This window comes from Bombus vosnesenskii, unplaced genomic scaffold (genome assembly GCF_011952255.1).
Source record: "Bombus vosnesenskii isolate JDL3184/JDL3185 unplaced genomic scaffold, Bvos_JDL3184-5_v1.1 scf7180000013267, whole genome shotgun sequence".
In the NCBI taxonomy this organism is placed as follows: domain Eukaryota; kingdom Metazoa; phylum Arthropoda; class Insecta; order Hymenoptera; family Apidae; genus Bombus; species Bombus vosnesenskii.
Window position 1 is genome coordinate 4929765 of NW_022882927.1, and position 142446 is coordinate 5072210.

The following is a 142446-nucleotide window of genomic DNA, read 5'->3' on the forward strand; positions in this document are numbered from 1 at the left end:
TTACCATTTCTCTATCTAAAATCTCCCCATCTTTCTCCTAGTTTCCCTAAAATCCGACTGTTATGCAAAAAAAAACCTACTCCAATATCCGCGAAAACCACCCCAAAACTGAATCCCGTAGAAATTCACCTTCTGAATCTTCCAGCACCCTCTCTTAGACCCTATCGATCGGAAATTTCGAAAGGGCAATTAAAAGCCGGAAAAATGGTCGGTTCCGGACAGACATCGGCAGTTGAGGACAACTCCGTGTCCCTTTCCCGACGCAAGTGCCGCCCCTGGTCGCACGCCTGCCTAGTAGCCTCGTCGTGAACGATCGCCAGTGTAGTATCGCCAGTGAGGCGATACGGTGTGCGGCCTCGTGCACGAAAAGCGACGATTTTCCACCGGGATCCTCGTTCTAAACGACACGTAAGTTCACCAAGCAGCTATACGTTTCCAATATTTTTCAACTTTCTCGACAATACGTCGTTAACTTATTACATCGAAATGTAGAACTATCGATTATATAGTGTCGCTAATGTAATATAACGAGTGACGTCGTTTAGGTCGCGTGCAACTGGCTCGAAACCTTGTTGAAATTGGCCAAAGTTAAGCTATGGAAGTGAATGCGTGTTCCGATCGACTGTCGTTCTAAGGATTGAAGTATACGGTGGCTACAAGAAGCGTTTTTCTTATCAGCTTTTATATTCCGTTTTCATAATATCGAATTTTTATCCCGACGACGATATTTATGCAAATTCATACTTTTTGTGGAGATGGTTAAAAAATGTGGACTCTAGGTAGGTGATCTTTCTATGTACTAAACGTTACAACGATTACTATATTTTGTTTATTTTATATATCTTTGCACGTTACATTCTCGCTACGACGCATTCTATGCATTTTTGCATCTTTAAATTTCCCATAAATACGTAAAAGTGACGCAGTACTATCAAATGATACGAAATTCAGTATAGTTGGATCTACGTAATTAATTACTATGTAAGCGTTATAACACATACAACGGTGTGTCGATACTTTTCGTAGCCACTGCATGAAGATTAAGATGCGTGTACTCGTCAAAGTTTATATGTTTGATATTGTGGCGATAGTTTTTCGCTCGAACGCGGACGACGAATGATTTGAATTTAGCAATTATTAATTAAGAATCAAGAATTAGCGGTTCAAAACCGTCTTATCGCTGTAAATTTTTCCACAGTGTTATTATTATTATCTACCTGATTTGAAACATGTTGCTCCGTATTTTTGCGCTTGGTGCCTTTTAACCAACTTATTCGAATTCCAATGATTTCATTTGGCAAGTGATTTGATTAATGAGAAAGATATTTTAAGCCAACCAAATATGTTCATACTGATAAAGCATTGAAACTACCAAGTAACTTGAATTCAGGTAAAACGACTAATGTGAACGAGGTTTACACGCCACCTAAACGATGTCATTTACTTTTTCTCACCAACGACGTTGCATAATTTCGATTGTTATATACATCAGGATTTAGTAAATTAATGGTATATCGTTGAACAAGTTGGAAAATATTGGAAACGCAAAGCTGCTGGATTTATACAGCGTCGTTTACCGCTGGCATTGCAACCACGCGTTTATTAAATCCGTTTCAATTTTGCCATTCTAAATTTATTAAGTTTCTGAATTTTTAATAATGAAACAGGTACGGTCGTATGTATCGTATTATCAAACTTGCTGAATTTTAACGATACGAAATGTTAGGAACGTTGCATTTCTCGACTGCGTACGACGCGTTCGTTTGAATCGTTGTTCGATGATGATATTCGACGATGAGAGATTTTTATCCTACGTTCTAATAAGCTTTTGAAAAAATTTGTTGCAATGAGGAGATACGAGCCGAGAATTATGCGTATGAGATTGTCCGAGAACGTTGTAAAGCTTCTGTTACCTGGAACTGTACTACGTGTTCGTTTTGCAAATCGATGTAAATCGACGTATCGAAAAATTGATCTTACAAAATTGACAAGTTTGATATATAAATATCTTGAAAAATTCCTCGGTCCAACGAAATATTCCAATTTATTGGAAACGTTCCTATCTGAATAACATTTTGCAAAATGGAAATTACGTATGCAGAGTAACAATGAAACAAATGATACCACTTTGGTGTCTTATTATTCCTAAAAATAAAACATTATATATACAGGGTGGTTGGTAAGTGGTGGCACAAACGGAAAGGGGGTGATTCTACGCGAAAAAAGAAGTCTACGCGAAGTAGAATAAAAATTTCTTTTTTTAATTTTTTGTTTTTTTAAATTTTTCCATCGAGACAACGATCTGCAGCGAGTGCACGCGTACCAAGCGAAAATTCAAAGTCGATTTTCTCGAAAACAAAGCCTCAAACGACAAATTTTTATTCTATATTTTCGACTTCTTTTTTCGTGTGGAATCACCCCTTTTCCGCTTGTACCACCAGTTACCAACCACCCTGTATATATAAACGTATATGTAACACATCAAAAAATGCTTGTCTCCATGAAAATTCCTGAAAATTATTTTCTTCAGCAACGAAATTATTGACGTTTGAAATATTTTCTACAAGCGATAATAATCCGACTTCTGAGGAGTTTCGACGTATTTTTACCCAGTATTATCACAAATGTATATTTATAAGACCATTTTTCATATTTAGACAGAGTGAAATACGTTACCAATGCGAGACCACTTATTTTAGCGTCAACCTGTATACAAACATTTGAGTAAAGCTTGAATTACGTATGTGAACTATGCTGCTACGTGTACTTTGATTTTGCAAGTCGATTTTAAGAATTTCTTGGGTGATTTCCATGTTAAGCATAGTTCGATAGGCTTTTGATCAAGATTTTACTATCACTGGATTGAGTGAAGTCTAATTGCTGTCGTAGGTGTCGATTTGTGCGCTAAAACGTGTTTCGTTTGATCACAGTGGTATATTAGCTGGGAATTCTTGGAAAGGGTGAAAACATAAAGGGATGAAGCATGATGATCTTCGATCAATTCGGTCATATATATTGTTTGTTACATTTTTGTGTATTTCTATGCTGACAAGTTTATAAACTGGTGAATTGCGTTAGAAAAAATGCTTCGTAGTTTGATTCGTATTGAAACGTTGATTTGAAATAATTGAACGAACGTGGAAACGTGGATTCGTCCATTGAAGAAGTGAACTGGTCTATTCGCTTGGAACGATTTCCTCTTGTTCGCTTCTCTTTTATTTCTATTCAATTATATTTACTATACTATATATATATATATATATATATATATATATATATATATATACAAGTATATATATATATATATATTCAAATTCCTACAACTCACATGTAAAATCACTTTTCATTAAAAACTCTTTTCCTCGAATTTTAGTGGAATGATTCAAAATATATTTATCCTTGCTTATTAATTATCTGAAAAGGTAGGGTTCTTAGTTCGAAACAGTCTAAGAAAAAGATAGAATAAAATAAACGAAAATCCAGTTATACAGAGAAATAATTAACGGTAGAAGAGAAACGAAGGATATTGGCAATAATCGATGGTATGGAACAGATCAACATGTTTGTTTGATTTATTCTTTGTCTATCAGTTGTCTGCAAAATGTAACGTTGAAATTTCTAAAATAACTTAAAAGAATGCAGAGGAAAATAAATGAAAGTGCTCGAGAAACGAGTCAAGGATTGCTAAATCGACTCATTGATTGCCCCCCGATCGATACAGACGAATCTAACGCAATTACTCGACAGATTGTTGGAATTTTGTAGCTTTATTCTAACGAGGATAAATCGATGAATCGCGCTGACAATTTTCGATAATTTTCGACGATTCAGTAAGCACGATTTCCACATTTTCCTACAATTGTACACATCAAATATTTCTTATCAGTTCTTGTAATATAACTTCTCCGAGTCTTCCTATCTCGAATTTTTGTTGAAATGACCAAGCTGTACGTGTAAATTTTCAAGCATAGTACCGACACTCTGATATCTCGTATTGCAATTTATATCGCTCGAGGTGACGGAACGGACCGGAAACGGGACGTTCTGTAGCGGAAAGTGTTGTTCCGAACGCATTATCCTTTCCTCACGACAAGTAGAGAAACTTGCGAGAGTCCAAACCGCGAAATTAAATGGGAAAAGTAGGTCAGAAAGACGGAAAAGACGCGAAAATATTTTTGGCGTCTACTCGAGGATATTATTCCGCGCAAGCTCGTGCGATTCTTTAAGGAGGGATATATCGATTATGAATTATCCTGTTCTTAAAACGAAATTCCTATTTTTAAGTTATGCAAATTCTGAGTCACGGTATCGTTCTTCATTGTTGTTGTTATTTATCAATTATACGGTACAATAATAATAATTTTGGTATAAACACAAATGTTTCGTTATTTTCTTTTCTTTGATTCATACGCTTTTAATAATTTTACGGACTGTATTATTTTTTCGAATTTTCAATTCGCAGTTATTATTTGATGTCGTAAGAATAATTATTTAAACGTTAAGAGAAATTTCGTTTCTCGAACTGTTTTGTTTAATGGTTGTTAATGGCTTTGTAATAGACCATGATTAAGTTAAAGAAAATTCAGGGACGTGGAAATCTTGTCAATGTTAATGTCACCTAGAAGCTCGAACCTTTTTAAGGGATCTTCACCTAAATATTGCTTCAGGGAGGCTATGCTCGGCTTAAACCTTGCACAGTGCTCAAGCGTTTTTGTGATTCTTGTTAACCCAATATGGGTCACGAGGCTCAAGAAATCAATGAGCCTCGTGCTCCAAATATTGTTTCACGTACTATTAGATCGTACTATCAATTAGTAGTTGAGGCAATACTATCTTCCATGGTATAATCCGTCCTTTCTATTTATTGCGTGCATCTAATTCTAAATTAGGTTGGAAACATTTTACGTCGCATTTAAAATCCCTCGTCGTTATAAAGTGTAATAGGAATAATAGGAATTGTTCTAGAAGTTATCGTATCCATACAGTTATTATCAAATAGGAACTGTAGTAGACATTTTTTTGAAGCATGAATTTCCAAAAATTGAGTGGAACTTTTATGATAGAAATTTGACGAATGGAAATTTCCGCGATAGAAATTTGGTACGATGCAAATCTCAACGAAGAAAAGTTTGGTCAATGGGAACTTCAGCGAACAGAAGTTCGTCGAAGATAGAAGTTGCTACGAATAGAAATTTCTGGCACAGAAATTTCATAGATAAAAATGTCCCTGATAGTAAAATTAAATGATCGGAATAGAAATTGGTCGGATAAAAGAATTCTGGAGGATAGAAATTTCCTAAATATAAAAATGTCCATTAATACAAAAATGCTGTAATACAGACTTGGAAAATTTCCTTCAAATCGAGACTGTTAGAAAAATTTTTAGAGAAATTCTTTCACACTAGAACCATTGATCTTTGCCAGGTACCTAAATAATAATAATAATAGTAGTAGTAAATTAAATAACAGTAGATTAAAATTATAGTAACAGTTGGATATTTTTACTAATTATGAAAACATGATTTTAATGTCGATTATCTTGACTGGTGCGTCAGCTCTAGTGTTAAAATCGATGAAATTAATTAAAAGGCGAAGTAGCGGGCAGGACGTCAAGGCGATCTAGCGTAGAAGGACAAATTAAATAGAACTCCATTTTCAGAGGAAATATAATTCCACGATAGCTATTGATTCGCGTGTGTTTTCAGATATGGAAGATTAAGAGAAGAATGATATAGCCATGAACCGATCAGGAGGCGATCGTGACGAAAGGCCGATGGCTCAGATGATCCGTACACATTGCACAGAACGGTGACAGAGCTGTAAATTACAGCGATGGATATACAGAAGAAGCACTTGTGCCCCCGCTTGGTGGATTATCTCGCCATTGTGGGGGCCAGACTACCCTCAGTCTCCCGCCAGCCTGTGCAGGTACATATTTTTCATTAAACGAGTAATAACTATGAAGATTATTTATCATTAAGCATCGGGGAAAGCGATCCTATCGCAGGAGATTGTGGAGACAAATTTTAATTGCGGAAAGAGAGAATTTCAAGGAACAGCGGATAACAAGAAGATATCAAGAAATTTGAATTACAGCAGAAAGATGAACGAAGGAATTTAACACGAATAAAAGAGAAATTTTTACAATAAAAAGAAGTGGCGCGTAGGTGATGAAGGAATACTATTCTGGTAATAGAAAGAAGACGATGTAAGTGTACAAAGGAGGAAATTTTAGCGATAAAAGGAGGAAGCGTAAAGATATCAAAGGGAGAACACCAGCGATAAAAAGGGCGATGCGAGGATGTGAAAAAAGGAATTTCAAATAAGAAAGAGAAATATTTGTATATTAACAGAAAGTGGACAGTGGCGAAAAGAGATGATTTAGAAGATACAATTGTCTTAAGCATATAGATGGCGCAGAATTTTATTAATTAGAAAGTTCATGAATGTATTATGATTATTTAGGTTCCAGAGTTGCTGCGACGATATCCAGTGGAAGATCACAAAGATTTTCCATTGCCGCTGGACATGGTTTATTTCTGTCAACCCGAGGGTTGCACCAGCGTGGGCCCAAAACGCACAGCCTTACGAGAAGCCACATCCTTCACTTTCACCCTCACGGACAAAGACTCCGGTACTCAATTATCTCTCTTTGCGTTTCTCGAAATAATCTTTCGAAGAATTAACTTTGACATTAGGAGCTTTGAGAGATCAAAGTAAACGCAGGGGTGTTGCGATTAGAATCAAATAAATATAATTCGTAAAATGCTTGCTTTCCTGATATTTATATCGTATTTTAACTGTATTTATTCGATATTATTTTAGGGAGAACTCGTTATGGTATCTGCGTGAATTTTTATCGACCAATAGAAAGGGCGGGAGCTGCGGTCGGGAGTGGAGTGTCGATGAAAAGGGACAAGTACAATACGACGTTTCGAAGGGAGAGTTGGAGGAAAAGCATGGAAAAGAGCACGGATTCTGCCTTTTCTAGGTGAAATATAACACATCATTTTATCATAATCTTACTACCGAAAACTACAGCCATTCTGCCAGTTACCAACACTTGTCCGAACAATGAAAAATTCACGCCATTCGTTTTCTCTCATTTGCGAGATATCGACTTGAAAGGTCAGGTGAAATATCAGACTCATTAGTAAAGTTATAATTCAGATCCATAATTACGTAATCGTTATTAGCAGCTATGTATATTATACGAACATTTAAACATTTAAACGCATTACCAAACGTTGAATCTCCTAAGACTGAAAATCGAGATTCAGCTATTACCTATAGTCAGATTAGAAAAAAAAGTGGAAGCTTAGAAAATATCAATGAAATAGAAAAGAATTCTTTTAGGAATATTCCTGCGACATTTTTAATCGGATATTTTTACTATTTTCGTTTACGCTGGTTGTATTGATTAGTTAAAGAGAATATTTTTCCCAATTATAAGACTGTATCTCTAGCTGTTCTTTATAGCGACTATAGGAGCAGTGCAGTGGGCCCTAGCGACTCAGAAAAAGATTGCCCGAGCAGCAGAAGGGACTCTGACACTTCGCATATACCGAGTGCACCGAGATTAGGTATCACTGCACCGAGTGGAGATAGTGAAAGTGGAGGAAGCCATTCACCGTCTCCACGAGCTTCACGCAGACGACAGGTAAACTGGTAAAAAATGTTGTATCATTTACCTAATACATAACTAACGTATGTATGGTAATATATAATAATGATATATAAGTAACATTTATATAATAATAACACGAAGTCGATGCTACAAATATCAATAATTGTTCTTATTTTCTATATCTTTATTTCATGATTTTACTTCCAGAGGATACGAAATCATTCGCTGACGTCGTTATGTATCATTTCCCATCATCCGTTCTTTTCGATGTTCCGGGAATGCCTTTTCATTTTGAAGAAGATCATCGATGCGTGTAACGAGAGTTCCTCGCCGCAGAAAGTCGGTGCTTCCCGGCAGACCAACAGGTAAGGATAATCCTTAAAACAGCAAACTTACATCCTCTTGCGTTCACTCGCTAATTCTTCCTTATGAATATTCAAATCTCACTTCGCATGCTGTTTGTACGTGCCTCTGCATCATTGTTTCTCTCCTACTTCATTTCCTATCGCGTCGATCGTGTTAACGATAGTTTCTATTTTTGTCTGTCGATTGCCTATTACTATAAACGTAGGGATTACGGTACAAATATTTTTTAATGACTGTCAGTGGAAATGATGATATTCTTTGTAACGAATGTTTGAGCAGGAGATACAAAAGTATGTTAAGAGTTTAACCCTGACTTAAAGAGTTCTACCCTGTTTAGTAATTTTGATTTGTTCCTCGCTCGGGAGTCTTCGCTTCAAGCAACTTTTGTCTCAGAACTATTGTTCTAGATACGATACATATTTTTATATTATGATATTATACGTATTGCACTGTATTATATTCCAAAGCTTAATGCGGTGATTAACGCAGCTTCCAGTTGTTTTTAAACACTCAATTCAGATATAAATAAATAAACGAAGAACGAGTTTCTTAAAAAGAGAAATTGTCTGCCGATTTTTAACAGAGACACCGTGTGGAGCGTTTTAACGGGACAAACACTGGAAGGAACACCATCGATAGTGCTACACGATGTCCGAGAGATCGAGACGTGGATATTGCGATTGTTAAGCAGCCCTGTACCTGTTCCGGAAAAGACACGCGTCGAGGTCGAGATCGTGTCGCAAAGTATGCAGCCACCACTCTGTTTTGCACTCCCAGACCACACTAGATTTTCTCTCGTTGATTTCCCTCTGCATCTACCCCTGGAACTTCTTGGCGTTGACATATGCTTGAAGGTCCTCACGTTGATTCTCTTGGAGCACAAGGTAATTTTTCTATTCACCATCTAAATCACAATTATTTTCTCTTGAAAGTGATCTTTCCTTTAGAGGGAAAATTTTCCAAGCGTATCTTTTATCTTTGACGAATTCTTTGTTAGGTATTGATCAATATATTTAGTGTAATTTATAAGATTTGAACTTTTGTAAAACATCTTCAGCCTGTTTAGGATTTTCGTTTCTGTTCATTCAAATTTAGGATAAGATTGATTTTTCTAATTATATCTTCGATAACCCGATACTTTAAACTGAAGATTCTTACTACGTCGCTCAGAACAATTAGAGAATTTAATTTTTATACCTCGTTCCTTGTTTCCATTCATTCTTTCTCTAACGATTGTTTCAAAGTTAATCTTCCACGATAAGATAAAAATAATATACTATTATAAAGACTACTTCGATTCCGTATGCTTGGTCGATTCATAGTAGTTCTCAGTTTTTTAAAATTTCTCAGTTTCGCTCTCTTACTTTTCTGATAATATTGCGAACAAAGATAACAGAGGAAATGGAATTAATCGATGAATAAATTATATTTGTTTACAGATCGTGTTGCAATCCCGCGACTACAATGCCCTGTCGATGTCCGTAATGGCGTTCGTAACGATGATTTATCCTCTGGAGTATATGTTCCCCGCGATACCATTGTTACCCACGTGCATGAGCTGCGCGGAACAGTTGTTGCTTGCACCTACACCATTTGTTATCGGAATACCCGCTACTTTTTTATTGTTCAAAACGAACTTTAAAATGCCCGATGACATTTGGCTAGTGGATCTAGACAGCAATAAAATAAACGCACCTACTGGTCTGGGTGATCAATTGCCCCCATTACCCGAACCAGAAGGCACCGTACTAAAGAACCACTTGAAACAGGTAAATAAATAAACATTTATCACGATTAAGATTAACCCTTTCGCAGCCTAGCGAATAAAAGATTAGGAAAAAAGAAGACTGAAGAATTAAAAAAATTAAGAATTAAATAATTCCAAAGTTAATTGCAAATAAACTCCGAGATTTTTTTTGTAGGTTTCCATATAGGAAAATTTATTATTTATTGTCGCATCGACTAATATGGGTCATTAGCGACCGCAATTACATTACATAAGTTAGTACAATCGTACAATATGTATACTCATTATTATTATTATTATATGTTTATGCGCATGCATTTGTACGTATGTATAAACGATAAAGTACGTAGGAAAATTCTATACACTGCAAATTTTACGAATCGACGAATTAAGAATTAAAAAATCGTGAGGCTGATTATTATTGGAGAATTTTCAGATATTTCTGCAGCACTGCGTTTAAATCATTGAAAATTTCATGCACAATTCTTATTTATATACGTAAATGAAATGTTTGAACCATGGATGACAATAATATTGTATTATTATATAATGTACGTGATATATTCATAATATATAACAATTCAAATTAAGTAACAAATATGTAACTTATAATAGATAAAGCTATTACTGTGACTTTAATGTTAAAGTGTAATATCGTATCAAAAGCTGCGAAGGAGTTAATATGACAAAATTAGAAAAAGAGACGAAATATACTCTAGTATATCTCTCTACGGTAGACAACAATATTGACAATGAAACACGTTGATTTAATCATTCCTCGTTTAATCGGTTCCGCAGGCAATGCAACTGATGGACCAAACCGGCTCTGGTGTAAATATTTCATTTATCCACTCTTTGCATGAACCATAAATATATAGGTGATACATTCCTTGTGTTGTAGTTAGCGGCATGGACTAATTTTGCCTCATATACCTACGACATGTAGATTTTATTTTTTTATTTGATTAGAGGATACAGAGCACGTGTTATTTCCTTTTCGAGGGAAGGAACCGGAAGCTTTTTAGAGACTACGATCTAGGAAGTGTAGCATAGTTATAGAATAGACGGAGTAGACGTAGTTGCTTAAACAATATGACAAATTCTCAAACGCGAGCTCTTCATAGGAAGATACCTAGAAAATTGTATTATTATTCTGCGTTTTTCTTATTGGATGGTATTTCTTTTTCTAGGCAATGGCTAGTATGTCAGTTCCGCAAACACTTTCGCAAGACACTTCTCCGAGGACTTCTCTGCAAGCTCCAAGTAGAAGGGAGAGCCTAACTTCTCATTTGTCCACTTTAAGGTTGGCAATTTTATTAATCCTATTAGTTTCTTTAATTTTTGCAACCCTCGAACCATATTTCGTATTTTATGGTGAGTGTTGTTATAATGAAAATAATGATATTTTATGGGTACCAATCCAGTAGGTTAAATTCAATGGTTGTTCTTAATTTTTTTATAGTTATATATATGGTAGATTATTCAAAAAGTTTTAATATATTTTTTCACGAATTTTTATCGTCCATTGGTTTATCATAGCGTCATGATTTTTAAAGAAAACTCCAACTTGTTCAATGAATGTTTTTGTAATTAATAACGTAAAATCTGTAGATAAGAAATGTTTAGTTTGTTCTAGTTAAACATTTTATTCCTTTCCGTTCTTATGTTTCTTTCTGCTGCCTCTTATCCCTTCTTTATTTCATCTCTATTTTTATTCGTTCCAATCTTTATTCTTTTCGATTTACCTTTTCTATGCTTTTAGTTTAAGCTTTCATCCACCTTACTCTTATTTCAATATCAATTTCAACTTTCTTTTATACCTTCGTGAATACGAAGCGCGTTAATGCGTTTACTGCTGATTGAATTTTTACTTTGTACTATTCTTTTACCTCGCAGAATAAAAGAGAATGTTTCACAACTGAATATCGAATGCGATAAAATCAATACGAATAAAAATAGTAGGATTGAATTTAAATAAGAGAAGGTTTAGAGACCAATAACCAGACAATTATAAGAAAATTGATAGAAAATTTAAAATTGAAAAAAACACGCGGAATTCATAATAGACAGAAACAGAATATTCAAAGTATTCTGATCACCATGACAATATCTAGCAGAGTGAGGCAAAGTTCTGCTTAAGTGCCATTTCTTCAATTGCATTCATAAAAATATGAATTTGCATGAACATTCGCAGTCAGCTAATACCAACGCTACCAAAGCAACTAACTCTTGTTACAATTAAACCAATTGTTCACAGTGTGTCGTCAATGAAGCACAGACCTACCGTCGACCATCATCCGAGTCCAGCGAGTTCTCCAGGAGCCAGCGCGGCTTCCGGTCATCGTCGCTCCTCCATATCTCAGTCAGCGGGTTCTTCGTCACCTCAAAAACCATTCTCTTCCCAAACCATGCAATCTTTCAACCCATTCATTTATGGGAACGACGTGGACTCTGTAGACGTGGCTACGAGAGTGGCCATGGTGCGTTTCTTCAACTCTCAGAACCTTCTGGCGAACTTCACCGAGCATACGAGGACACTCAGGCTATATCCGAGGCCTGTAGTCGCCTTTCAGATCAATTCTTTTCTCCGATCAAGGCCACGGACCAGTCATTTCTTGAATAAGTTCGCTAGAACTCAGGCGGTGGAATTTTTGGCTGAATGGTCGCTCACTCCGAGCAACGTGGCCTTCTTGAGAGTGCAAACAGGGGTGTTTGACCCAGCTCAAATCGGAGACAAGCCAAAGTGGTACGCCTCGAATTTAGAACCTATTTATTTCCCTGTTTGGGACAACGGTAGCTCGTTGGCGAACGCTTTGAAGGCAATGAAGGAACACGAGAGTCAACCGACTGACGAAAGCGGGTCTGACTCGGAAGGTGCTGAGAGTACGAGTTCCTCTTATTCGTCGCTGAGCGATTTTGTATCCGAGATGGTGTCGTCCGACTTGTCTCCAAGTGAGTAGTCGTAATTAACAAATAAATAATTTTTTTTAAATTTAATGTGCAGTGTAAATGTAATCAAACGCAGTGTTAATGTAGAAAATGATTGTTATAGTATTTAGGAATTAGAGTTATGTAGCTAAATCTCGGTCATGTGAGATGAGTTTCGATTCTCCATTTCTTTGATTGTGTCCACAAACACATGAATTTACACAATATCTGCAGTTAAATACGATTTTATGAATCGTTTGTGTTTGACAGAACTGGTATACTGAAATTGTTAGAGATGGAAGTAAACGAGTGTTGGTAAAAGCTGTGACGTTTAAGAAGCATCATACTTAAATAGGAAAAAATGTAACGTCAATTAGGATTGTATACTCTTATCTGAAATTTTCTAATGATGGAATCATAGGAGAATCTAGAATGAATTTTAATTTAATTCATTAATAATTCTATTTCTTAATCGGATATAATTTGTTTTACAGGTTACAATTGTTCACACGCGGCGCAGCCTCAACCAATGTCCCTGTCCGTGGACCCAAAGAACGTTTACGATCCACCCAGTTCATTGCGATATCCTGGAGTGGACGAAGAATCGACAGTGAGGCCAGAAAGTCCTTTGAGCACTTCCTCCAGTCACAGTGACCTAAGCAGTCCTAGTTTCAACAGGGACTCTGAGTTCGAGTTAAACCCCAAAGTTCAAGAAGGTTCACAGTCAACCAATGTGAGTATTTTTAAAAATATATATGTACTTAATTCTGCTTACTTTTGTTATTAATTTGCAACTAATGCTACACTTATCAATAGTAATTTTCTTTCCAACAGAATTTACCAGAGTAGCAGAATCCTAGATTAATTTCTTTCTTTAAATTTCTGACTTTTACTTCACACATAATGGTCCTTCATTCTCAAATGAAACTTTGGTCGCTAGCATACGTAATTTTCTGCCTAGGATCATTCCAAAATTATTTTCTAAATTTATCCTTGCTACGGAGTAATAAGAAAAAGAAGAGTTAAAAATTGTATCTTTATTCCAAAATCTTAAATCTTTTTATTCAAAAGAGGGAACTTGAAATCTTATCTTTCTCCTACAATTTTTAATTCTTCTTTCGTATCATTCTATCTATACGAATCTCATTATACATAGAACATCCCGTATCAATCTCCAACACGAAGCAACTCTTAAAAAACTGCTAAACTATCGACAAAATAAAAGTATCCTCATTACGCTCGACGTCCTAACAAAGTGCTTAATCATAGGATAAAGAGGAGGGTGGTAGCTTTGAGTCAGACTCAGCGTCCACGATAACACCACGCACAATCCTGAGCGCACAAAGTTCAGTAGGACAGTTTGGAGTAGGGAAGGGGCGTTCTTTAGCGACTCCGAGCATCGGCGACACCGAACGTCCTGCCACATCCCACAGGACTTCTCGCGTCAGTAGATATGTCGTTCCTGTGAGTTCATCCTTCATTGGTGGTCTATTGACTGGTGTAACATCTGTCGACTACTTTCTATCGATTTTTGTTTGTTTTGATGTTGTTTTGAACTTTGCATGCGGTATATCATCGAAAAGCAGCAGATTTTCCACTCGATGTGTTCAGCATGGAAAACCCCCTTTTTCATGGCCGTTTGACATTTCCTTATCGAGTTATATAAACGAGTTACAAAGACTCCCTTTCATTTCATTTTCACTTTCATTTATCGTTCGATGTTCGATATCGCTCAAATAATTTCTTTTCCTTTGGATAATTTTTCACTTGTCAATGTTTGTTCTAAGTATGAGGTATGAATGTATTTAAAGTTTTTGAAACTTCTTTAGGAGTTTTTCATTGAATTTTATATGGTATAGATTTATTTTGCCTCTCGATGCTTTTTTAGCGATTTCTTTTAAAATTTCAAAGTATAGATCTGTCTTATTTTTTGAAGCCTTTTAATGTGTTTTTTCTTGGAATCTTATAATATAGATTTCCTCTATCTCTAATGTTTTCTATTTTCCGATATCTGTTGATTCTTTATGCAATTCTATAGTATTGATTTTCCTTATTCTTCTACGTTTCTCTAGTGTTTTCTTTCAGAATTTCATCATTCAAACACCTTTTTCTTTCCACTTATTTGGTTTTTACTTCCGTAGTGGAAATTTCTTCTTCTTTCTTATATTTCTCTCCTAAGATTCATTTAAAGCATTTTTTAAATCGTTTTGGTATTAAAAAGACTTGTATGTATTATTTGTATGTGATCTACAAAACGTTTCATTGATAAAACTGTTCCAATGTAGTTCATTCATATGTTTATTATCGTATCAATATTTTACGAATAAATTAGGTCAAATGCATGGTATTTTTTTCACTCTTAAAAATTATAATGTCACCAAATTGAAGTTAACAACATCTATGACATTTCATCAAAGCTGTATGTAATATAAACCTTCGTCTCAAAGTATCAATTATCCTTCCAGATCAATCGGTCTCAACTTATTTTAACCCTTTGCCTTATAATTTAATAACAAGTTAAGTCAGACTACGAAGAGTTGTGTCATCTTTGCTTAATCACCTTTTTTTTTATTTATAACATCACTTCAGAATGCCACTATCCAATTATATGTATACAACAGAGAATATTGTATGAATAATCGTCTCCACACGCCTGTTTTCTAGGAAATTTTAAAGACGACTGACTGCTTTCTCTATTTAACTGTCGCCTGGCAAACACTTGATTATTATCACGTCAAACGAGAAGAATTTCTATCTGCATATAATGATAAAATTGTTCGCGCAGTTTTATAGAATTGTAGAGGATTGATCTTATCAGATATCACGAAATACAGATTACTGTTTGTGAGCAATTTACTCAAGATATTAATTCGACACAAAACACAAGTCCAGATATAATAACTTTCGCGAAATAAATACGCGCAGTCTCAAGAAACTCCGTATATACGTCTGATGCGTTTGTACGCTTATACTGCGATCGCTGAACTTTCTCGCTCGTCATTTCGTTTGTTTATTTATACTGGTCGGGGGACAGTCGGAAAGTTTGAACTCGACTGCGTTTGCCGGTTGAACGTAGCGGCGACATTGTTTTGCTCGGAGTTCATTACTCCTTGCAATACCTGTGACCTAATGGTCATGATACTCCGAAACAAAACAACAACAGGATTTGAATTTGTCCTGCTCGCGTGGCGCTACAGAATAATGACACGTCAGTGTACAGTATAGAAAGTAAGGAACGTAAAATATCTGCATTTGTTAGAATTGATCCAGCCTCCACTGTCGAAGGATTGATCAATATCTCAGATGTCGATAAAGAACGTCTTTTTAAATTTTACAGCGATACATGTAGCTTTTAACATTCCATACTTTGACTATCAAATAAGTATTTTAATATGTAATATTATAAATGTCTCATTTGAAAATACTTTATTTAAACTTCATTCTTCATGTACATATGTATGTAGTATCGCCTTTTTCTTCACTTACGTTACTCTGTGTATTTATATTTACTTTCCTCTCTTAAATATCTTATTTCTTGTCTTTTGGATCGAAACCTTTTTACATAACGATCTTTATCTGTCTTTCGATGTTATTCGATATTACATAAATATATGTCGGAGATGAAAGGAAAACCGAAGCCTTTCCTTGGAAATTTTGGGAACATCCTCTAATACTCTAGATTTTATCATAGCTGCAGTTAAGCAATTGTTGTCATTCATGGAAAACAAATGCTGATAGGAACAGATAGGAAAATTTCCAGGAGGCTGGCATTCGTACGATTGCCTTGGAGAGTGACACATCGTGCATTTCAACAATCGTATTTTGCGCCTAAAACTAGTCTACGCTTAGTAAAGAGCTATCCCGTTGACCGTGGATTCGTTTGAACCCAAGAACATTGTTAATAGCGTTCATTAAACTTATTATTTGTAAAACATACTATTCATTAAACTTACTATTCGTTAAACTTATTATTCATTAGACTTTTTATTTGTTAAACTTATTATTCGTTCAACTTATTATTCACTAAATTTATTATTCGTTAAACTTATTATTCGTTAAACTTTGTAGTAGTCTTGTATATACGTGTAAATATAATCTCTGCTTTGTAAAACAATGGCTGATTCGAGTGAAGAGTTGTTACGCGCCCAAAATTTTAACCATAACCCGACATATATATAAATTCGATATTATACGGCAAAGGGTAGAACTTGTATAATATTCTATCGATAGAAATTTCCAAAAAATTAACCATTATCATATCTAACAATTGAGTCAAAAGTTAACAAATCTACAGAAATTCTGCCTTAAATTAAAGAAGGAATTCTTCCTCTATTTCGTCTTTCGATATTTAAATGTATGTGTATGTAAAGTTGAAAACTGTTCGGCCTTTCTTCCCAAAAGGATCTTTCTCCAAGAACAAGCGTCTTCTTCAAAAATATTCGATAAATCCTCAAAATAGCTTACGATAATTAATGTTATCCATTATTCGTGTTATTTCAAAGATTCAACCAAGTGCGGCAAGTCTGCAGCGTCACCCAAGTGTGGGTAACGTTTTAGCAAGGACGTCGAGCTTTGGAACAGGACCATTTTCCCGACAGACGAGTAGTAACAGTAGCAACGAAAGTGAATCGTCGATGGTTTCTCGACAATTATCTGTGAGTACTAGTGGACAGAAGCAGGCCGAAGGTTTACCAAGACAAGCCTCCAGTGTGACTGGAAATGGTGTGTTAAGACAAGGTTCTCAAGGATCGTTGTTAGAACAAATAGCGAGCCAGGCGAAGGATTTGGTCCGTGAAACTAAGAGACAGAGCAGCCAGGATGGAATTCTTGCTCAGATGGATAAGGTATCTTTGTGACTTTGAATATTGTGAATATTCGGAAATCATGGGATTTTAGATGTGATAGAATTTGATTGAAGAACGATCACGTTTAATGCTTTTTAAATTTTAATAATGTCCATGATGGTTTAAAATTCTAACAGAATGGTTAATGATTTATACGGAAAACTTTAGAGCTTTTCAGGTTATTATTGCTATCCTGATCATTACCTATACCTTTATTTAAGAATTTAAGATTATTACCTATACCTTTATTTAAGATTCTTCCGAGAATAATCATACCAGCCCCAAATACTTTTGATATTAATTACAGTACAATTACCTTATAGTTTATTTTCCTTGAAAACTTCCCATAACCTTTTTCTATATACAATTGCAGCTTCTTTCTTTTTGTTTTATAGTTGAAACATCAGGCGAAGGAGAAGATTACAGAGGCCGGTGAAGATAGTCTCTTCGCGCCATTGGAACAAGTGAGTCTTTATCTCAAAACATTAATTATAATATTTAAATTAAGCCATATAATTATAATACTTAAATTGAATAGAAAATATTTAATTTTTCGTTTAAATATTAAACAGTTGACGCAACAGACGAAGAAAGCCATGGGGGAGGCAACAAAATCTGTTCAAGAAGCTTCGAAGAGCGCTTTGGAAGCTAGTAAAACCGCGGCTGGAGTCAGCAAAAATACATTCGATGATTTAACGTACGTAAGCAAGAGCACTTTTGGAGACTTGACGAAAAGTGCCAAAGAGGTTGCTGCGAAGAAAGGTTTACTCAAGGTACGCCGCAATATTATTAATGACGCGTTTCTTCATTTCTTTCAATTTGGAAATCTTTTAAACTGATTCATTCACTGGATTAATCAGGATCTCTCTTTCAAAAAGTTTCTAAAGAAACTGTGAAGACACTTCAAAGTTCCAAAGAAATTCCCAATAAATCTTATAAGAATAGCACAAATACTTGAAACAAATTTTAAAAGTTTATGGATACGGAGAATATACGCTAAATAGGAATATTCAAAATAGAAAGTTTCTTTTAAAGGGAACTGAACAGTTTAATTTCAAGTGAAAGAACCGTCTTTCAAAATCAACATTCTAAAGAAGAAATTTTACGAAATGAAATTATTTAGGGCCTTGGCGATACGCAGCATTCACCCCCATCGCCTCCGGGAATGTTGCAACGAAGAGATTCGAGTAGCACGCAACTGGTCGCTTCGGATAACCGCGGAGGGCGCCGGGAAATCGGACGTGATTTTTTCAGCAATATTAGTAGTGATTTAAATGGCATCGCTACGCAAACGAGCAACATGTTTAGCGATCTGTTTGGTACGTTTAATCTCTTCTTTCTTATTTATTGTACAAATACAATTCAAGAAGTTATACAAAAGATAAAAAATATATAAAATAAATCTTTTCAATTCATTTTGTGTAGTTCTCTTTTTACACTTGTAGGTAGTAAAAGTAGTTCTAGTCGAAATACCGGCTTCCCTCAGTCCCAAAAGGCGGATAAGAAGACACCATTACTCGGACCTTTCCCTAAAAGTATTTATTATCCTTTTTCAATCTCGACTCATTGAAAATTAATTTCGGACTCTTTAAATTGTTTCGTCTTATTTAGGTAAGACAGGATTGGTCGAACGCTCGTCATTGATAAAACACTCGACGAATAAAGCCAATCAGGAAGATATTCAGAGGATGCAGAATGCAGAGAGATCTAGTACAAATAGTGACAATCAAGCTTTCCTGACGGATGTAGGTTTTTTCATTTGATAATATTTATTTTGCTATACTACGCAGGATTAGAATTAGGATTCAATTATAAGAGAGACATTTTATGAATTTATATCAGGTGGTGAATCAGGTGATAGCCGGCGAAGGCGTTGGTTGGCTAAAATTGAATAGGCTGAAGAAACTAATGGAGGATGAGAGCTATCGAGATCTGGTGGTGACGAAACTGAATAAGGGTCTTCATAAGAAGATTAGTCCTGACGATCATATCGACGATGTGGTGAGTGTAATTTATACAAAACCTTCATGATGTATATATATGGTCATAATGTCAATTTCAACATTCATGAACTTCTCTTCGTTCCGCTTTCTATCAATAGTGTATCTCGAAACCAGTTTACAAGGGAATGCTAAAGTGCCTTCAAGCAGTGGCTCACGGTCTTGGACACACTTACAATAACTTCGGTTTAGGTGGAATGGCGTCAGTCTTCCAGCTGTTGGAGATTGCACACACTCATTATTGGAGTAAGGATCTTTCAGAGGGTGGTTTCGATAGTTCACTAATGTCTCAAGTATGTACCACTCGTTATAAATTATCTATCTTGCTTCGTGTTATCGATCTTATGATTCAATTCTTTCTAATTCTTTGCGACTCCTCCAGGCATCTAGCCCATTTGGCAGCAGGGAAAATTTGAAGTCTCCACAGTCTCCTGTACAGCCCGAATTTTCGAAGTCAGGTAAAATAGAACACGATAAATTGGACTCAAAAGACCTGAAATTTTAGAAATTCTAATTAAAATATATTATTGATTCACTTAATCATCGTTAGGATTTTTTCAAATAGAAAAATATAGAACGACGTGAATTTTAATGTATCCCATGTTACATTATAAATTACAGTTTATTAATGTTCCAAGTCTGAGTTGATTCTAATACTATAAATATCCTTTGATTGAAGATACGTCTCAACTTCATTTGGATATGTCACACGGCCACGCACCACCGGCCAACGAAGGGAGCCAATCGACGACGGACACGTTCTTCGATGTGTTCACGAAAAAGGGAAAGTTCCTCAGCAGGCTAACGTCCTTCGACTCTGAGGTAAAAGCAACGAGTTCCGTCAGAACGTTACCTCGTGGCATACGAAGGTAGCAAAGGTGTTTTTCTCTACATGGTCTCACTTTCTGTTTACATTTCACGTGTACAGCCTGACAACTATAAAGCTTACCAAAACTATTCTTACAGAATGTTTCGTTTCCCTCGTACGCTTTCATGTATAATATTTTATATTCTAGATTTTTCATATATTTTTTCTTCCTTTTTTTATTGCAAGCCATATAGAAAGGTGTACAAAGAAGATATTTGATTTCACGGAAAATGTTTCTATTTTCTATGATACCTTTTCTCCTGATTAAGAATTTTAGAAGATCGTAGATCAATCAAATGTATTAAATTTATTTATAAGTTAAACGCATTGATGGTTTTAAAGAATTCATACATATTTGAAACGGCATAGGACACAAAATTATTAAACGTTTGAAAGCGTAGGTGAACGAAAGGCTCTGTAGGATTAAACAACGACGAAACAGTTGTTGAAATTGCAGAGGATTGATCTTTTCGGATATCACGAATAACAGACTAACTGTTTGCCAGCAATTTATTAAAGATATATATTGTCTATAAAATTGATTTGACACAAGGCACAAGTCCAGGTATAATAAGTCTTACGAAATAAATACGCGCTATCTCAAGAAACTCCGTATATACGTCTGATACGTCTGTACGCTTATGCTGCGATCGCTGAACTTTCTCGCTCGTCATTTCGTTTGTTTATTTATACTCGTCGGGGGACAGTCGGAAAGTTTGAACTCGACTGTGTTTGACGATTGAAAGTAGCGGCGACATTGTTTTGCTCGGAGTTCATTACTCCTTGCAATACCTGTGACCTAATGGTCATGATACTCCGAAACAAAACAACAACAGGATTTGAATTTGTCCTGCTCGCGTACCGCCACAAAATTAAAAATTCCTATGTATTATCTCCCTACGATGGACAAATGGGTGTTGTTTCCGTTAAATACACAGGTACACATAATTGCACGAGAGATTGTTATACGTAATATTGTCAAACGATAAGTATTGCCCAAGAATAGTGATCAGTAATATTATACTAATCCACGAGCTTAAAGGAACACAGCGCACTATAGGAAATAATTCAGAACTATATAATACATGAATATCAGACCAAATAAAACTTATGAAAATTCTTTATACACCTAACATTTCGCATAAACAATAATAAAATACTATATTTTTCCTCCAACAGTTAATATACAAATTTAATATTCGGAATTGTCGCGAGATTGAAAAGTCCGTAAACCTTTCAAATTGATTCGCAATTGTTAATAATAAATAAAACAGAAATTAAGATAAGAGAAAGAAAAAAAAGTTGCAAGTAGTAAGTGTGCTATATAGAGGCGTCATGTGTTTTTAGAGTGGGCGGGGAGGTGGAACAGGAAGCAGCGAAGCTTTATCCACAGACGGAGGTAGCATAATCACTAATCCTGCTTTTCGGCAAGCGCACCAGGCGTCTTTCCGAAGCACTGTCTCTGATAGCGAGGTCGAACAAGGCAATGTAAATTGATCACTAATTAGTCTTTTCTTTTTTTTTTAATATGCTAATTAACATAGAATATTTTAAAATAGTTGTTAGCAAAACCGAACCAGGTTTATCCAGATGAACGACCTATGAACTTATGCGACAACAAGCCTCTATATTACATGTAGTGTACATATAAGGTGTGACATCAATTAATCACCATGATAATATTTGAGCCAGTTTTGATAGTATGATAAAAAGAGTACTTCAAATGAAAATTTATTGATTTTAATCTAAATACAATTCAACGCTGCGACTAAAATCTCATTTTCTTTTTATTCACAGTCTACATTACATAAAATCATTGATTGGCCAAATTGTTGTGTTGTTAGTTACTTTAAAGAAACGTTTAGTTAGTTTTAAGAAAATAATAATTAATTTTTGAGAAATGGTCATTCTCAATGATCTTCCCTCCAGAAGAATGTTGTCTAGACAAAACGAATATTCTTAGATAATACAAAGATACTCTTTTTTGTGTACCCATAAAATTTTTCATTTAATATCAATGAACTTTGGTTTGAAATATTTCTTTGCTAAATTATCCGAACGAGTTCAAACATCGTGGCAATTAATTTGTGTCACACTCTGTATGTAAAATATGTAGCTAAGAAAGTTTTATAGTTTAATATATAGAGTTCGTACATAATTCTAGTTGAGAGTCGATGGAAAAAGAACGCAGAGCTTGTGCAATACTTGCATTTTGTCAAAGTTTGCGAAACATTGAATTACAATGGATCATTTGAAAAGAAGATAAAGTTAAGATTAGTTAAAGAGAACGGTAGTGAACAGCATGTTCTGCATCTACAATCACTAGATTAGCGTTTGCACTAATGAAAAGATGAAGCTTTTGTAATTGCTGTTAGTACACGATGAAACACACGATTAGCTTTCTATAGTTAAGAAAGTTGTGTTTGATGAAAATTAGGCATTCTTTGAAAATTTTTTGGCGGAGAAATATTCTACTACTTTCTACTCTTTCTATTAAATTAATATTCTAAATTAATTACCTTTTCTACTAAAGGGAATTAATTATGTATATATACTTTATAGAAGAAGAATGTTAACAAATTGAGTTGTGTGTGTGTCTATGTTTCTTTATTTATACACTTTGTACGTACCTGACAAAAATTGTCTTGTAGTATAAAAATATCTTACTGAATATACAAAAAATTTTACAGTTTTCCTAAAAACAATTCTTAAAGAATGTCTAATTCGTTGTGCGTCAAATTAAGCGGCCATTTAAGTAAAATACAAGATTAACATGTATAACACTTCATCGCTTGAAAATACTCCTTGTTACAGTAGTGTCATTGCACTGAGATATTAAAATTCGCGTAGCTTTCTATTGTATGATCCTTTGAAGCTTCCCTTTAATCGTAGATAGGAATAATCAAGCTTACCTATTTGGGAAAACTCTAGACAAAGGTCGACAGCCTTTATCGATTTGACAAACAACGAATAATAAGCTTTGGAGAAACCGTTTAGAAATTCTTACATTACATCATGATTTCAGTTTTCAAGACAACCGAAGCAACGAACGGGAAGTGTTTGGTCGAGCAAGTCTTCCTTGAGCACCGGTTTCCGGTACCATGGAGGAAGCTTGGTACCAACCATGGCTGCTCCTAGTCCAGAAGCTGCAAGAACTTATTTATTCGAAGGTACGGTATCACTAAACCTGTCAGTATTAGATAAATAAGTATTAAATAAATAGGTAAATATGAATCTCTATTTAGATATCTCTTATTGCAAAGTTTACCCTCAATCTATCAATATTGTTTGCTGTATTTTCTTAAATAAAATTGACTATACAGGTTTACTGGGTAAAGAAAGATCGTCGCTTTGGGACCAGATGCAATTTTGGGAGGATGCCTTTTTGGACGCAGTGTCTCAAGAGAGAGACATGATCGGCATGGATCAAGGTCCTAGAGAAATGATGGAAAGGTTAGCTCCTGCAATAAAGATGATAGATAAAGATTTCGGATGGAACGTTTTCCAGCAAAATATAAACGTTTCATTTTGAATCCACGTTCAGGTATAAGAATTTGAGCGAGAGCGAAAAGAAACGACTGGAGCATGACGAGGATAGACTGCTGTGCACCCTGTTGCACAATTTGACGGCGATTTTAGTGATGCTGAACGTGAATAAGGACGAAGTGAAACGGAAAGTAAGGAGGCTATTGGGAAAGAGTCATATTGGTCTGATCTACAGTCAGGAGCTCAATCAACTTCTCGACCAAATACACAATCTCGTAAGTAGAATATCCACTTTCCTAGTTGTATAGTAAATTATTAGAAATTCTACAAATTCTCTAGAATACCAAAGAATTTAAAATATTGCCTAGAACGATGGACAAAATTTCAATGATTTCATAGCATATTAGAATGTTCTAAAGATTTTTTGAAGTATTCCAAAAAGGCTGAGAATTTTTTAAATCACTGGAAGAAGAAAAAGAATTTTCTTAAAGTAATAAACAAACTCGAGGACTTCTTAGAGTACTGGAAAATTCTAAAATTTTTCTAAGGTACTGAAACATTCGAAAAAATCATTAAAATCTTGAAACATTTTCAAGGACATTAAACAGCTGAAAATCTCTTACGGTAGTGAAGAACTTGAAAGAGTTTTAGATCAAATTCTAACAATATCGAAGAGTAACCTACAAAGCTTTAAATAAAATTCTGCGAGATTAAATCCTGATGTCGAAGAATTCGAAAAGTGTACAATGTGAAAAAATTCTATAAATTTCCCGAAGCGTAAGAAAATTCCAGCTAAATGGTGTTTCACGTTTCAGTATGGGAACGATATAGATTTGAAGCCTCTGACATCCAGACAAATGCATCGTCAATCTTTCACCGTGCACGCTGGCATCGATGCAGAAGGTGATCTACGATTTCTCGAGGTACGCCACGATGGGCTTGTCCTGAGATCTGTGAACGGCGTGATCGTGGAGCGATGGTGGTATGAGCGTTTGGTGAATATGACTTACAGTCCGAAGAACAAAGTATTGTGCCTTTGGCAGCGAAATGGCGGGCAAACTCAGCTGCATAAGTATTATACTAAAAAGGTACGCAGTGTACAATGTTACAAATTCAAAGAAAAATTTCAATGCATTTTTTAATTTACAGAATATATGTAGAGGATAGTTAGTACGTGAGGTTTAAAGGACGAGATTGCTCGTTGTTGAAACCGTCCAATATATTTAAAATAATAAATTAATGTACAGCCTTATACGTGAGTCGTTAGTGCAAAGTATAAATAGCAAAATAAAATCGCGGGGGGTAAATATTCGTTAATTCGATAAAGACTCGTAAGATACTCGGAGATACTCTAAATACTGTTAGATACTCCATATGTACCGTGTGTACTGTGTGAAAATTTGAATTCGTCTTCGTTCGAGGGTTGCATGTAGCGGCAACACTGTTTTGCCCGGAGTTTGTTTATCATTACATTTCTGCGTCAAGGCAGAGTCAACGTCCTGAGGCAAAACAACAGCATGAGTCGCTCTCGACTCGCGTCGTCCTTTGATTCCTGTGTCGCTACGTATACATACAATAATACAAAAATAAAATAAAATTCGTAGGATCAAACATGTTTACTATGTAGAAATAAATATTCTTATATCGCTATATAATAGGAAATTTTGATTCCATATATAAATATAAATATTTTATTCTTATGTATATTAATATCATTATTCTATAATTAAATCATTTATAATGTTTCCTAGAAATTGAGGATTGTTAAATAAGTGTTCATTCACTGTGTGACCAAACTCATTTTGTAATTGATCCATAGCTAATTCCTTCTAAATCGGGGACTCTTTAATAGTTTAATACTTCGTTATAGGTCTCTTTTGTTAACGATGACCTTTACAGACCCCATTTGTCTCCAGTAAACAACAAAATAAAGCGTGTAATGGATTTAACGCGTGGTCACTCTTGTAACTAACACGCGATTCATATTGCTTATGCATTTCTGTTCATAAATATTAGGATACTTTCTGGTATCACAGATACCTGAGGAGATAGCTACTCAAATAACGATCTTAATCATCTTTTATGGTCACTTTATTTTCGCAGAAGCATGGAAATTATATCATGGATGTGTACACGCCTGATTGTTAACTAGGATGTATATGTAATTAAGCTTTACAAATCCATCTATTGTTATGATACAAGTAATATATCCAAAAGATATATTACGTATATTAGATATATTAGTATATTAAAAAATTCGAACTGGTTTGTCTCATACACCTTTCGATTACATTATGAAACTAACCACTCAATTAATTAAATCCATGATATAGTAAATATTCATAATAGTAGTAATAAAGGAAAATAATAAAAGAAAGTTACATTTTCCTCTCTGTATCTAACTTTTAATCACTTAGAAAACAAAATTTTTCAGAAAAATTCGCTAAATGTGCAAAAGAAAGTGAAAAAATTGAGTTCTAGATAAATAAATGAAACAATCAATTTTTAGTGCAAGGACCTATACTACTGCATAAAGGATGCAATGGAAAAGGCAGCAGCCCGTGGCCGTGGAATGAACTTGGATATCGAACTCGGCGGCGAGTTTCCAGTTCAGGACATGCGCACCGGAGAGGGTGGGCTTCTTCAGGTTTGCATGGAGGGCGTGGGTCTCCTCTTCGCGAATAGCAAGGTATGATTCGCACCCAAAAGCGTGCACCAAGCGTGTTCATTCGTTTCAAACCGAAACTGCAAGAAGAATGGAATCTTCGAACTTTTAACCGGTTGTTGCAAACACCTGTTTTCCTATCTCTATCTCTATCTATCTATCTTTTCTTTATACATTGTCCAATTGTTCATGTAATGTTGAAAACGCATCCAAAGTTTTCCACCATTCTATTGGGTATATTATACTACTATATTATATCCGTCCCTTTATTATCTATAGCGAACTTTTTTACTTATATCCACTACTGTTTTTTGACTATATACGATGTCATGTCTTTTTTTGGCCATGTTACTGTCTCGACTATAATATGTTCCAACACAAAGTATAATCATGTATTTATTTCAGCGACCGAAAAATACATATGCAGTCTGAGAATTTGTTACGGGGGTTAGTTTGTTAAATTGCCTCGATTCAATTTCGTAGAATTAGTAAAAGAGAAATTTCGTTCTATCGAGCGAAGGTAGAATTGGGGAGCTTTCTAGAAAAGTCCGGGTTCGTAAGGTAAAATAGTGGGTCTAGTTCGAATTTTTGATAATGTTTTTAACGTATTTCAATCAATATATTGATTATAAGATTTCTTAACTCGTCGTTTGGACTAACGATTTCTTCAATAAAATGACCTTTTTATCTAGAGAATCTCCCATATTCTTACGAATAACTTTATTTTCATTAAAAATAAATTTCATATCATACTTAAATTTCCAAGGATTAAAACCCACCTACAATAACTTGTATTAATATTCGAACATTTCAAACATTTTTACAACATGAAATTTATGTCTTATCTAAAAGTAAAATCGTCATCTATGTATTATGTTACAGACCCTTTTTTTCAAAAAGCTTCTCAATTAATGTCGAAAAAGAATCGGTAGTCAAAGAGATTAGTTCCTTCAGAAAATGAAAGAATTGAATCGAGGCGAATGTTAGGGGAGCAAACCACAGAAGCTCCATCCCAGAACCACCCCTCAAGCCCCTTTTATTCTTTATACTCTTCCGATATTATTGAATCTTCTCTCTGTGTATTACTTTTTCGTTCCTTTCTTCCGTTTTATTGCATTGATGCAAGGACCACTCAATATTATCTCCCATTGCTAGCCACCACGATCTGCTTAATTTTGTATCTGTACGTATTATTATATCTTTACCGACTCTTATGTATGAGTTTGTGAGGTGTACGACGATCAAAATAGGATCACACGAAGCTCTGACCGCCTAAAGAGAAATCTCCCTTTCGATTCAGAAACTTTTTCTCTCACGAATCCTTCCTCGTCGCAGGAACGAGAATAATACTTACATTGTATTGTAATATGTAATTATATGAAAGGGGAAATTAGAATCTTTTTTCAGGCTGCTATAGTTCGAAACACGAGACAAATGTCACACATACGAGACACATGCACACGAGGGGGACGAATGGGACCGATGCGATGATGGAAGAGCAGAGGGAAGATCAAGATGTTGATTTAGTTCAATTAATCCAGATATTATTGACACATTGCCGACCAATCGAGGAAATCTCTCATTTCGTTTAACGACATGATAAATAATAAAGTTAACCTAGATGAATCGGTAGGATTCATGAAAAAAGGTAATCTTGTCAACATTTATATTTCTCGAGATGAGCAAGAAGATATATTAGGAACTTTGACTTTTTATTGGCTCGATAGAATTTAATTTTTCATTGTTTTTCATTGGTCCAATAGATCTCAATTATTTTAAACATGATATTCACAAGAAATTATAGTATTACTCAAGGTATCGCAAAATAATTACATCTTCAACTAAATTATGAATTATTAAAAAGGCAGATTAGAAGAGCAAACAATGGAATATTAGAAATATCAATATTCTTGGCATAGTAAATCTTTTAAATCTTTTAAAGACATAAAACAAAGACATAAAGGCTATTCTGGTGAAATATAATTTTGACAAAGATTGTTTTAATACATTAAAAGATTTTTCATCCTATAACAAATCATAAGCATTAAGTACATGTATTACTTCTGTTAGATCTGTTGTATTTCATTTATGTTAGATCATATTTTATAGTATTGGCTCCGTCATTTATTGAATCCCATTTCTAATGATTACGATGGTAGATTATTTAAAAGGTCGAAAGATTTGACAAGATCTACCTTTGTTATGAATCTCATAATTGTTAACATGTGAATTCGAAGATAGTATCGCGTGATAACCATCATATAGTGACTATATTAAAGTCAAGCATAATTCACGTGGTCGGCAATGCGTTGACCCTTTGCACTCCGAAATTTTGCCTAATATAATCATAAAACATAGCAAACTGAACATTTTTACAGTAAAATTATCCGAAATCATAAATTTCGAAAGGAAGTATAATATCTCTTCCCTTTTCCATATTTTATCGGTGAGAGTAATTTAAGAACCAACGTTCCCATTATGTATATCGCTATATCGACACCAGTGGAGTACAAAGGGTTGAAAATAACAAAAACCTACTAATTAATCATATATTCATACGATAACATACTCATACACGCTATTAAAAAAGAAAATCGTAAAAAAGCAAAGAAAATAATTCTTCACACAGGACGAGCAGCCCCTGACACTCTGGTTATCATGATATTCTATCTATCTCACTGAATATTATATTGATATTTATTATACATTATATCTGTTTATTTCTATATATATTTATATATACACTTGGGTATTTAACATTTATTATGTGGTAATTGTATTTTACATACTGACAGGGGTACTTTGATATATATACAACATATTTACACGTATATATAAATTATCGGTCATTTTGTTGGGTAATATTTTCGTTCAAGCGTTAATCAGTGTTTTCTTGCATGGAGCTCGATGTGCAGCTGCAGTCTCTCTTTTATCTGTATTATAATCATATTATATATACATTTATCATACATATACATTCATATAGGTGATAAGGGTTAAAAAATCTATAGAAACTTGTCTTTGATTATATATATATATATATATATATACTATTCTTATATATATATACATCTATCATAATTTGTATTGAATGTTGGATGCCATTATATTTTTCTCTATTAAGTCTAACGATTTGTTTTTGTTTCTATCATTATTTGTCGTGGTCATACGTGAGGAAAGTCTATTCGCAATAAACGGAAAAGAAAAAAGAAGAACGAATAAATTAATAAAAACAACAAAGAGTTAATGGATAATCAATTATAATAAAGAAAAAAATAATTATAACGATTGTTTACGACATATCAAAAGAATTTAATTGCAAAGGAGGAAAGTGTAACGCAAATATGATGAAACGTTCGTCAATGATCGCATCTCGATAATGATATTTCGGAAATTAGTACACATGAAATATGTGAATGATCATCGATAGACTTTCCTCAGCTTGGGGAACTTTTGAGATGGTCCTTGAACAATGAACAATCACCGCTGATTTTTTTAAAAATTGGCCATGACGTATTAGGTAATAATCTCATAGCTGTATTATCATCGTATACAACTGAGCCCTGAGATAATAATCAACTTTTTTAATATTCTAATTGAGTGGACTCTATTATAATTAATTGATTGTTGGCAGAAATTTAATTTTCTGTTTTTCTGTTTTCTGTTTTCTTGTCCTGTCCGTCGACATTGCCCCTGGGCTGGGCATACACAGGATTTCGAGGTACTAATCAAATTAAATCACTGTTTGTTATATGAACTCAGTATATTAATTATAATCAGTGTTGGCCGTGTTCCGGAAATGCTTCTTTATCTCACCATTACTTTTAGCCGTATTATTATTATTAACCATATATACTATTATCTACTACTTACTACTACCTACCTACTACTACTAGTACTACTACTACTACTACTACTACTACTACTACTACTACTACTACTACTACTACTACTACTGGTACTACTACTACTAGTACTACTACTACTACTACTACTACTACTACTACTACTACTACTACCACTACTACTACTACTACTTACTATACTACTACTATTACTATTACTATTACTACACTCTTAACCAATGCATTTAAATTTAACTGATTTGCTCTGTCTACCTTACTGTTTTCCTCCCATCGATCGGTGTTAGCTGTGACATACACACATCTATGTATGTATATATATTACACATAGAAAGTACATATATATACATACTTATATATTTATATGTTCCCTATATGATATATATTATCTATAAAGCATACATATGTATACGATATGTGTTTATATATTTATATAAGTTTCATAATTTATATATCTATATAAATGTATACAATATACAGAATTATGCAGAACAGTGTCTGCTGCATTTCAATATTTGAGTCCAACCAGATTGTCCTTAGATGAGAATATTATTTGTGAGTAGTGTTTAGTGCAACCTGTAGAGCAATGTTTTGGTGCACTCAATGCAACTATATATATACATACATATTATGTATATTATTTTTCACCATATAGCCTTCTACGTCTTGTCCCATATGTCATGGGACACTCCGTATATTAAAGCCATCCAGTATTTGTTCTCTATGCGCCAGTATGTTTTGCATTCATGTAAATGCATTCAGAATGAATTGAAAATTGTGGTACAAATGTGGTACCGACGTTACTATGATTCAAAATAGATCTAAATGATAAAATAAATTTTCCTTATAAAGCTTCACGTTTTCTAGGCAAAATTATATTCAAAATTAATTCGGCAATATACATTGTTAATTGCATATCTCTTTTTATATACAACAGTTATAATAGTTTTTGTATATAGTGTGATAATATTGTCTCGAATGAAAGGAATGCACATGATACTAATAATTTTTAGTAACAAAGTAATTATGTGATATGTCTCCATTGATTTTGACAATAATATTTTTCGGAAGCTTCGTATGATAAAATGTTATTCTGAAATTTTGATTAAAATTGAATCATAGAATATTCAGTATCCCACTTTTGCCATAAATTGTGGTACATCGTGTATATCGAAATTTACCGAAGTATAGACAAGAGGAACGAATTTATACGATTTCTGGTACATTTCATTTAACTAATTATTAGTAGTGAAATGATACAAATTAACATTATTAATAAATTCTCTTGCATAACAGTAAGAAGTTTAACGATAAACCAAACAGAATTGCAAAACGGAATTTTATAAATTACAAATAAATTGGAAAATTGCAAGATCATAAAGTTATAAAATTGAAAAGGATCTGCTTGTATGACAAAACTCCAATATCTAATAAGACTAGCCATTTGTCAATTCATTAATACTCTTAATTAGTAAATCATTGTGTAAGAGGACCTTGCTACTGGCATTGGCGATGATAAATCAGAAGAAGAAGAGGGAAACGATCGTGGCGGTGTATTAATTCAATAAACGCGTAGTTGGAGCATAATAATGATAATTAGGTTCTGAGAAGGGGATCCGTGAAGTGCTTTTGAAATCGTGTTGCGTCAACCTCAAGGTCAATCTGTGGTAATTAAACATTATCTACATTCTATACGGATATGCGTATTTCCTTAATTTATTAATTTATTTATTTAATCCTCGTAAATTAAAGTCGTATGATATTTTTCACGCCTCCGAAGAAACTGATAATGAATGAGGAACTTATTGCACTTTAAACTGTTCCAGATATTTGCAGAAGTATTTTTAGTTTATTACATTTGATACAGTTATTGCTGCGATAATTATAATTGACAGCAGTAAATATTTATATTTGCAAGTATTATGTAGACGAATATTCAAATTATATAATTCACAAAATGAATAAATAGATAGGGTGTGTAGTAAATAACAAAGCAAAGAAATGATAAAGTATCAGAAGTAAAACATTAATTATAAAATAATCGTTATATAATCGAAAGTGAAAAATCGCAACTCGATTTCAAAAATTCATTTCGTACCCACCTATGAAAACACATTCTAAACAAGTAATAAAAAGATTTCGGAGTACGGCCGTAGAAGCATATGTTGAACTATTATAGTAACAAAATCATGTAGTAATACTCGTAGCGCCAAAAAATTTATTTTTTATGGATTTTTTAATTTTCGCGCAAAACCGGGTGACAGACACAACTATTAACAGAGAAAAGAAAGAAAGGGAATAACATAAAACATTATCAACAGGACAGTTATCGTTGAAATTACGTATCATCATTTGTTTTCTTTTTTAATCGAAAGGCTACTTTTCGTTAGGGACGAATAATAGAGATGAATGTTTATGTACGTCTCTAGGGAAATTTGAATGCACTGCATGAATGAGTAGTTCTCGATATATGTACGATAGAAAAAAGTCGCCCGCTTTTGCAGAACCATCTATTAAAACCACTCTCACGTTGCCAGTTATGTAGTAGAGCAATGGTATCGTGCTATATAGTGATGTCTGATTTGATGAATGAAATTATCACAATTCGTGAGAAAAGCAACTCGAAAATAGCCCGACACAACACCTTCTTCGACCTCCATACACATACACACATCATTACATACATACATCTATAACAGTGTTCTTTAAACTTCGATAACACTAGTAATCAATTTATTTCTCAATTTCTTAACACCCTATATAAACAAAAAATCAAAACGAGTAAAGCTTTTCCATTAATCCGCAAGTCTTTGCAGATGTGCCAATCTACTCGATAATTTTTCAAAAATATTTTAAATCAACAGAGATAAAATACAGAATATTCAACTTTGTAAGCAAAACTTATTCGATTATTTTTGTAATCTACAGACTTCTTTGATATTCTTCCGAATATAATAAACTCCTTACCACAAGATACACTAAATAATATTCTTAGAATACAATAAAAATACAGAGATCATTAAAACATGATTATAATAAAGATTCGAAGTTATTAACATCGTCAAACATGACAGATGTTCCGTTTTCTCTATTTTCTACTAAATTATAGAATTTTTGAAAACTGGGTTCTCCAGTACAACGCTTGTCCATTGTATGGAATATATTTTGTATTAATACATCGTACATAACCGTCGCGAGTATAACAGTGATTGCGTATATGTATTTATTATTGACGCTTATACCGAAGAAATTATAGAACAATATAATAAGTTTGAAAAGCACTGTTCTACAGCATGCTACCGCTGTACACGATGTTTCGATCCTGTGGATCTCAGACACAATAAAACTACCCTTCTAAACACCATCACTCGCGATCACTCTGACCGATCGATCTATTGATCGATCGCATCCTAACTGTGCATCATTGAACAAAAAAAAAGAACCCAAAAATAAAAAAAAAAAAAAAGGAAGAATCAACCGGGCCAAATCCCAATATCTCGTGCATTTTAGATATACCAATACCAATTGCACATATATAGCAGATTTATCGACGCCGAGCAATCTCGATGACATTTATACATTTTTTGATAAGTTTAGGCCATCTCCAGAGTTGCCTGCCTGCCGCTGAACTTCTTAAAAGAAAAAAAGAAATATTTTTTACAAAAAATATTAAAAATTCGCTGTACGATTAATTAGACGCTGCTCTATGTGATATTTCTGCTTCAAAGTTTTGAACCGTTTTTTCACTGTTCACCCAATGTAATCTCGCTTCTTTTGTGCGCCTTGTTGCAGTAGGAAATGCGACCAGCCGCGGCCAATACTCGCGATTATCCAGCTTTTTCAGGCCCGCTTCCTTTATCGAACTCGAGCCGCTAAATGGATGACTTGGCTTTTAATTAGCGGAGAAAATGATGCATGGTGTGTGCAGCTTTATCGTGCTAGTTAATCCCTGCATGCTAGTCGATACGATCGTTTTTGTTATACACGAATCAGAAAGAGTTCCGTAAGAAATACGTTTCGAAGAAGAGGAGGACGTTTTTGAAAAGAACGAGAAACTTTTAAATTGATATAGTATAATGACGAGTAATTGAATTAATATGTGTTTTCTAAAATGATCGATAGATCGTGAATCATTGCGAGTTTATGGGAAATTTCAAGAAACTAAAATGCGTTGAATACACATTATCGAAAGTATAGTACTCGTTAGAATATTTGGTACGTGAAAGAAACCTGTGTCGACGTCTTACTTTGGAGAATTTATTGCTGAGCAAATATGAAAGAAAATCTTTCTAGAAATTTAAAACGAGTTACAAGAATAGTATTTCTTTCTATCTAAATACGAATAAAAAATTGAACGATTTTATAGAAAAATTTTGATTCGAGTATACCTGAACGTGCATGAGTTCCAAAGATGGTTCATTTGAAACCAGTCACACAAGTAGACTTATCGAGACACTTATGTTCGGAGAAAAGTTCGGTGACAGAAAGGAGCTAACGAGAACCATTGTTTTAAAAGAGCGTACTTGAACAGTTTACTTGTACCGTAAACTTTTCTCTTTGATGTGTGTTTAATGATGTACGGAATTGAGATAAAAGGAATAAAGAAAGATTCAGATTAAGACAGTGCCAAGTTTCATTGTTGATGGATGGAACAATGAAGTTTGGTACCGTTGGGGAAGAAATATCTCTGTAAATCGAATAGTTAATACGATACAACAAAGAAAATCGGAAATTCCTAAAAATTGCAACAGGATAAAAAGAAATAAATGAAATGAAAAGAAGAAAAGTATAATTCAGAGTCCAGGAGAATGAAAATTTTTGGAAGAGTAGGATAAAATATCTTTGGAAATTAAAATAGAATGCTATTATACATTTTTCAAATTCCTCTAATTTTCTTCCCAAAGTAAGAAAGAAAAATCATTGGAAATTTCTTTGGAAGGGAAATAAGCTATAATAATTTCGGACATTTTTTTAGAAATAGAATAGACTATAATTAGACATTTTTGTCAAAGATAAAACGAAGCGGTATCCTCCAAAAATTTTCCCGAAACTAAAATGCAAAATAAAGATTGGAGAGAAATTTCTTTGCCCGAAAAGACCTGCTTAAAAAGATGCACTGTGATGCATATTAGCCGATATGATAGTACAAGACAATCGACGATTCAGAGCTTTATCCCATTATCGAATTGAGCATTATTTTACTCGAACGAGTTTTTCACGCCTTTTTTTCCGAAATGTTGTTGGCACACACGGTTTTATATTGTCCGGGGCATATAAAGCCATAGAGGATCCAATCACAAGTGTGCATGTAAGAGTAGACCGCGAAATTATTTCGTTTCCGATCTCGACTAATGCAAGACGATCGTATTATTTGCAGTTTTTTGTAAGACTCGATCATATCCGCAAGTGCTTTACTCAGAAGGATGGGATCTTTGTATTGGAAGAATTCAGTGAGTAAATTCTTATAAAGAAAATATAAAAAAGGAAATAACTATTCTAAAAGATTTACAAAATAGTTTTATATAAAAAGAATATTGTTTTATACCACTTTTATATAAAATATTATATATAGGAGTATAGGATTTTTCTTATCGTATACTCCTATATAAAAGTATATTTGTTATATTTTTTGTTAATAAATTTTTTAATATTCCCCTTCAATTTCGAACTTTTAATGTTGATATTTTTTACTTTTCAGATCCTAAAACTAGACAAGTAATTCAACGTAAATATAAGTCTCAAATGGTAAGTAGATTAAGTTCTAATGATACGAGTTTTTTTAAATAATTTTTCTGTAATTGCTTGTTACTATATATGTATCTCCCGTACATCTAGTATTCTCTTATCATATTATTCATCGTAATGATTAAATATTTTAAAATATTTTCTTTTGTATATTATGTAACAGACCAATGAACTGTGCCACTGCATCCACAGGATATTCTCCGTTGCCTTTACGTTATATGAACTCTCGTCTGAGGTTCAAGCCGACCCCGAAAACGACAATGCATGAAGGTTTAATTACCATTTTTTTATTTTTCGTTTTCCACATGTAATTCTCCGTTGCTTATTTTAGATTTTGTTCTTTTTTCGCTTCCAGAAGCTTATAATAATCGCTGCCCATCATAATTCATCTTCGTTTTTTCCTATATCATCTTATTAAATAAAATTCTTGTTTCTTAATCATAAGTTAAAAGTGCAAAAGATTAAAAAGCATATATTTACAAAAATTGTCAAATCTTCCAAAATAGATAAGAATAAAACACACATGCCCAATAAAGTACTGAATGATGCAATGAATAATCCCTAACAAAAATTTGATATGCAAAATTACAGGCAGATCAAATCTGTTACTCGGTCCTCTGTGTGTTCTCTTACTTGGCCGTTGGGTTGGAGCAAAGAAAGCAACAACAGAACCAACAGCAGCAGCTCCCGCGTCAATCCCAGCCCCAGCAACAGCAACAGCAACAGCAACCACAACAGCACCAACAGCAACCACAACAGCACCAACAACAACCACAACGTCAACAACCTCAGTCACAGCAACGTCAGCAACCACAGCAGAAGCAACAATATCAACAACACCAACAAACACAACAACGTGCACAGTATCAGCAGCAACGTCAACAACAACAGCAACAGCCTCAAACTCAACAACATTCAGGTAGCAATGTCGGCCAACCTAATCAAGGCCATAGAAACGCGCACCTCGATTCTTTTCCTAAGCATCACTGACACAGAGGCAGACACTCGCTCCCATTTGTGCATAATTACAATAAATGTGCCCCCTACGCTTGCCTACCTTGGGTGTAAACACTCGTTTCAACCTTAATCCATTTGCATCGTTAAGGAATTTAAAAGAATGGGCCTTCCAAATGTTGGATGTGGATGATAATGAGTAAATTATACAGATTCTTAGGTATGATAAAATTTATTGAAGTAATAAAAAATTAATAGCACCTAGGAAAATTTTTTCGAACGGCACTAATGGCTGATCGTAATGAAATTTGACGAGTTTTATGGGGAAGAACAGCGAATAGAAAATGTGAAATCTGAACTTTGGCAATTTGAAAGAAAGTCTAGGATTTCATATACAGAATTAGTCATTAGATTATTTACTTGAATAATTCGAGAACGAAAAAAAAGAAATGTAATCTATTTCAGATGTTTGCAAAAGTTTACAAATGTTTGCGAACGTTTGTATTGGAATATTCACCGAGTATTTGTGATTCTCTATCCGATGACAAATGATTCGCAAGCATTTCAATAAAAATGGACCAATTATTTGTTCTTGAAATATATAAATTCCTGCGTCATCCTAATCTCAATTCCAAAGGGAACGCTATACACGCTATTACATACGCTTCCGATGCAAATGGATCGAAACGAGCAGAAAAATCTAATCTAAAAAGTCTAATCTAAAGAATCTTTAATTTTCAAATTCTCAAAAATCGTTTCATTTCAACTTTGATCTCTGACTATAAAAAATTGGTAATCGTTGCACGCGCCGCTCAAACAGCGGTATATCATCCTCCGATCATTCTCAGAGAGTCAGCTCTAAGTTTCCTCTAAATGTGGAAAACCTGTTTCGTATTCTATTCGAGAAAAGTAGTCGATGGAATCGAACGAGGGTATTTTGAGACTGGAATCAGACTGGAGGGTTAAAACGACAACACGTTGCCTAACGAACTAGCTAAGTCGATTATTTAACAAGAATAATTTTCAATGTAAAATATGATATAGTGAAATTAAGTTGTAAGTTGGTTTCAAATTCTTTTAAAGAATTACAGAACTCCGAACTTTGTAACCTCGAATGGTATTTATGAATATTTACTTCGAAAATTATTTATCAGATCGAAATCTATCCTTTTTATTAATTTCAGTTTAGATTGTTCATTGCGTTCTAAGGATATATCTTTTCAGTTGGAAAATTGAGAATTATTCTACGAAATTCTTCATAGAGTTTGGTGTCTTAAATAAAAATATATTCAAATCCAGTGGTAATTTCTATGACAGTCAACGTGTTAAGCGTTTCATAAAGCAATTGAAAAAATAATTCGTGAATCAAAAAGTGAAAAGAAAAACATCATTGAGAAATTGGCTGATTAACTGGACACAATCGTGATAATTATTTACAAAGCGGGAGTCTTGGGTGTAAAATGATTAAAATGAATTGCGAAGCATTTTTTCAACAGTTCTCGATGGAAGAACTTGAAAAATTATCGATTGACGATTCGAAGCAAAATGATGTTGATGATAATGATGATGATGATGATGATGATGATGACGACGACGACGACGACGGTGATGATGATGATGGTGGTGGTGATGATGATGGTGATGCTGATGATGATAATGATGATGATAACAATAACAATAATAATAATAATAATGATGATAATAATAATAATAATAGTAACAGCAACGTAATAGAGTAACAATGGTTATTGTACATTCGGAAGTATGGATTCGAGTGGTATTTAAATGAACAAATAGAAGATCGTACTGGGCGATTTACATGTTCTTTGATCCTCTTACTATGGATCGTAAGGAAGACTTATAAGAGAAAAGGAATATATCTCTCTAATAGTTTCATTCTTTGATATGTCCATTGTGTGCACGTGTAGAGACATGAAGTAATAAAGCTTGTGTAGTTGCTGGAGGAAATATAACGAGGTATGAAAACAGCAACTATAGCAAGATACATTTTATTGCGGGCATTGAAGAGAAAAATTTAAGAAATTTTTAAGGGAACAGGAACTTCATAAAATATACATCCTGTATTTTAAAAATTATCCAGAGTGATATACAAATTGGAAGTGAAATATTTAAAGACATATATATATATATAAATATAAATCCTCGTATTAAGTTTTACCTCGCGAATATTGTGGTGACGATTATTTTGACGGATTGCGGTAAAGCAAGAAATCATAATCGTATACGACTTCGTTAAATTTCTCCCAGCAACGATAAAAATATATTAGTCGTTCGTGAAAGAAATCTACTTATACCGCCGTTAAACTATCCTTCGAAGCTTCGAAGGAGGTCCGCGTATAATCAATGGCGTGGTCTTTCTTGGCGGTGTTTTCTATGAATAGCACGTAAAGCAATTCTGAGATACAATAAATGAGATAGAGAAGAGAAAAAAAAAGAAATAAAAAGAATAAAAAAAGTAGAGGAAGAACTAATATTCGTATAATCGGTGGAACAATTTTGTATAAAATACATCGAAACAGACCGTAACTGTGATCATCTAATTTGATGGAGAAAAATGAAGATGAAAGAAGGTGAAGATGAAGTTATTTAATTTCATATGGCCGCATGAAATAGCCCAAAAGAGTATTATGTATAATCTCGGATAGGATCGATACAATAGCCGTCTCTCCCTCTCTATACATAATCATGCATTCATTTCAACTAATTGTATCGTTGTTGTTGCAAGATCTGTTTTAAGACGTTTTGACTCGTTAACGCCGTTAAAAGAGATGAACGATTTTATTCAGACTTTCTCTTTTCTTTTTTAGGATTTTAGTCGGAGTCGTAATAGGTGTGAGGAATAATTATTGTTTTCTAGTCGACGAATGGTCGGTCTGGAGGAGACAAAGGGATTAGAAAAAGAGATTCGTGGTCCACGTTGATCTTGAAATTTGAAATCACGTGAATTCTTTGAGCTTGGCTAGTAATTTTATTTAAAAGAAATTTAAAATCGAGGAAATTACAAATTCTCAAAATTCATAGATAAAGTTAGTTAAAGTTAGCTGATATTATGCTAATTTCTTGCAAAAAAATAGTTGAAGTTTTTCTATTGTCTAAAAGTCAAAACTTCCAAACTTAAAACAATTAAAAATTGAAATTCCTAAAATTGAAAATATAAAAATAAAAAATTCTCAAATGCGAGAAAGTTAAAATATAAAATTTCCCAATATTTCAAGAATCTTTACACTATTTAACAACAATCATTTTACAATCCTTAAAATAATTTGAGGATTAAATTAATTAAGGATTAATTCTTGAAGATGTTGACCAAAAAAAAAAATATTCCTTAATTCTACGTTGCAAATTTCAGGATCAATTATATGCTCTCTCCCTAAAGTTGCAATAAAAGAAGAAAAATGTGTAAAGAAGCGATGAGTATAGTGGTTAAACAGACGTATAACATATTCTCTAAACTAACGGGCTTTAAATCTCCAAGGCTGACTATTTGCATACTTTACCTCATGATAATTAACGCGAAGTAAGAAAGGAATGAGTCGGTCGTGCTAATGTAACAAGTTAATTACGTATATATTTTAGTATGGATACTAAATAATGTAAAGGTTAATGTATATTTGTAATGAATGTCGAAGCGTCGAATACGAGCGTCGATTTATCTCCTTATTTTATTCGAATTCATTAAAATTAAAAATGCATACTACGATCAATTTTTCGATTTATCAAGATTATCATAGCGAATAAAAGGAAAGAACAGCCGTAAGTATACGAGATAATGAAACGTCGCATTTCTGAACATTTATCGTGTAAAATAATAATTTGTATGCAACGTTAATTTACGATTTTGTTGTAAGCTTGGCCGTAAGCACTGATCGTAAGTTTGAGATTAACTTTTTAATTTAGGCTTTAGATTCGTTTCTTTCGTGCTTAGTGTACGACAGCGAAAAGTTGAGAAAGGAATACAAAAGATAAAAAGCAAAGATTTGAGATTAATGATTTAGCGTGGTAATTCGAAAATTTGAACGTTTCCGAATATCTTCGATACAATGGCAAATTAAATTTTAAATGATACAAATTTCATATACGAGGTTCAATTGCTTATTAATACTTGTTTCGCTACTTACAGACTTTAATAGACGATTACCGAAGAATTATCCTGCTCTCAGATAATTGATAATTATAAATAAACACATTTGTTTCTACACTTCATCTAAAAATAAATTCGATGTTAAATGTAATCTCAAACTTATATTCAGAACTGCACATCATTTTTCATACATAACAAGTGAAACTTTACGATATGTATCACCCCTTCAAGTTATTATATCTCGTATCTGTGATCTTAAATTTTGTAAATCAATCCTACGTTTAAGTTTAATTATTGTTTCTGGTGATGTGCGTGCAACGGAAGATGCAATCAAAAAAATGAAGCTTCAAATTACATACATGTACTTACATTTCGTAGATAGACCGTGTTGTCGAATCGATACGGCTGAAACTCAACGTGTTCCCCTGCAAACAAGAAAATAAAAAAATAAAATTTCACATATCTCGTATGTAAGAGGAAACCCACGAGCATTCTATTCCTCCATTGTTCTCTCCGCACGTGATTAGCCTTTTCAATAAAATTAATTATGATTATTATTATTATTTGAAACGGTGAGTTTGATAACAAATATAAAAATTTAGTGAAAAGTTGAAAAAAATATCAAAAGCCTAGAAATACTTCCGAAGGTTTAACGTGCAAAGACAAAGTTTGAAAATTTCTAAAAGATATTAGGATTTTGAAAAATCTTGATGTCTTGGAAGTTTCAGAAAAATTGATTCATTTTACAAAACAGATATATATATATATATTAATCCAATAATTCATGAAATTAAAAGTTGAAAAGTTTTGTAATTAAAAATTCTATCGAACGATTTAGGAAATTAAGATAGACATTATTTAATTACTTTCATAATCCTCCATTTTTTGTTCTTTTCTTTAAACACGTTTCAATTCGTATTTTTAAACCTCGAACACAATTCCATTTTGATCAAAATTTTATTGATAAATATTATTGGAAAGTTAGCATAAAGACGCGTATCAATGAATCTTCAGAGAAGTATTTTTATACTTCTGACCCATACGATACGTTTATCTTGTAAAACCGAGCTCTGAGTTAATATCAGACTGTGTTTTATTTCATCGTGGAACACAATTATACACATATAACCAATTAGAGAATAACTTGTTATTAAAAAGACATGTTCTCTATAATGTTCAACGTACCTTATAAACAGAGAACAATTCAATAAACAAATTTAATCTAATTTCACAATTAATTGATAAACTACGATAAATAACGAATCGTGTCGTTTGTACGTGTTACGATTAAACGAAAATGAATATACGATCATGAACAAAAGTTTGAATTTGAACAAAAATTGACACAGATTAGCTCTATTTGTAAAATTCTTTGTAAAACTTGTAAAAAGCATGATTCCTTTTTTCTTGTAAAATATAAGATTCAAGATTTCTGAGTATAGCTAATATCGATTTTTTATGTTTCATGAATAACTGTTACGAGAACTAAAATTCCTGTCCTATTCAGGGTTTTTATATTAATTCTGAAATCATAATTTTTCTGTTTCTATATCGATTCTTAAACGGTTTTAGAATCAATTTCCGTATTTTCTAGTAATTGAAATATATTGCATTAAAAACAATTCATCGTATATTTCTAATTATTCATTTTCATGCTGCAGCTGCTTAACAATAATAAATTACAATATATTTGACCATTATACTCGAAGGAATCGTGTATTCATCATTGTCACAACGATACGTGACGAATTTAATAACAGGCGAACGAGAACGAATACTAACAATAATAATTATAATAATGAAATGGAAAAAAAAAGCAGAAAAGTGTTTTATTAGAGCTTCGATCGGGAGCGGATGCGATACAAAGTTTCAAATGTATAGTACTCAGTAATGTAGGCGCCTTATATCAATAAATAACTTGTAGATTTGAAGCGAAGCACGTGTTTAATTCAGAACCTATGGTAATTTATCGTATTAACTTTTTAAACAAGAATTCATAAGTAATTTTCGTGTTACGGAAATTATTAAAGGATACCAAATAATACGTTCTAATATTTCCTTTCTTTTTTTCTAAATTAGTGCTCCAATAGTACAATGGATGTTTCCAGCGACAGGATAATTGATTTCGCAATCTAAAGCGCGTCGCTCATTAGCCTTAATTCGCTAACGAACTACTTCCTTATACACTTTGCAAATAAGGCATACCAACTTGAAGACAATTACATAATATAACACATATACGATAATGTAATTACACGTTAACAACTAACAAAAATTTTCCCATCTGATCACCATTGGTATATTCTTACAATAAGTAAATAACGAACATGCTGTTATACCATTATGTACCACAGAAGCGCAATGACAAACAGATGACAAGGGCTTCTCAATTAACGTTCTGTATGTACGCACCTAATCGTATAGTGCGCAGCTCACCGTAACTGCAGTCGAGCAAAGAAGTTCATCACGGTCGCTTCGACCAAATATCTTCAATAAAGTCTAATTCTCCGACCTAAAATCTAATTCGCAAAACCTCAAGTTTAGTTTTTTAAAGAAAAAGATTCATCTATCAAAAACTGAAGAAAAATTTCGGAAAATGTAATTAAGTAATCCATATTCTTTTTAATTAAGAAGGATAAAAAAAAATATTTATTTTTAGTGTTATTTTTGTTGGTGATAACTGAAATTATAGAATTGTCGAATCGAAAAAGAACAACGTTAAAGATAGATTTGGTGGTTAAAGACATGAAACATTTTTTGACTAAAATGTCCCCTACTAGAACTTAGGAGTATACTAAAACTATTAAAACCAGATTTTCTCAATAAATAAAAGCTTGACGCCTTCTATCTAAATATTCTCTGTGTTTCAATATTTGTATTATTATTTGTATTATATTATGTTTATATCATTAATGAAATTACATTATTCTATAAGAATAAGTAGGAGGAGATCGTATGTGAATGGAAATATAGATCGCAGACAGGATGTCAGAAATCTCGCAAACAACATTAATTGCCGAGGACATATCGAGCCGAAGGCTAGGTATGGTTTACCACGAGACTATCGGATTTCCTGCTGAACCAGTCGCAATTGATTTTTAGCCGCCGTTACTTTTTACCTATCGGTTTCTAGACTTATAAGCGATCTTATTACTGGAGCTGCGTCGAACAGTCGCGATCTGTAGGTGAAATAGCGAGGATGGACAGATGGGTAGGAAAGGTGGCCGTGGTTACGGGCGCGAGTGCTGGAATCGGGGCTGCGATCGTCAAACAATTAGTCAGTCATGGTAAGCTTCGACAGTTCTTTTTATCATTATTATTAAATAATTATATTTGAACAATTTCGGAAAATGCTTACAAAATTCCTTTGGTAAACGATACGTTTCACGTTTAATCCTAGGTTCGAAGAAAGGAGAACAAATGAAAATTTTAGCACTTTTATGCGGAGATTAGAGACTTGAGGGAATTGAAGAACTAATCATTAGGAATGTAAAATAAACTAATCTAAAACATCAAGATAAAACCTAATCTAAATTAAATAAATCGAAAGCTAATTATAAATTAAAAGAAAATTATTGTTTGGAAATTAATAAATTGACTTCTATAAGGTATGGTGGTGGCTGGCCTTGCCAGAAGAGTAGAGAAGATAAAGGAACTGGAGCAAGGATTGGAGGAGTGTTCAGGAAAACTACACGCCGTCGAGTGCGACGTATCGAAGGAAGAAAGCGTGATCTCTGCTTTCGCATGGGTGCAAGAAAATCTTGGGCCTGCTAGCGTGTTGGTCAACAATGCTGGAATGACCAAAGAATCTTCTCTTATAGGTAATTCCTTAAACTTGAATGTATTCGATATTGTAGTCAATTTAGATATGAATCGAGAAATGGAATTTAAGAATTCTATGTCCCTGAACAAGTCTTCTTCAAAGTTCTTGTGGCATACTCAATTTAAGTTTCGAAATTTTGGTATCAAATTTGGACTTTTATCTATTTAAAAATAGCTATGTAAATCTATTCAAATCCATAATTATGAATATTAAGTGTAAATCAACATGTAGGCGTAGAATATTTCGATTAGCAATATTCCAAAAATAATAAAATTTCCTAATTATTATTATTTGTTAATTAACGAATTGATAGCTTCGTTAAATCTACAGATGGAAATCTAGAAGATTGGCATACAGTTTTCGACGTGAACGTTTTTGGATTGTGCCTCTGCACTAAAGAAGCAATTCGTATGATGCGAGAAGCAGGGGGAGAGGGTGTCATTATAAACGTGAACAGCCTCGCGGGTGAAAGAGTGCCTTTTATACCTGGATTCTCTGTTTATCCAGCTTCAAAGAGAGCCATCACTGCTCTGGCACAGACTTTGCGACACGAACTCACAGGAACCCAAATTAGGGTCACGGTTGGTTACCAATTATTCTATATAAATAATAAAATATAAAAGAATATCACAGAAAAATAAAATTATAAATGATTGCAATAATAAAACAGAAATTTCCAGAAACATTCGGGATATCTTAATTTCCTTTTTGCTACAAATTCTAGGGAATTAGTCCAGGATTAGTGGGCACGGAATTAATGGTATCCTATAGTACGTATTCCGAGGAAGCATTAGCATCGTTCCCTACATTGGACCCTGAAGACGTCGCTTCAGCTGCAATATACATTTTAACATGTGCTCCACATGTTGTCGTGAGTAAATCATTACTCGAAATCGATCTTCTTGAAAATAAATGCTTATTTAAAAATCTTGCATTCTTCATCTTCAATTTATTTTATGGGTATAATGTATATTAAAATTCATATTGTTCTTAAATTGTATTTCCAGGTTCAAGATATCGTTCTGCGACCTTTAGGCGAGTCTTGGTAGTGAACATGAGATACAATTCAGGATTAGTTGCACTATTGTTAGAGTTATTCAGTTATTCGTTACAATGATTATGGCGTAAATAATTGTTACAGAAATAACAACGTTTAGTGAGAACAGAATTTATTATATTATTAACCGAAACTTCTCTAACACATATGTAGATGACAATTTTGTTGTTGATTGAAATTCATGTTCCGCTTAACAAATTCTAATACCTTAGTATTTTAGTACTACTATATATACTACTATATAATGCAAAAAAAATTCTTCAACGCTGATGCTAATATTTCAAGCTTAAACTGAAATGAAACTTTCCCAACCTTTATTCTGAAAATAAATTTAACCATTCTTGTTAAGAAATTGTTTGAATTATTTTTTTCAATTCTCAATCATTGAGAACATTTTCAATATTTAAAAAAAAGATACGTCTATACGTCAGATGGCGAAGTTCATAGAGATACGCCTTTTATCTATTCTTCTATGTACCCCAGTTCTCTTTCCCCGCTTATTTCCAATGAAAACAATTGATATTATGATATAACCTATGTGTCATGTATTGTATTTAAGTGTCTGGAAATTGCGAACGACGTTCCCTCAAAATGGAGATATTTCAGCTTGCCGAAAAGAAGAAAGCTTTTGCACCACCGGAGAAACGTTATAAGAACCCTTTTAGAGAGGCCATCAAAGTGGGACGAATCTTTATTTTAAATAAAGGAATTTTATTCAAAGATAAAATTTCCATACATATATTTTAAACTATCAACCGAAAATTGTATAGAAAACTAATCTTATTGCGAAATCATAAATTTTATCGATAGCATCCTAGGATACCTTCATAAAAAAAATAGATACCTTCATAGAAAAATTCAAATAAAACACAAGTTGAGGACTCTTACTATGAATATTACGTATATATTTACTTAACGTTACAAAATATACATATATAAAATTAATATAGATGAAAATTTTTCGTGAACAGAAAATTTTTACGAAAATTTGAAAATTTGATGAATTGAATAGATAATATACTACGTTTATAATAATATACTAAGTTTATAAATGTATGTATAATTGAAGTAGTTACGAGAATTATGGAGCTATCACAAGCCGCTTACCAAAAGACAGGAAATACGGAGCGCGAAACGTTTGTTCAAGGAAGCGAGTAATCTTATGCAGAAAGGGGAAGAATTAAAGAAAGTCAATCGCTTAATCAGCAAAGGATTGTTTTACAACCCGAATTTTCACGCATTTTATGCCCTGAAAGGAGATATACATTTACTTGAAGGTTTTTGAAATTATAATATAATAAATATAAATTTAATTTCTTTCTTGCAATTGAATGTTTATATGTGTATCTATCGTTTTCATTGTTGATGGATAATTAATAAAAACCAGCAGTTAAATTAGTTATTCTGCGAAATGTCTCGTAACTTGTAAAGATTTGTTTAAAGAACTTGTTTAAAAATTGGAATTTTTTATGAAGGCTACCTTTTAGAGGCTACTTACTCTAAGAATTTCTCTTTCCTATTTTCCTTCTCTCTTTTTGAAACTAAAAGTGTGATTCCTAACGTTTTATTAAATAAAAATTCATTTTCGACCCCAAAAATCGCGAATAGTACGGAAAAATTACTTTACAACTTTTATCAAGGCAAAGATGTCTTTAAAGAAATGCCCTAATACACACTAAAGCCGCGAATATTACCGAAAATTGTTCGATTTAAGGAAAATGGACGAAAGCCATCAAAAGCTACGAAGATGCCAGGTCAATGGTCAGATTCGATCATACACTATCGAAAGAAGGAATGAAAACTATATACAATAAGCAATTAATGGATGCCTACATGAAAAGAGGAGACTGGTATAGCGAAAATAATTTATTAGTAGAAGCTCTAGGCGATTATGAACAAGTCTACCTGCTTAAGTTATGCGAAATGGATATGACAGAGATACAAGTATACGATCTTATTCCCTATTGTTATTAATTTTTTCGCATATTAATATTACGTGTGTCAAAACAGGATAAATTGTTAGATATCACACCCAAGTTGCACAAATACGATATATTTCGGAAATATTGGAACAAATTTATATTGAATACCGATTCTATAAGGGCATCCAATTTGCTGGCCGTGCACGCAAAATATAAAATTAGTTTAAAGCAAATGGGAATTGCTAGACACATGCTTCTAAAAGCTTTAAATCTTGATAAGAATAATGAGAAAGCTAAAGAATTGTTACAAGTTCGCATCTTCTTAATATTAAATTAAGTTAATTATGAATATATAATGATATAAAGATGATATGAATTAAACAATTCTAAGATAAAAGTAATGGAATGTACCTGATATAAAGATAACATGTAAACACACATCTAAATTAATTACAATCACTAAAATTATTGATAGTCACTCAATTATCTACGATACATTTATTTCTCAAATTACAAAAGATACAAGCAATCATTAATTAATGTACATATTATACATATACCAAGCTAATGAACACAATGTATATATGTATATACAGACAGTTTAAATGCCATAGATTGTTCAACTTCTTTTTCTTTTCTTTCTCTTCTTTTTTTTTATATTGTTTATATTAAATACCTTTATGAATTTTTGTTAGATTAGTGAACAATTATATCTAGTCCATTGGAATTACATTAAATTTCAGTTCCCTTCCAATTTTCAAGAATATTTGTAATACTCTAATGATCACAATTTTTTATTTGGTTCTATTAGCAATAAAATCCTCTGATCCTGTGCGATTGTAGAATATTATTCTTCGGATATCTATTATTCTTAGAAAAATACTATTCCTTCGTTAATACTATTTGTTTACTATCATTTGACTCGGCCTCGTCACGCTTACCACGCCTCAGCCTATATAAGGAGCTTTTTACCGACGAATAAGTCGGAACATTGGTAATAAATTCGTATCCCCTATTCACCAGTTGTCCCACTTCTTCCTTGTATATCTGAGCGATCGGCAGCACTTCCTCTTTTGCTCTCTTCCGCGCTATAGCCACGTGCTTCTTTACCTCACACTTAGCTAGGTCAGGCTTACACGCGTGTTCAATGAATTTCAAAATTTCCCCATTTCTTGTGGCCATTCGACCTTTACACCTGGACGTCTTTTCGTTTAAACATAGCCACGTTATTACCTCACCGTTGCATCTGTACTGACGAAATTGGTAGCCCTTGTAGAGGACCAGTGGTTTACCTTTTGATGTTTCCACTATTTCCATTTCTTTCCTTTTTTCTCTCTTCTTTTCTTCTTTGCTTCACAAACAATTTTTGCGATCTTTATTAAAACAAAGTTTTCTTTGAAAAAAGATCGTAATACTTGTAAAAACAACAATTATTAAAACCAAAAAATTTCCTGATCCTCTTCTTTTTCTTCCTTTCTCTGTTCTTGCTTCTTTTCTTAATTTCTTTAATTGAGATGAGAAATGAGGTTGACAAAGGAGGACTTGGTCGCACGGAAGTGACTTCACGACTGCTGATGATCCGAAGATTTAAACCCGTGGTAGAGTTCATGTCTAACCGCACCTCCGAGTTCCACGGAAAAATAAGCAGCGTGAACGGAGACCGCAAATCGCGCTAATTCCTCCGCGACCACAGCCGCATGACCGCAACTTGCACAGCCGGCTGCCAGATCCTCCATGATCCCGGTGAAATCGTTTCCAATAATTCACACTAACTGATTCATTCGATATATAAAAGTAATAGAACTGTTATGTTTGTTATGTATATATATGTTTATAATGTTTGAAAAAATCATAATATTTATGATGTAATAATATAATAATTTATTCTTCTTTTTAGAATCGTGCAAATCCTTTTTGTGTCTCTGATTTGTGTAGTAAGTAATGTTTCTGTAAAGTATCTGTTATTATGTCTTACCTGTCCACAACACAATATATAAGTTTCTTCATTTACAATAATTTAGTGTTAATTATATTAATCAGTGTAACTTTCCATCGTTTAAAAAGGAGTAAAAATATTATTTTATTTAATTGTTCATCGATCAAATTTTGAGAATGATCTTGTACATCATTCTAAATAAAAAAATATAATAGAAAACTATAAAAACTAATATACTAAAAAACATTCCATTACTTATATCCTCTTTGTTGTATATTTTATAAATTGATTTATAAGTTATATATTATATATTTTATATATTTATCGTATCACGTACATACACAGGTGGTATTTAGTACTGGTCACACATTATCAGCATATACCGTCATATGGTGCATGTACAATTGTTATGACAAAGCTTTGATTATAGTCGAAAAAGCACTAGATTGTAATCCATACAATCCAGGATTCAATTTACTGAAAGCGATAGTCTTGCGATTATCTGGTCGTTTCGAAGAAGCAAATTTTTGGTTACAAAGTCTCAGCGACAATTTCTACAAATTAATGGAACCGACAGTAGACAAAGAAAAATCGCTCATGGGAAAAATTTCTATTAGCGAAGCGAGGGATCAGTTGATCAAACAATGGTACTTAATACGGTAAAAATAAAATACGATAATAGTATATATTAATATATATTAATGATAGAATATATCAATATTAATAAAACATACGCATATTCTTGACGGAAAGAATATAAAATTAGTGAGATCATAACAGTGACGGATCCAGAGGCCTTTCTTGGAGGAGGGATGTTTTGGAAGAGGCACGAAATTCATTTTTACATAATGTATTTTTCTACATAAGTACATTTTTGAACATTTTTTAAAATTTCCTTGTAATTTATATTTGAATATCTCTATTTGATATTATAGCCTAAATAATTGAATTCACATTAATTATACATGTATATCTAAAAAGTTTTTCAGAATGTAATATAATATTCGTATATATTATTACTTGGGGGGGGGGGGCGCGATCGATCCGTACCGATATCTCTGAATCCGCCACTCGATCATAAATTAAAACATTTTTTAAGCAATTAAATGAATACATCGATTTACCTACTTTAGCTGACACTTTAGGTTCTCTTTCACGATAGATTACTAACTAATAGTATTTAATCTATTAATAAATGGCAAAATGAGTTACAGATTTTTTTTGCACAATTTTACTATTTTACATCTAATAAAACAACTAGATTGCTTGTAACTCGTTTAAAATTACTATAAACAAATAAAAACTTTTTCGTTTTATTGCAAAATTTATTACTGTTATACAAAAGAATTTACTTTATAACTCGTAAGGTTTTATTAATAACATTATTTTAACTGTGCAAGAGAACTTTTTACCAGTATAAAGTCATACTAAAGTGGAAATATCTTTCTGTTTTTACTATATTGATAGCAATTACTAGATCGATAAAAATTAACCTGTAACTGTAAAAGAAGACGTTTCAGCGCCTTAAATCTTCTCAAAATCCTGTTTTGGAAACCAAAACTTCAAATCAGTACTGTCCACTTCCAAACCTGAAAAATTTTATAACCTTATGACATATCTCTTTTTCACCAAAAGTATATTAATTGTATTATTCTTCAATTTACCTTAAAACTCCATCCAAATGACTTGTTACCAAAAATCATCACAGATATTTCACATTAAATTTACATTTTACACTTTTAAAAATTAGAACACGCAGTGCGTAACGATACAACGTTCTCTCAATCGGAAGTAGAATTCAAACTCGCTAGTCTATCGAACATCTATCCGTATCAAAATAACGTTAAAAACTTTCGAACACTCCATTTATAGATACGATATGGCGATGCAATGCATGTTGGACGATAAACTCGACGCAGCAGTACGAATTGTATATAAAAGTAACCTAGCCAAGCACTATGCGGAGCCGTATATATTATTAGGCGATTACTTTCTGAAAAATAAGGATATCGATACAGCACTGAAATCATACTTAAAATGCCGCGAAAAGATACGCGAGATGGAGTATCCGGTATCTCAAAAGACGATTGATCTGACAAAACGAATAATCGATATTCTAAACGATAAAGCAGAAATGGCGGTAAATAAGGGACATTCGAATCAGGCTATAGATATAACTACGCAGGCGCTTCAAATACTCGAGGAAGATAAAATACCATTGCAAGAATTACGCTTACAGCGTGGTCGTATCCTTCTTTATAAAGCTCGTGCCCTATTTCAGATCGAGAATAAACAGAATAAGCGAAAGAAACGAAGCTGTGAAATTGCGGCTGATAGTATGCGATTTGTTCGCGAACTAAACGCAGATCTATATCAAACTTTGTATAACGATAGAGATATCGAAAGTGTCATCGATCGATTTGCACCAACTCGGAAGCTACCGCGATCCTTGAAAATCCTTATGCAATTTTCTTAAGAAATATTGTTATATGAATATATTTTAAAAGAATTTTAAAGAAAGGTAAACTTAGAATATTTCAATGATTTGGAAGTATTATTTCGAGGCTAATAAATTACGGAGACGGCTAATAAATTAATAAAACAGAATGAAGCGATAATAAAAATACTCATCTGATGCAATATTTTGAAAACGTTACTCTCGAAGAAGATACCTGTATCTCCTTTTATCAGTATCCTTGATTGTATTATAGTAAACACATAGCACGTATTTAAAAAAAAAACATTCACATTAATGTATTTTCTTTGCACAAAATTAAAATCGTATCTGCAATTGTATGCTCTCAATAAAAAAGATTGCATAAAATAATATTGTATATGTATAATAATGTTTCTTATTCTTTATAACTAAACTATTAAAAAACTATTCCTCTTTTTATTCATAAATTTCTAATATCTCATGCAGTATAACATTCGATAAAGACATTTATAAAATTGATTATACGATTTTATTTTATTATCGTAAGATCACCGTTATTTTGTCAATTCATATATTTTGCTTTTCCAATTCATATATATTAAAAGAAAAAAGTTAAGTACTACAGATAATTACGCAAAATTTATTTCTCAAGGAAAGTGTCTTATATCAAAACACATCCTATCTGTAATAAACTGTCTAGCATCATAAAAGTATCAATATCCTGCATGATTTATTATTACAGTTTCCTGCAAATAATGCAATATCGTTTCAAATGTCAATATAAGAACAACCTACATAGTACCCATGGTCGAAGAAAAGCTGACTGATATATTTCTGTCTGTCTGAAGATTAACGCGACCTCGGTAATCTTGGGCCACAATTTTACTCCGGTATAAAAAGAGGCGCCAGTGCTTTAAAATGCAGATACATTTTGTAACTTCAATTCCACAGTTCTTTCTCGTATAATCACACAAATCAAACACATCATCATGGAACAACGTTGGGCTGACAAAGTTGCTTTGATTACTGGAGCCAACTGTAGCAGTGGCAAATGCCTAGCAGAATGTCTGGTTGGCAAAGGAATGAAAGTTATTGGCATTGCCTCACAAGTTGACAAAGTAAAGGTATGCTTCTTGTAAAAATTATTCTTTGAACAAGTAACAAGTAGTACAACTTCATAATAAATAAAATTTCATTACTATAAAAAAAAAGTCATCTTCATTTCTCATTGTGAGCTTCAAAAATATTTCATCACCTATTTATTGTTAGTAGATTTAAGGCAACTTCACTCTTCATTCTATTCAGCATTTTTACCTTCTTCTACATAGAAGTACTGTGGTCCATGATCATATCTTCAATGTTCAATAGTGTTGTTTAATTTTACATAAATCGCAAAATGTTTCATTTAGATAAACGTAGATTTAAAACAATTTCTTTTCTTTTGTATCTTTACGTCTTTGTTTATAGAATAATTATATAGAATTCAAATGTTATTAACCCTAATTCTAAACAGGCACTTGCTGAGGAACTAAAGTCGAAGCCTGGAAAACTGTTTCCTCTACAGTGTGACCTTTCCAATCAGAATGACATCCTGCGTGTTTTGGAATGGGTTGAAAAGAATTTAGGAGCCATAGACATCCTCATCAATAACGCTGCTAATAACATAGATATCTCACTACAGTCTGGTGAAATGGAAGACTGGAAGAAAATGTTTGATGTAAACTTCCTTGGATTGACTTGGATGACCAAGGAAGCTCTGAAGTTAATGAAGAAGAAGGGTAGGTATTTCTAAAATGTAAAGAAGTCAAAGAAGTATGCTTCAGTGTCCAGGATGCAAATTTTTCGTATTCTCTTATTATTTTATTCTACAGGAATTGACAATGGTATTATTGTAAACATTAATGATGCTTCTTGGTTGAAAGCACCAATTAATTGTGATCGTCCAATATCCCCAGCTTACATAGCCAGCAAATTTGCTTTGAATTTCTTGACAGAAAGCCTTAGATCTGAATTAGCACAACTTGAATCTAACATCAAAGTCATTGTAAGTGTCCTACTATGTTTATTCTTGCTTCTGCAGCTACTATCCTTGAAATTCTATTCTTGATGATTACTGTATATGTTTTTTTATTATAGTCAATTTGTCCTGGTTTGGTGGAGAGTGAGATGACTGCTCAATGGTTAAAGGAAAATCCTCGTATGGCTTTAAAACCCAAAGATGTGTCTGATTGTGTTCTCTTTGCGTTACAATCTCCTGACTCAGTACTCATCAAAGAAATAGTTGTCTCACCAATCCGTGAAGCGATGTAAAAGAAAGATATCATATCGATTATTTTACTAACTGTTTAATGTAAAACGTGATAATTAACGCTTGTAAATATAACAAATAAAAATTTTTGCAATATATACATACATACAAATCAGTCTTTCTTCATAAAGTTTAATATTGCTTCATAAGATATTTGTATTGATCAAAGGCTGTTACAAACAACTCAGAATCAAGAAGAAAAATAATTTATTCATTGATCGTGTAACAAAGATATGATAAGATATATGATAAGAAAGAAAATAAAATTACTATATTTATGAAATAATAAAATTAAATATATTAGATATATATATCTAATATATGTAGAATATTTGTAACAAATATTAATTGCAATAATATTGGATACAACCGATCTTACAAAACCATTACTTCATAAATCCAAGCAGCGGAATTCTGCCCTCCTATTGATCCTTGATGGATCATCTGAACAGAACTGACAATAGATTAATAATATCACATTTTCTTCTTTTTCGTATTACTTACCTAAATTTCTTTGTTATTATAGACATTGGGAAACATTTCTTCACACTTTGTTAGTACCAATCGATTTTTATTATACGTAACAAATATTTAAATAAAATATTCTTTTTTAACATAAAAAAAAGTATACTTAGACCATTCTTATTAGAAAATATATTTTTTGCTTTTATTAAACTTGTAATATCATGTTTTTAATATCATGTATTTCATTTGAACTTTAGAAGAAAATAATTCGCGAAAGAGGGTGAATCCATACTCACGTATATTTCCCTCTTGCTTCCTTGTACAAATACATGAAAAGAAATGTAAGATCGATCAATATTAGTTGTGTACTAAATTATAAAAATATATTACTTTTTTAACAATAAACATTAGTTGAGGAAAGGAATTCAGGATATATCCAGAAACACTATCAGCAATAAAACAATCAAACATCTTTTATTCCTGCTTCCTGAAACAGACATTGACGATCAGGAGTTTTATAAAATTCCTCTTATCGTCGTGAAGTAACAAACGTAAATGCGAAGGTCTCTAATTGAACAGGGTGACTGGGTAACTGGGTAACTATTAAGGAATAGTTAATACTACTATCAGGAAACGGACATTCACTCTTGTCAATAATTTTGTGAGAGAAACTTCTGTTTTCAGGATTGAAAAATATCTGTGTCTATATACGTATATAGGTGTGTAAGCTGAACATAAGGATGGTGATGAATGATTAATGTAACCACACTAAAACAGATCTTTCAAACAGACGAAATATTATATCTGTTACACACATTTTAAGTTAGTCTCTCAAAAAGGTGGATCTCTCTAATATCATTTTTCTGATTCTTTGACAGGGCATTTTTGGTATCGTTTAGAAGAATTGCATGCAGAACAAATGTATATATATCGAAGGAACGTCAGAGATATTAAACTTGAACAAATACCTTACAGCGAGTGTGTGCGAATCATCCGTTTTCGATCATCCGTGTGTTATCCGAAAAATGAGATATCCGACTATTTTTATTTATTATTTATATATACTTTTTTTTTTAATTCCTGTATTGATCCCGACAAGTGCAAGTCCAAATCCCGTATCTGACCTAGGCGATTATAATCCATGAAACCTATTTGACGTATAAACGAGCACAGCCACAAGTTTTGCTTTCTTTTTTTTTATATAATTTATCGACATTTCGATAATCCAACTCCATCCAAACGGCATGAACACGGCGTATATATTCTGTCCGGTCAAAAGATCCAAGTAATCCGTTTATTTATAGAATCCAAGTAGAATATTTCCAGCCAATTTATCCGTTTATCCAAAATATCCATCATGAACACTAACTTTATATCCTGTCAGCATCCTAATCCAACACACCGTATCTCTGCCGAATCCTGTCTTTCTGTTTTATCATTTATTTTTCGTTTTCGTCCCGGGAGATCCTCTACAACTAGGGAGAGCCAGGTTCTTGTTATAAGATGAAGTATTCGTCTTATTTTCCAACCCAAACGTTAATATCCTCTTGCACCGCGCATCAAGTCCCGACGAACAAGGTGAAGTTCTTACTATACATATGTAGCACACGTATACAAATTGTATATACACACGGTGTCACGATCAATCGAAATATGCAATAAAAAAATCGAAATAACCGAGAGGAAGAGCAATCGGACGATTTTCGATCACGAGGTAGAAGGCAAACCCGTGAGAACACAATATTTTTTGCAACGCGAATTTTTTCTCAGAGGACCACTTGTTCGTTCTCCATGATCCTGAGGAACGCTAATCACGGAGTTAGATAGTTCGATATGGTATACCGCCTATGCTAACGATTATATTTGCACAAGTCGAACAAGAAACGAGGAAAATTTCTCAACCGAATCGATTTTCTCGCGTTGAATCAGTCACCAAGTCTTATATTCTTTCCGTGTAAGTTTTCGCGAATCATCGATCACTGAACGCCGATGGGTGAGAATTATGATATATTTCTGGTTAATAGAGTTTCTCTTTGAGAATGAGAATCAAAGTTATCATGTCGGTAATAATAAAAATAATTCTCGACTTACGAACATCTGACATACGAAGCTATAAGCGAGTACTTTCATATAAAATAAAACTTTTGCAATGTTGACATTCCATTACCAGTTTGTTTGCTCTTTTTTAGATCGTACAGAACGTAATAAAAAAATTGCAAAAATCACTCTCTTTCTTTCTCGCTTTATGTACGCGTAATTGTAATAGAACTGAAACACTGAAACGATTAAGAAATCTATACTACAACCACGTAATATGTCGAAGATGTTCATTCTGCGTTTTTCAATTACGGTATTATTATCTTTTTTCCGTTTAGTTTGTCAACGCAGAAGCACTGCTATGTCACGATTAAATAATTTTTTTTACGTTTGTTTAACGATTCGAAAGAGAAAAATATATTGAATCCTTGTAATGGATTTGCCAACGTTTTCTGATGAAAATCCAGCTAATTGAGAATCCTTGAATGAAACGGATTGTGTCTTTCATCCAATTCCTTTCCTGAATTCCTGATCCTGAATTTCCTCTTGAAAGTATCCTTAATGCCTCATTATTTTTGCATTCTCTTAATCCTTTTTTATAATATATGCTCCATACATAAATCCATCCAAAACGCATTCCATCTCATCCCACCGTCAAGCGAATGTGTATTATATCCATCCAAGAAGTAAGATCGTGTCGATTTCAGTTTTTCATTCATTGTGTTACAATCCAATCCAATATACAAAAGAAGAAAAAATACATTAGTCCCTTATACAATATGCATTAATATTATATATAAAATTTATCACTGCAAATGTAATCCCTGTGACTTACAATATTTGAGTAGTGTTTTATAAATTGAGCAAATACTATACAAAACAATGCATATTTGCTTACATTAAATTTAAATTTTCACATTTTTATATTTAGTGAATGAATGTAAATAACATAAAAAGGACACAAATATCACAGGATCAATTTGCAATAATAATGTTCTCAAGAATACACGAAATCATTGTTTTCCTTCAACATCTTTAATTTATGATTGAAAATTCTATAGTTTAGGCATGTATTGCAAAATTTCAAGAATTAGTCTGTGTAATTTTTAAAAGGAAAACGTTAAACGAGAAATGTGTAACAAATTTCCAAATGACTCATTTCATCATAAAAACACATTTCTCTCCAGATATGTCGTGTATAACTTAAAATTTAATTCCATATTTCACAAACATCCAAATAATTGTAACAAACATATTGTTATGGTCTTAATAATAATTTCAGTATGAGTTGTTTGATTTTTCACTTTAAAGTGATACATAACACACAGTTCTTTTTATCAAACCAAACAAATGGCCCAATGATCGTCGTTAAAGAACACTCAAATACATAAAACATTTTAAGCTAATTATTATACCGAATGAACAATATCAGTGCATAATAAATGATATATATATATATATATATATATATATATATATATATATATATATATCCCCCCAAAGCAAATTGGTCTTATGAATATTAATCTATTAGTAAAAAATAAATCTTTTGCTTATATTTATTAAATATTATGTCCTATATGCACTATCCGTTGACGAGTATCGATGTATTACATTATCTACGTATTAAGTGTTATATTTTCAGCAAATATAATATTTTGTATTGTCATCACTAGATAGCCAAAATTATCGTACTTAAATTTGCGTGGTAACTTAAACGACGACGAGCCGTGTAGACAACTTTGATGTATTTATTCATACATTAATTGTTTGTAAGAATTTATACTTTTCAATAATTCCTTTTAATATATTTCATTAAATTAATGTTTTAAAATCCAAATCCATAAAATTTATAGGATAATAAATATCAAATGGAATTATATATGGCGGAAAAAAAAAATTTTAGAATTCCTATAGCAAATAATTACAGTAAAAAATGTTTTGATCAAGTATTGAATACAATATCCATTATGCAATATACTGTATTTTATCTTGCATAACATATATGAGTGTTAAAAATATACGTTTTCCTCATTATCTATTATTTAGCATTTTAATTTATATGCACAATAATTTTCAGCTGTTAACAATAAGAAAAATGTTAGCTTTATGAACTTATATGATAAGCATTCAGCATTAGAAGCTTAAAAAAATTCCATGTTACATATGCTATAAAATGTGCTGTATTTATCACTGCAAATGTGATTAAATAAATGTGAAAAAACAAAGGCTATGTTCACATCAAGTTTTATAGTAGAGCTACCAATGATAAATATCATACAGTACAATGTGAATGATCATGTGTTAAATCAATAAATGAAGGCATTCACATCGAACATAGATTATATTGGCAGCTGTACAACAAATACTATTCACCAATGTGAACATTGATTAAATCACTGAAGTAATATGAGTTACTTCCTCTTAGATCCTCATTTGTAATATTTCAAAATTGTTACATATTTTAAATATAGTTGTAGTGACAAAACAAATTGCAAAATATAAAGGAATGTATTTTTAAACATAAAAGTAACTCTAATCAGTATATCTTGAACAGTAATATGCAATTAATATGAGCACGATTCCCCTTTTTCAAGACAAAAAAATTAAGATAAAACTTGGTTAATATTTACTGTTGAAAAATCTACTCTTTCAGGTTTACACAAGTTAGAAATCTTTGAATTGATAGCAACAAGGTCTTTGATAAAACAGTTTTAGTATATGTAAAATGAACCGTGCTCTAACTATACATTAGGTATAATACAATTATTAAATTCAAGCAACACAGGAATAATTTTGTAATTTATACAAAATTGGTTTGGATTGGAAGGTGTCTTTAAGTGAAATTCAAATCAGTAATAATGAAACATGGTAAAGCAAATATTGATAAGCCTTTACTTATATTACCATGTGAAACATATACGTACACACTAGTCGTATGAACGAGATCTGGAACGAGATCTTGATCGCGAGTAATTACGTCGCAATGGTGAATAGGTAGGTGAACCACGACGCCGTGGGCTATAGCTTCGTGAATGACTCCGACCTCTCTCCCTATCTTCACTACGTCCCCTATCGCCACTGTTATGATCTTCTTTCACTCGAATATAAGCTACTTCACCCTATAAACAAAAATAAAGTCATGTAAAAATAGTGTACAAATATAAAAAGTATTAACCCTTTGCGCTCGAGACGCGATTTTCAGTCGCCACGGCGTTTCATGTGGTAACTCGAGAGATAAGTGAAAAGCAACAACCTCTGTTTATTCTAGATTTCGACATCTCTAATTGATGAAAATACAGTATTGGTTCATAAATAGGTTCCTTAGCTCTTTATGTTCTTTATTAAGAAGTGTAAAGTGTTACACTTTAAAATGGAGGTAAAATATTTCATCTCAAATTCCACCGAAACTATAATTCTGACAACGTCTCCAACATTAGTTCGGATTCGACGATCATGGCAAAAGTATTATAGTTTATATATAGCTCAAAATCAAATCAATAAATATATAAATTTATATATAAATCAAAATCAAAAAGAATACTTTAAAATTAGGACCAAAGCTGGACCCGTCAGCTTTACTTAATATTTACAGATATATGCAAATTGATATTGCTAAACTATTGTATAGCAATGTATTAGTTGAAGTCCATGGAATTCATTGAACCCAACAGGAATGATATAGCTTTTGTAATTTTGCTATAAATTGAGGTCAAAGTTGAAAAATTGCAATCGTGTTGAACAATCTAATCTGATGCTGCACCGCCCCACGAAGCAGACTGTGCATTTGGGCGCCACCTCACAGAGGAAACCCTGAATATCGACGCTGGCGTCAACGTGTTAATTTGTAGGCCATTTTAGTAAGACCATTTTATGTTACCTATAAGACACTTGTTACATATGCGCAATATCATTTCAAGTTGCTACTTTGTCCGACTGAAAAAATCGTTGAGCGCAAAGAGTTAAGGATAATGGCATCATTATACCTCATGAGACCTAAATCTTGAATCATCTAACTTCTTCACAGCATACTTCATATCTTCATACCGTAAGAATTCAACAACTCCAGTACCATCTTTATAAACATCAGCAAAGCACACATCACCAGCTTCACGCATATGATCCTTTAAATCTTGCCAACTACCAGAAGGAGGTAAACCAGTAACAAGGACCCTGTATTGAGACCTTCTAGCAGGTGGGCCACGTCCTCGAGAGTTACTCATTTCACCTCGACCACCTCTTCCACTGTCGCCTGCTCCACGACCACCGCGAAAATTATTACTGGGACCACCACCTCTTGGAAATTCAACACGTAGTCTATAACCATCATAATCATATCCATCTCTTGCATGTACTGCATCTTCAGCATCTCTGAAAGAGATTACTTATAGTAACAATTCTTGTGTAATTTTTATGTAACATTAAGATGTCAACATCAAGTTTCACATATATAATAAAAATCATATATTTCTTAATATGAAATTAATCATTTCTAACTTAATAAAATTACAAACTTGGAATTTTCAAACAAAGATATTTTCTCATTTAATGAAAAAAAAAAGTATTATAGAACAATAAGGATATATATTACGGAACAATCCAGTATTGTATAACTACATCTAAAAAATAAAAAATTTTTTATAGAATCATAAGTTATGGAAGGTACCTTGGATCATCGAATTCAACGAAAGCGAACGGTGGTCCTCTGCGATTTTTTAAATCAACGAAAATAACTTTACCGAACTTGTAGAAAAGATCTTGAATGTCTTTCGTTCTTATATCAGGGGGTAAATTGCCCACGTAAATTCTACATTCATTTCTACCACCGTGAGACATATTCACAGTTTTTGTTACAATTTATTGTTTTCAAGACACAAATAAAAACCACTTTAAAAAATTTCTAATCGTCTTTTAAGTCTTACACTCTCTTCATTGATGAAATAAACAAGATGGTGGTACTAGTCGAAGAGGAGCGTAATCACGAAACACAGAAAACCACAAACACTAAAGAAACCTGAACGAACCAATCAAATATTTTTCTACAATTAACAATCAATTATATATCATATTCTATATATTATTTGCCTTTTTTCTCACCGATCAGTAATCTAATTTTTTAAAATATAGCTTCCTTCAATTATGTATTTCAAATATATAGAATTAGTTAAATTAATTTATTTCTTGATAAAACATATATGAATTTCTCAAGTATCTAGAAATCAAACATTATGTTTTATATATAATATTTCTTCGACCATTTCCCATTTTTTTAAATAAATCATATATTCCACTTAATATTTATTTAATTTCAAAAATTGTCAATCTAAAATTTTTTAGATATACAAATAATTTATTAGAATTTGAGTATGAAACAATTCTAATACTTTTAGTTGTATAATTAAATTATTAAAAAAATAATTTTATTTAAATATTTTATTTGAATATTTGATTCATTCCACACGTTTTGAAATTAAATCCCATTGAAAACATTTGATGTACAAATGAATGAAATCTATAGACATAACTGAAATAGATAGTACTCTCTAGATATATCATATCTGTTAAATTTTGTTTATGTTTTCTTCTAACCTCCAAGATGTATAAAAACAATAAGTAGTGTTATATATTTGTAAATACCAGAATCATGAAGTTAATGACACAATTTGCGTTTACCACTTTTTATAATATTGTATTTCTAATTAATTAATAGTTATGAAATAGTAGCTAGAAGTAATGTGTGAATAGGCATCAACAGACTTGTAAATACAGTAATGGCATTTTCATTTCGTATTGGCACCAAATGGTGTCATGATTTTCCAAAATTGGCAAAAGAATCTGGATTTTATTTCAATATGCATAGATCCAGAACACGTGTAGATTGGAATCGTATAAGTACGCAGTATAACAAATATATTCTTTACCATTATGATTTGTAAACAGATATATTTAATCCATACTTAAAATTCCCTTTTATTCTAGGTAACATAGATATAGATCGAATTATAAGGGAAAGAGATTTCCATTCCATTGATGATAATATAAATAATGTAATAGATTATTGTTTAGAAAGTGAATACGATGTTAAAATCTTAGATCCCAACTTTGTAAAACTCTTTTGTCTTGCACAGTTAGCAGTTGAATATTTATTATATTGTAAACAATATTTAGATCATAGTGTAATTATACTAAAAGATGAACTAAGATCAAAAATTGAAGAAAATGTTAAATTGAAAAAAGAAATAACTGCTTTAGAAGAAGTAGTGAAACATATGAAAGAGAAAGTAAAGGAAAAAAGTAAATTAATAGAAACTAAAATTGGAGATACTAATGGCGAAATTTACAAAGTAATAAAATTATGAATATGTATTAATTCTTGTTGAAATAATTTTTGTAATAACATTTTGTCCACAGAAAAATAGCTTTAATCATGCAAAAATTTTATTAAACTATTTTATTTTTCTAGTGTCCACATTGTCCAAAATCTTTTATATCTCCTATGTTTGTAAGTGCACATATTATTCGTCGTCATGCTTATGCATCAGAGTTATACATGCCTGCTTCTCCCATACATGAGCACTATCGCAGTGAAACTGAGAAGTTGCATAATGAAATAAAGAATTTAAAAGAAAGATTAAATGAAACAGAAAAGGTGATAAGGAATGAGTCTGAAAGGATTCCAGAGGAAAAAATATTAAGTTATAATAGAAGGCAAGCTGAGAGTGAAAATGAAAATTTTAGATACAATAGTAACAAATCTAAAGAACATTCAGAGTATAAAGAATATCAAGAAGAAATAAAAAATTTGAAGACCATGCTTTTTGATGAAATACATGTATGTATAAAGTAAATAAATATGAAAACTTCTTACTAATGATTTAAATGATAATATAAATATTCATATATATGTATACATGTATACACACATCAATATTTCAACAGAATTTAAGGCAAAAGGAAAAAACCATGCATGAACACACATCTGAAACAAACGTCCAAACATTCATAAATCAGCAAGAGAAAGAATTTCAAAAGCTAAAGAATCAATTACTTGACAAGGTAAGTAAAGTATACTTTTCATGAAATGAATTTTATTAATTTGTTTTGTAAACATTTTACAGCTTACTCCAGACATAGAAAGTATGCGTGCAAAATTACAAGCTCAGGAAAATTATTGGAAATCAAAAATAGAACATTTGGAGAATCAACATCAAAAAGATATCGAGAGTCTTATCGCAGAATTAAAATTAACACAAAGTGCAGCTGATGATATGAAAGCCAAGTATGAAACAAAAGTTAACGATTTAGAACGCCAAACTGCGAATCAGTTGGATATCTTATTGGAACAAAGCAAACAATTACAATCTCTATCACAGGAAATAAATGTTTCACAATTGAATGAAAAAAATAAAGATTTTGAAAATAATTCACTGAGAAGACGTAGTCCACCTATAATATTAGACAAACTTAATGAAATTTTAAAAGCATCAGATGAAACTAATTCAAAACAAAATGGTACAAATACAAAAACTGAGCAAATTGCTGTTGGAAATAGTGTGATAGACACTACAATAAGTTCAAGTTTATCAAGTAAAGTGCTTCCATTAACAGTAGAAAATACTCATTTAAAGAAAGTTTCGAATTCCAGAAACAAATCCACTATTCATGAAAATAGAAGAAATATTAAGCAAAAAGATATAAAAAATAGAAATAATACAATATTTAATCCTGTGAAAACTATTGAAAAGGATTTAGAGTATTACGGTTCAAGTAATATTTCAGACACAGAAATTTCAGTGCCTGAAAAAGGAAATAATTATGAACACACAAAATATAATCGCGTAATTATAAAAAGTGATGAACTTGGCACAAGTAAGCCACAGGATATTTTTAATAAAAGCATATCTGATGAGTTTTTATCTAACAGTAAAAATACGAAAACATCAAAATCCTTAGAGGACAATGTATCATTTGCATCAAATTCAGAATCATTTGTTTCTGACTCAAGCACAGAAAGTGTTACTGCAATTCACAATAACTCCCCATTTCATGAACATAAAACGCATTTACCTAAAAAAATAACAGGACATAGTTCATTTTATAAAAGATTACGAACTAGTTTAATGGAAACTTTTGAACAGAAATTAAGAGATTTAGGAGTAGATCCGGAATGGCAAGGAATACCAAAAGCAACATTCAAACAGAAAATGGACATTTTAAAGCATCATCACAAATTAACTGCAAAAGTAAGACAAATGCATATTAAATTTTTTATGTAATTTGTTATGTAAAAAATATTAACATCATTTTTTTTAATTTAACACAGAAGACTCCAAAATATCATCAGATTAAATTAAGGATAATTGAAGAAGTTCTTAATAAAATATCTAAGAAGAAAAAGGTTACTGAAAATGTGAAACAATTTAAAAACTCACCTCTACATAAACCAATAATCACTGTTAAATCAATGGTTGCAAAAGACCTTAATCATCAACATGATCCTGGTAATTACTATTATTCATATATGAATAAATTTCTCTGAAAAGAAATAACTCCAATAATTTTTTTTTAGGGCAAGCAACAACATCAAATAAATTTCATTCTATACCAGAAGATAAGGATTTTGCTAGAAATATACTCGAAAATAAATCAATGCCTACAAAAGCTACAAAAATTGCAAATTACGAAAGTATAGAAAAATTATTACAATTTTCTCCCAATTCAAAATCTTTGGAAAATATACAACATACAACAAATTCTCAAGAGATTTCAATAAGAAGAGATTCTTTCAACAAAATGAGATCTTTATTTACTCTTGAAACTCTTAAGATAATACCAAATGATAAAGATTTAGCTAATAACAAATCTATTGAAAACAGTAGTATAGATAATTCAAATGTGCAACAGGATTTACAAAGTATTTTCATATCTCCAAAACATAATAAAAGTGTTCTAAAATCTACAACTGGTTCAGCAAGTAGTTTGACAAAAAAAAAAGTTATTTTTGATTTAACTAATAATGAAAGTATAAAATCATCTTCCGATGATGTTACGGACAAAGAAGAGTTAAATGACAGTAATTGGAATTCTTCAAGGTACGTAAATTATCTATGCTCAATGTAGGAAATAAATAATATAGTACTATAGTAATTTTATAAATAATTTTAATTTTGCGTTTATGCAGTATGTTTGACAAGCAAAAACATTTGTCTCAATCAGAAGATTATAAAGGTTCAAATAATATTGTATTAAGGACTGCACAAAGTGATAAAATTGCGGAAATATCAAAAAAGCTTGAAGCACAGGTAAGAAAACCAGGTATTACAAAACTTGTTGTATTTAATGATATTAAACTATACTTAAACTATATTTTCTTTCAGCTAAATATGGTAAGACAAAAGCCTGTAGGATCAGTTGAAACAATATTTTCTTCAACATACATGCAAAATAAAGAGAATCAAATTAAGAGCAACGAACAAATAAATTCTACTAGTATAAATTCTCTTTTAGTAAATCCATTCCAAGCATCTGTAACAAATTCTAAAGAAATGAATGATTCGCTACCACAACCAGCACCGCGTAATTTAAGAGATAAAATGTCTAATACCTTAGATGCAGAATCTATATCAGAAATATCAGATTTAGATTCTGATATAGATCAAATTTTAAAATTAGAATAATTTTAAATTAAAATTTATATAATTAAATATATAAATATACTTTCTTTTTAGCAAAAAAAAAAGATATTTGAAAAATATGGTATATGTAATAACTTTTTGTTTATTTATTATAATCTAATCTATTAGACCAGAAAGACAATCATTACATAATGTAGTTGATATTTTATGTACTGTGTACAGAATTTTTATTTATGAAATGAATAAAAACAGAAACATTTTCTGTATCAACAAATTTTATTGCAGAATTATAACACAGGCTAGTTCAGCTACATGGGATCACCCAGGTATCTGCCTTATTTATTGTTGTATGAAAACACTTTCCTGGATAAATTTACGGTATCTCAAGGACCATGTGCAATGGTGGAAATATTATTTATCAATGATCGTTGTTTCATGAGATTTCAAGTTCATTGCCACTTTTTTTAATGGAACCATGTATCTATTTTCCATTATCCTTATACAGCATAAAAAAACAAATTCACCGAAGTTAATAAACATACCGTTCTCAACATTTAATCTTAAAATATTTGCGCTTGAAATGTATATACATATGGAATTATTTCGAATTAACAGCAAAATGAATAAACTTCTTGATTCCTAGGCAGTATTTTTTAACTTACGAGAGCTCAAACGGATGTTTAGAACCTGTAGAATTAATTGAAATTAATTTTATTTAAATAATCTCGCTGGTTACTTAGTTTTAAACAGATTTAAAAAATTGTCCAGTTGGCGGGCTACTAAACACTACAATTATCTAGCGGTGAAAAAATCAAATCTGTAAAAGTACCCTATTTTGGACATGGTGATGCCACCTACCAGCGAAAATTTTTACTGCGATTAGTATCGCTAATTTTGTTTAGGAATCAAGAAATTTGGATTTTTTAATTTTACCAGATGTCGATTAGTTTTACTTTTTCACCGCTAAATGCTTGTAGTGTTTCATGTCCCACTATGGAATAATATGAAGAATTATATTTTGTAATTTATAATTTATGACTTGTAGTTGAAGAAACAAACATTAAATATATTTTATCAATTGTATGAGACACAGCACGATATCAAAATTATCCCGTACATAAAATTATTATCGATATGTTATGTCGCGGAGTATAGTAAAGGTTATATTTAAGATGCGCTGTCAAAGAATAATACACGATTATCGTACAAAATGGTCATATTTATATCTGTTATTTATTATAAAGTAACAACATATACTATTAAAAAAGAGTTAAGTAAAAGTAAGAGTTTAATAATCAATTAAACGTTTTGATCAACTTTTAATGGTAAAACAAAATGATGCCAATGTCTAATATATTTTGCTCAATATGCGATATGAAAATTGATCCTTCATCTTCTGTAAATATATTTTCTACATCTTTTCCTCGTCAAGGAGAATTGTTAGTAAATTTTGTATCACAAGTACTTCGTATAGCTACTTTTGAATTACAAGACCCTTACATTTGTCTACAATGTTACAATTTGTTTCAAATGTTAGAACAAGCACAGAAAACTGTTTTAAACATACGTTGTGAGATTTTGAAAATATATCATGCTTGTGAAAGAAGAAAAAATGTTAAACGATCAATGTACGATAGTACAAAATTGAATATCAGTACAAACATAGCATTAGAAGCAAAAAAATTATATAATAGTAATGAGAACTTAAAGAAGGTATTGAATTTACAAAATGTTACTCAAGTAGAGGAAATAGTACAAGAACAATGTGTTCAAGATAATACAATATTGCAAAATATAAGTATTTCAAATACAAAAGCAAAGAAACACTTAAGAAAGGGAACAATCAATTATAATGAAGCAGATAGCACAAAATCATTTGATTATAATATTTATGATGACATAAAAGATGAAATTTTAAAAAATGATATATTTCACAATTCAGTGGCATTAACTAATAGTGGTAATACATGTAATATTAATTCACAAGGTAAAGAGAGATTATTTAAATCAATAAAAATAAATATAAAATTAATAACAAATATATAGAAATATTTGTTGATATTTGTTTGCAGGAAATACACATGCATTAAAAATTCATGTTGCAGAAAAAAGCTGTATTTCGCTGACAGATCCTGAAAGTGAATCAAAAAATACTGTAAAAGCAGAATCCACATTTTCTGACAATATACTACAAATACAAAATGTTGAAAATATTATAAAAATAACAGAAAATACTGTGAACACAACAGGTGATATTTTATTTATTATTCATAAGGTTCCTTTTTTAAAATTATCTATTTATTACTTATTGTTTAAATCTTTATAATACATATATAGCGTCAGCAGTTGACCCAATAAAAATACCTATAAAATCAATAAAGATACCAAAGTATGATTTAAAATCATTAAAATATTCTTGTCCTATTTGTGGTAAAGTATGGAAAACATCGACTGAATTAAAAACACACATGAAAACTCATTCAACATTAAGACCATACATGTGTGAAAAATGTGGTCAGGCATATAAACATAAACATGCATTGGAAATACATGTTGGAATGCATAATGGAATAAATCCATTTCAATGTAATTTTTGTAAAAAGTGCTTTACACAAAAAGGAGCACTTATGAGGCATTTACCAATGCATACCGGTGAAATGCCCTATCAATGTGAACTGTGTGGTAAAAGATTCATACACCATACATCATACAATATGCACAGATTATCACATAGTGGTAAAAAATCTTATAAGTGTCAAGTAAGTAATTACTAGCATAGAAACATAATATACAAAACAGTTAAGTATTTCTGTGTTTTAGATGTGTGATTTGTCTTTGCTTTCAACATCTCATTTGAAAAGGCATATGCGAGTTCATACAGGTGAAAAACCATATAGCTGTACAGTGTGTGGAAAACGTTTTGCAGAACGATATAATTTGCTTGCCCATCAAAAAATTCATGATCCACACGAAAATAAGGCAAAAAAAGTTAAAGAAACGCAATTCCAGTAAGTATATTTAAAAGCTTGTAATTCCTACATAATACTTATCCTAATAACTTCATTTTCAGATGTAATCATTGTAATTTGATATTTGAACAGAAAAAAAGCTTAAATGATCATATGAAGTATCATTCTAATGTGAATAGTGAATCTGATTTTAAACAATCACAATGTACACTTCTTCAAGTTGAACCAGAACATCATGAACTATCAAAAAAGGTAGATTCTGAACACAGTGTATTACAAGAAACTTGGATTCAAATGAATCGTTCTAAATTAGACATTATTGATAATCAAACAAGATTTGTACTTCTACAAAATTCTTTACCTCAGATTGACGAAAATTCCTTTGCAGTTACATTTAGTGACCAAAAAATATCCTTGGGAAGTACAAACTATAATACAAATTTACATGTAATCATAGAACCATCAGATATATCACTTTTAAGCAATAATCTTCCTTCTATTGATAAAATGCATATGTGATTGAGCATTAAAACAGAAACTTCAGATTTCTAACAAATAATTACTTTATTAGAATATACTTGAAAAACGCTTTAAACAAATTAATTATTTTTTATCATATACATGTGTAACTATTATCATATTTTTTAAACTTAGCAGGATAATATATAAATCAACTCTGCATAAATAAGTAAAACCATTATAAATATGTATTCTTATGTCAATTAAGAGTTCCTTGTATGAAAGTATTTCTAAAAAAATGTGTTCACTTTTTGTAATATATATGTTACTATTTAAAAACAGACTGTTACCAATAAAATACATTGTACAAGATAATCATATAACCAGTAAAATGAAAACTTTAAAAAATGAATTATGAGTGGATTAACTAGTTTTATAACTGAACATTTATCTTGTACCTAATCAGCAACATCAGTTAAATCTTCTACTATTTGACTGGGCATCAAATCCTTCCATGAAGTAACACCATACATTCTCAACAAAGTTCTTCTTTGTAATATAGGCGTTGATAAAGATCTACAAATCAATAAATCCAAATGATATTACACATAGCAATTGATATAAAAAAAAATTGGAACTTACTGTTTTATTTCATCAATAATGGGATCAACCATTGCCGGAATAGCAATCTTTGAAAAATGATTAAGTTCTGCTAAAAATTTAGGTTCTTGAAAAGAATAATTTGTGTATAATTCATAAATAAAATTAATTAATTTGTTAAATGCTTTAAAATAATCATCTGATAGTAGCTGAAAAATGATGATTATATAAAAGTTTTTCTAATGATAAATTATGAATTTGGCATTCTTAATTTACTTTTATCGAAGACATGTTACCACTAAGGAAAAAAATCCAGGCTTATTCACATGTTGATCTAGATACATTTTTCTTGACTTTAATATCAAGTCGGTATAGAAATCTTTCATATCTTCTGGTTTTTCCATTTCTGGCGACTTAAAATAAATTACAGATTTGTATTATTTTATACCTATATAATCTTATACATATATTAATTGAAAACAATGACACCCTGCCCGTCGAAAGAAAAGTAAATTATTCAATACAAACTCTTCTTGTTAATAGTTCTTCACTTGATTCACTAAGTTCATCTGTAAATAAAGGTACTATTCCTCGAATCAATGTATTACGACGCTGCAAAAGTTTTGCTTGATGTCTTTTACGCCTTAATTGTTCATCTTCCACTATAACATTTGAATGCTCATCTAAAATTACCTAAAAAAAAAAAATAAAATTACTTACAACTATTATGTGTTAGATAGAGGTATGCAAGAACCAGAAAATGTATGAAACCCGATAGTTGGAATGAAACAGAAACACATCGGATTGGGTCGAGTTCGCGAAAGTATCGGATTTCCTAAAAATATCCGGTATTCTCAAAAAATCACCTATATCAAGACCCGTTTTAATGAATAAGACCGTGTTCAAATTTTCTATTTTTTAGGCGTTTTCGGAAATCATATTATGAAATTTATTTATTTAGTTATTTTTACTTATTTAATTTATTAATATAAAATTATGAAATGTGGAAGATTGAGTGGAAATAGTGCTAGATAAACTCAATACTCGTAATCCTTTATCATCAAAATGTGAATTAGTGTCTTGTTCCTGAAATTTAATATAATTTGATGTTTTGTCTTTCATTTCTGTTGTACCCTGCACAGCTTCATCATCAAATATTGTTACATTCCCCAATGTATTATGAGTTGCTTTATCATCAGTCTCTGTTGCCAGTGGAATTTTGGGAAGCAATTTAAGATCTCTTATAATCTATAAGCAAGTTTAAAATAATATTTGTAGCACTATGAATGGTATAATAAAGATATGAAATTGTTCATACATCATTTAAAATTTCTTTAATAAAATTTATATCACTTCCTATGGGTATTGCTGAACTTTCTTCAGATAATAAATTTTCTTTACTATCTTTAGTACATGTATAAACATAAAACCTTTCTTGTATCCATTCACGGTGGATTTCTTCATTTTTTGGGAGCACAAGAACTGCTCTACTATTGGAATACCGGTTAAGCATTTGAATGGTTGCATGTAAATCCGTTTGTGTTATACCAATTTTATTTTTTAATTTTAAGGAAGTAATTTGATTGTGATCTATATAAATATAAATAAAAGCATCTTGGAAGATATTTTTATAGAAAATTTAATTTATCTAACTAACGAAATCCATAGCTGTATCCTAATCTCTCTTGAATTGCTAAAAATTCTCCATGACGAGACATATCATTAAATTCTTCTCTGTCTACAAAAATGTAAAATTGATTTTCACTTTCATCTTCTGAGCTTTTTGTTGTATACCACTGACAATATTGGACCTGTGATAAATTATTATTTTAATCCGACATATTAAAAATGAATTAGAATATTACTTTTTTTGATAATGTTTGGATCGCATGAAGAGCCAAAGATAATTTTCTCACTGCACTTGGACCTGTGAGTATTATTATAGGTGGGCTCACTTCATCATATGGTGTTACATGAAGATCAATTTTAGGAATATTTAATTGCTCTAATAAAGTTAGCTTTGTTATAGTGCGAGCAGCTGTTAAATTTACTGGTGGTGCAAATAGAGCAACTGCAGCAATCTATTTAAATAAATTCTTTAATAATTTATATAAGTTGATAATTATCAATACTTGATTATATACCTTTTCTGAAGTAGATACATTAACACCATCAATAATCTGTATACTTGGTATGGAAAATAGAAGTACAGCTTTATAATTAGGCCACTTTGTGCAACTATTACCTCTAAAATCTACTTCTTGTATTAAACCAGTGAGATTTAATAATTCTAATAAATCATTGATTCTATTAAACTTTAAATCTATCACACGTAAACTATATGCATCCTATAATTTTAAACACATTGTTACAGTTTAAATATTCATCTAATTATTAAATATGGAATTATTACCTTAAAAAATTCTAAAGTAGACAATTTATTGTATCCTAAATATAATTTCCGCAAATCAGATAAAGTACTTATGCCATATCCAGGAATGGCGGATTTATATGACAGTATACAGTTGCCCTCTAAATTTAGTTCTTGAATATTTAATCTATCCAAATTTTCAATGTACTCAATTAAGTTATATGATAAATTTAAATATTTCAAATATCTAAAAATAAAATACGTAATGTATAAATGAAGTCATATTTTATTTAATTACATGAAAAAGCATGCTAACTTCAAATTTTGCAAACCAGTAATGGTTTCAATTGCATTATGTGACAAATCCAAGTGAACAATACTCCAGAAATCACTGATATCATACATTTTTGATATATAATTGTATGATAAATTTACATATGTCAAATACCAAGGAGGTGAAAAATTTAGAATAGTATTCATTCTGTTATGTGCTACATTTAAATACATTAAGTAGGGGACTCCTCCCAGGGGTGATAAATTTGTAATATAATTATATGCAAGATCAATATATTGTAAGTAACGGTGGTAACTTAACATTGTAATATTTGATAGTGACTGCAAAAAAGTTGTTTTCATCATATTTGTTTTATAAAATATTATGTTTTTCATATATAATAATATACCATATTTCTCATAATACATTTGCTTAATATATAAAGACTATTTTCAGGAGATTTAGTCAAAAATGATTTTCCAACTCCTATTAGTCTGTCAGTAAGATATCCACAGAATTCTATATCATCAAATGATGTTTCTTTAAGATTTCTTAATTTCATAACTGGTGCTCTACCATCATCCCATAAACTGATATCTAGAGCATAACTACTCCAGTTGTTTTCAGTTGCACATTGTATTATTTTTTGATCTATTGAAAGTGATATTTGATCAAGCAATGAAAATGAAAGATTCGACTGTGAAAACGAATAAATTATAATTATTTCCAATTATATTATAAAATAAAATTAGTTTTATATTAAGCAAAATTTACATTGGATGAAGACTTTGAAGTAGTTGATATAGAATCATTAGATGCAATTTCAAATAACATATATCTATCCTCCATAGTTTCCCAACTCATATCACTATGTGATAGCAAATCTGTATCATCATTTTCAATAACTGTATCATCCTTCTGCAAAGGTGCCTTTGGTACAGAAATCCTACCAATTGCATTTTGAGAAAGTAGTGGTTCAGAGGTAGAGAACAAATAAGAAAACTGTAATTATAAGCATAGAAATTAATTTTTGTATGAATGATATCAATTTTAATTTTATAAAACTAATCAATTTGAGCAGAAATATAATTTTACTCTTTTTTCATCCATTATTCTGCTTGAAACATTAATTATTTATCTTTGTGATAAATTATTTTCATATAAACCACTAATATACAATTTTCTATTGTTTCTTAACAACTGAATATACACAGGGCTACCAAATTATGTAAAGAAACCGCAATTTGTTATAAAGTTTGTTCATAACAATGTTATTTATATAACAATAATACCCCTATACAAGGAATTAACTTCCCAACGAAAAGGAATTTTGAATGGTCTGGACTCTAGACAGAGCTGCAAATAGCATAATTCCTTTCAAATTCCTAAGGTCCTTGCGCTAGCACGTAACATTGTGCACGCATCATCCAATCAACAGAGCCGAATTAAAATTTTCCTTCTTCATAGAAATATAGGGCAAGAAGTTAAAATGAAATAAAATTACCTAAATATGAAATAAGATTTATTTTATAATAAATTATACTTTTATACAATCTTTTTTTATTTTTTTTAAGATAATTCACTTGCTATACTCATAAAGTAAAATGTATTTTTCTTGAATAATTTTTAAATTTCTAATGTAAATCAATTTCCCATAAAATTTTCAATTCTTTATTATTCACCTCTTCAAATAGCAACGATATTGACAAAGGTGCAACAAAATATTCAAAGTGTCATATTCAAATTTAGTCGTTTCCTTAGTTATGTTCATAAAAATATAAAAATGTATAAAAATCCGCAGTGTATTAATAAGAAAATCATCGGTAGCAACCGACCCATTCGGAATTTTCGCGGTGCGAAAGAAGCGACATCTTCCGGTACGATTTGGCAATTACTTCCTGTGAGTGACCATTTATGTTCATTCGCGATCCGTGCGTCGTGTGATATTGTTGCGTGTGGTCTGTGGTGACGTTACGGTGATAGTATTCGGGTGATTTATTTGCGGTCCTCGTGTATTTTTCGCGTTTGAAAGAATAACAAAGACAAAAAAAAACGAACGAAATATGTCTGAGATTGATGCGAAAGTGAACATGTCGCTTGGTAAGTGGCCAGAGTCTCGAAAATCTAGCAGTTTTGCTGATAGTCCTGGGTGAGCGTACGGCAACTGTTTCTTCCTTTGCACGAATTCAAAATGGCGATGAAAATTATACAACGTAGATATATATCCACATTTATTTTCGTTCATTTAACATCCAAAATGGTAAATAGATCTCTAAGAAAATAAAACAAAGAAACGTATCTGTGTCAGACGATGAATCAACTTTTGATACAGGATCGTTTCGTCTCCCTAATTAATTATTAAGCAAAAAAAAGGCAGACATATTTTAATCGATGTTTACTTATGAGAGGATGTATGGTGTCTTTTCTAATCGCTGGAAGAAAAATGTCTCCGCTATTTATACCGATGATCGAATAACCAAGTGTATATGAATTCCGGACTTTTTCAAAAGAACCAATTCAATTTCAACGAAATAGAAACGAAATAGATAACAGGCTTCTACTAACGACAGTGGTAGTAAAGAAGAAGAAAGATATATCCGCCATGAAGAATTTATACATTCTGAGAAAAATACTATGATTTACGTAGGATTGGCGGTGAGGGGATTTCTTACAATTTTTGACCAATTACTCGAGAAATTTGTCGAATGGAAAATTTACGTACCTGAACATTTTTGGATAATAACACAACCAAAGTTATGATTCATGATTTACGAAAAAGAAGTCAACTTTCTCATTACGTGGGATATACGTTTGCATAACTTTAGTCGTATTTTTATCTCTTCTATATCATATTTCTCGAGTTTCTCTTTGTTCATCTGATGAACTTGAGAGATGCTACATACTATACGTGAGATAAAAACACGCTGAAAATTTTCAAATCGATTTTATTTTTGAACGCATTACGCGTTCTATGAAAGTATATGGAATGTCTGCGACAAATAATAATCGCCGTTGAATTCGAGAATTTAACTAAATTCTAAATGAAAATGGTATTTATGTATGTTACAAGTGTGCAATCCAGAATAATTTAAGTTTAAGATTAAATATGTTCGCAATTTGTCAATTAAAAACATGCATTCTATATAAATGAATACTTCATGATATGTCAAATGTTATTTAGAATTAACAGAAGCATTTTTATTAAGCAAATTATTAAAGATAAAAAGCTCGATAGAGTGCGATCGTTTAAACAACCAAGATGTATAAAACTGCAAGAAGAAGCATCTATGTGATTAAATGTTATATCTAAATCAGTTATTAAATGACTTATTAGATAACTGGATTTTATTAATTTGATGTAAGACTCGAAGGCATCTACTTCAACAAATGAGAGAAATTTTTATGTAATCTACAAACTTTTGTCTACAAGCAACACATCAATGGAGGCAATATAATATTGGTTTATGATGCTTATGTAGTGGAAAATTTTGTGGATAACATACTAATTGCATAAGAGAAGTCAACTGGAAAAACTTTACCTTCAACTGAAAGTAGATATCTATCAGAAATAATGCCACTATGTTATTGTAAAACATCAATAATGGATCTATTCAATTATAATTTTGTTCAAATATAATTGATATAATAACCAATATTAATAGCAATATAGATAGTCTGTTTCCTTTGTCAATGAACAATGAATGACATGTTTTTGTTAAATTAAGATTGAAATGGAAGAACAGACTAAAACAGACAATATAATATAAAAATTATATTTTGAAGATATGCGTTGAATCAAGAGAAAAACTGAAATATGATAAACATGCAGATATAGAAAGTGTGAAGAATTACAAAAGTATGAAGAATCTTCAGTATGCAAGAAAGTACACATGACATTTATGTATCAGTGTATAAATAATTGAAACACTCACGGAAGATCACAATGAAAATAACACAGAGAGAAAGGACATTTATTAAGTACAGAAATAAAATAAAATAAACAATTTAATATGCACAAAGATTTAGTTTTAGTTAAAAATATCTTAAAGAAAAGAAAATAAAGAATATAATACATGTGGAAATTTATTATTATTAATTAAATTAGCCAATAATACCTTTTATGTAGCAACAAATACTTCCTTTTCATAAGATGAAATCTTTTGTTACAAATATAATTCTAAAGTAATGCATTATGAAAGAAAAATATATGAAAATCATCTGATTAAACTTATTCCTATATATATATTATTTATTTATTTATTTATTTATTTACTTATTTATTTATTTTATACAAAACAATGGTATTTTAAAGTGTCCTTGTCATCTGCAGAAGTACAGTGTTTCACTACGTCTGTTATTTTTTATTTAATATAGAATATGTGATTTTTATTGTTATTTTTTATTTGATATAATTTAAGGAATTAGTAACACATTTTAAACTTAAAGGCTGATCTATAAACACAGAAATTCCAAGTTATATTCTACTTAAGTTTCATTGTAATTAATTGATAGATGTATGTGTATACATAGACCATACACAGTGAGATTATTTTGAAAGTATATACACATATTGGAAGAAAATCAGGGAAACAATTCACAAAAATAAATATCGAAAAAGATCGATATACTTAAAAGAATTAAATAGAAACTGAATTAGCCATATTGAGTTGTCCTTCAACATCATCCATACAAGAGGAAATTTTTCACATATTCCAGATTAAAGCTTAACACAAATTAACTTCATGCACTGATAAGACTGTACGCTCACTAAACCTTGTGAATTTTCTTCCTTTTAAGATGAAATCATAAAGATGGAGAAAAAGGAGAAAAAGAAAAAGGCCGGGGCTACTAATGGAAAAACTGGTGCTAAACGCACTCGAGGAAGTGTGCGAGGGCGAAGTGGACTCAGAGGTAGAGGTACCAGAGTAAAGCGTAATGTTGGAACTGCTAAAAAAGAGCAAACATGGCAAGCTGGGCAAAATAACAATAATAACAACAATAATAATAATGTGCGTGGTGGTTTTGTGAGAAAACGATATAAGAAAAACAGTGGTTTAACTAGATCACGAAGTAATTTAACATTAAATCAGAAACCTAATACACGAGGAGCTTTTAATGTTCGCCGTGGTCGTGGTAATAGATTTGGTCTGACTCGAAGTAGAAGTCGCACAAACTTGACTTTTACACAAGGAGGCTTTTTTACAAATAATAAGACTCCATTAAAACGAACGAACAGTTTACCAAATTTACGTGATCCAACTTCGGTTCATAATCGACTGGGATATCAAAGCCCTGCTCAAATTGCTTACCGAAATCGTGTTAAAAGAGCAAAACAATTGCTGCTACAAAGACAGAACCAGAGATTATCCTTACAAAACCAATTCAGAGTAAGTTAATATTGTAGATAATAAATCATAAACGTAATTAATTTGACGTTAATTTAATTATGTTCTTCTCTTGTAGATTCCACAAGCTGGGAAATCATTATTATCACTCCAACAAAGATCCACAGATAGAAGACAACAAATTTTAACTTCTCAACGTCGCTTTACTACTGGTGGATTACGATCAGATCAAATTGCCCGTGCACAAAGACGTGCACAATATGAACAAAAATTAATGAGAATAAAGTATGCTTAAATGTCTTCACATTTATTGTTTTAAGTAGCTTACAATTAAGTTCATATAATTTGAAATACTTTTTAGTAAATTATTTTTTATTTTCAATTACAAAATCTTATACTTTATATTGGGATTTTATTGAAATTATACAATGTTGTAGTTCCTCGCGATTAAATACAAACTCAAATGTAAACTTCATGTATACATTGGGAAATGAGTATAGTCCTAGCACGCATCAACGCCCTCTTACTCTTACCCCAAGCAGAAACGGAAGTGCTGTGAACAGTTTGCGCCCATTACCAAGAGGAAGGTCTCCATTTAGACAAAGTGTACAAAATTTGAATATGGTATGATAATAAAAATGGTTAATAAGATATTACTGGTAGTTATAATTTTAAAAAAATCAAGTTTTGTGTAATTTATATAATTTAATATGGTGAAATTTATAAATTTCAGGTTGGTCGATCACCTATGTTTGGTCGACAACGTTCAAGGTCAAGATCGCGTTCCCGTTCTCGTACACGCAACACTCCTTCATCAGACGCAAGACCAGATGTCGATGATCGTACTTTCAGCGAAGTCATGTATAGCTTGTCCGGAAATCTCGGCGTTACGGGAAGAACGCTTAATGATAGATTTAGTTTTTAAATTGAAGAAGGAAAGTTTGTTTTGTATTTAGAATATAAGACTGTTGAGGCCAGAAATTTTATGCTTGAAATAGATACTAGGTATAATGTTTTCTTATCAATTGCATTAATATTAAAGTTACATCAAGTAGAAATCAATTTATTTAACTCGAATGTTCCCCATTTTTTCGTTTGTATATTAAAACTATATGAAAATTATTTTGAAGTTTTAAAGCATAAAACATTTAAGTTTGAAATATATTCCAAAATATTAACTACATAATTCATGATAAAATGAATTCATAATAAATTCGATGTCTAATATTACCTCATCATTAACTCATTATTAACTCATATTTGAGTTTAAAAGTTTAATATAAATTGATTTGCATATGAAGATGAAATTTATAGTAAATTTTTGTATGAAAAGATAATTTGCAATATTTTTAATATTATATTATATATATATATAATATATATATTTAATATTAAAAATAAATTTTAACTTTTTATAGATATTTCATTCTTTGTTACTTTATAAATATTTTAGTAACATTTTTATTTCGTTTTTATGTATATATTTCTATGCTGTAATAATAATTCGGCAGATTTATTTTTTTATCACACTTAATATATTTTATTGAAAAATGTGGCCTCAATTACGCGAGTTTAGTACATCTAGAGACAAAGTATAATATTATTAAAAAGAATGAACGCTATAACTATATTCGAATTATAAAAATTGTAGAAATTTTATTAGGGATGTTTAATTAGTTCTCAAAATAAGTATAAGTCTGAGTCGTGGAATAAGATTTTAATATAGGTACGAGGATTATTCACATTTCGAGTATACTGAACATGATATATCAATGAAATATAAATATAATGTAGAATGAATTTCTTTTCTTTATTATACGTATTTAATAGTTGTTATATAAGTGCTTATAAGGAAATCATAATCAGAGTATATATAGTATATACATAGAAATACAATATAAATTGAACTTTTTTATTTTACTTTATTAACATAATTTAATATATATATCTTCTATCTATACACATATAAAAAGTAGGAGGATTTTTATTACACTATGAAAGTTATATTTAATCAAACATAATTTTATAGTTTATTGAAATTTACCATCCAACTACAGCGACGTGGTTTAGAATATAAATGCAATAATTTTTATAAGAGTTAAAGAATTTATTACTGAAATACTTTTCGATTGTAAAAATATTGCTTTATAATGTAGTATTATAATTATAAATACAGTGTCTCTCAGAATTCAACATTCATCGCCTACTCGACTTAACTGAATTTGTCACATTTTTTATATAAGTTAACTGAATTTGTCACATTTTTTATATAAGTTTACAAATTCAAGGTATAATACTTTTACAAGAAAAACATCCTATAACGTTCTGTACATTTACAATAATTGTTTCACACCCCTCTTGGAAAGCCAAACAATTTTCAATGTGAATGTGTTAGAAAAACTCATTTTGTATAGCAATAAAATTGTTTAAAATTATTTGCCGGCAATATGTCCATTAGACTCTCGTCTTTTACATCATTTTGTGTTAGAAAAATAGGAAGACAGGTAACAGTATTTATTTTAAGTAGTCACATACAACAAATGCAAATATATCAAAGAAAATATTTTCAGTTTTTAAATCGTACTTCTGTCATTGTTCAACAAACTCGACATTTACAAGTTCATGAACATATCGCATATACTTTATTGAAAAATAGTGGAATTCCAACTCCGCCTTTTGGAGTAGCCAAAACTCCAGACGAGGCTGCCAAGATAGCAGCTGATCTTAAGACAAAAGATATTGTTCTGAAAGCTCAAGTTCTTGCTGGAGGACGTGGAATGGGGCACTTTAAAGATACCAACGTCAGTGGTGTAGTTATGTGTGAAACGTGAGTTTAATCAATTAAATCAACTCTATTATAATGTTATTATATTTATGATACACTGTATTTGACATATATTTTTAGGCCTGAACAAGCAAAGACTTTGACTAATAATATGATAGGTAAATTGTTAATAACTAAACAAACTGGAGAAGCTGGTAGAATTTGTAATTCAGTAATGGTGACAACACGTATGTTCCCACGTAAAGAATATTATATGGCAGTAATGTTGGAACAATCTTTTGATGTAAATTGCAACGTTTCATTATAACTAGACTGTGGATTTTTGTACAAATTCATATTTTTATTGGTACAGATAAAGAGTTTTAACTTGAAAGAAGGTTTTATTTTCTGAATGTCATAACATTTGTTTTCCTTTTGATAATTTATGTAATTTTGTGTTTGTGCACATTCTTGTATAGCTTTATATAAATGCATAAATATCTGCAGTCTAATTGTAACTATCGTTGAATTTATTATTAAAAGTAAAAATTAAATATGATTTACAGGGTCCTGTTGTAATTGTATCTAAACAGGGCGGTGTAAATATCGAAGACATCGCTGCCACGAATCCGGAAGCTATATCGTATACACCAGTGAATATCATGAAAGGTTTATCACTTGAACAAATAAATCAAGTTGTGGATAACTTAGGTATAGAAGGAGAGGAGAGGAAGATTACATCGTTAATTATTTGTAATCTCTACGAGTTGTTCATCGAGAAAGATGCATTATTACTTGAAATTAATCCATTTGCATTAGATATTTGCGGAGAATGTATGTTGTAAAAAAGAATTCAATGAATTCATTTTATTAAATTAAAGATAGTTAATAACATAAGTATTACGTATTTTCAGATTTTGCCTTAGATTGTAAATGTTCTTTTGACGACAGTTCAGAGTTCAGACAAAAGGAACTATTTGCACTGCAAGATTTCACACAACTAGATCCTAACGAAGTCCAAGCATCTAAGTTTAATTTAAGCTATATAGCTTTAGATGGAAATATAGGGTGTATGGTAAATGGTGCTGGATTAGCGATGGCTACTATGGATTTAATAAAATACAATGGCGGTATGCCAGCTAATTTTTTAGATGTGGGTGGTAGTGCCACTGAAGAAGCTGTGATGGAAGCTTTTAAAATAATAATTTCTGATCCGAAGGTACTTAAAATTTAAAACAAGTAATATTCGAATTATATCTTTGGCCAGTAAGTTTGGAAATAAGTAATGTAAGGTTTAAAACCATTTTACCAATTTTTAGGTAGAAGCAATTTTCGTAAATATATTTGGTGGTATTATGAGGTGTGATATAATCGCAAAAGGTATTATCAATGCGTCCAAAGAGTTACAGTTGAATATTCCCGTAGTTGTAAGACTGCAGGTAATTTATCACTAATACACGAGGAAAAATTATACACAATTTTTTTATACTAGTCTAATCTAATCATATAGGGAACTAACGTAGAAGAAGCTCATCGATTGATACGGGAAGCACAATTGAAAGTTATTTCCGTAGATGATTTTGCCCAAGCTGCTGAATCGGTTGTAAAATTATCTTTAATAATAAAAGCTGCAAATTCTATGAACTTGGACATTTCTTTCACATCCAAAGAAACATCGGCAGAAAAGTCTAAAGTCGGAAGCAAGAAGAAGTAAAAGTGAAATAAATTTTTATATTTTTAGACACAATTTGAAAGATATATTACATACATAGATATAATTATTATGTTCGTTTTATTTTATATTTATTATTTTATATCTGACAACAAAAGTTGGATATTATAAAATATTAGATGTCTTTCCTTTTTGACCTTTTTTATATTATATAAATTTATGTGGATGTAAATATGTTTGTAAAGAATAAATATTTTTTTCGAAATTTATGATATAATAATTTATTCTAGTTTCGAATATAATATATTATCTATATTATTTTGTATCATAATTTCTAAGAATTGTAATCATGAAATTGTTGCTGCCAGTACTAAAAATGATTTACTTTTCTTTAAATTTATATAGATTTAGGTATTTTATAATTATATGAATGAATAACAAAGAATGCTTAATTTTGACTCAAGACTACTGAAAGATAAAATAGAATAATACTAGTGTTTAAATGGCGACAATAGAATTAAATTAACTATACAAAACAAACTAAATATATTTTTTTCACATATAAATATAATAACTTTTACAAAACTTGTACAATGAACTTATTATTGAAATGTTATATCTATAATTAAAATGTCCCAAAATTGGAATACAGTAGTAGAGAGAAATTGAATGAGTAATTAAATCAGAAAAAATTCAAATAAACATAAAGAAGTGCTGCCATCGCGGCATCACCGTGGAGTTTGCGTCATGTTTTTACAGGAAACATCAAGGAAGGTGGGGACATGAAGGCGTAGACAGCGCAGCTTACATTTGGCACTTTTGGCAGTCCACTGCCACTGCTTTAGTAAGATGGCCACCATGTTGTCTCGGACTATCTCAATCGTTGAAAATTTTACCCGATTCAATGGGTCAAAGGTACATTAAATATTCTATTTTTCGTGTCGTACTATATTATTTGTTTACGATAATTCCTATTCATTTATGTCATTTTATTCCATTTTCACGAATCCATCGATATTTACGCCAATAATTCATAAGTGGTATAATCACCATATTAGATATCTGTAGTCTGCTAAATTGAGCGCCAGGGTCAAGCGATTCGAAGCCAAAGATTGTGGCCTTGCACTAAACCAAGTTTTTTTTACGAAATATGAATATGACAGTTGTGCAATATGAGCGTGGACATTTTCACAATCAACCTTTGATTCGTTGGTCATTGACTCTGTTCTGTACATTCGTATTTAATTAATATTTATTCAATTACGTGAAAAATGACACTACTTGTCAAACTACCAAGAACTGTCATTCTTTTTGAAAATTTGAAATTCGAATAATCGATTATCATCACTATTGATTACTTCGTTTTGTTACGAAGTTACTCTTTTTTTTTTTTAAAAAGTGTTTTGGCATTTTTTTTATCATCTTCAGTATTCAATTTTATATCATTTGTTTTCAATAACTATACTCACTGTTATTTTCTCTTGTTTTGATTAGTTAGAGTATTTCTTTACCAAGACAAAATAAAGTACAAGTGCCAAGTATGCGATTAGAAGTATGTGGGTCATTACCATTGATTGATCTTTGTACTTCTTTGCTCTTCTTCTTTATGTTCTTCTGTATTAAACAATTAATGTCTATTATTATCATATATGTTACACAAGCTTTATTTATTGTTATTGATCCATTTTTGCTATTTCATTTATATAGATACTGGGATGCAAAACCAACTTAGTAAAGCAATCAGTCAGGAATTTGAATGTTCATGAACACATCAGTTACAGTTTATTAAATGAAGCTGGAGTTCCAACTCCTAAATTTGGAGTTGCTAAAACTGCAGATGAAGCTGCCAAACTTGCTGCTGATTTGAAGACCAAAGATATTGTTTTGAAGGCACAAGTCTTAGCTGGTGGCAGAGGAAAGGGACATTTTAAAGGAACTAGCATTAGTGGTGTAAAGATGTGTGAAACGTAAGTTATTATGCCCAGGTGATGATAGATATGTATGCTTTGCATTACATTAATTTTTCTTTTTTTTTTTTATAGACCAGAAGAAGCAAAAAAATTAGCCAGTCAAATGTTAGGTAAATTGCTAATTACTAAACAGACAGGTGAAGCAGGTAGGATATGCAATGCAGTAATGGTTACACAACGTATGTTTCCTCGTAAAGAATACTATCTTGCAGTTATGATGGAAAGAGCCTTTGGTGTAAGTTGCTAAATAAATGTAGTTTCAATGAATGGAAGAGCAGCTTATATAATTAAAAAATTTTTTATTTGAGGGTCCAGTCATAATAGCTTCAAGTCAAGGTGGTGTAAATATTGAGGAGGTTGCTGCAACAAATCCTAGTGCTATCATGTATGAGCCCATTGATATACATAAGGGTATTACGAAAGAGCAAGCAGATCGAATTGTTGTTAAACTTGGACTTCAGAATGTTAAAGATTATATTTCTAACATCATCATGAACCTGTATAAGATGTTTCTTAAGAAAGATGCTCTTTTATTAGAAGTGAATCCTTTAGCAGAAGATGTTAATGGAGAATGTAAGTTCAATCTTAAAAATTTATAATTCACTATACATTATAAAGAGTAACATTTAAAAATTGCATTCTTTAATATACAGATTTTGCTTTGGACTGCAAGTGCAGATTTGATGATAATGCTGAATTTAGGCAAAAAGAACTATTTTCCTTAAGAGATTGGAGTCAAGAAGATACTAAAGAAGTTGAAGCTGCTAAATATGATTTAAATTACATTGCACTTGATGGTAACATTGGTTGTATGGTAAATGGAGCTGGTTTAGCTATGGCTACTATGGACATCATAAAATTGCATGGAGGTGAACCAGCTAATTTCTTAGATGTAGGCGGTGGTGCGTCTACATCTGCTGTGAAAGAAGCATTTAAAATAATTACATCAGATTCACGAGTGGGTTCACATAATATAGATTCTATTATTTCTAATATTGATAAGATTGATAAATATTCTTTTTTTATATCAATTATAGGTCCACGCTCTTTTGGTTAACATATTTGGTGGAATAATGAGATGTGATGTTATCGCAGAGGGAATTATTGCTGCAACTAAAGAACTTAGCTTAAAAATTCCTGTTGTTGTTCGATTACAGGTATAATTCTAAATACATATTAATACTTTATTGGAGTAATTGACATAAATTTAATTTTATATGATTTTGTTGCCATTTCAGGGTACAAATGTAGACGAAGCAAAAGCTCTTATTGCAAATGCAGGTTTAAAAATTGTACCAATAGATGATCTTGATGAAGCTGCCCGAGTTGCGGTTAAATTATCAACGATTGTTAAATTAGCACAATCTGAAAATCTTAGCGTTAATTTTGAAATACCTTCGATTTCATAAATATAGTAAAAATTGTTATTTGCATATTATCAGAAGAACTTCGAGGGTATATTCATATTGCTAAATGTTTGGAACAACATTTGAAAGTAATAACTAGATTAATAATTTCGAATGTCACATCTGTGTTGTCTTTAGAATTACATTTGAGTACTTCACATATGTTTTTATTATAAGTGGAATGGAAAGAAAGTTCATTGAAGCTTTTGTTTTGCTCGATGTTTGAAACATTTATATTCTCTTTAAAAAGAGATAAATGTGATCGTAAATTTTTAATTACGGATTTGTACATTTGAGAAAAAAAACTAAACCTGTATTTAATTACGATCTTCTACATCTAAAATATTGCAAAAAATACTAGACAATTGAATTACTTCCTTCTCAATGCAAGCACAAATTCGTTCCCAAGAAGTACGCAGACTTCTTCAAGAATGTAATTTATTGCTTACCCAATTAACGGGGGTTTCTGTGATTCAGTATTAAAATTAAGTTATACAATATACACTTACTGACATAGCTATATCTTTTGCACGAAAGTGTACTCGATATTCTTTCACAACTTACATATATGTTAACAAAAAGTACATGACTACTGCTGTCCAAAAAAAGGAAACCTTTTATATAATCATCCACAAAAAATTGTTATAATTGAGATATTACGCGAGATATGATTGTCATATCTCATTTGAAAAGAAAAAAGGGCCTGTTTAATGTAACATAGACATATGTAGTTATATGTATACATATATAAATTATTTTACGTAATTTTGATTTGTTTTTATTTTATTAATGAGTCGAAAATAAGATGATGCTCACGTTTCTTGCTTCCCTGAAACATAATATCATTGCGAAATAATCAGATTACAACGTATCAGTATTATGACATGATATGGTGATGATATAGTAATGAAATAATTATGATATAGTATTGTTGCATCTATGTTTACATATATATGTATATAAATATATATATATATATATTACAAAATATATCTCATCGTTAAATAAATTATATTATTATTTAATTTATTGGAAGAAATTTGTACAAAAAAGAAAGTTATCGATTAGTAAATGTAATATTATTTTAAATATAATATAAAAATATTTCAAATAAAATTTATCATGTTCCTTCAAGTGTGAAATCTTTTAAAAGTATTCTTGCTTAAATGCAACTATTATGATTGGTAATAATTATTTTCTTCAATAAAAATATGCTATTATTATAAGACGACTGTTCTTTTCATTTATCTACAAATTTAATTTAAAGTATTTGAAAAGAAATATCAGAGGAAATATGTAGTAACATTCGTAGTTTGTTTTTAATTTAGGATCTTTTGAAGTTGGCCTTCCTGTTTGATGCTCAACTTATTTGCGATTGATAGTAACAAGTAATAAGGGAAAGGGGTTATTCATTTTGAATATCGTGTAATGTATTATAACGAAATCTTCTAAAGTCGCTTATTTTCTTATATTTTTCAATTTGTATCCTTAATATTTACAAAATGGTGAGAACAAAGGCGGATCGCGTCCCTACAAGAGGTAAAACAAATTGTTAAAAATTCACCTTTTTTCAATAAATTATTTAAAAAATTTCTTTCGTTTCTTTGTTATTTCATTTCAGTTGGTTTTGATTGTTAATTTAAACTTGTATTATTATGTTTGATAAATATTTTGTAGTTTTATTCAAGTTATATTATTATTTTTAATTGTTAGAGTACCAGAAGATAATTAATTTTACAAAAGTTTTATTAATATTTATTATTTGTAGCTGTTGGTAGCAAAGCACCACATAAAACTACGAAAAGTACACCAGTTAAGAAATCAGGTAGCAGTAGCAAAGGTAAGATTTATAATTTTATTAAATTAAAGGTATAGTTTCAAAATTTAAAATAATCGTAATTTTAGGAAAGAGTTATTCAAGTGGTAATCCGTATCATCCAAGGGAAACTCCAGAATGGCAGAAGCCTATTACATGTTTTCTCAACCAAGGTTCTGTGAATCAATCTGAAGATTTGCCAAAAGCTCAGGTATATAATGATGGTATTACCAATAAATATATTTAGATAATAAAACACATTATTTTAAATAATAGGGAGATGCTGGTGGAGATCCTAGCCAAGTAGTAGAAAATGAGTCAGACTAAAGATGTGCAACATTGTTGTTAAATTGTTATGGTATTATCATAGTGTTATTTGTCAGTACAAAAGGTTATTTATTTTTTTAAACCAGTTTGGGTATAAGTATTTTATATTTTATTACAATGAACAGCAAAGAATTTTTAATTTAAACTAACATGAGACAAGTAAAAAGATAAGAATGAGCAACACAAGCATCTAAATGCTGAAAGTAGAATTAAATTAAGTAAATTAAATATAAAGCAGACTAAATATATTTTTTTACTCAACATTTGAAATGTGATCAATATCATAAGTATAGTATTTATAATTTAAAAGACAATATTGTAGTATGTCTAAATAAAATTATCATAAATGAAGGATCATTTATTTTATAACCTAATAGGATTAACCTTTTTTATTTAACTCTTTAGATCGCAGATACAATTATCGTCATTCGAACTTGTAAAAGAATATCAAAGTATAAAAAACCATTTAAGCGAAGTAAAACGCGTCAGAGAGAAATGAACCAATCGTGAAGCTATATTGCGATGTTTCTTTTCAGCGGTTATTGTTTGATAGAGTTTAGGAACGCAATTTCCTATCAAAATTTTGGCAGTCCAAGTTGCGGTAAAGTTTCGCAGTATTGAAATGCTGCCGACAGTGAAATTTCATTAAAATACAGTTTCTAACGCGATTTTCTATCGAATAAACGTAACCAAGTTCAGTGTCGTCTGCTTCGACGGAACTTCGTAATTTTTTTTTCTTTTCGTTTTATTATAACGTGAAATATTGGAACGACAACTGTAACCGGCTGTAAAAAAGTTTTCAATCATGGCTAGTGTTTCCTATCAAATTGCAAACCTGCTAGAAAAGGTATTTGACATATTTTTTGAAATATATGCTGAAAATCCTATCGTTTTTTATTCTGAGATAAAATTGATGAGGATGTTAACACTTGATCCGGTGATGATATTGAAGTTCTACATAACCTCGCTTTATTGTTTAAAAAAATATGCAATTATTCTTATAAGCAATGATTTTCTAATTTTCAGTACGAATAACGATATTATGCTTGTTCAATATTATTTTTTTTTTAATTACAATATAATATTTTGTCATTATATACTTTACATGGCCAAAAATGTACAGATTCATGAATTCATTGTCAGCAAGAAACAAAGGTGTTTTCAGCTGTCACTAAGATAATATTATATATGTATTGTTTTTATCTTTCATTGGAATAATCCAAAGTTTTATATATGTATAATGATTATTAGTTGATATATTGTTTATTATTAGTAATTTGATTAGTTTAGTATATATTTTATTATCAAATGGAACAATACATTCTTTGCTTATTTTTATAAGTAATTTTAATTGCAAAATATTATTCATTGTTTTGGTTTTATATCGATGTTTTAACTCATATTTTATTGTCTTAGATGACATCCACCGATAAGGACTTCAGATTTATGGCAACCAATGATTTAATGAGCGAACTCCAAAAAGACAATATTAAACTGGATGATGATTCAGAACGTAAAGTTGTGAAAATGCTTCTAAAACTGTTAGAGGATAAAAATGGAGAAGTACAAAATCTTGCTGTAAAATGGTACACTTATATTTAGATTTAGATGAGAATTTTTTGGTTTGAAATTTCATAATAATATTGTGTGTTAATTTTTAGCATTAGTTGTTTTTCTTTAAAAATTGATTATATGTAATTGCTTGTGTGTTCGAAACGCATATTATGTTTGCAAGATTTTCTTTGTATTTGGACACGATTACAGAAACGTGTCCGATTTCAGTTTGGGCCCACTAGTCAATAAGGTAAAGGAGTACCAGGTGGAAACTATTGTAGATGCCTTATGCATTAACATGGTATCAGATAAGGAACAATTAAGGGATATTTCCAGTATTGGATTGAAGACTGTAATATCTGAGCTTCCTTTGGGATCCAGTGCACTTGTCGCGAATGTTTGTAAACGAATAACTGGCCGACTAAGTAGTGCTATAGAAAAAGTAATTAATGTTTTCAAACTTATAATAACTCATCTTAAAATCATTAATAATATTTTATATAACATATTCAGAATAAAAGAAATAATTCTTTATTACATACAGCAGGAGGATGTATCCGTACAACTCGAAGCACTCGATATTATGGCCGATTTATTGTCTCGATTTGGTGCTTTGCTAATTACGTTCCATTCCACTATTTTGGCCGCATTGTTGCCGCAACTTTCTTCTCCTCGTCAAGCAGTTAGAAAGCGTACTATAATAGCATTGAGTCACCTCCTAACTTCAAGCAACAATTATCTGTACAATAAACTAGTAGATCATCTACTTGAAGGACTTTATACTCAAACAGCAAAAAATGTAATACGTACTTATATACAATGCATTGCTTCCATTTGGTAAGTATTTTTATGACTAATCACTATGCATTTTTTTCTATATAAATCCTATTTTTATTGTCAAATTTCAGTCGTCAAGCAGGTCACAGATTTGGAGAGCAAATAGAAAAAGTTATGCCATTAATTGTACAGTATAGTAACGAGGATGATGATGAGTTGAGAGAGTATTGTTTGCAAGCATTTGAATCTTTTGTATACAGATGCCCGAAAGAAATTACTCCACATATAAATAAAGTGCGGACACTTTCTTAAGTAATTTTAACATTTTAGATTCATTAGAATTATTCAGAAATTTGCGTTAAATTCTATTTCTTTGCTAGATTATAGAAATCTGTTTGGTTTACATTACATATGACCCAAATTACAATTACGATGATGATATGAACGAAATGTCCGATGCAGAAGATATTATGATGGAAGTAGAAGAAGATGGAGAAGAGGACGCGGAAGACGAATATTCAGATGATGATGACATGAGTTGGAAAGTTCGTAGGGCAGCTGCAAAGTGCCTGGAAGCTGTTGTGTCTAGTAGACGGGAGCTTCTTCCCGAACTTTATAAAGTTGTTTCTCCGGCTTTGATTTCAAGATTTAAAGGTATCTTTCGCATACAGTAAAAACAGTTCAATAGAAAATTAATGTTATTTAAATTGTTACTAATACAGCTATATTTTTGTAGAAAGGGAGGAAAATGTAAAGTCTGATATTTTCCATGCATACATTGCACTTCTAAGACAAACAAGACCAGCTACTGGTGTGGCTCTTGATCCAGATGCAATGGAAGATGATGATGGACCTATTGCATTGCTACAGCAACAAGTCCCATTAATCGTGAAAGCTGTTCATCGTCAAATGAAAGAAAAAAGTATTAAAACGAGACAAGATTGTTTCTCACTGCTGAAAGAATTAGTGCTCGTATTGCCCGGCGCTTTAAGTAATCATATACCTGCGTTGATACCTGGTATACAATATTCTTTGGGAGATAAAAATTCTTCATCCAATATGAAGATTGATACATTGGCATTTGTACATACGTTATTGATAACTCATCAACCGGAAGTGTTTCACGCTCATATGGCAGTTTTAGCGCCACCGATTATATTAGCTGTCGGAGATCCATTTTATAAAATTACAGCAGAAGCATTGTTGGTATTACAACAACTTGTGCAAGTAATCAGGCCACATGGTAAACAAATCTGTTTGACTATAGATTTATAAATGAATCAATAAAAAATTTATTTCGTTGTCATAAATATTATTTCAGATAAAACATGTTACTTTGATTTTACATCATTATCTGGGGAAATATATCGTTGCACGTTAATGAGACTGAGAACAGCAGACATCGATCAAGAAGTAAAGGAAAGAGCAATCGCATGCATGGGTCAAATTCTCGCACATTTTGGAGATACTTTGTCTGACGAATTGCATGTATGCCTTCCTATATTCCTGGATAGACTACGTAATGAGATCACTCGACTTACGACGGTGAAAGCCTTGACATGTATAGCAGCGTCTCCTCTAAGAGTAGATCTTAATCAAATTATGGTATGTACGCTATATTGTCTTTTACAGATTAATACTTCAGATTTTGTTTTGATAAACATTTTTATACTATTTTGATATTATTGTATTTGCTTCATTTTACTGTATTTTTTTTACAGGAAGAAGCAATTCCAATTCTTGGATCTTTTCTGAGAAAAAATCAACGGGCTTTAAAATTATGTTCTCTTCCACTTCTGGATACCTTGGTTCGAAACTATAGCTCTACTCTTCATGCTGATTTATTGGATAAGGTAATAAATAGGAAAATATTATAATAGAATATTTTTTTCATATTATAATAGAATATTTTATTAGGTTACTACAGAATTACCAGCATTATTAAACGAGACTGATTTACATATTGCGCAATTAACCCTTAATCTTCTCACCACCATAGCGAAGTTACATCCAGTTGCTCTTACAAGGGTTTCTGATAACATCCTTCCAGAAATATTAGTTCTGGTGAAGTCTCCACTTTTACAAGGTAATGTATATTTAAATACTTAACTAAAAAATATGTAAGATATATATGTATAATAAAAATATTAATAATGAATTCTTCTTCATGTGTTAGGTGTGGCTTTGAATTCGATGTTGGAATTTTTCCAAGCACTAGTACAAGCAGATATACCAGGTCTTGGTTACAGAGAATTGCTCTCAATGTTGTTAGCTCCTGTCAGTCAATCTGTACTTCACAAACAAGCTTATCATTCCCTCGCAAAATGTGCAGCTGCATTAACAATCACATGGCATCAAGAAGCTCAAGCGGTGGTCGAGCAATTTCTGAAAGACGTTCAAAATCCTCAAAGTGATGCGCAGCATATTTTTGCATTATTGGTTATTGGTGAAATAGGTAGACATGTGTAAGTATATATTATTATGTCGATTTCAAATTGTTCACGTCACTTAAATTATTTTCTATTTAGGGATTTGAGTGAAATCAGTTCTCTGAAACATATAATTTTGAATTCATTCTCTTCCCATTCAGAGGAGGTAAAATCAGCAGCTAGTTATACATTGGGTAACATAGCTGTTGGTAATCTTCCAAAATACTTGCCATTCATTTTGAAAGAAATCGAGGCACAACCAAAGCGTCAATATCTTCTTTTACATTCGTTGAAAGAGGTAACCTTTATTAAATATTTTAAGCTTTGTTTTATTTTCATTTAAAACTTTGAAAATTTAATGGCTTGCAGATAATTACATGTCAATCTGCTAGTCCATCCGGGGTGTCTCATTTGCAAAATTTCGTGCCTTCGATTTGGATGCTTTTGTATAGGCATTGTGAATGCACGGAAGAAGGTACCCGTAACGTTGTAGCAGAGTGCCTAGGAAAACTTACATTGATCGATCCCGCTACTTTACTGCCAAGATTACAAGAGTCATTAAAATCAACATCTGCTCTTTTGAGAACTACTACAGTTACTGCTGTTAAATTTACTATTTCTGACCAGGTATTTCATACATCGGTTTTACTTGTTAAAATAAATTACTTAATTCTTTATGAAATTCTTTGCAGCCACAACAAATCGATGCTATGTTAAAACAACGTATGGATAGTTTCTTAGTTGCTTTGGAAGATCCCGATTTGAATGTCAGAAGGGTAGCTTTAGTTGCATTTAATTCAGCAGCACACAATAAACCAATGCTCATAAGAGATTTATTAGATTCCGTGTTACCACATCTTTACGCTGAAACTAAGATAAAGGTATTTGACAAGGAACAATTTAATTAATTATCATTATTTAATTAATTATTTATTGAATAATTATTTTACGTGTATGAAATAATTTAAATGTAGAAAGAACTAATAAGAGAGGTGGAAATGGGTCCCTTCAAACATACAGTAGATGATGGCTTAGATCTCAGAAAGGCAGCATTCGAGTGCATGTATACATTACTCGACTCTTGTTTGGATCGTCTCGATGTTTTCGAATTTTTAAATCACGTTGAGAATGGTCTCAGAGATCATTATGACATTAAGATGTTAACTTATCTAATGACTGCGAGACTTGCTCAATTATGTCCTACAGCAGTTTTGCAGAGTAAGTATGTAGTATAAATTATAAATTGATTGATTTTTATTAATGAAATATTGAATCATATGTAGGGTTAGAACGATTAGTTGAACCATTAAAAAGCACTTGTACACTGAAGGTAAAAGCAAATTCGGTCAAACAGGAATATGAAAAACAAGATGAACTTAAACGTTCGGCATTAAGAGCCGTGGCAGCATTGTTAACTATTCCAGATGCTGGTAAAAGAAATCATTTTTTTACGCATCAGTATTAATTTTGTTGTTTGATTCCTTAATCTTTTTCTCTTTTCTCAGATAAAAATCCATCGTTGAGCGAGTTTGTAACGCAGATCAAATCGACGCCCGACTTACAACCACTTTTTGAGATAATCCAAAAAGATTGTACTGGTAGTAATATGAATGAAACCAATGTGATGGATCAGAGCTAAAATGTCTATGATTTACTTTTTGTATTTTACATAGATCGCTGTTAGCTAAGCATCCACGGTCATATTATTCATAGTTTATTTCTATACGTTATTTTTTCATTATTATCTTCGATCTGAACTGTAGTTTGAGATGAATGTGATTTCATGTAATACGTCATGTATAAATTATAAAATAAATTTGCCAATTGTAAGCATCTTACGATAATGATCTTTCCTTTAACAATAAATAATATGAAAAACAATGTTTTGGTTTAATTAATTCTGCTTTTATGAAGAAAAGAACACCAAAGATTGTTTTCCAATTGCACAAACCGACTTAAAAATTTATGATTAATGTGCTATCTTCTTACGCACGTATATGTTGCATTTGCTGACCTACTTATATGATTCATTAATAAATTTATTAGCAAGGCTAACTACTACTTTCCCTCCAAATAAACATGCATTTGCGAGCTGCAAGTTAAGAATCTTTAATTTTGGTAATTTAAAAATACATCACAAATTAATTACAATTCTCGCGTTAAAAAGTATACTTTGTACAAATATTATGCATGCCCATATGTTTCATGTAATGTTGAGTCATGCTATTAATATTATGATCGAAATGGAACATCTTTAGTGTCAGTAAAGACGTTCCAAAAATAAATGAAGCTTAAGGAATACACACTTCGGGGGTGGTACTTTGCCAAATATTTTGCGGTCGACAGCCTTTAATCTTACGTTACAGCTGTAATAATATAAAGCTTGATAATTTTGTCTTTAAGACCTGCTAATAGTTACATTGATGGATAGTTATTCGATTTACCTGACATAATTGAAACTTCTTAATTTAAATATAATATGTTGAATCTAAAAAATAACGAAGATAAATTCATTTTTATATTTCTTTCTGCAATTATTTTTATTCTTGTGTAGTTAGAATTTCTTATAAATTTTCCTATCATTGTAAATTTATAAAATGTATTTTGAAAATAATTAGAAAAGATTTGAGAATAGAATTTGCGATTCTTAACTACATAATTGTTCGTTTCTAGATTATAAGAAGCTTGGGTCAGTACTGCTATGTACCATATGGTAACTGTGAAAGCTCGCTGTATCATTGATTATTGAATCATTTAACGCAAGAGTCCAGATTTGTTTTTCTTGCGAGCTCGTGCGATGATCCTCATGCGTATGTAAGCTTCGTAATCCTTCACCTAATTCCGAAACCTGTTGCTAATCACGTTTCCGAAAATATTTTATTATCTTTAGAACATGCTTTTAATTTAAACAATATATGGTAAATATGTAGTATCATTACAGAAAAGTCTTTTGTTTATACTGAGAAGATTAGATTAATAATAAATAGCAAGTGGATAACTAATTAATGTATGTTTAAACAATTAGCAATGAAAGGCTATCGTTATAATATGAAAAAGAAATTACTAAGAAGAATTAATTACACAATTTTTTATCGTGAAATCTATATTGGGCTATTACTCGGTATTTATATACGTGAGAACTGTATGGACTAGATATAAAAATATTCTCCGAATCATAAGGCACCGAAATTTCTAACGTTGCAGGGAATCACGTAGCAACTCTACGCTGAGCCGCTTTTAACTCGGATGACGATGCCTAGCGTGTTTGTGTGATGCTATAGCGCACGTAAATCCAACCTGATGAATACTTAACCATCAATTATCTATATACCTTCCCATGGAACGTTAGACGCTCTATATGAGGTTTGTTTTCAAATAATATAATCATCATTGACTCATTCATACCGAATCGCTTCAAATAGCTATTTAACTCCCTAAAATATTTCAGTATTAGAAATTTCATAATTTTATCTAAGTTTGTTTAAATATACTACAATTTTTATAACATTTAAGAGCTATAGAGCTACGGAGTAATAGAAAATGAGCAACTTAATTTTAAAGTACATAATCTTCTCTTATGAAAAGGAAAGATGTTGGTCCCTTGGCCTTACTGATAGTGGTCACGTTTCACATCCTTTTTCTTTTAGCCGTTTGTATTAATTTGTATTGCACAACAACTTGTCTTGTGTAACAAATTTATTGATAACTGAAAAAAACGTAACAAAATCGAATTATTCAAATTTTATTTCATAATTATATTTTGCTAATATTTCATACTGATTGAAATTTAGGAAAAAGCAGATGACGCCCTTAGATTTGAAAGTCAAACTATGGTTTCTCGTGAGTGTCGCCGACTAAGGGACAGCATGGAAACATGTCTATTGCTCGAATATCTTTCATCACTATGTAGTTCGCCGGTGGTACCCCTTCATTTGAAATCAAGCGAGTAAAAAAACAGCAATTGCCGGATAACGCTAGTGCGCAGTCGAAACACGCCATCCAGCTCGTCCATTTCCTCTTCTTCTTTTTCCACGATCATTTCTTCTTCTTTGTAACACTGTTCTTATTTCTTCCATTCGAATAATGCACCGCTTTCTTCCCGCAAAGTTATCCCCGAATTTATCTTGTAAATTCATATCGAATCTAATGAAACGTATCACATTCTTAAATATGCAATTATATTCATAACAAATATACGAAGGATATAAATATCACTTGATTGATAATAATATGAGATGAAAAAATCTGGAACGTTACACAAACGATAATATTGAACGTTAAATATTGTCCGTCAGATAATTATAATGTAAAAGGAAGAATGCTAAAAACAAACCTACTTAATGAAATTTTCCATTGAATTTTATGTGACCTATAAATTGATTGGCAAAATAAATGATAAAAGGACGTTAACTCTGTCTTGTAGAAACGCTGCATGATCGTATATGATAAATCGAGATTTTATCAACCAGTGGCAGTCAATTAAGTCCAACGAATTTTTATCTCCCGCGCTTTTATGTAATTGGGAGGATATTTACAATTTGAACCCCTGTTTGGTTTGTTCGCCAAACGAAATGGAAAACATCCATATAAAGTAAAATATGTCATATCACGGTAAAGATGTTATTGTACATTATATTCTCGATCTATGTTAATATCTATCGAACCATAAAATACTTTCGACACACTTCAAAGCATTTAGTCCATTCTTAATACTATTATATGTTTCAAATTGGTTACAAAGTAATAATAGTACTTATTCGTTCTTGGCTTAAGGACATGATTATTTCAACTGTAATCGATTCTTTTGTGTCGATTAATGACGTCAACGAGTACAATGCTGCAAAAAAGACAAAATCTGCATGATGCATTATAATAAATAGGAAATGAATCTTATGTAAAAGAATGAAATGACAGAAATTCTATATTATAACTATAGTATAGAAACTTAATCTTAAAGATACAAACCATAGAAAGTAGTTCCTTGATTTTATTTCAATGAGATAATTAAACAATAAGGATTGCATTAAATCTTCATCACAGATCAGTGAACTCATCCCTCGTAAATTCAGGGTTTCTCGAATGGTAAACCCTTTCGATTACATGATCTCGTGATTGGCCGATTGTCGATCATTGGTGGGGAGTTATAAAAGGGGGTTTACTTCCACGGAGCGGCGCACTGTGCGACAGTACAACTTCGTCTACGCGTGCATTCGCGTCGCGATTTCCAAATTATTTCTGAAACGTTTGAGTCAAATTCGACGAGCCCTTCGTGCGTAATTGGTGTAAACGATTCGGCACGTTTCGAAGACTAATTTATTATCTTTTTATCACGCATAAGCGGTTATCAAAAGAAAGGAAGAAACATGTGTGTACGTACGTTGGTTGGTACCGAAAGTAGCGAGCCGGTAGTGGTATACAATAATCAGAACAAGCTCCAAAAAGCAAAAGAGAAGTATATGAAGCTGCACGATAATCTGGTCACTAAGGAATTGGAGATGCTCAAACAGCGGAAGACTCAGACAGTCTTCATACCAGAACTTGCTGATGACATCTTGAGAGCAAGCACCATAAACTATAGCTCACTTTTGAAAGCCTTGTCCAACTACTATGAAGTTATACAACAAACTAAGATTTTCAAGTAAGTCATCTTGGTATTTTTAATTCATTTAAATGGAAGTCAAACTGATCAATTTGATTTCATTTCTGATAAAATAAAACCTAAATGATATGTATTTTGATACCAAAATTATGAAAATTTTAAAAAGTGGTTCAGTTTGACTTTTGAATACTTCAATTGATTCTCTAGTTGTACAATTTATCGCAAATACTCGATCGATTAAATGCGTAACTGTAAACAAATATTTCTCTCCAGATTTATCTCACTTTTTCATCAGTCAGTACGATGGTAAAAAGTCCCATGTTGATCATTGAGCACAAAAATGTAACTAGTTCAATGTCAAAACGGAGTTAAAACACCGGTTACAATTTATATAGCGGTATTCGTATATAAATGAATTTCCTTAAGTGAAAGTTAACGTTGACATTTCGTTATCTTTATATTTAATCATTTAAAGGTGACGTGAGGGAATTTTAACCCTTCTCCCTTTCTTTTTAGCAAGGCACTTTTATTTTATATTCAGTTTCCACTATGTGTTTAACAGTCTAACCTATTAGCGATACAAAATATTTATAGATGACGTTAAATGATATTTTCGTCCAGCTAGTTTTAAAACAGTTTTAAATTGTATTTTATCTTATTTTGCCAATTATAATACGACGCATTCTCTTATATAGCAAAGCTCAACAAAATACAGGAAAATCTATAACCTAGTAAATTGTAACCTGCTAAATCACTCAGCTCAGACGTTAAACGTAGTCCAAATATTTAATGTTAATTTGGCAGGTGATAATTAAAATCGTGTGGCTAGCCGATAAATGGTAGTTCTCTCATACATAACACGATAAATTCACTTTTTATCTATAATGCATACTCGAACAAGTTGTTAAGGTTTTGAGTAGTTGCCTATAATTTTTAAACATAAATTACAATTTCACGTGTGAAATTTCGCGAAGTTAATAAACCAACGTTTTTGCCATATAGATGAACATAATCGTTATCGCGTAATAGATAATAAAATCAAAATTGTTTCTCTATTTGCTTTGTCGATAACGATCTAAATCATAATGCCATTTGAGTAGGTAACGATTCGAGACTATAGAGTGTATACATACTTTACATCCACTTCTCGCATTTTTAAATGAATTCGAGTACGTGATCGTCACGAATTTGTCATGGTTCCTTTTCGTACTATCTTTCAAAATATCCAGTATAGCACACTATCATAATTAGCATGTGATATAATATTGAAATTTAATGCAATGCAAAAAAAATTGATATGGTAAGTTTCGTAAGCAACGAAAAAGTTACCAACATTATCGAACAGAAAGATTGATAAAATTGCGAATGCGATAATGGTAAAAACTTAAACAATTTTTGATTCTGCTGTTTTTCTACATTTTTTACCTTTTAAAATTCTAAAATAATAGATATGTATAAATGAATTCTTTCCGAAAATGGAACTTCCATTTCACACAAAAATCGGAAAGAATGCATTTTTACATCTAACATAAATACAATATAATCTTATTTTTGTGGAAATAAATCTAACTTTGATTTTGCATAAATATACATGTATTAATTATATACAAATATACAATATACATGTACAAACATATAAATGTAACCGGTATCATAGTATACAAGCAATTGACATTAGAATTTACGATGTAAAATACAGATTGAATAACATGTCACGTTCGCCTAAAAAAATATTACGGTAGCTGATGAATGGCCGTTCTCAAGATCCTTGGAAGCGGTATAAAAAGGACAAGGAGAAAGGCAAACGGTACCGTAACGTACGTAAGTCTGCTGATTAATTCAAGGATTGTTTGATGTTATCATTGTAATCATAACAAAGTGAAAAAGAAATGTTCTGCAAAACGGAACTTAAAAGATCATTACGTTCATGCTGCGTGACTATATGCACAAATAAAAATGGCACTGAATACATAATTATGATACTGATATACGCTCGATCTGTATTTGGCAGTTAAAGAAATATTTGCTGATATATTATAGTTACAACACTATAAATCGTTTCAGTGTTTGAGAAGTCCTAATAGCTTTGAGGTTAAATAGAACGTTGCAAATATTCGTCGCAACTTATTTCAGAACACTGAAGAATTTAGAAAAAGGTACTTTCTAAGGTGGAAGTTTGATGTAGTAGTTATTACACTTAGGTTTCTGTTTGTATTATGTAACTAGTGAATAGAAGGAGAAATCATGAGAATAAGTTATCCCTATTTGCTTCACTACCGAAGCTTCTGTATATTCAACAACACATTAGAATACATAATTTGTTAAACTTTTTAGCGTCATTTGCATAATTTTTCGTGAAATACGAAATTTCAAATTGTGGGAAAGCTTTACGTAGATATCATTAGACGCAAAATTTAATTTACGCGTAATATAATCTTCCAATATGGATTTTTGTACGAAAAAAAATACAAATCATTGCATACGGAATAGTGTACGAGAAATGGAACATACTTAACTCTGTGATTGCATTTACAACTAGGCACTGTAATTAATATTAAATGTTAATTAACATAAATCAGTCTCCATTATATTTTTCATGTATGTTCATAAAGTAGACTTAGAAGATCATAAATCATCATCTCATCCAATCTTCATACGCAATTTATTGATCCAAGCACAGTTTTTCATCCATTTCCGCGATCAGATAAAAATAACCTTGATTAACAGCCGTCTTTCGATACATTATTTCAAATTACATTTATTTTGTCGTTGGAAATATATTACGTGAATAATAACGATATTTAGAATTCATTAAATATTGAAATAGTTATATGAACTATTTTGAAATAGTTATATGTGTATTTTCGGAATGTAATAAATATGTCAATAATGAATATGAACAGATTCTCTGAAGCTGCCACTATTATTACTACGTTAACGTTTGAACGGCATAAGCGTGCGTACTTGTCCAATATAAATACATATATGTAATATAGTTATATTTATCACATTTTGTTATTTAAAGTGCATTCACTTCCGACTAAGATTAGCAGTCGTGATTAATAATTACGTGTTCACCGGTGATTCCCAGCACGTGCGCGCCAACTCTGAGGAATGTAATGTTTCGCGCATGCGTGGAAAAAACGAGACAGATTGACATACATGCATTCGTTGCACGTGCGAAATATTCGTAATAATTACATAAGAAGTATAATTTTGGTAACATGTAATTCTATTTTTCAATTAATGAAAAACAGAATTTAAATCGATCAGATGCCAGTTATGCACTAAATCTGCTGAATTCTTTTTATGCAGGTATTAAAAGGTTATCATCTTCTCAGTAATGATATACGTGTGACGTTACAACAGCAAATAGAAAATGTATGTCGTGTAATACAAGACATAGAAGAAGCACATAAAAAAGATCCATGCACGTCAGTCTTGTATTACAATGGAGGGAAGAGACATCAAACATCATTTACAAATGTGAAAGCAAATTTTTATGTTCTTCATTATAAGGTTTATATTGATTGTACAATTTTTACTGCTATCTATGAGTTTATAACCTCACAATATCTTGGACATTTTCTTATACAAAATTCTACCATGCCATTGCCATCTAAATTACACGCATATGTATTTCTGCAACTCCATATAGTATAATGTTTATGGAAATAGAACATTTTTCATGAATATTATTTTAGAATGTTTTAAGATATGAAACATCCCAATATTTTGGCTGGTATTCAAGTTCGAAAATACCCGTTTTCATGTGAAACGCACTGAGGTGACGGGAGAGAATTTTGTTTGTCATGTCATTGAAGATGCTGGAAAATTAGTCCAAGGGCTTCGGCAACCTTTTTGCTATCAAGTTTGGTATCTTTTTTATATCAAAAAACCTGGCATGTCTTTTTTCTCCTTGATTAGAATGCGGCTCTTTTAATCTTTCGCATAAAAGTTGAATGTTAATGTCAATTGATTATGAATGACGAGGCGAGAAAGGTTAGCGGTCCTTAGACGAAGTGAAAGTACGCGATTAAGTCAAACCTACATTTACTATACGTTATTTTTATAGGTAAATTTTAAATATGTGTACGATTTAACTAACATTATTACTTTTAGTTGTAATATCACGCGAAATTAACTAATTCATAACAATTTGCGGAAGTTTTTTCCTAGAACTGATTTATAGTAACACACTTGTCAAAGGATTTTCTACTAATGGTTATCCACACAGATCTCTACCTTTCTGTGTTTCTCTTCCGTAAATCACTGTTCTTTGGACCGTTGTTACTTGGCAAGCCCATTAGTAGGCCCAAAGCGGAACACCCTTCATCAACTTCTTTTATTTTATTTTCTCATGCTTCATTTTCTTCCAACAGTATCTTAGCTATGCAGGAGTATTAGCAATACAAGGAATATTGTATTACAGTCTGTTACCACTCTATTATGAACTTATAGTAATATATAAAAACATTTATTTCTTTATGACGAATAAAGGGATTCGGTGTCATTATATAAATAAAATACATATTACGAATTTTAATCAAAAATGCTAAATATACAATCGGGGACAGAACATTGCAAATATCTTGAAAACTCTGATTTATTCTGCGCATAATTCTAAAATATCAGTCAATCGATTCGATTCGCTGATTATTCGAGATATCTGAGAATTCAATAAAAAGCGTCAGCGTGTCAGAAAAGAATAAGGATGCGCATCAATCATGCCGACGGCGCGCTTTAATTTGTTTTTGATCACAGACGACACTGATTCATGAAAAAGTACGTGCATCAGGACGACACGGACAGGAAATTTCAAGGACCGGAATTATTCATGAAATTCCGGACTGCCCGATACTTTTTTCGGTTGACTGCCATTTCGGAAGAAAAAGCAGGTAGTTGCTCGAGAATTTTAATGGAATTAATCCCCGAGGCACATTTGACTTTGATGCAGTTATTTGGCGTTCGGTCAAAAGACACATCATGAAATTTACAAGAAGAGATGAAAGTGAACGCGTGACATTGCAATAGCCATGAACGTCTACGCAGTTCAAATAACCCGCCAAAAATTGTCGACCTAGAATACAGTCAGTTCCCTTTGCCAATATATATCGTCACACGCCCACGCAAACGCGTATGCCAACTTTTTGCGCTCAATTGGAACTGTTGAAATAAATTACGTCGATCTGTCAGGACTGTACATTATCGTGTAAAAAGCAAACAGGATTTGTCAACATTTTTTGTAAATAAGATATGATAGTATGTCTTGCAAAATAATCGTCACAGTGTTCGCTGTGCTGAATCTCGTCAAGTATATAATGTATTGGCACGCTTTGTTAATCTCGATTTGTCGAGAAATTATAATAAACGAAGACGCACTTCCGCAAGACGGTTAATCTTATCGAAATCTGTCTATGGCAATTTGATTTTGATCTCTGCGATTATAGAGAAGATAGAAATACGACTTTGTAGGGAAAGTGGAATTCTTCTGTAGTGCCAAGCACTTGATGCAACAGCAAAAAGTTGGTGCGCTAGAAGTTGATGACCCGATATAACAATTAGTGGAATTATACATATAATAAAACTCAATATTTTTACAATTCTCTAACAGACCGATTCCTTATTTAAATATTTCTATTTCTACGGTCATTGAGTTATTATTAAACAAATTCTTGAATGTTTCGCCTATTTTAGTTCTCAGAATTGAAGCGGCCAAAATGTTTAAGTTTCGAGTGCTCAGAGCTTTAGACTTCCGCATCTTTAGAGTTTCACGGGCTCAAAATTTTAACATTCCGTAGCGTATTTAGCGTATTAAAAACTTTCGAGTTCTCGGGCGCCCAAATCTTTAGATTTCTCGAATGCTTGCAATTTTTAAATTCCACAGTATGTACTCGAAACATTAGCGTTCCACAAAGCTTGGAATTTTAAAATTCCCAAAATCTTCCATGCATTCTAAGTAGTCGAGTTGCCAGATGTATGTTCAGTCCGATAACATCACTTCCACTTGACTCGTAAAAGTGAAGTGCCCTCTCATCCAGGGCGGGCGCCGTCAGTTTCAATGTATAGACATACAAACTAAGAGGGTATTGTTTGATCAACGCTCAAATCAGGAAGGTGAAATTGCAAAGTGGTTGCATATGTATGCGGCTAGCGCGTTCGTGTAGTCCAAGCCATGGGCTGCGTGCCATCTCGCACGTTTCCCTCTTGATAACTGGTTCATAATACCCGGCGATTCTATACCTGCAGGCTTATGCTTTAGAATACGAGCGGACAGCTCGTTGGCCGGTCACGCGTCGAATTACCTCCATTCGGTTCCCTTTCGCAACTCGATGACCCATCCCCTCTACACCTGGAAAAGGAAGAAATAGTTGGGCGTAATTACTATGGGCTGAAACCCTAATTGTAGCCGATTAGAGAAATTTACTCGAGCATCGCACACAGTACCTGTTGACTCTTTGCAGCAATATTTTTTGCCAGATACAAATTTCGAGCCACGAGTAGCGTTGGTAACCTGTTGCATACGCTGGGTACGAAACGTATACCACCGCGTTTACTGTTACATTTATATATCAGTTGATTATTAATTTGTAAACCAATCCACGCTTTGCATTTGACAGGCAAAAATTATTAATAGATAATAGTTAATTGATTAGTAGTGTAATTATAATAATAATAATAAAAATAATATAATAGATCCAATTATTATAGATTTCGTCTCATTTTTTAGTATTTTGCTGTTTTCGTATGACTACCAAAATTTCATACCGTGGAAATAAAATGTAAGATCTAAGAGATAAAAGGCTTCGTTGGAAAATAAGGGTATAGTTAGTACATAAGAGTATATAAGGGTATGGTTGAATGGTTTTTCTTGCCACTGTATATTCAGTCAGACGTAGACTATCCTTCTTTCGCTGTTTTTTATTTCGATTATGAAATATTTAGCGTCGAGCGAAAAGAAAAATTTGACCTGTATTGAATGTAACATCGGAATGAAGAAATTAGTTATTTACGGGTAAGAAAAACAGAGAGGAAAATTTGCTATAGAGTGGAATAAAAATGCCTTTGACCGACCTCGAATCCAGTTGTAAATAATTGATGTGAGACAAAGCTGACGTTGGCGCACCGTGCAATGATCGTGAATGATTGATGTAATCACGAAACATGCAAGATAATGTGATCTGTCGCAGACGGTCCTTATCAGTGCTGTCTATGGAGTTTCATTGACATTTAGATTATCGTTATCCCATCGATGTCCCTTTATATGTATCTGAAAATATTTTGGCAATTTATCTTAGTTGATATTCGAATTAAAAATCGTTAAACCAATGATCGGAATATAACATTTTTCAGGAGCGGAAATAACATTTTTCCCAAGGAAGGAAATTCCATCGAATATTTTAAACTTAAATCAATATTTGTTCGAACGGTAATACGATGATAATAATCATAAAAGTGATTATTTTATAAATCGTAATTGAAATCCGAGTAAAGAGAATTTGCTGAGTTATTCTAAATGCATGTATGGAACGTGTACAAATTTTACAAGTACATAGTTCTTCGACAGGAAGGTTCTTGACCCGAATAACTCTTCGCATACTATATCTATAGGACGATTCTTGGAATTTCAAAACAGGATTACATGACTTTCCAATTCGCCCAAAAGTTACGTATTATTTGTTCGATATATCACGTTTCGTTCAGTATTTATATTATACTTTTCCAGAAGAAATCCACGTTGGTTAAGAAACCTGATAATCAATCGCTTCGCGCTTTCAACGTTATAAATGTCGAGTACATATAATACGTAATACGTACGTATAAGTGGGTAAAAATTCCACTACTACAGTCTCTAAATTCTCACATGAGATGTTTGATCTTTTTTTCGTTAGTGATTTTTTCTAAGCAAAAGTATGCATTACAAGATTTATAACTGAGCTTCTTTTTTACAATTAGTACATTAAACGTTTGCTTACGACTCAGTGGTGTTATGTCGTAATTAGTTTGCATCGTTAATGGTGTCATTCTGTAAGTTATTGCATTATTTATATTTATACGCCGTCTTCGTCACATCAGATGTTGATATGCATACACTGAAAGAGTCAATGATCGTTTATAGAAAGGTTAAATATATAACTAGCGAGTAGCTACCTACGTGGTCCATGTCTCTCGTTATTTCAAGGAGCAAATGATACAATACTTATTAACCCACTGCTACGGTGGTCAGTTTGTCACGTAGACAATACTGTCTACAGTACGTATACACGTACTACGATATATACCCACAGGATATGACTCTCCTATTTCTTGATTAAGCGATTAAACGAAAAAGGTAACGTACATTTTTAAACTAATCAAATTATATATAATGCATATACTTTACTATATAAATTACATATTGAATTAGTAGTGGATATGTTAAAGTTGTCCTACATTAACACTTACAGATTAACGTTAATCGCGTTTAATTTCGTGGTCAGTTATTACATGCAGAAGGCGTGATAACCACAGAGTCACGAGATATAGCGTAACTAATGATGAAAGGAGTGGCAAACAAATAGGAAATGACACCCAAATCAGCCAGTTCTAAGACAAGTGACGCGAAAGACGGACGTCATAAGAGTAATTTGACCGGCTTGAAACGTGATGTAATTTTCTTACGACGTACAATTGGTGATGTACAAAGTACCACGTATATACTTTATGTTCCATTCACGTCGCGAAATACACGTGATTTCTGATCGTATGAGTAACCATTCAAACATGGGTTCCATGACCTGAAATGCGATAGAAGCTCCTATGACGCTACAAATTTCGCGTTATACGGGACTCAGAGCGTACAAAGTTAGTTTTTTTTTTTTTTTTTTAATACACATGATACGCATTCTATTTTATATTTTAATTATATTTTACATAAAATATTCGTTATTATGTATTACGCTATATATGAATGACTTAAAGCGTATAGAAGCAAGTGAAGCTAAAATCTAATCGCTCTCAGAATCGTTTAAAAAATTAAGTTCCATCGACATTACTTTTTGGCTGCTGGTATAATATGTTTGTCGGTTGAATTTTCTTCAGCTTCGGAATTTCTATGTTCATTATTTGGTATTATTTCCTTAATATCTCACTTTCATTGTTATTTTCCAGATCGTGTCCTATAGTATACTGTGTTCTCAAGAGACACCACTGATGTATTGTTTCGAATGCTGTAAGTTATATTTAGCGACTTTGAAACGAATTCATTGAACGCTTGCGGGAACACGAGCGATGATGCAACCCATTAATGATTTTGTCTTATCGTCGCGACCGTTTGCCATCTCGATTCTCGCGTTATTTCGACGGATTTATCCCTTTCCGATCATTTTTTTAAATTTTAGTGAAAATCTCGTTCTTGCGAAAAACGTTCGATTTTTTCGTCAGTCAGCTTACAACGCAGAATTCTTCATTAAGCCAGCAAATCTTGTATTATTATTTGAAATCATCATCTTACGAAAATATTTTGAAACACTGTGTATAATATCATGGAGACCATATGGTATTTTGGAGCACATTGCACAAGAGTTCTTTGATCCGTGCTATAAATATACACATATTTTTTGTAATCATTGCCTTTGTGACGCACAGAAAAGAATTTGTCAGCTTACTTTCACACCCAGCGTTACAATACTTAAAATAACATATTCAGCAGGAAGTTCATTCCAAAGTAACAACTCATTGGGAATAACACGAGCCTACCTACTTATCGTGTTAACGATTTTACATCATTTGCTATGTTACACGACACCGATAGATATTTGTTAAACGTAACTTCGCTTCAGTTGAATTTTGCTGCAATAATATCGACAAAAATATTAAATCATAGTTTACAAATAGTATAGTTTACAAAGGGACATAGGGAACATTTGTAGACACTATAAAGTGGTACAGCATCCACCGAATAGGAGATGTAATGGATATCAATGAGCAAAACCTCAGACACAACGTATAACAAGACACAAAACATCCATTTAAGTACACGCAAACCACGTGTACCAACATCCTCGTGGACAGTGGTGTGCCTTACTTTTTATAGCGCCAACTTTCCACGAATATTGCTGTTACCGACAAAACCTCTTTTCTTGCCACATTATGCTCCACTTGGATTCTCTTCGTAACATAATATCTGTATGTTATATCCATACGTGAAAGAATCATTCAACGAAAAATGGAAATAGAAAGCAGACAGGGATATTTAAATATCAAAAGTGGTCTGATTAAAAGTAGCCGAAAAATGAGTCTGTGAATGGAAAGTTGAATTAAATTGCTGCATGGGTAGTCTCAATTTCCAATTTCTTGATACGTATTAGCTCTGATATTATTAATGTGTTCCGCTGAATTTATTTGCATAGCAATTAGAGAGATTTGATTCAAGTTTTTTAGCAGACGGATAAGAGGGATAAATATTATCGAAAAATGCCTGAATCAAAGTTCAGAGGGAGAAAAAAAAGAGGATTAATACCTATAATTGATATCACTGGAAAATATCTAAGTAACTTTCTAATCTGCTCACTCCGACATTAAATCTCCTCGCGAAAAAATTCCAAGAATCCAAGAAATCTGTATGCAGTTATCGAGCATTTCGTAACTCGATAAAATTTTTAAATATCTTTCTCTTATCGAAAATCCATAATGCTTATCTTTTAATACAAGGAATGTTTCGGGTATCTAAACGATTCTCTTGCAACTTTGAAAAATATTCTGTAATTTAATTATATATATCGAGTTGCCGCACGAGAAATATTCTTAATAAGAATTCAGGAAATCGTGTGTTTAGCCAGTTTCCCGCAATTTGTACGATCTCAGCAGGATATTAGAAAGATATATTTGCAGTCTCTAACGAAACATTGGAGCATAACGGGATACCGCTTCTATCGCCTACGTGCGAATTGATTACTTCGATATGGAGGCAAATGCATCGTATACTCTCGAGTATCTGGTAGGAGAGGTAGGATGAAAGGGATAAGTATTGAAAGGATCGAAAGGGACATTGCAAGTATTCAAAAGACGAGAGATTTGCTCGTGATGATAATTTTTTTTTTTTATTTCCTAACACCATTATTGCGTGCAGAATCGCGTGCAGTTTCAAGTCGTTGTTATTTCAAGCGTAACAATAACGCACGATTGAATTTTTCCTGTGGTAGAAGTAAAAGTTTTGGCAGTTTACTGAAACGTCGTACTACGTTGTATTACGTTGCACCGCACGAAGTACTGCCATTAGCAAGCAGCTCCTTCAACCTGAAGTACTACATCAGAACAGGTGTTTGTCCAGAAATGGTAATATGAAATGTCCGGTACCTTAGGTTTAATGCTTTTCCTTAGATTTAGTAGCGCGACAAATGCTTATGAATTTATCATTTATGGTAATTCAAGATTGTCTGGCTTTATAAGCTTCGCTTGTTGACTTTTTAATTTTACTACGAATTGATATTGTATGTTCTCGTTAATCTTGATTAGTTTAAGAATTTCACTTGTTATTCTTTAGTTTGATAATTATCTTCGTTTTTAAACAGGTACCTTAAATAAGTCAGTGAAATAGATAAATTTCACGTAAATTTTGATTCTAATATCTAAAAAAACAACATTAATATTACCCTGTTTTATCAGGCTATCCTATTCAATACAGCCAGTATATGAAAAGTTCTAAACTTCTAAAGAACACTTTTTTAAGAAACAAGAAATAAATAGGTAAATATAGAAAAATGTTTAGTACTGCTACGTACAGTTATAGCCTGATAACTAAGCTTTTCAATGTTATCAATTAAAAGTGAAATTATCATTTAGTTTTTGTTATATCTTATTCGAAAGGGAAATGTCCCTTTCCTTTCCACCTCTCACTTTCGTCTTTTCACAAATATGTACCTCTACTTGTACTTTATTCGCAATTTTATTCCTGTAATATATTACCGCATTTTTTAAGATAGCATTCCACTTATCTTCCTTGATCCATATATTTTCCAGTTTCATAAGACGTTATAACATATTACAATCGATCTTATCTAGATCGATACAATTGGCAAATTCGTCATTCATGGTAAGCTGGCATTTGTTTAAAAAAAGAACGTTCGTCAAAGTCTTACGAGATCGCAGTGTTATTATTTTAGCCACTTCTTCTCTTATCGCTTCATCCTGATTTGGCAATATAAAGATTTGTTCTTATTCAATAATGGAGCTTCTTGAAGCTTAATAATTGAGCTTCTTGATAACTACATGTATACACCTGTCGATATCTTATATAATCATTTTATTTAGAGCCTGTAGTATATTTTTTGTGAAACAGTCTGACAATTCCTCACGATTAACTTCATTATTTTTTATTATTAATCTCTATGCTTCTCTTTCCGCCACCAACGTTATTCTGTAAGCAGAGGATAACCCATGACACGATTCAATTTAGAAGTAGGCGATAAATGAATTTGACTTTCGTGAAACATCGTTTCGTCTGGTGCTCTGGTACTGTCTGGTGCCCGAGACGATGATGATACTGGGTGAGTCCTGTGACTCTAACTTAACGGAGAACCGGATCCGATAATAAGATGTGGTCACGCGAGTAGCGTAAACCATTTCGATGATGAGGCTGGCGCATTCGTTGTCTGTCGATTCTAGGACTCAACCTGATCGAAATTGTTTCTTCTTTTTCTAAGACTATGTATTTAGCGTGCACGAACCAGAACATATACGGAATGGAGGAACTATCCTTTTTATTCTTATTCTTTTTCATGTGGATATCTCTTTAAAGAGTGGATATATACATCTTTTGTTACGTTATAATTTACGAATAACTTATAACATATTACCTTATAAATTAGTTATTATGAATTATACAATTTTTTAATACTATTTCGACGTGCGTTACGAAAAATAACACATTTCACTTGTCTTAGAAAGACACTAACACTCTGCTCTTTCTGGCCAAGAAAAACAACGTTTCGACTTTCGTCTCGAAAAATAGTACGTTTTCGTTCATGGCCACGAATAATAGTACGTTACGCTGTTTCGCGAGGGAAAGTCGCATATTTCGGTAGCTCGCTAAGAAAGATAGCACGTTCGTAGGTTGCTTACGATTCTATTGGAAAAATAAAGAGACAAAGGCTCTTTTTAGTGAAATAAACGTGTGCGACGATACAAATGAAACTTGATCAAGCATAGATTCGCATAAACTAATTTACTTAACTAGCAATAGCATTATAACATTGACTATATTTTCTCGGTATAAGAACTTTAGACGCCTTCTCAAGGATCAATTTGAACCGTTTAAAGGAAATCTGCGTTGCAAAAAAAATTATACGATATATACCTATATGTTCTCTACATATCCTAAAATTTCATAATTTTTTGAATTTGCTCATTGTGGATCTTCTTGTTGGAATTTCTCCATTGTAATCGATTTTTTCATATTTTTTAGAAGAAAGCAAAATAATATATAAGTCTTAAACTTGATATCTATCTTTTATAGCAATTTAGTATTGAAACAAAAATAACCATATTTTCCTTGTTATAATGAGAAAAGAAACATGGCACGTTTTTGGTATAATATTGACAAAGATATTTATCTACTATTCACCAGCAGAAACTAGCATTACAAGAGTACCTTCCTCCTATACTACGTAATTTTCAATATTATTTTCTAAAGGTGTTGGACGAGACATATTACGATAGTTCCATCAATTTGCTCGTAATCTATAATTGTTTCATTTATTTAGCTAAACTCGTTTAAAGTTGATCAACGATATTTTTAAGTTTTATCCACAATGAACGAGCAATAAGCGACAATAAGATAACAGAAGGTTAACGACATCTCTTTGGAATCTGAAATATTCTATTCTCTGGTAAATAAATGAAACATGTTACTTTTCGCTACAGCGTTTGAAATAAACTACTGCTCGTGGCGAAATGTGAATCGCTTGCTATCGCGGTATATCTGAAACGTGCTTGTTATCAGCAGAAACAGTAAAATATGCCTCTTCTCACGGTAGATCGAGTTATGCTACCCTTCGTAAAACAAATGAAACATGCTACTATTCGTAACGCGTGTCGATTTATATTGTAAATTTTATTACAATTATTTATTTCTATTTGATTAATTTACTTCAATTTGATTGTATTTATATAAATTACAAGTACAACAATTTTTGATATTTCTGAAGAATTAATTTTACAAAGATTTAATATTCCTTAATTACGATTTACATTATGTTACTGGACTATTTTACACTGTCAGTATAAATGCAATGTTTGCTATGGAATATAAAATACAAATGTTTCTAGCTGTTAACTAACAAAGCAGCCGTTGTTCGAGTTCCAATTAGAAATGCTCGAGGCTGTCGTAATTAATGGCTTTCTACGAACGATGGCAATGATGCTAACGATCACCCTTGTATTCTGAAATTATAGGTCTTTAACTCGTGAAATGATGCATCGATCGGGCCGATGCTCGACTTGCCATACAAATCTTCTTATCACCTGAAAAGCGTCGAAACAAATTACACTTTGCCAGAGGACTGCTCATATTATTTCATATGTCTGAAACAGTAACTTAGAGAAACATATGATAAAATGAAATAATGCAATTGTCAAAATTAAATCATCAACTTTGTACTGTCCTTAAATAATTAATAAATAATAAATAACTTAAATAATTTTGCAAAATTGTTACATGATATAATAACTTAAAAGACGAATCTTCTAAATAAAAAATATAGTTTTCGAAAATAATAATAATAATAATAATATAATAGCTGAAAATTATCAACTAAGTAAATTGTCTAACTAAATTATCAACTACCGTTACCGTTTTGCTTTGTTTTTTGTCCAGGACCTCCTATATCTATGATTCCAGATTCTAATATTAATATAAGTGAATAATTTTTGTTACAGAATTCTATTTTACACGACGCAACCGGCTCATGTAATTATGATCGCAGCAGTCCTATGCGTGACATCGGCTCTTGTACCAACTACTGACAGAATACACGTTAGTCATCCTCAATCGAGAATAGCAGCCTTTATTTACCTAGCTTCATTCGTGATGCATCTTGGTGCGCAAATTTGGATGACTTTTGTATCAGGTAATCACCATAGATGAGATAGAACTGGAAGAAATAATCACAATAAGATGACCGAATATTAAGAAATTCTTGTTTCGATACACAGGTCTTACCTTGTACTTCGCATTACCAAGACATACGTTTGGGGAGGTGCAGCGTATCCTGTTTCCAAGATACTTCACCATTAATGCATGCCTTAGTCTCACTACACTTCTTATTTTCGTCAAACATCATCCTATACACACATGGAACACTGAAATTGCCATTCAGGTTTGTAAAACAATTAACTGAAAGTCCAGAACGGTTTTTACGCCATATAAAACAGATTAAGAATCGCGTTTCTGGAGAGTTTAAAAATGTGAGTTACGTGTAGTGTTTCAAAGTACAAGAAGTGTATTTATTTTTAAATCTTGCGTTATAGTGAAGAGATAAAACATTACACGATACAATTAGGTGTTTCCTATTTATATACTCGCCATTGTACCTTTTTAAAATTCTTTTTATTTCATGATATTCACTTTTTCGGACCAAATGCTTTGTCTTTAAATATTTTTTCATATCATTAAAAACAACGGAAATATTTTCGATTCTAGTCTTGGGTAATTCACTCTATATACCCGTATAGAAGAAAATCATATATTTCATTTTTATATTATTTTAATTATTTTGCTCAATAATATATAAATATATATTTTTCAGGTAGGTGGTATGTCCAGTGCCTTTTTTCTGGAGCTATTGATACGACTCTACTTGACTCCGCCTCTTCTACGGCTAATAGTACAGAAGAATACTCTGGAACGTGCTGCTGGTGTCGGCAACGAGATTGGTGTTCACAATCCTGGTTCTCTGAAACACTGCCCCCACTATTTAAAGATTCATCAAGCATTTAGACGCGTCCATGTTTATATAGCAATGGGAAACATGTTGACTATGGGATGTACGGTGTTACATCTCCATTATATAGCTAGTAAATTATGCTTTATTTAAAGACACCGTTAGTCCCCTAAGTAATGAGTTTTACTGAATATATCTGTATTCAGAATCTTCTGAAGAGTACTAGTACACTAGTAAATTAGCAAAGAAACGCTAATATGTACTGCTTTCAACGTCATATAGTGTTTGCTTCTCAATACAGAAGATATTTAATGAAAATATCCGATATGTTCTTTGAAAGAAAAAGAGCAATTCATAAGGCTGATGAATATGCTTGTAAAAGAACGAAGTGAGTATTCTAAAACGCGTTTAGAATTCTCTACATATCCAAAAGGATTGAAAATACTGAACTTGATCTATATCCCTGTAGAACGAGCGTTCAGTAATTTAGGCATGACAGTAAAATGAAAAATTTATACTTTCTAGAATTCTCAAAAAAGAACATGATCTATTAATTTACTGTTAACGCGATGCATTAATTATAATAAAAATGTAACGATATACGAATGACGATAAACGTAACTCTTCTACGTTTAACCGTGAGATAATTACTGTTTTGTCGTTAATCACCTAATCTCTTATTTGTTCCTCTTTTTCTCCGGAAGAGAAGTGGAATGTGCGTGTTTGTGGTTCGTACGTGTGCCTTCAGTTAAAATGCAAGAGAATCACTTGGCTAAAGAATGAATGAATCATGGAACTAGTGAAAAAAACAAAATATACACTTTACAGTGAGATAAATTACATGTCATTAGCCCTTATTTTTTACATATATATACATATATATGAAATTTAATGGAATATTCCCAGCGAGAACAAGATAAAATAGATCTTGCCAAAGTTTAATGTAAATTATTGATAGGGATAATATCTTTAAAATTTATTCGACGTAGCTATATGTATAAATATGCCTTTTAACTATTGACGTTAAATTGAGAAAAAGGAAAGAAACGTAAGATCTTTGACTATATTAAATAAATAGATAGTAAAAGGCTTGCTCTGCATCAGAGTTAGTGATATTTATTGAAATAGCGATAGCATTATAATAGTTTAATCCTATGTCTGTGTAAAGTTATCGGATATTTAATGGAAAACGAACGGGAGATTATCGTGAAAAATTAATGTATTAATTGACTAATATTTTGTCTCGCACACACATTTCATTATTGTAAATAATGCATCTCGCTCATTATGTAGTTATAAATTATAAAACACTTGAGTACCAATATAAATCGTACTTTTCTAAAACATAAATTGTACTAATTATGAATCCTATCAGGTTATTCGGAATAGAGATAGTATGATCCTTAATTAACGCCTCTGTTATTAATTATGTTAAAAACTATCGAATTAAATTAATAACATATAAAAAGACTTATCTTCGATCAGAATTTTGATCGATAATTTCGTAAGTAAATATTTTATTACTAATACTAATATCACGAACGCTACTGCTATAACTTTTTTCATTTTAATAAAAGAACTCGAAAATTTGTGTTCCTTTATTAAAGTACAAATATGTATTGCATTTTATGTTAATAATTTTTGCATACATTTCCCAACAATACATATTATGAATGTAGTGAAAAGGTGTATGAAAAATTGATAGTTATATGTCCTAATTATATAATCTTTTTCTACAAAATCAAGTAAATATGTAAGTATAAACATATATACAATTGTATAATGTAATGGATATATTTTATTTTGTTGCATTTCATGTAAAATGGTTATTTGAACGTTTCTTGAGTATTCTAGGATCACTGTAGAAACAGACTGATTCGTTATTCCTGGAATCTCACCATGTACATATCACCACAAAATAAGATACATCGATTAATTCATTATACATTAATATAAATATACACGTGGTTCATCATTATTTATATATCGCATCCAGTTTTATGATACTACTTAACTTTTAGTTATTCAATGAGCTTTTTTAAATTTGTATGATTGTAGTCGGTCGCATGACAATTATTCGACAAACCTGAGGATCCCAAACCTTAGATACATAAAATATCAGTGACACAATGATAAACCATTGTATTAAATTAACATGTACACATACTGGATATTTTCAAACCACTTAAGCCTTATTTATTCCAATAATTAAAATTGATAGTATTAATGAAATAATTTCGAATGAATTCTTTAAAAAAGATTAAAATTCATACAGACTTTTGATTAAAAAATAAGCGCTAATCTTTTCAGATACTTCCAATATTTTAAAAAATATCTAGTATTTATACACGTCTATTTTACAGGTACAAAAAGAAGTATAAAAAAATCTTATGGCATAGGCGAAATTCTGTACAAATACCAAGGTCAAACGCATTTAATAAATTTAAGTAGATAATTTGCAAGAAAAATTTTGCTACGCGCAGAGTGGCATAAACCTAATAAAAAATACTTTTTTTACACCCTGAGAATTTCCGCCGCTTTGTTATAACAAATTGCAATCCAGTCAGGTTGTGTGGCGCCCCATTGAATTTGATTCACTTCTCCTTCGGCAGCTGTGTAGGCAAGAATCGGATCCTCGATGGCTCGTGGCATTTGTTGTATGTCCCAAATTAATGCCTGATGATCATCTCCCGCCGTACAAATGTGGCAAGACGAATGTGGTGCCCAAGCAATACCATTAACGCTTGCTCTAAAAAGGAATATTAAAATTAAAATTTAATATGAAATGTATAAAATATGAGATCCAAATAAATATAACTAATACAATAAATACACGTTACATACCTATGATTATTAAGTCTCGCAACTGGTGTACATGGCACACGGACGTCTAAAATAATTACTTCACACGCGTCCATTGCGACCGTTGCAAGATAATTAGGGTCCTGCTTATTCCATGCAAGTCTCAAAAGCGGTGTATGTTGCGGGTCTTCATATATTATCGTCGAATGTTCCAAATGTCGTAAATCAAACATTCTCACAGAACCATCCGCACCAACAGATGCAAACATGTCACGACCACCACCAGCGCGGCTAAATGCTATGTCATATACTTCTTTATCGTGAGCAATTAACTGTGTCTTAACATGGCCAGTGACCATATTAACTCTACCCAAAACTTGACCAGTTTCCAATCCCCAAATAGTACATGTCGTGTCTATACTAGAAGTACCAATTAAATTTGGATCTACTTCATTCCAGTCAAAAGATGTAAGAGGAGCACAAAAATCTGAATTTTTATTATTATTTAAAACACATTCTAAACGAGTTTCTGGTTCAGCTGCTCTCCAAACTCTTAGATAGTCTCCAGATGTAGCTAAAAGATCTGGAAACAAACCTATGAACACAATAAAATATGCAAATGAAGATAAAAATAAGAATAATATCAATATGTAATTAAGATTTATTTCAATAATGTAATAATACCTTTACTATCCGGTATCCACATAATTTTTGTAGTTGGATAAGGATGATCAAATGTACTTTTGGCACTAAATTCAGAAGTCTCTTCATCCAATGAAACTATTTGTACTTTATTGTTATATTCTTCCACAAAACTACCAAGAGCCAAACGAAATCGCTTATCAGGTCTTACTGACCAATTAATACTATACAAAGGCCATGGTGCCTCATATTTATAGATTTCTTTTCTTTTTGGCGGTACACTATGTAACGCCATATTTTCCTCCTACGTTTTTCACCTAAAATAATTCATATTAAATGTACATCAAACAATATAAATATATATATATATAATTTTTAAATTGATATTTTTATGTGAATTGCGATATAACAAAAAGGATGAAATTAATTATATTTCCTAGCAAAACAGTATTTATAATATAATAATTGTGCTTCTACGTATCTATTATGATATAATCTCATAATATATAAACAAACAGATTACTTAGATTACGACACTAACCTCAAAATCTGAAGTGTTCAGAACGTAATCGCTTTTTAATGCAATTTATATCCAAGTTCTGAAAATTTATTCTTTCATAGTAAACATATTATCAAAAAGAATATTTAATGCTAAAAATATTAACGAAAGGAAGTCAATATTTAAATCACGATATTTCATAAAGATATAGACTTAACCAAATCTTTTATGGTAAGATAAAATGGCGCTCTTTTAAATTTGACATTTTATTGTTATCATAATTTAATAATAATTAACAATAACATTTGATCAATATTTTTCAAAAATATACGAGGTAATATCAACATAATCTTAAACAAATTTGTAATTGTTATATTAAAATGTATCTTTACTTTTAATTTCCCATTTGCATGAATTTTATAAACTTACGTATTAAAAATTACAAATTCATTCATAAATACAGAATACATTTTTAATATCAATAAATATGTACGTATCTAAATATTGAATAAATTTGTGTTTTATGTTGATATTTTATACTGCTGCGTATGCGTCTTGATATACTGCAGATATAATTGCGAATCTATCTTAATATTTCTAATGTGAAACTTAAATATTAGATAGTTCCAATATTTTAATAATTTGTGCCCTTTTAACTAAATTTAATATCATACATATTTATCCTATATATACATATATTTATTTGTGTTCCATTTATTTCACATTATTTGTCCTAACTACCAAGTAAAGCTACATTTATGTTGGAGCTACGATGAACAAGAAGAGTGGCGATAAGAACGAAATGTAGAAATACACGCAATTATGACGTGTATACATGCGTAAAACGCTTCGCTCACTGTATTCATATAACACAATATTATATATCAGTGCTTCGCTCTCATTGTCACTCTTATCATTTATTGCAGGTCCAATGTAAACGGACTCTAATATTCATATAATTTTTTAATCATTCGTTATTAAGCATGAAGTGGCAAAATAAAATAATTTGGAGTTCGAGATGTATCATTAAGACAAATAAAATAATGATCGAAGATAATAATTAGCTAGGAAACGATGGCCGTATGCTTTGAATCTCTTTGAATGACAGCATAACTTCTGGTATTAGGCCTTTCGTTGAAGATTATGCCTTATATTGATAATAATGTTTCTCTTCCATAACATATTAAGAGATACGCGGGAAAAGCCAATGTCAATATATTATAATTTTCACTCTTATTGTCATTGTAGAATGTAGGATAACTATTTTTAAATATTTTCAAACAAATATCATTCACAAATATGTGCCTTTTATGATATTGTAGATGTGAAAACGTTTTTGGCGGCAACAGGTAATTATTCGATTGGTTGCCAGTAATTTGGCGCGAAGCAGAAGGAAATTATGGGTAAAGAATGTATACTTCTGGAATACTTATAGTTTACTCTGAGCATTTGGTTGGTTTTCGTAGAGTGCTGACAACTTTTTGAAACTTGTATTCTTTATTCACTTTTCCTGTAAGATTCGTTGAATTTTACGATGCCACTTCAAATTTCAACAAAGGAAAATATTCGTAGACGTCTTGAAAAGTTTTCTTTGGAAGATAACGTAAGTTTATTTGTACTTTACAATCCTACTTTATAATCCTAATTTATCTGAAATCTTATATTCTAGATTGATTATTGCTTAGTTTTCTTTGTCAGTTATTTATTTTTTCTTAATTCTTTCTGAAGTTCTTTCTGAATTATTACTAAAGAATTTTTATCTAAGTTAATTACTAAAACTGTTATCAAGAAGAGGTTTTATTTCTTTTTTTGGTTCCATTTTTATTAATTATAACTTATATTTATTAATTATAATAAAAAAATTCAATTATTATATCATACTATTTGTAGATATTCTACATATATTGAGAAACTAATTCGGCATAAAAGATAGCTATGTCGATTTGTTAGATATAAGTTATTAATTTTATAGTGACTTGTTTTTATAACGAATTGTAAATTTTATTAGATAATGAAAATCAGAACTTACAATATTAAATTACATGATATATTAACATATTAAATTATTTTTCCACATGTCAGTTCCACATGTCTAACATAGATGTAAGACATACTTCTGCTTTATTTTTCCATAGAAAAATTGTGATTTGTTATATTCAGCTTGTTATAAACAGATAAACATAATTCTGTTAAATATAATCGATTGAAAAAACCAAAAAAATACTGTTAATAATTAAATATTTATATTATAATTTGTGTTATGTTCTATAAAATTTCTCAGATTTATAATAAATTATAATGTATGAATATTAGCATATTAGTATACATAATAAAAAGGTGGAATATTGTGATATTTTGTGGATTACTTACTGTTTATAGTATTCTGATTAATGTTTTGTTCGGTAAGAAATGAATTCATACATAGGTTATCATAGCTTTTCTTGAATTGTGTAAATACTATTACATGTAATTATGTAATACAATAATATTTGTCATTTCATGATTTTCTATGTATTTCAGTTCTTCAAAATGCTATTAAATCTAATAGGTATATGACAAACAAACTATTTTTACTTATAACTCTTATTATTTGATACTGTGACTGTTAATTTAGCAAAATATCTTCCATGTATTAACTTTTATATTTCTGTTTTTAGACTTCTCCAAAGAAATTATGTATTTCTCCAATTATTTCACAAGAGAATGGTATCAAAAATGTAATACATAATTGTTTTGCATTTATATGATTAAGATGATTAATTATAAGATTTTTATAATATTTTTATGTATTTTCAGGGAACTAAAGCCAAAGATGTAAAAATGACAATTTTAAAAGAAAATGGATTCAATCCAGAATTAGAACCATTACTGAAAGAAAATCCACGTAGATTCGTTGTCTTTCCTATTCAATGGCCTGACATTTGGCAAATGTATAAAAAAGCTGAAGCATCATTTTGGACTGTTGAGGAAGTGGATCTTTCTAAAGTATAATTCTTCAAATAGTTGGACTTAAAAAGGAGCATATAAGTTAATAATTATATTATATATCTTCACAGGATGTATTTGACTGGAATCATTTAACTAGTGATGAGAAACATTTCATATCTCATGTCTTAGCATTCTTTGCGGCTTCTGATGGAATCGTTAATGAGAATCTTGTCGAACGATTTAGTCAGGAAGTACAAGTAACCGAGGCACGTTGTTTCTATGGTTTTCAAGTCGCCATAGAAAATGTGCACTCAGAAATGTACTCTATGTTGATTGATACATATATCACAGATACCAAAGAGAGGTAAATAATAAAGTATCTTTTTTATCAATTATTGAATGTTATTGTACAACTTTTATTTAAAAACTTCTATTCATTGATATTGTTTGTTCATAGAGACTTTCTGTTCAATGCGATTGAAAATTTACCATGCGTTGCGAAAAAAGCTAACTGGGCATTAAATTGGATAAATCATGAGAGTGCCACATTTCCTGAACGTGTGGTTGCATTTGCTGCAGTGGAAGGTATTTTCTTTAGCGGTAGTTTTGCCGCTATTTTCTGGCTGAAAAAAAGAGGTTTAATGCCAGGACTTACATTTAGTAATGAGCTTATTTCTAGAGATGAGGTTAGTATACAATTGTTTTAATACATAGTAAAAAAATCTGTGATATGCAGAATTAGAAAGAAGACGAGCGAAAAGAATACGCGTCCAGTTGATTATATAATCCTGTCAATCTTCTTTCCAACTTTGCATAATATATATGTGGGATGAGTACAAAAGTTACAGTACTACATAAAATCAACTAGTTTACTTAATTTAGGGATTACATTGTGATTTCGCATGTTTGATGTTCAAACATATTGTACAAAAACCGTCTTGCGATCGGGTCACATCAATTATTAAAGATGCCGTCAAAATTGAACAAGAATTTTTAACGGAAGCTTTACCTGTTCAAATGATAGGAATGAACTGTACACTTATGTGTCAATATATCGAATTTGTTGCTGATAGATTACTTACAGAATTAGGCTGTGAAAAGGTTTGTAAAAGTATTATAATTTTAATGCTAATATTGACCAAATTAATATGTATATTAATTTTAAATATTTTTATTTTCAGATTTATATGTCCGAAAATCCGTTTGATTTTATGGAGCACATCTCTTTAGAAGGTAAAACAAACTTTTTTGAAAAGAAAGTAGGAGAGTATCAAAAATGGGGAGTAATGCAAGATAAAGTAGAAAGCAATTTTACAGTTAATGCTGAATTTTAATTTACTAGATGACAGTAATAAGAAAATTGACTATCTCTCTTTTCTTTTTTTTAACAATAACAAGTTTGATTCGATTGTGTTTTATTTGTGTATGAAGCAAGAATGTTATATATGCTTTACTTATCCACGTAGATGGGAAACAATTTTCGTTGTTTCTTTTCTTTTCTCGTTGATTAAGACTACATTGTATATTACTAGAACCAAGATTGATAATTGTATTTATTTTTTGCTACAATTTTTATATTTTGACAATGATATTTAGAGTTCAATAACAACTAGATCTACTTCATTTATCAAATTTCTTATGAAATTATGATGAAGTGTATTGTACATTTATTGTGACATTTATTTTGAGTCTTGTTATATATTATATTCAATTATTGAAATAATTTTGCTTTAAAACATGTCATGTATTGGCAATCAAAAGCTCATTATTTCATAAAACGACATGCAAATGAAATTTGTATAGGAATATAAAAGTTCAAATGGACCACAAGATTATTTAACAATTGAGACAAAACAATTCAGTATTTATATGAAATTTATGTGTATGTATATAGTGTAAAAAATATAATAATCTTTATTACAAGTAACAGGGATAGGTAATTATCATGAATATAAGATTATTATGCAATTATATATATATATATGAAAAGTTTATATCTTTAATAACAATTGATAAATTTTATGAAATTTATACATTCATTTTATAAAAATTGGATGTTTTAGTGATACAACAATCTCAGAAAAAAGTATTTTTCATAATAGGCAGGAATGTGAATATGAATTGTGTGATTGTATGCTGTCTAAATCTATGTAAATTTTGCACAATTAGAATTTGTATATGTCTTCTATTCTATAAAGTTTATAGCAAACATTAAAGAGACTTTATTTGAAAGCCATTGTTTAAACGATTTAGGTAATTTTTACGGCATTCCATGCCGTCAGCTGGTCTATTGTATGGTAACCAAACAGGTTCGCCCACGAAATAACGTTTTGCTTTGATGTAATTCTGGAAAACCATAATGATGTAATTTTTAATAAAACTTAAAAATGTAACAGAATACTTACTTTAATATCCAAGGTAAACCTATGATATATTCCACTTGGAATAATTATCAAATCTCCAGCTTTAACTTCAATACGTATCCATTGGTCATTCTTGTCTCTAACATCAAAATATCCTGATCCATCCAAAATTAACCTTATTTCTTCATCAGTATGGAGATGTTCGGTGAAGAAATTTTTTATCTAAAAATTTAAGAAATAATTTGTATTACTTTATTTTGATAAATTATCATGGAAATTTATCGAAAGAAATAGAAATTGTACTTACTTTTTCCTCGTAATTCGGGAGACATTCCTTTGAACATTCTATTTCGTCTTCGTATGTATAACCACGTTCTGCTTTCAATACCGTCAACGTATTATCATTTTGATAGTTTTTGTAATCAATCTACATTAACATCAAGTTAAATATATAAATAAAATATGAAAAATGGAACGTTAAAACAACGTAATTTTTTCAATAACATATGAAGGTCAAATTTGAAGATAATTTCTTTTTTACATAATTTTTATTCAATGCGCACGAGCATAAAACGGAAGTAATACGATTACAAAATCACAATCGAGCGATAGATGTCAATAATGAAAAAATTTTACTGAAGTATACAAATGTGACCTAACCTTAAAATATTCAACGCCTGTTTTCTTGAACAAATCCTCAAGAGAAATATATTCAGGTAGTTCTTTATGGTGTTCTAACCGTTGATCGGCATCACTGTTATCCATGTACCACGCACGAACCATTTTTCTTCTGTGAACAAATCTGATTAACTCAGTTGTAGCTTTTATAACTTGTTATTCGCTAATGTCGTAACCTTAATGATAAAATTATCTATTATAGATGTAGTATACATTTTTCACTGGATTTTAAAGAAACGTATAAACTTATCTGAGCAACTGATATTGAAGCATAATTTTAAATTAAAAATTATATGCCTTTATTGTAATTATGTTTAAATATAAAGGATGAGTATATTGTCCTATTATTCTACAAACTTACGGTAATGTTAATATTTTATGTATTTTTTATATATTTTTTATTTTTATGTTATGCAAGTCATTTGTTCTAATGTAGTTTGGATTATTTCATATATCATATATCATAGTTATTTATGTATATTGAATTCATATTTACTAATGCCATTTTAGTAATTGATATATTTAATAGCAATTGTGTTTAATTTTCAGAGGTCTTTATGTGAAGATGTACATATGAATCTCTATCGATAAAGGAAAGGCTTTCATGAAACAATATAGTTCTAATTAATTATACTAAGATGGAATGGTCAGACAAACTAAATGAATTTTACAAAAAGATTCAAATGTATCTAATGAAAATGAGTCAAGAATGTGGAGAATTGAAATTACTTACTTTGTGCATTACAACTGAGAATAATAATCATATTGAACACATATGTAAATCAATGAACAATATATTTAAAATCTATAATATACCTATAGAGGAAAAGACTTCAATAAATAATGAAAGATGTATACAGTCATATAAATACTTATTATTAAATACTAATTTTGAGAATCAAGAACGTTTGGCAGAAGATCTTGTCAGTGGTCACTTGGTTGATATGTGTCCACCTTTATCTCCATATTTGCTTATACAAATATTATGGAGTCTTGAGTATGAGGAGGTTTTAATTGAATCTCTTTTATATATGCCACTTGATCTGTGTACAGAGGTAGTGAAAACAGTTACAAAATGTATAGACAGATTACCCTTTCAAAGATTAGTTAAAGCTATATATCAATTGATACTAATCATATACACTAAATTCTCTCAATTAAAGGAATGTAGTGTACAGTCCAAGAATGTCGAGGAAAGCGTACAAAATTTATTAATGAGTTTTGAAGAATTCTTACTATTGTTAACAAATCCAAAGTTACCTTATTTAATGGAAGCATCAGGCTTAAAGAAATGTGAACAACATGGTATCATGTTAAAGAAGTTAATTTGTACAATAAGAAAATGTTTGGAAAGCAAAAATAAAAAAATATTGATTTCTAGTGAACTTGAAAAATTGTATAACATTACGTTTGGAAGAGAGGCACTTGTAAAGTGTGAAAGTACATTGATAGAAAATACTATATTGACATTAAATCAACAATTGGTAAACTTATTGCTGACTAAAATCAAAGAAGTTGATTGTAATATTTACTTAAGCTGGGCAGAGTTGGATGATCAAGAGAACAATATGATCTCTTTACAACGTTCCATTGGAATTGAATGTTATTACTTTATAGATTTTGTATCAAATGATAAGGAAATATCGGAGAACACGCATTTGATAGAATGTTTACAGCAATTATCATGTAAATCAGATCCTAAACAGTCGAGCTTTGCTTTAAGTCTATCAGAACTCTGTTGTGCCATACATAGTGGTAAAAAGGAGCTCATGAGAGAATTACTATGTAGGTACAAAGAATGGGACCGCATGGTGCTTGATTTCATTTATGACAATAGATCATTACTAGAAAAAAAAGACTGTTTAACACTGTTAGAATATCTTACTTTTGTTCTTATGCAATCAACAGAGGAAGATTTGAAAGAATTCAGTTACACTTTAGTTATAAAAATATTATCGTGTCAAAGTGTAACAAATATTTACGAGGTTATAACGATGTATTTAACGAAATATGATGGTAAAAGTTATTTAGATTGTCCGCACACAGATGAAGCATTTCACGAGTTTATTATGCGAAACACAAATTTACAAACTTCCACAAATTTAAAAACGGTTTTACTGTTTCTTTTAAAAAATCCTAAAATGGTACTAATAGTACTTTTGAAAATTACTATTGGTCATTCTCATTATAGAAATATTATGATTTCTCCTAATGATTTACTTTTATTATCACCATTTATGCAAATAAGAGAAGGCAATAATCAAATATTATTAACAAGTGTGCTAAGAATTATTTGTATAGAAAATACAGAATGGAATGCTAAGAAATTCATGGACCTCGTGAATATCATGTTAGACAATTCTGTAATTAAAGTACATGACTTGATAAATAACGTTTATATACCATATTTAAGGCAAGATACCTTTAATGCATCAAACATAAGTTCTGTTCTTAATAGTATTCGCAAACTGCAGGTGAAATGTACCAAAGATACGAATATTAAAGAGTTGATAATAGTTCTTTCAAGAAGAATGTCATTCCTTCGAAAAAATACAAGCATCTCCAAATATGTAAGCAATGAAATATTTATTCAGATAACAAGAATATTGCCATATTTTTTGGAAAACAAAATTTTTCCTGTTAAAATAAGAAAAGACATTATTGATGGGATTGATTCTGTCATTGAACCAATAGACAAGTTACATTTCAGTTCCATTTGGTATTTTATACAAAAAGGCGTCAGTGTAATTTATATAATCGAAGATTATCAAAGACGTTGTTTTTTTGTATTGAACAGATTAAAAGAAGATCCAAAAACTTCAGAAAAATTGCGACATTATTTGTCTAATTTAAGTTTATTAAGAGAAGATTTTCTGCGCCATTTGATCATTCGTTCGACCGAAGAAGAATATCAGAGAATATGTTCTGAGCTTACTATAATTTATTGGATCGTTTTTGGATGGAATGACGAAATGGATGCATTCGATCATATTCTACGTGTGACGATAGAGGCGTGTTGTTTATCTCTAGAATATCCATCTATCGGTGGATGCGATTTATTCACATTTTTACTTAAATCTCTCACGCGTTTCTGTAGAACTTTTATATCGCTTGAAGAAATGGAAAATTATGAGCAAGTATACCAAGCATTAATTAAAAATATCAACCAACTCGATGGAAGCATAAGACATAGTCCTTATGCGGATCTATTCACTACCTGTATTACGCATTTAAATGATCAGACAGAAAATGATTCTGCAAATTTTCTGCAAGATGTTTTAAACACTTTAGATCATTTCAGTGATCAGTGCTTTGAATATAATAAGTACAATAAATATAGTGAAGCAACATATAAAATACCTCATTCTCTGAAAGTTTCAAATTGTTATATGACTTACGAAATAATTTCTGCTTGTCTGAAAGTACCTGCAACAGAAGCTTATGAATGTATTAGGAGAATGAACGATCTATTTGTCCCGAAATAAATAAAAGTGGGAATGGATTATGAATATTGATTCTTTGTTGAATTTAAACTACTTATATTTTAAGTTTACATTTATGTAATTTATTTCATTTTTTTACTATTAATAGATCTAAGTTGGCCTTTATCGATACCATCCTGAAACTTCACAAAATGCTAAAGCAGAAATTTAATATACTTCATGATATGCCACAATAGTTGCATTAGGTAAAATATATTGTATTTATAATATTAATATTAATACACAGGCTGTGGCAATAACTCTGATCATCTTGAGTATTTCCGTTATTTTTAGAGATATGGAAAAATTTTGATTACAAAAATTGCATAGTGTGAAGGGGGTCATAATATAGCAGTAATAATCTTTTTGTAGGTGCAGCATTTTCAAAGATTTCAAGGTCACGTCCGTTCTTTTAAATTACTTTTTTATGCTTGGTAAAATATAGGATGTTTAGACGATCTCAACAACCCTTAATACAAGGTCGTTTAACAATAAATAAAAGACACAAATCAAGACAGCAACAAATATTACGTCATGATGAAGTGGTGCAAATTTTGAAATCATCGAATTGCCGAAGCCTGTTCACTTATCATTTTCAAATTGATTGAGTCTTTGTTTCATGCTTAATAGCATTGTTAGCTTTTTTTGGTACACAGTATTTTTTAATATTTCCCACAGAAATCGAATGGTGTTTTTAATCATTAATAAATATCAGGAAGATAAGCTGGCCACGAAACTGACCCATCACGTCCTATCCATCGATTGAGGAAGATTCTATCAAGTAGTTTTTACCGTGCATAATGCATGAGACAGTAGCGTTATTGGTTACAAATGTAAATATGTCCAACGACTAATACAGGGAGAATATTACAAGATATGAAACGAAGACTCATTGCAGTATGTGCTACAATCAATCCGGAAATGATAACAAGTACACGGGCTTTGACAATTCGACGATTTCAAAGCTGCATCGATTTAAATGGACACCACTTCGAACATTTATTATGACGTAAGGTTTGTTCCTTACTGTTTTATTTCTTGTTGAATGACATTGAATTAGGAGTCGTCGAAATCATTCTCTACTCTACCAGTCACACCAAAGTATGGCACGGAATTTTAAAAAACGGAGGTAAACTTCAGATATTTTTAAGTGATCAGAGATATTGCCGCACCCTATATTTGTAAATATGTATATAAATATATATACTTACCACTAATTCGTTACGCAATTTGTTCTCTTCTTGTTTGAGCCTACAGATTTTAGTTTTTGTGCGATTTTTATCGAATTATAAAGTATTTAAAAAATTATTTCCATAATAAACGATAAAACAACTAACGCAAACGGATATTAAATATTTTTACGATCAATAAATTTCTAATTCGATTATTCTATTGCTGAATCACTTATGTAAAAGAATTTATTAAAAATTTTACAAGTTTAAAAATTATAGGGATTTTTTATATGTATTTTCAATCCTTGTAACGAAAATTTTTTTACATCTTATTAAAATTTCCAACTTTTTATCTTTACGTTCTAAAGGAGTTTTTTATAATCAGTACTAAAGTAGTTGCTTGTTTTTATTCTATATTATATTTGTGCGATATTTCCAAAATGCCAGTACAATGGTTAGTAATAAAAAAATGTGAAAAAATTGCATACAAAGAAAAAATGTGCACCAGTATTGAGACAGGCAAAAATCAAGTGGGTAGCTTCCTCTGGATAGTCTCAATGCTTTCATGGAAAAAAATTTGGTCTGCAATATGAGACAAAATTGCTGTATCAGCCTATCGTCTTTGAAATTAAATTACGATTTCTATCTTTAATTCACAAATATTAGATCCATGCTACATTATTTAGACTATATCAAAAAATTAATATTTAAAATAATTTCAATATAAAGAATCGATTTTTCATTAATTAGACAATAGGGTAGTACAGTCATGCCTTTCATAATAAAACCATTATTTTCTCCAAGTTAAGAACCATACATTTTTTCCATGTCATTGAGTTACAAGATTTCTATAGTGACTAGATTCTTATGTTGGTAATATAAATGGAATACAATACAACGTTTGATAATTGAAAGTAGATTTTTGACAAATGAAAACGAAATCAAGAATGAGAATATTTTGTCACAAAAAAAGATACTCGTTTATTTCCACTCGCATTTTTAAAAAGGAAAATATACGAGTGGTACGTACTCTTATGTTCTACTTCTTTTTTTTCTCTCTCGCCACTGGTAAAAAATAACGCATGTTTTCGTTTCGCCTATTTCTCCTGCCTCTTTTATCGACGCGATTAACAAACATCTCAGGTGGAGAAAGAAAAAAAAGAATTCGAAATACCAGCGAGCAATTTTTGCGGATGGTGTCGTTTACAATCGAGTGGTCTCGAGTATCTGTTTCTTGTCTACCCAAGTGATATTATCGCTCGAACAGTATAGTTAATCCGATCAAAGAACAACGAACCAAAGAAAGACGGGCTAAAACAACAAAGAACATAACTATATCTCGCGAAGGTTGTTTGTCAATGAAATGCACATTTTTTTACTGTAAGCCATTCTCATTGTTGTCTTTTCGAATGTCAGATCAGTATTCCTTCAAAATTTTTTTTCCTTCATTAATATTAATATTATTATTAATTATTATTAATATTATTATTATATATAATTCGACGCTATAATATTTACAGATTCTTCACATTGTAAAAAATATAACGTATTTCGTACTCAATATCATACGCAGGTAGTACTGAAAGGCCGATATACATCTAAATCGTGGTGTTTCTCGAATTAATGTGACCCAGTTGCGTAACAAATCTGCATGTATACATATATATTGTATGTATATATATATATATTTATATATTTATATTTATATCATTTATTTATTCATTCATTTATTTATATCTAATTATAAAATCGTATGCGAATCGTTTTTTTATAGGTGGTGAATTCTTGTGCTTTCTCTTTTCCTAATCTTTTTCCTTCTTTCACTTTTGTTATAAAAGAAATAAAAAAAAAAGAAACGATAGATAATACTAAAAAATATTTGCTGGCTGAGAAACAAGGGAACGAAACGTACCTGGTCCTTGACACTTGATATGCTCACTCAGGCGAAGCTCGATTTTTTTTCTTTTTCTATTTCTTTTTTTTCTAGTATTTTCTTAATGCTCGATAGCTTTCCAAGTAAGAGGACAGTTTTTTTTATCATTATTATTAGTAGTAGTACTTTATCATCTTTTTTTTGCATTTTTAGTTTTTTTGGGTTTCTCTTCATTTTTTCTCTCTCTCTCTCTCTCTCTCGTGTACAAAAGTTTTCAGTGCATTCTTTAGAAAAATATTCTTAAAACGCGATCCCACGCCGGAGAAACGTGTGCGTGTACGTTCAGAAGCGATACAAATATAGAAACTTCTTTTTTCCTTTATTCCGTTTTTTTTTTCGTGCATTTAGTGTGTATATAATGTACTTAGAAAGCTATCCCGCGGGCAGTCAATGAGCGTCCTTTACTTTTCCCCCACCCCTGTGTCCAACCCCTCACTCTACCAGTTTTCTTTCCTTTTTTCGTTCTTTCTTTTTTTATTATTCTCTTTGCCAATCTATGGTTTTCGCGAAGCACAAAAAACCCAGGAGGGCGAAAAAACGTAACGATAATAGAGCGAGAGCGATTACACGTTTCACAAAGAGGCCCTTTGATTCGCCGTTGAAAGGCTTCTATACGCGGTTATTATCGTCGCCTTTTAATAGAAAAACTGCGGTTATAATCTACGGGATCACAGCGAGACTATGAATTTTCCGAGTGATAAAATAGAGGATACGAATAATTATATCTGTGTTGCCACCTCCTGTTCCCCCCTCCCACTCACTTTTCCCCCTTTTTTCTTCTTTGTCTGTGTTTATATTATTTGAGTACAATAACGAAATATATTAAATGGCCGATTCGCTACGTCGGTATACGCTTCACCAATCTTAAACTGACGAAACGTATTAGCACCCTTCATTAGACGAATACGCGAGGCTACTTCGGATTCTCCCTCTATATACTCTACTGTATATTCGAGTACTTCGTTCCTCTAATGCATATACATATACATATACATATGTGATGTATAATGGTTTCTAAAGTATCAAATTATAAATAGTAATATTTTGGAATGAGACTAAAATATAAAAAATAACAAATAATCGTTTAAACTTATAATATATAATTATCTAACGTGAAACGTATAATTAAACTTATTATGAGAAATTAAAAAAACATAGAAATTTCCGAACCATGTATAATAGTTATTAACGCACAAAGTTAAATACTTTGCGATGTTACAAAGAAGAACATCCAGCCCCGCATATTCGCTACGAAACGACATTTCTAAAAGTGCACCGACAATTGGAGAGAACGAATTAAGTGTACGATCGATAACTCTTCCCAAGAATTCTATATCGTTGGACTCATTTCTTTTTTGTCCTTTCTAACTACCAATGATAGAAATACTGTACATCAGTTCGTTTGAAACTTTTCAGTTCGATATCGCGGCCCTTCGACACATTCGAATACGGGAAGCGCTGTCGGTCGTGTACAATTCAACATTCGTAATCGATCCGAAAGACAGATAATTGAGACGAACAAATAGATATTATACAAACTATAAATTCACATTTTCTTTTGTTTTTATAAAATCAGGATTTAATATCCTCCCATTAAAATTTGTAAAAAAGAAAAAAAGAGAAGATAATCAAATTGAACAACCCTCATTTTTTTTTTATTAAGGTACGTTATGCAGTGATCACACGGAAATTAATGACTTCGATGGTAGCATTAAATAATAATGTATCGAGCTAATGTAATGACTGTTATGGTATAAAAGCGGTATTTAACATCGGATAATATGATTTTTTTTTGATCACACGAGAAAAATTACACACGACCTACTACTACTTATAAGGGAGTCCATTGCTTCTTTTTTTTTTCTTTTTTGTTACATCTATCTGTTTACATTCACAAACTCAATGATAATCAGTTTCGAAAGGAGATTTTTTGTTCGTACAAAGCAATGGATATATTGATTATTATGAGTACCACATACGTATTTTGCAGTTGAAGGGATCAATGTACCAGCAAGCCTTCGTGAAAAAACATTTCAAAGTCTCACCTCTCTCCTCTTGCTGGTTTCTTTTGTTTCAAATTGGCCATAAAACTTTTTGGAATCGTATAAAGATCTTGTATTTTTGTTTCTATCGTACACACTTTACCATGTAAATCCTATAATTATGTTTACGATTGATGTTATGCACTACTGTCCTTCTGTAATATTACTGCAATTTTCTTTCCTCTTCTTTTCTTTTGTTCCTTTTCATTTCATACTTTGATCGATTAAAGCACTGGGTGTTACGCTTTCAGTTTTTATTCTGATCAAGGTAATTCTTATTGAAATAAGAATACACACAATATCTGGTATACTATGAAATCTTTTTGATATTTATATTTTGGTCTTAAATATAAAATTCTATTCATTAGTGACCATTCTCAATACTCCATCATGTTCACCTCAATAAAATGTATTTCTAATATTGGAACTGTACAATCAATACCAGTACCATTAACGACACACCATTCAAGCCATCTATATAATGTACTGCAGCCTCTGACATTGAGCATAGGTAACATATCATTAATGGAAATCATTGCACAATGTATCTAAAACGACCTATCTTCTTTCCAATTCTTGACTGTACATTGTAAACAACATTTATTCTAATGTTTCCAATTCTTTTTAATATTTCAAATGGCTGACCATCACAGTGATTCCTTCAATATCTGCAAATAGTTTGAATGCTTTGTTAATCTAACCTGCGAGTAATAGAGGTTCATGGACTGGAACAAATACGCAACGGGTGTATCTTTTAGATTGAGCAGAAAGCTAGACGTATCGAGTTTGGTTTTGCTGTTAACAAGTAACAACTACTGCAGGGCAGTTCTGTTATCACCCTCGATGGTATCTGTGTCCTTTCCTATTCCATTTGCTATTCCCTTTTCTCATTCTTTCTCTCTCGAGTATTGGTCCTTTGCTGACGGAGTTACCTCTTTCATTGCCCACTTATATCTACTATTATATATTACAATAATATTACACATAATACTATCCATGTATATTAAAATATTTAACAGCCAGCCAAATAGCAGGCTATGATTTTCCAATAGAAAAAGAACCAAGAGAGACGGCATGAGTCTTTGACGTATTTTGAATTCACAAAAATCCAGGCATTACAATCATAATATTAGTCTTACAGATTGGCGAATTCACAGCACAAGCCCAACATTGAGCCTAAGAGAGAGAGCGTAGCCACTGGATGAATGAAATTTTCACCAAGTGTACCGCGATCCAGCCACTATATGCATTTCCTTCACCTAACATGGCTCAATTAGCCCACGGTTCAGGATTTTGATTAATTATTAGAGGATGCTGCAACAACAGTAGCTTTTCTTCTCTTTCTCAGGGCTGACGTTCATCTCGCGTACAATCTCCGCAAACACGTCGTTCACATTCGTGCGATGTTTTGCAGATGCTTCGACGAATGGGCAACCCCAGAGTTGCGCCAGAGCATTACCCTCGGCGGTATCCACTTCGCGTTGATGCTCGAGATCAAGCTTGTTCGCAACGAGTAATACAGGTACTCTTTCGGTACCTTTAACGCGCGTTATCAATTCCTTCATCGCCTTGATATCTTGGAAAGTTTGATGATTCGTCAGACTATAAACTACGACGAATCCTTGGCCGTTCTTTATGTATAGATCGCGCATACTCGCGAACTGTTCGGTACCGGCGGTATCGAGGATCTCGAGTACACACGGCGAGTTGTCCACTTCGATCTCCTTTCGATAAAAGTCCTCAATCGTCGGATCATACTTCTCCATAAAACATCCCGAAACAAATTGCACAGTAAGTGCACTCTTGCCTACCCCGCCCGAGCCGAGGACGACTACCTTGAACTCGCGCATCTCTTTGGCAGTTCGCCTCCGTCTCCTCCGTCTCCTCCTCCTCCTCGACGTGTCCAGGACCGAGAGGAAGGTTCTCTCTCTCTCGAGTATCTTTTAGCCGATTATCGTTGCACGTTTGTTCTTTCTCGAACACTACAAAAATTGACTGCCGCTATATTAACTCTGTCTTCTTCGTATCGTTGAGACGATCGCGTTAGAACTAGAACGATTCTTATTGCCGGACAAAGGCATTGATGATATTATTAAACGATGAATCGTGCACAAGATTTTACCGTGATCGAAACGTAGCCGTTCTTAAGGTCCGAAGAAGACATGACAGCACCCGTATTCACACTCTCTGTCACACACCGCAGTCCCCTGGCGACGTTCGCCTGGCCTGCCTCCTTCCTGTCTTTCCTCTACCCCTCACTTCTTCCCTAGATCTGACGTGCGTGACGCCATCTTATCACACTTGGATTTTCTTTTCGTACCTCCTGCGCCGAACATCGGACCACTGCCTGAACTGCCTCTATCCGCTTTCAACCTATAACTAGTTTACGTCTACTCAATATATATCTTTCCAAAACTTATCTCGTAAGGGACTGAAAAATTGTGCTTTAAGACCTGTTTCCAAATTTTCCGGCATGGCTCCTTTTTACTTGATCGCACTGTTCTACGATTGGTGAATACCGATCGGGTCGGAAAAGTCGTAACGAATCGGAGCGCTCGATGAGGGGACTGACTGTTCGCTCTTTCTTTGTGTATAATCGTACACCCGAGGAAAATAGTAAGAGAGGAATCACGGAAACTCCCTTTACCGGATGCAAGTGTCATTCTCTTATCTTCCAGACAGCACTATCCACGATCTCAAAAGCCACGAACTCCCAAGCATTCATCAGTGAGTTTTATTAATATCACAAATCATTCTGTAAAATTTTGTTTTTTGTTTATTTTTGGTTTTTAATAAATTTTATAATAACAAAATTTTTTGTTCTAAGATGAGAATTGGAATAATCGTTATTTATATTAACTTATAATCATAGTTATTATAGTAATACATATATATGTAATAAATTGAAAAGCAATCAAAGTTGTATTAAACGTACATATTTGTAAGCAAAGATTGTACTAAGTTTTAATCCCCGTTACAATAAACGCAAATAACAACAGTAATAATAATTTGTATTAGCATAAATTTGATTGTTTATTAAAAGTCATCGGAATTGCACACTTCCTTCTATAGTGGTTAAATAAAGGTACAACGTTATACCGGGTTTGTTAAATGATTCATAGAACACGAACCACTTTTCGTTGATGGTATTTGCAATTTTAATTGCTTTTTTCGCAAAGTCAATCGTATTGCGTCATTGAGCAATAGAAAAATAAGCGTTGTCTATTCGTTTATACAGAGTTTCTCACTTACATGAAAACACCGCATAAATACGATATTCCTAAAATAGATCAATAAAAAAACATCTAAAGAGATGTGCGTGACAAGAAAATTCGATTTCTATTGAGCTTGTTGCTTCGTATGTTTTTATTGAATATTTCCATTTCTTTTGCATAGTGTTGAAAAAAAAGAAAGATAGGGTTAGGGAGGGAGAAACAGGGAGAACAAGAAAAAGAAAGAGATAACGAGAAACTACAAGTAAGTTCATGTTTCGTTTTTCATCGTTAAAGGGCGTAGCTAATACTTTTCTGAAAAACCGGAAGCGCATGTTGCTACCGTATCTTGCGGTTTACAGAGACCTCCCGTTTCTTTTGTACTGGTGTATCCCCATGTAGATATACGTCATTCCTATAGTCAAGCACTAACGACCTTGTGGTATGCGAACGCAGACACATGTGAGACACGATGACATCATCCGATGAAAGTGTACATAACTGAACAATGCATCACTTTACGTAGTATTTGGTGACGAATGGTGATAATTAGTTACTAAAGGTTAATACTCATTAATCTTTTGAAAAGTCCCATCCTTCTGCGTATTAGAAGAATTATAGTTTAGTTAATTTTTATCTTCAGTACGAGAATTTTCATTTCTTTTTTTTTTAGGAATTATTTAATATCTAAATAAAAATAATATAATAATTTGATAAAAATAATTATACTGCAGTCATATTTTAATAATTTCAAATATATTATAGGTAGGTTTTATTTGCAAAATAATAAATTATACTTTATTAGAAATCTGTACAAATATATAATAACACATGTTACACATTTTTATACAATATAAACATGTTACGAATGTCGGTGCTTGGTAATATAATAAATAAACAGAATGTAAGCTAGAATTGATAATTGTACGAGCAAGTAAATGATTTATTTGGAAATATCATCGAATCAGCTATCGTTGAATATACAGAACAATGCACATGGTTCTTGAAACGCACGTGCACTTATCGCCACGCTTATCGATGATTTTCAGTGTCATTAATTGGAGCATCACCGAAATGTGGTTCGCTCCGATCGTGTAACGCTAATTCGTATAATTTGTCGTTCGTTCACCGTGAAAAGCGTAATCAGTGCGTGTTACGAGCGCGCGCATTGAAAAAAGATCGTACGAACGAAAAGTTATCGAGGTTGTTCGTAACAAACGAGGAAACCGTCGATTAGGTCTCATGAAATCTAATTCAAGGCTATTAAAAAGTAGCGCATTCAATGAGGTTGAAACTAGATTAAGGTGTTATTTTTCTTTTCAATTCGCACTACACTTTCCTGCCTATTTTGCTGCATGTTTATTTTACCAACTATTTTTTCCTTTTCTTTTTCTTTTTTAAATTATATCGTGTTACATTATAATTTAATAAGACATAAGAACTCATAAGAATTTTAATTTATCCCATATTAAATATATTATAACCGTAAAAATGTATGTACATAACCTAAATAGAGCGAATAAAAGTGGAAATATAGAGTCCTTAGAAAAATATACACTGTGTTTTATATATAACGATAGATAGCGGATGTTTGTACGATTTTATATTTTTATAAACCTGACTAAAGAAATAGAGTCTATATAAAAATTTGTTTTGTCCATTGAATGTCATAATATATATGTCGGAGACAGGTTAGAATTTTTGGGCGTTCGATGAATCTTTACTTACTTTACCGTCGCGGATGTAGCTAATATTTATCGGTACAATGTGGACACTATAAGAGGCTATGAGTAATGGCGATAGGATGGTCGAGATGATGGTGATAACGAATTCAGGTTCGATAACGAATCCACGGTCCACGGGATGACGAGTACCAGCTCAATCAGCAATTCGTCCAACGACTAACTAACTCACTCACTTACTAACTCACTCACTCACTAACTCACTAACTAACTAACTAACTAATTAACTAACTAATTAATTAACTCGTAATCCAAATGAAACTGCCCTTACATATTACTGTCATCACTTCTCGGGTCAATCTTTGTTTTTAATCCCTCCCGTTCCTCCCGTGACCGTGGCTATGTCTAGTGACCCACTATGTCACTTCGAGCCCGAATCCATCGTCATAAAGCCAGATTAGAACATTAGAACTATTTCTTATTTTTATTACTTAAGTGTAGCTATAGTAAAAGTCTGTATTAGGGTATTGGGGATTTTCCGAACATTCCGGATGAGAAATCCCGATGTTTTTTCATCTCCGACATATATGTCGGTTCCTTCGGACAAAATGAGTACCAGCTATTGATGCATCTACCTACCTACAAACCCGCTATAAAACCTAGGTGTTTGTTAATTAAGGTTCTTCAAACGGACAGACAGTCTTTGTCCCAAATTAACCAATTGACAGCAACGTCAATTTCCCTTACTTCCTGAACGAGGGCTATACTCGACGAATCCGATGATCTCATGTCCTTAGACACACCCCATCATAGTTTTCCTCTGTGGCATCATTGGAACGAAGGGTCATTTCTTCTTGCGATCTCATCGACGAAGAGACTAGCGTCTTACGATCTGTGAGTATTACACGTTTGAGTTAGATTTTGTGAGCAAGTATATCTATCATTCCGTTGACCGCGGATTCGTTATCGAGCATAAGACCAACGTCACTAGTGTCGCGAGCGCCCAACCGCCGCGGTTGATTGTCGAGTCGGTAATATCCATACTTGTGTTAACAAACCGTACCTTTGTTATACCACAACGATGGCCAATTCCAACGAAGATTTATCAAACGCCCACAACCTTATTCCTGACGCTTCTCCGACATATATTCTACTTTGGATGTCTTTCACATTCTTGTATATATTATATGTATTTTGTAGATTTTTGGAAATTATCAGAAATCTTGAAAATTAAATTTCCCAAAAATGCAAACATCCGCAGTCTAGTAATGAAGTTACAAAATATAATCTTCGAAATTGTTAAAGACAATAACAAATTTTTTTTTTTTTGAGTAATCTGATTGAGTAATCTGATTTGAGTTCTACGATTTATTGGAATCTTTCATAGGATACTCTTAAGGATGTTTTTGAACTGAGACACCAAAAAAGAATTTTGCTGCTACCCTTAATAATTCTTGAGATAACTATAAATCAGTATGCAAAACAATGAAAACGTGATGAATAATGTTTAATTGATGTATGGATAATGATAATGAAAAGATAAAAACAAATGCTACTATCATGCAATTATATGCTAATTGAATTTGTAATAGTATAGTTTATACTATGATTGAATTGGTATCTGACCAGCAATATCCGTGTAATTTATCGATCATAGACATATCGAGAGACAAAGGATTGTTATCAATGAAAGAATGGAAATTTATCGACTATAGTTCATACAGTTCATATCCTCCCATAAGTTACAACGACCTTTACGAGCGGACAATGACCTGACAATTTCAATAACATAAACAGTATTATACGATTAGAGTTTCGTCACCGCACGATCTTTTTCGTAACTACACTCAGTGCAACCGCTCTGTTGATAAGAAAGGTCGTTATACGAACAGCATTACCGACTAGGGGATATACACAAACATAACCTAGATACCGAAACAAAAAGTAAACAAAGCGAAGAGAAATGCTTTGATTGTTACCTTTTTACATAGAATTATATCACTTAATGTTTGTATAATACATACAGTAAGTTCTTCACAAAATACACATGCAAATGCGTATTTTTGTATGCATGTAATAAAATTACTTACATACTAAGAATACCATATACATACATATGTTACTAAATTTTAAAAGAATTCGAATTGTATGTTTGCAGCTTCTTTACTAAAATGATAAAATTAGATATTAAGCTTGATTTTTGATTTAATTGATTTTAATTTTAATTTTAATTGATTTTTTATTAAGATTGATTTTTAATCATGATTTTCTTTTTAGTTTCAGGGAAGATAGGAGTTTAAGAAGTTTTATCTTGTCGTGGATTTTAAGAAAGTAATTTATTTAAACAAAAAAATGCCGACTTTTGCTACTGCACCATTACCTGATGCATTTTCAATACCTCAACCTGGAATCCCACAACCCAGGATAGTACCTGGGATACCACAACCCGGGATAGTACCTGGGATACCACAACCCGGGATAGTACCTGGGATACCACAACCCGGGATGACATCTGGGATACCACAACCCGGGATGGCACCTGAGATACCACAACCCGGGACGGCATCTGGGATACCACAACCCGGGACGGCACCTGGGATACCACAACCCGGGATGGCACCTGGGATATCACAACCCGGGATGGCACCTGGGATACCACGATCCGGGATGGCACCTGGGATACCACCACCCGGGATGGCACCTGGGATACCACGATCCGGGATGGCACCTGGGATACCACAACCCGGGATGGCACCTGGGATACCACAACCCGGGATGGCACCTGGGATACCACAACCCGGGATGGCACCTGGGATACCACGATCCGGGATGGCACCTGGGATACCACGATGCGGGATGGCACCTGGGATACCACAACCCGGGATGGCACCTGGGATACCACAACCCGGGATGGCACCTGGGATACCACAACCCGGGATGGCACCTGGGATACCACGATCCGGGATGGCACCTGGGATATCACGACCTGCACCACCACCGTATGGGATATCAATGCCAGGACCTGAAGCACCACAACCAATGATGCCACAAGGTAAAATTATTTAAAATTTATTTTTCTAGTTCCTGTATCTATAAATATGGTTACCTATTTGTAAATGTTTAACATATATTTCTATAGGTTTCCGTTATTTAACAAAAATTTTCTCTGCTCGAAAATTTCAAACGATTACTCGGGATAATATAAAATTGTTGACGAGGTAGATATAAAATTCTTGATTAAAGCACCCTTGAGATATTCGCGTCTTATCAGATTCCGTCAAGATTATTTTTTATGTAGAATGTCTTCGATAAAAGACTTGTTGGCACAAACTGTACTTATATTAATCAGAAATAGATTATTAAAACGTTAATTCGAATATTTGAATTATCAAGAAATAATTAATACACAAGTAATAATACATTAATACAGAAGTAAATTATAAAACTTTTTTAACTAACTATAAATACCGAAGTCTAATGTCATATTCTTCGTACATTTGGATTACATATCATTTGAACAAATAGATAGAACGATCTATACTCATGATCTATATTACTGAGCCATATTCATAAAATTAAATATACAATATATAAACGTTATATTATGTTTTTATTAAAGATTAACTTTAGAGTAATACTATAAAATATAATCCATTCATAACAATCCTGTAGCTTTTTAAATACTTGCAAAGCTTCGTTACCATGTTCAGGTAGTAACTCGACTTTGAATTTATCACTCACTAATATTATCTGGGTACATACATATAGTAAGAGAAGAGAGGTTCGTAAACGAAGCACGATACAGCCGCTGTTTGCCAAGTGACGATCAGTAAGTAGATAATAGTCGTCTTCGTTGATGGAAGCGTCACGTATGCAGGATAAGTGACATCCAGTTTCGTGTTTTCGCTCGCATCGTTCTCTTATCGCTAGTAAATACTATTTGT

The 142446-nt window shown here is 31.7% G+C and overlaps 19 protein-coding genes and 2 long non-coding RNA genes across 35 annotated transcripts in view; 14 read left to right on the forward strand and 7 right to left on the reverse strand.

Moving 5' to 3' along the window:
* The first annotated feature begins 289 nt into the window (after positions 1–289).
* Positions 290–40001, forward strand: LOC117230775 (MAP kinase-activating death domain protein). 9 transcript variants are annotated; one of them, XM_033488544.1, is made up of 34 exons: positions 290–408; positions 5706–5928; positions 6466–6634; positions 6826–6991; positions 7480–7660; positions 7835–7992; positions 8577–8877; positions 9433–9762; positions 10539–10571; positions 10931–11043; positions 11998–12692; positions 13163–13401; positions 13938–14132; positions 17171–17512; positions 17908–17976; positions 18085–18285; positions 18636–18831; positions 18958–19047; positions 19124–19257; positions 19355–19513; positions 19614–19805; positions 19895–19970; positions 20192–20334; positions 21728–21868; positions 23406–23550; positions 23704–23833; positions 23925–24141; positions 24682–24954; positions 26376–26555; positions 30244–30252; positions 35772–35844; positions 36093–36139; positions 36731–37058; positions 39922–40001. In XM_033488544.1, exons 2-34 carry the CDS (start codon positions 5833–5835, stop codon positions 39927–39929), a joined length of 5829 nt encoding a protein of 1942 aa, XP_033344435.1. In that variant the 5' UTR covers positions 290–408; positions 5706–5832; the 3' UTR covers positions 39930–40001. The 9 variants fall into 9 exon arrangements, with proteins under 9 accessions (XP_033344435.1, XP_033344438.1, XP_033344431.1 ...); XM_033488547.1 differs by lacking the exon at positions 39922–40001 and adding an exon at positions 36303–36409 and having other exon boundaries at positions 36731–36877; XM_033488540.1 differs by lacking the exon at positions 39922–40001 and having other exon boundaries at positions 36731–37868.
* A 3710-nt stretch (positions 40002–43711) lies between these two features.
* On the forward strand, positions 43712–46427 carry LOC117230777 (farnesol dehydrogenase-like). Its single transcript, XM_033488551.1, has 7 exons — positions 43712–43793; positions 44131–44238; positions 44329–44482; positions 44804–45016; positions 45349–45599; positions 45743–45889; positions 46026–46427. Exons 3-7 carry the CDS (start codon positions 44395–44397, stop codon positions 46065–46067), a joined length of 741 nt encoding a protein of 246 aa, XP_033344442.1. The 5' UTR covers positions 43712–43793; positions 44131–44238; positions 44329–44394; the 3' UTR covers positions 46068–46427.
* A 6686-nt stretch (positions 46428–53113) lies between these two features.
* LOC117230776 (dehydrogenase/reductase SDR family member 11-like) lies at positions 53114–54786 on the forward strand. Its single transcript, XM_033488550.1, has 4 exons — positions 53114–53494; positions 53884–54148; positions 54242–54414; positions 54507–54786. The coding sequence occupies exons 1-4, from the start codon at positions 53360–53362 to the stop codon at positions 54678–54680; spliced, it is 747 nt and encodes a 248-aa protein (XP_033344441.1). The 5' UTR covers positions 53114–53359; the 3' UTR covers positions 54681–54786.
* Positions 54787–55596: 810 nt separating this feature from the next.
* Positions 55597–58659, reverse strand: LOC117230778. The gene is made up of 2 exons (XR_004492856.1): positions 56513–58659; positions 55597–56407 (listed from the first exon to the last, which is right to left on the reverse strand). It is a non-coding gene; the product is annotated as an uncharacterized LOC117230778 (long non-coding RNA).
* Positions 58660–60039: 1380 nt separating this feature from the next.
* Positions 60040–62271, reverse strand: LOC117230779 (serine/arginine-rich splicing factor 1B). The gene is made up of 3 exons (XM_033488552.1): positions 61847–62271; positions 61167–61551; positions 60040–60302 (listed from the first exon to the last, which is right to left on the reverse strand). Exons 1-3 carry the CDS (start codon positions 62014–62016, stop codon positions 60111–60113), a joined length of 747 nt encoding a protein of 248 aa, XP_033344443.1. The 5' UTR covers positions 62017–62271; the 3' UTR covers positions 60040–60110.
* Positions 62272–62696: 425 nt separating this feature from the next.
* Positions 62697–68138, forward strand: LOC117230554 (uncharacterized protein MAL13P1.304). Of its 2 annotated transcripts, none has more exons than XM_033488135.1 (9): positions 62697–63072; positions 63160–63524; positions 63644–64012; positions 64120–64236; positions 64299–65423; positions 65504–65681; positions 65750–66272; positions 66362–66482; positions 66558–68138. In XM_033488135.1, exons 1-9 carry the CDS (start codon positions 62952–62954, stop codon positions 66855–66857), a joined length of 3219 nt encoding a protein of 1072 aa, XP_033344026.1. In that variant the 5' UTR covers positions 62697–62951; the 3' UTR covers positions 66858–68138. The 2 variants fall into 2 exon arrangements, with proteins under 2 accessions (XP_033344026.1, XP_033344027.1); XM_033488136.1 differs by having other exon boundaries at positions 63160–63461.
* On the forward strand, positions 68123–70652 carry LOC117230555 (zinc finger protein 226-like). Its single transcript, XM_033488137.1, has 5 exons — positions 68123–68802; positions 68888–69064; positions 69153–69574; positions 69636–69823; positions 69886–70652. Exons 1-5 carry the CDS (start codon positions 68151–68153, stop codon positions 70301–70303), a joined length of 1857 nt encoding a protein of 618 aa, XP_033344028.1. The 5' UTR covers positions 68123–68150; the 3' UTR covers positions 70304–70652.
* On the reverse strand, positions 70558–74811 carry LOC117230557 (leucine-rich repeat and guanylate kinase domain-containing protein-like). The gene is made up of 15 exons (XM_033488139.1): positions 74584–74811; positions 74263–74490; positions 73898–74185; positions 73531–73829; positions 73257–73461; positions 72988–73191; positions 72709–72924; positions 72501–72654; positions 72162–72433; positions 71822–72091; positions 71598–71678; positions 71372–71536; positions 71140–71256; positions 70886–71052; positions 70558–70819 (listed from the first exon to the last, which is right to left on the reverse strand). The coding sequence occupies exons 1-15, from the start codon at positions 74596–74598 to the stop codon at positions 70702–70704; spliced, it is 2799 nt and encodes a 932-aa protein (XP_033344030.1). The 5' UTR covers positions 74599–74811; the 3' UTR covers positions 70558–70701.
* A 584-nt stretch (positions 74812–75395) lies between these two features.
* Positions 75396–80016, forward strand: LOC117230582 (uncharacterized protein DDB_G0287625-like). Its single transcript, XM_033488174.1, has 5 exons — positions 75396–75588; positions 78286–78875; positions 78952–79118; positions 79271–79457; positions 79567–80016. Exons 1-5 carry the CDS (start codon positions 75552–75554, stop codon positions 79756–79758), a joined length of 1173 nt encoding a protein of 390 aa, XP_033344065.1. The 5' UTR covers positions 75396–75551; the 3' UTR covers positions 79759–80016.
* A 1077-nt stretch (positions 80017–81093) lies between these two features.
* Positions 81094–83376, forward strand: LOC117230565 (succinate--CoA ligase [ADP-forming] subunit beta, mitochondrial-like). 2 transcript variants are annotated; one of them, XM_033488150.1, is made up of 6 exons: positions 81094–81660; positions 81739–81901; positions 82164–82431; positions 82512–82816; positions 82917–83036; positions 83108–83376. In XM_033488150.1, exons 1-6 carry the CDS (start codon positions 81281–81283, stop codon positions 83309–83311), a joined length of 1440 nt encoding a protein of 479 aa, XP_033344041.1. In that variant the 5' UTR covers positions 81094–81280; the 3' UTR covers positions 83312–83376. The 2 variants fall into 2 exon arrangements, with proteins under 2 accessions (XP_033344041.1, XP_033344042.1); XM_033488151.1 differs by having other exon boundaries at positions 83090–83241.
* A 648-nt stretch (positions 83377–84024) lies between these two features.
* On the forward strand, positions 84025–87410 carry LOC117230566 (succinate--CoA ligase [ADP-forming] subunit beta, mitochondrial-like). Its single transcript, XM_033488152.1, has 7 exons — positions 84025–84184; positions 84977–85236; positions 85312–85474; positions 85548–85812; positions 85893–86197; positions 86277–86396; positions 86478–87410. Exons 1-7 carry the CDS (start codon positions 84119–84121, stop codon positions 86646–86648), a joined length of 1350 nt encoding a protein of 449 aa, XP_033344043.1. The 5' UTR covers positions 84025–84118; the 3' UTR covers positions 86649–87410.
* A 574-nt stretch (positions 87411–87984) lies between these two features.
* LOC117230564 (PCNA-associated factor-like) lies at positions 87985–88874 on the forward strand. The gene is made up of 4 exons (XM_033488149.1): positions 87985–88184; positions 88414–88485; positions 88551–88672; positions 88738–88874. The coding sequence occupies exons 1-4, from the start codon at positions 88148–88150 to the stop codon at positions 88786–88788; spliced, it is 282 nt and encodes a 93-aa protein (XP_033344040.1). The 5' UTR covers positions 87985–88147; the 3' UTR covers positions 88789–88874.
* Positions 88875–89340: 466 nt separating this feature from the next.
* Positions 89341–95429, forward strand: LOC117230587 (cullin-associated NEDD8-dissociated protein 1). The gene is made up of 17 exons (XM_033488177.1): positions 89341–89635; positions 90205–90374; positions 90571–90784; positions 90887–91179; positions 91251–91413; positions 91500–91773; positions 91856–92362; positions 92441–92724; positions 92841–92972; positions 93037–93205; positions 93296–93584; positions 93648–93846; positions 93918–94175; positions 94241–94429; positions 94523–94766; positions 94832–94978; positions 95054–95429. The coding sequence occupies exons 1-17, from the start codon at positions 89594–89596 to the stop codon at positions 95185–95187; spliced, it is 3708 nt and encodes a 1235-aa protein (XP_033344068.1). The 5' UTR covers positions 89341–89593; the 3' UTR covers positions 95188–95429.
* A 3317-nt stretch (positions 95430–98746) lies between these two features.
* On the forward strand, positions 98747–117056 carry LOC117230589 (transmembrane protein 205). The gene is made up of 4 exons (XM_033488179.1): positions 98747–99186; positions 114064–114254; positions 114340–114503; positions 114933–117056. Exons 1-4 carry the CDS (start codon positions 98912–98914, stop codon positions 115218–115220), a joined length of 918 nt encoding a protein of 305 aa, XP_033344070.1. The 5' UTR covers positions 98747–98911; the 3' UTR covers positions 115221–117056.
* A 431-nt stretch (positions 117057–117487) lies between these two features.
* On the reverse strand, positions 117488–119248 carry LOC117230588 (DDB1- and CUL4-associated factor 7). Its single transcript, XM_033488178.1, has 4 exons — positions 119053–119248; positions 118554–118828; positions 117912–118464; positions 117488–117816 (listed from the first exon to the last, which is right to left on the reverse strand). Exons 2-4 carry the CDS (start codon positions 118804–118806, stop codon positions 117582–117584), a joined length of 1041 nt encoding a protein of 346 aa, XP_033344069.1. The 5' UTR covers positions 118807–118828; positions 119053–119248; the 3' UTR covers positions 117488–117581.
* A 661-nt stretch (positions 119249–119909) lies between these two features.
* Positions 119910–124012, forward strand: LOC117230704 (ribonucleoside-diphosphate reductase subunit M2). Of its 4 annotated transcripts, XM_033488404.1 has the most exons (8): positions 119910–120129; positions 120333–120613; positions 121668–121727; positions 121807–121995; positions 122067–122302; positions 122396–122624; positions 122821–123039; positions 123120–124012. In XM_033488404.1, exons 2-8 carry the CDS (start codon positions 120545–120547, stop codon positions 123270–123272), a joined length of 1155 nt encoding a protein of 384 aa, XP_033344295.1. In that variant the 5' UTR covers positions 119910–120129; positions 120333–120544; the 3' UTR covers positions 123273–124012. The 4 variants fall into 4 exon arrangements, with proteins under 4 accessions (XP_033344295.1, XP_033344296.1, XP_033344297.1 ...); XM_033488405.1 differs by lacking the exons at positions 119910–120129; positions 120333–120613 and adding an exon at positions 121073–121113; XM_033488406.1 differs by lacking the exons at positions 119910–120129; positions 120333–120613 and adding an exon at positions 121386–121412.
* On the reverse strand, positions 123918–125310 carry LOC117230706 (1,2-dihydroxy-3-keto-5-methylthiopentene dioxygenase). Its single transcript, XM_033488410.1, has 4 exons — positions 124962–125310; positions 124609–124728; positions 124344–124523; positions 123918–124284 (listed from the first exon to the last, which is right to left on the reverse strand). Exons 1-4 carry the CDS (start codon positions 125082–125084, stop codon positions 124150–124152), a joined length of 558 nt encoding a protein of 185 aa, XP_033344301.1. The 5' UTR covers positions 125085–125310; the 3' UTR covers positions 123918–124149.
* Positions 125311–125498: 188 nt separating this feature from the next.
* LOC117230702 lies at positions 125499–128494 on the forward strand. Its single transcript, XM_033488403.1, has one exon. It carries the CDS (start codon positions 125618–125620, stop codon positions 128462–128464), a length of 2847 nt encoding a protein of 948 aa, XP_033344294.1. The 5' UTR covers positions 125499–125617; the 3' UTR covers positions 128465–128494.
* A 3114-nt stretch (positions 128495–131608) lies between these two features.
* On the reverse strand, positions 131609–136334 carry LOC117230707 (ras-related protein Rap-2a). 2 transcript variants are annotated; one of them, XM_033488411.1, is made up of 2 exons: positions 136062–136334; positions 131609–135981 (listed from the first exon to the last, which is right to left on the reverse strand). In XM_033488411.1, the coding sequence occupies exon 2, from the start codon at positions 135456–135458 to the stop codon at positions 134913–134915; it is 546 nt and encodes a 181-aa protein (XP_033344302.1). In that variant the 5' UTR covers positions 135459–135981; positions 136062–136334; the 3' UTR covers positions 131609–134912. The 2 variants fall into 2 exon arrangements, with proteins under 2 accessions (XP_033344302.1, XP_033344303.1); XM_033488412.1 differs by lacking the exon at positions 136062–136334 and having other exon boundaries at positions 131609–135590; positions 135731–136021.
* Positions 136335–140852: 4518 nt separating this feature from the next.
* LOC117230708 (phospholipid scramblase 3-like) overlaps positions 140853–142446 on the forward strand; it is an 8848-nt gene continuing 7254 nt past the window's right edge. The window contains exons 1-2 of the mRNA XM_033488413.1: positions 140853–140919; positions 141364–141554. Of these exons, the coding sequence (XP_033344304.1) occupies positions 140855–140919; positions 141364–141554 (256 nt within the window). The 5' untranslated portion in view covers positions 140853–140854. The remainder of the gene's footprint in view (positions 140920–141363; positions 141555–142446) is intronic.
* Positions 140896–141449, reverse strand: LOC117230710. Its single transcript, XR_004492825.1, has 3 exons — positions 141366–141449; positions 141231–141311; positions 140896–140906 (listed from the first exon to the last, which is right to left on the reverse strand). It is a non-coding gene; the product is annotated as an uncharacterized LOC117230710 (long non-coding RNA).

Coding starts and splice junctions, on each gene's coding strand:
- LOC117230775 (XM_033488540.1), top strand. CDS start 5,833: ATGGATATACAGAAGAAGCACTTGTGCCCCCGCTTGGTGGATTATCTC. Junction 7,661..7,834: donor GAGCTTCACGCAGACGACAG/GTAAACTGGTAA, acceptor TTTTACTTCCAG/AGGATACGAAATCATTCGCT. Junction 19,048..19,123: donor ACTCGGACCTTTCCCTAAAA/GTATTTATTATC, acceptor CGTCTTATTTAG/GTAAGACAGGATTGGTCGAA.
- LOC117230777 (XM_033488551.1), top strand. CDS start 44,395: ATGGACAGATGGGTAGGAAAGGTGGCCGTGGTTACGGGCGCGAGTGCT. Junction 45,017..45,348: donor CAAAGAATCTTCTCTTATAG/GTAATTCCTTAA, acceptor TTAAATCTACAG/ATGGAAATCTAGAAGATTGG. Junction 45,890..46,025: donor CATGTGCTCCACATGTTGTC/GTGAGTAAATCA, acceptor TTGTATTTCCAG/GTTCAAGATATCGTTCTGCG.
- LOC117230776 (XM_033488550.1), top strand. CDS start 53,360: ATGGAACAACGTTGGGCTGACAAAGTTGCTTTGATTACTGGAGCCAAC. Junction 53,495..53,883: donor CACAAGTTGACAAAGTAAAG/GTATGCTTCTTG, acceptor AATTCTAAACAG/GCACTTGCTGAGGAACTAAA. Junction 54,149..54,241: donor GAAGTTAATGAAGAAGAAGG/GTAGGTATTTCT, acceptor TTTATTCTACAG/GAATTGACAATGGTATTATT.
- LOC117230779 (XM_033488552.1), bottom strand. CDS start 62,016: ATGTCTCACGGTGGTAGAAATGAATGTAGAATTTACGTGGGCAATTTA. Junction 61,552..61,846: donor GTTGAATTCGATGATCCAAG/GTACCTTCCATA, acceptor AATCTCTTTCAG/AGATGCTGAAGATGCAGTAC. Junction 60,303..61,166: donor CAAGATTTAGGTCTCATGAG/GTATAATGATGC, acceptor TTTTGTTTATAG/GGTGAAGTAGCTTATATTCG.
- LOC117230554 (XM_033488135.1), top strand. CDS start 62,952: ATGGCATTTTCATTTCGTATTGGCACCAAATGGTGTCATGATTTTCCA. Junction 63,073..63,159: donor TGTAGATTGGAATCGTATAA/GTACGCAGTATA, acceptor CTTTTATTCTAG/GTAACATAGATATAGATCGA. Junction 64,237..64,298: donor AGAATCAATTACTTGACAAG/GTAAGTAAAGTA, acceptor AACATTTTACAG/CTTACTCCAGACATAGAAAG.
- LOC117230555 (XM_033488137.1), top strand. CDS start 68,151: ATGATGCCAATGTCTAATATATTTTGCTCAATATGCGATATGAAAATT. Junction 68,803..68,887: donor ATGTAATATTAATTCACAAG/GTAAAGAGAGAT, acceptor ATTTGTTTGCAG/GAAATACACATGCATTAAAA. Junction 69,065..69,152: donor AAATACTGTGAACACAACAG/GTGATATTTTAT, acceptor ATACATATATAG/CGTCAGCAGTTGACCCAATA.
- LOC117230557 (XM_033488139.1), bottom strand. Junction 73,830..73,897: donor AATGTATTATGAGAAATATG/GTATATTATTAT, acceptor ACTTTTTTGCAG/TCACTATCAAATATTACAAT. Junction 71,257..71,371: donor AAGAACTATTAACAAGAAGA/GTTTGTATTGAA, acceptor ATTTATTTTAAG/TCGCCAGAAATGGAAAAACC.
- LOC117230582 (XM_033488174.1), top strand. CDS start 75,552: ATGTCTGAGATTGATGCGAAAGTGAACATGTCGCTTG. Junction 78,876..78,951: donor CCTTACAAAACCAATTCAGA/GTAAGTTAATAT, acceptor CTTCTCTTGTAG/ATTCCACAAGCTGGGAAATC. Junction 79,119..79,270: donor CAAAAATTAATGAGAATAAA/GTATGCTTAAAT, acceptor ACAATGTTGTAG/TTCCTCGCGATTAAATACAA.
- LOC117230565 (XM_033488150.1), top strand. CDS start 81,281: ATGTCCATTAGACTCTCGTCTTTTACATCATTTTGTGTTAGAAAAATA. Junction 81,661..81,738: donor GGTGTAGTTATGTGTGAAAC/GTGAGTTTAATC, acceptor ATATATTTTTAG/GCCTGAACAAGCAAAGACTT. Junction 82,432..82,511: donor ATTAGATATTTGCGGAGAAT/GTATGTTGTAAA, acceptor ACGTATTTTCAG/ATTTTGCCTTAGATTGTAAA.
- LOC117230566 (XM_033488152.1), top strand. CDS start 84,119: ATGGCCACCATGTTGTCTCGGACTATCTCAATCGTTGAAAATTTTACC. Junction 84,185..84,976: donor CCCGATTCAATGGGTCAAAG/GTACATTAAATA, acceptor TCATTTATATAG/ATACTGGGATGCAAAACCAA. Junction 86,397..86,477: donor CTGTTGTTGTTCGATTACAG/GTATAATTCTAA, acceptor TTGCCATTTCAG/GGTACAAATGTAGACGAAGC.
- LOC117230564 (XM_033488149.1), top strand. CDS start 88,148: ATGGTGAGAACAAAGGCGGATCGCGTCCCTACAAGAG. Junction 88,486..88,550: donor ATCAGGTAGCAGTAGCAAAG/GTAAGATTTATA, acceptor TCGTAATTTTAG/GAAAGAGTTATTCAAGTGGT. Junction 88,673..88,737: donor AAGATTTGCCAAAAGCTCAG/GTATATAATGAT, acceptor TTTAAATAATAG/GGAGATGCTGGTGGAGATCC.
- LOC117230587 (XM_033488177.1), top strand. CDS start 89,594: ATGGCTAGTGTTTCCTATCAAATTGCAAACCTGCTAGAAAAG. Junction 92,363..92,440: donor GCAAGTAATCAGGCCACATG/GTAAACAAATCT, acceptor ATATTATTTCAG/ATAAAACATGTTACTTTGAT. Junction 93,206..93,295: donor GAAGTCTCCACTTTTACAAG/GTAATGTATATT, acceptor TTCATGTGTTAG/GTGTGGCTTTGAATTCGATG.
- LOC117230589 (XM_033488179.1), top strand. CDS start 98,912: ATGTGTGTACGTACGTTGGTTGGTACCGAAAGTAGCGAGCCGGTAGTG. Junction 99,187..114,063: donor CAACAAACTAAGATTTTCAA/GTAAGTCATCTT, acceptor TTTTTGTTACAG/AATTCTATTTTACACGACGC. Junction 114,255..114,339: donor TTGGATGACTTTTGTATCAG/GTAATCACCATA, acceptor TTCGATACACAG/GTCTTACCTTGTACTTCGCA.
- LOC117230588 (XM_033488178.1), bottom strand. CDS start 118,806: ATGGCGTTACATAGTGTACCGCCAAAAAGAAAAGAAATCTATAAATAT. Junction 118,465..118,553: donor GTGGATACCGGATAGTAAAG/GTATTATTACAT, acceptor TTGTGTTCATAG/GTTTGTTTCCAGATCTTTTA. Junction 117,817..117,911: donor GCGAGACTTAATAATCATAG/GTATGTAACGTG, acceptor ATTCCTTTTTAG/AGCAAGCGTTAATGGTATTG.
- LOC117230704 (XM_033488404.1), top strand. CDS start 120,545: ATGCCACTTCAAATTTCAACAAAGGAAAATATTCGTAGACGTCTTGAA. Junction 122,303..122,395: donor ATCACAGATACCAAAGAGAG/GTAAATAATAAA, acceptor GTTTGTTCATAG/AGACTTTCTGTTCAATGCGA. Junction 123,040..123,119: donor CAGAATTAGGCTGTGAAAAG/GTTTGTAAAAGT, acceptor TTTTATTTTCAG/ATTTATATGTCCGAAAATCC.
- LOC117230706 (XM_033488410.1), bottom strand. CDS start 125,084: ATGGTTCGTGCGTGGTACATGGATAACAGTGATGCCGATCAACGGTTA. Junction 124,729..124,961: donor CAGGCGTTGAATATTTTAAG/GTTAGGTCACAT, acceptor ATGTTAATGTAG/ATTGATTACAAAAACTATCA. Junction 124,524..124,608: donor TCCCGAATTACGAGGAAAAA/GTAAGTACAATT, acceptor TTAAATTTTTAG/ATAAAAAATTTCTTCACCGA.
- LOC117230702 (XM_033488403.1), top strand. CDS start 125,618: ATGGAATGGTCAGACAAACTAAATGAATTTTACAAAAAGATTCAAATG.
- LOC117230707 (XM_033488411.1), bottom strand. CDS start 135,458: ATGCGCGAGTTCAAGGTAGTCGTCCTCGGCTCGGGCGGGGTAGGCAAG.